Here is a 132205-nt window from a genome sequence, read left to right on the forward strand (position 1 = left end):
TATTTCCTACGGATACAGGTTTTCCAGATTGAGAATATAGGGCAAAATTTCGGTTTCTCCGGAGCAAAGATCTGATGGTATGGACGAATAAGATCAAGAATATATACACATATCCCACCCTGATTTTTTTTTAGAGATTTGTGTATGAAGCCCAAAAATTGTCACACGCGCACATTTTTGTTTGGTGGATATATACAATATAAAACAACATAAGCGTAAAATTCATCGTAAATCGAAAAATTGCATACTATAAATTGGTAATTTAAATACAAATGATTCACAAACCATAAGTCACCGACAACTATGTGTATAAATATCCCTAAGTTGGAGAACCTCCTCTATCTTTACCTATTAACTTAGCAAGCTTAAACTCATTCGGGGGTTGCTACTCTAAATCCCAGCCAATATGCTGTGTAGACTTTTTGGTTTATAGTCAGAAATCTTACGGCCTACCATTATTTACTTCTTATTTAGATTTGAAATTAATGTGTTAGAACATCCACAATAAAAACATCTAAATAAAATTTCAATGAAAACGTTACTTCTTTCTATATGAAAGGTTCTTTTGTATATTGCTTTTACTGTTCTATAGTTGTGTATCGAATAATCTAATTTAGCCGTAACCTTTCCTTTATTTAAATGCTTGCCGGCTTTTTGAGATTGCATTTTTCGATAAGTATCGATTAACATTAGAGCCAGCAAAATCGACCATTGTATAAATTTACATGTAACCAGTCCTAATACTATGTTCGCACCGAATTGAAATCCTCTTGAAAACACAATTTGTGGATTGTGGAACCAAAGTCGTTCTGACCGACAATGTGTGTTTTCGATGAGTTTTCATTGACAGTTCACACATCTATTTGTTTACATTTGTTATGTACCCTACAAGAAAAGTGACGGTCATCTGATCTCATCCCCTCCTCTCAATAGCTCTGCTTACGTCTTTCTCCAATCAGTGGATAGTTCTGAATGTAAAAATTCAAATGTAAATTAACAGTACTGACATATGTTGTTATTGTTGTAACGGTCCCCGTTTGGGTGATTAATTCCAGATTCGTTGTCGTCGAGGTCATCTAACGGGAGGCCCAGGAAACGAGCTGTTTCGACGAGGTCGGACCATAGGGAGAAGGGTGTTAGATGAGTGGGGTTTGTTGGGCATGCAAAGAGGTGGTTAGTGTCATGCGGAGAACCATTGCGTGCAGGACATGTGTTTGGTATGTCGGGGTCTATTCTGGATAAGTAGGAGTTTAACCTGCTACAGTATCCAGAATGAAGTTGCGCGAGGGTCACTCTGGTTTCGTGAGGCAACTCGAGCTCTACGTCTGCTATAGGTGGTTGGTGGTTTGACTCATAGTACGCCATTCACTGAGAGGGACTCGATGAAGGTGTTAACGGCTCCACTGTGAATGTGGTCAGTGCCTGTCTGAAGTTCATAGCGTCCGAAGTCCGGTCGGCGTACTGTCTGATGTCGTCGACGTAATCAAGGAAAGACCTCTTGATGTTCCTAGGAGGCGGCTCCGCTACAAGCAGGCGACTACAGGGGTGGTTTCTACGAAAGCACCCTAGCAGAAACTGTTTGGAGAGGAGTTCGTTGTGTTCCTTAACCGGAAGCATACGGGCCTCACTATGTAGGTGTTCGATTGGAGACATCAAGAGGCATCCCGTGATAGTCCGGAGTGCAGCCTACTGACAGGTCTGAAGCTTCTTCTTCTGCGTGCCACTGCATCCAGGCGACCATATTGTTCAAAGTAGACATCTGTATATACGGCATAATTCAAATTTGATTGTTTGGGTTTGAAGTCGAGTAAAAATGAGTCTTCGGATGTATGCTTTTCAACATTTTCTTTCAACAAATATTTGCTCGATTTATTTTTACACTTATTAAAATTTCGTGAAGAAAGCGCTTGAGTTGCCTTAGCAGGTGGAATCTTGAATACTTCTGGCGATATAGGTATTAGTCGTTTATTTTTTCTAGAAATTTTCAAATGATTATTAAAGGTGCTCTTTTACTCCTTTTGTAAGCGTTCAGAGTTTTTAGTTAGAGCTACATTTTCAGCCAAATTTCCATTTCTCGGCTCGTTTGAAGTAGGGCATTTATAATCAAAATTAGTGTTCAGATTTATGTCATTCAAATTAGCTTCATAATACTGCTTCTGTAGATCAATCTGTGATTTTGTGCGATAACTGAAAGGTTGCGAATGTTCATCGCGGTATGCCCCTAATACATCATCATAAATAATTTTTAGAGCCACTTTCTGAGCGGTATATGTATGGAGGTTGATTCCATCATAAATATAATTCGTTTTCTCATTGGTAGCCTTTACTTGATTTGTTTTCAATTTGTTTTTTTGTTTTTCAGCATTTTCGGTTTTCGTCAATTTTTTGGTTGTAGTTGGAGGAAGTGGCGGTGGAGACGATGGAGGTTTTAATTTTCCAAGTTGATGTGATTGTATTGTGTGTTTAGCGCGTGCAACCAAAGTGTTGGACAATAAATTTTGAGTCTGCAAATTAATATTATCAGTTAACGAATTCGATGTTTTACTATTATTGACATTGGGCGAATAATTTTGTCCTCTGCTCTTTGAAGACGACGGCAAAATATGTTTGACACTTGTTGTACTTAAACTAGCACAAGATGAGATAGACGAAGATGAATTTGATGATAACGATGAAGCAGACAGAGACATATTTTCCAAGTACTTCAAAGAAATTTCAGGTGTTATTAGAGTTTCGTTAATGATCTCATTTTGTTGAGTTGCTTTCAAAGTATACCAAAGCGTGCCATATGATGATTTTGTAGTGGTTATATCAGATGCAATACGCTGAGCTAATGGATTTAAATTATAAAAATAATCTTGTGCCATTTGCAGATTTAACGAGGTAAACTGGAAAGCGGCCATTTTTATAACACTTATTTTTATGTAGCTCATACAAACGGGAGTTTTCACGACTTTCCTGATAATTCCATTCTAAATAATAGAAAATTGTGTTACTACCATCAGTAAACAGCTTTGATTACATGGCAAGTGGGTTACGAGATTCGGTGTTCCAATGGAGTTAAATTCTGATCAAGAATGAAATCTCGAGTCAGCTTTCGGCAACATGTTGAAAAATGGTTTCTCAATATCTGGTTAGCAACATTCTGTCAGTTAAGTTCTGGTAAACTGTTCCGAAAAAAGGAGCCTTGGTTAGTTTGTAACCAGAAAATTAAATGACACCTGTCCGCTGTAAAATCTTAAGTAAAAATCAGCAGCATAAATGGCTTTCGGACGGGGACTTTTTGTCGTTCATTCTCATTATATGTTATTTGAGTATTCATAAGGTGTCATATTGTGTCATATCGCCATATTGTTTTTTTTTTTATGACTGTCATATCAACACTGTTGTTGTTTCCCATGCAAAATTGAAAAACGACAAATACAACATGGCGAGGTATGTTTTTTGAGTGTACTATTCCTTCAGCTGTATATGTTTACGTTTTTATTGTTGACGTTTAAGTGCCTAAAATTAATAAAATAATTAAATTTCATACATTTCTTTAATAATATGGAAGTAAACCATGATATTCCAGTAAATTAAGTTAAAGAAAAGTAAAAACCAAAACGCCGCCATTTCAACATAAAGAAATTTTATTTTTGTCACTTTCTCGGGGCATTTTTGTATTCTTAATTTTTCACTACTAGCTGGTGAAGTGTATTAATATTACACAATATGACATACAACAATTAAGGGGTGCTCACATGTGTCGTATTTTTTAAGATTCTTGAAATACGACATAAGACATAAGACAAAGCTTGTGAAATGCCTATATGCATATTTGCATTCATATATGCATATATCATACAAAAAAGAGGTAATAACCTTAATATTTCCGAAAATTATGTAAATATTCCTTTGAAACCGAGCTCTGTTGCAACCATGCAACGCATTTTAAAATGAAAAGAAAACGACGAATTGCATAGCAACGAGCTGTTACGAAATAGATCACATAGCGTTTCTTCGTTTTTCCTCCTCGTCCCCTCGCTTACGAAAACCGGTTTTGACAGCAAAAAGATTCTTCTTCTAAACATGTTATACAGTTATGCGTGTTCACAATGCAAGTTTGTTCACAATAATCAAACTATTTGTAGGTAAGCTAACCACAATTTGGCGAAAACGGTTCTGTCAGTCAAAGCTGGTGTATTGAGAAAGTGGGCCTTATTTTATTAGTTTATAATGAAAAAGTTTAAGTGAAATGAATAGAATAATGTTGCGTAAAAAAATTTGGATTATATTCAACTAAACGCATTCATCTATTGACAATTATTATGGTTATCGAATTCACTTCTCCCACAAAAATTTTTTGACACCTTTTATATCCGAAGGAACATTTAAAAAACTCATTTTTAATGGGTTACTAGAGGATCTCGTACATTATTTATAAACTATTCAATACAATAAAATTGTATTTATGAATAAAAACGAAAACGTTATTGCCGGTGTAAGAATAACCCCGCGGATTACTTCCAAATTAGAAAATTATTGATACTACTTTTCATCGATTTGTTATTAAGCTCAAAGAAATATTAAATATATTATGTTGATTTTTTTTTACAAACTTTATATTCAAGTTGGTAACTAATGAGTAATTTTCAAACTTGTTAGTTGATAACATTTGAGTAATGGAAGAAGGTAGATCATTCTTAATTTTTAACAATAATATTCATAGTTTTTCTTTATAAACATTTTCAAATTCAAATTGATTTAGCTCTTTTGTATTGCATTGTACATCTGGCAGTATCATTGGAAAACGTGGCAAGAAGACCATTTCTCCATTAAATTTTCAAGTCAAAATGGTTGCTACAGTAATATTTCCTGTAATATTTTTGATTACCAAACGTGTACCGTTACATAATTAAGATGGATTCAAATTACGCTGAATAATAATAGGTGAACCAATTTTTAACCTAAGATTATGTGATGAAATTCCGAGATTCTAGATAATATATTGCTCCAATTTCATCATCAACAGTAGTTATTTAAAATGCATCTGGTAACTTGCAACAACTATTGCAACTGGAAACTATTTTAATCAACTTCTACATTTTTGGCCGCTAGTGTAGTTAGTTGATCCAAAATAATTAATTTTTATTTTTCGGAACGTACTCTCAATTAATTAAGCTTTTTTTTCCTTATACACTGCGTACTTGTTAAATTGCATTGTTTCTTAGGGTGGATCAGTTTGTAATTGTTTGCACACATTTATGGTCCATTGAAGTGTTTCACCATCCATGATAAGACGGCACCACTGAAAACTTCATCGTTGCCGTTTAAATCGTGCATTGTTCTGTGCAATGCTTAGAGAATATTTGTGAGCTATTATGCTCTCATCTCAAATTATAATTGAACTTTTTATCAACACTGCTCTATTCCGCTATTTTTTATATTAGAAGTTGCGTTTGGTTATTTTTGAGTGCCTTTGCGTCATTCGTCGATAATTTAGCAAAGTAGCCGCAACGCCTTGTCGATCCATGCGATTTCAGATCGGTTCCACATGGCGCGTCCTAAAAAAAACAGCCTTTTTCAGTAGCAACATCCATTATAACCCATATATTTATGTATATATACAAAAATTACTGTACTTTTGCAGTTGCAATTATAATTTTTTTTTTTTAAGTTCTAAGCTATCTCCTCAACAATTTTCAGCCATATCGGTTAAACCGTTCTAGTGTTATTAATAGTCTAACTAACACGACTCGTTTTTGTATATACTTCATTTTTCAAAATCAATACATTTTGTACTTATAAATTCAAACAAATACAACTTTCGCATTCAGAATCCCTTTTAACCATTCACTTAATTTCATTTATTCTAATCATTTCACTTAAAAAATTTCCCCGAAAAAAGCAACGGGGAACTCTTGTATTTATCAGTCTTGATTCCTTTCAGCATTCCTTGTAGGCTAGGAGAAGCTGACTTGCTGAGGCCCACACGTACTTCTTTCTCGAAGAACGTTATCAAAATTATTGATAATTTGAAAAGGGAATTAAAAGTTCAAATCTAACGCGTTTCTTGAGTCATGGTGTAGATGAGATGAAATCGGATTCTCTGTTCAGATGACTCCGCTGAAGCTCTTTAAAAGTTAAAGTTTTCCTCTGACCATTCGGACGATGTGTTGGGTGCATTCAATTCGACTGCGAATGTAAAGTGTAAAATTGTCGAGGAGACAAGCTAGAGCGTTATAAAGTTGGATCTCAACCTGTGTTCCTGTGTGTTAGGGTTCCCTGAGCCAATAGCTCATCGATTGTTCTTTGATTCCAACTTCGCCATAAACGAGAGTCTTCTCGAACTAGTGTACACGGGATTTAATTTTCATTGAGTAAACATTAACTTTCGGCCCTTCTCGTTTAATTGTGCATATATATTGTACAGTGGTAGCAGACTGGCAACTAGCTAGTGGGCTTCTATATAAATCAAGAAAGCGAAGTGCACGAACAAAACTTATTTTGAGCTCTTATGTTAAATAACTCCGATTTCGGAGCACATGAAGCATGAATTCGGTGGACGTCTGGGAGCCGTACAAGCATTCTGATGCCATGTTGAAAGCAAATAAAATAACGTACACTGTTTAATACGACGCTAAAAATTTTAAAATGGGCGTGGCACCGCCAACCCTTAGGTGAAATCCTATATCTTAGAAACTATCGAACTAATGTCAACCAAATTTTGTTATGTGAGGTTACCCAGCCATTCTATAACACACTTTGAAAATGGACGAAATCGTACATCGACTATAAAACTATGCAGCTAAAAGCAGGTACTATCCAAAAATGCCCCTAAAGCTATGCAGCTTAAAGCATCAACGATCCATGCTGTCATTTGAATAAAAAATTTACTCAAACGCATCCTTAAAGAAAGTGAAAAAACTACGTGTGATTAATAGTAAGTATGGTTTAAAACACTAAAAAATATGAACTTAAAGAACATTAGGCTAAAAGGAGAAAAATAATATAGGTTTAAAAAATTAAAAAACACGCTTTTAAACCACTTCAAACTAAAAAGCGAAAAAAAAAATTCCTTATATAAACTGACAGAAATATTGACCGATGGTGTGCGATTCGGTTCAGATGGTGTGCACACGATTAAACCGGTATCGATACAATTTCCAGCAAAATATAGCTATGGAACTGCCGAGAGACGAATGTTACCAGTAATCCTGAATTGGGCTTCAACCGTCCACAAGATGCAAGGTTGTACAGTTGATCATGCAATTGTTTATCTAGACTCGCGACTGTTTGCTGCTGGACAAGCTAATGTAGCACTTAGTCGTGTGAGATCTTTAGACGGTATTCGGATTGAAGAACTTGATTGCTCTAAGTTAACAGGAGAAACCCCGTGCAACAGTGTAGCTTTAGATGAAATGACTAGTGAATAAAAACTTGCACCCGATATATTAAAAAGCACATCCCACGTTAACAGCAACCAAACAATTAAAGAATTAAAATATTATTTGTATTTAGTTGAACAATTTAGTTTATTATTCGAATTTTATTATGACGTTGTACACAATAAAATTCCTTAATATACATGTTTATATATTGAACAATTTATAATATAGGATCGGTAACGTATTGAAATGTTACGCGCAGGAGCTGTCGTATCGAATTTTAGGTGTTGACGCGGCGCAGTGTAGACTTGAAAAATTGAGTTGCGCGCAGGATCGCTATTACTTCGAATGAGGTGGAAAAGCTGCGCTGATCATTGCTTTTGTTAGCTGGTGATGTACACGCGCGGTGTTCTGGTGTGTTGTACACTGTCCTATGTGGTGTCATCTGGTGTGGTGTATTGGTGAGAACGTGGTGGGCATTATTAGGGTGTGCCAGTTTTTCCGAGTAGAGTGGTGTGGTTATTTACTGAGGCTTAGCTCATTTAAACATCCTGGGCCCCCTAAGCGAATATTTTGCCTAGTGTTGCACATATTTGCAGTAAACGTTCCAGGTATCTCGGCGTACTGTTGGAGTAGCAGAGCGCGCGGTATGCATGATAATGCAGTAGTGGTAGATCCATATTTACCTGTTCGTGTAGGATGGAATTTTGATTTTGAAATGGATATTATGTGTTTCGATTTGGAAGTTAGTGCGTTAAGCAGGCAACGTTGTTTCGCATTTATTAGATTGGTGGTTGTGACGACGTATTATTAGATGGTATAATTTTGTTTATTCATTTTATTGCCGGTTATCTACTATTACTTTATTATCGGCTTATAGGATGGCGACTCCACGCCTAGCTCAGATATGGCGAGAATGGGTGCTCCATTGAAACCTTTGAAGAGGGATATTGCGAGCGTAAGATTTATGATTTATGACTACTTTTTAAGTGGATTTGTATTAAAGTATTACAAGTATTTCCCATAAACCACCAATACGAGGAGGGCTTAGATATATGCGATTAGAGCGACCTTTGCTTGTTGTAAGGCTTGGTGCGTTATTGTATCGCATTGGGAGTATGGGGATCGCTTAACTTTATTTTTAAATTGTTTTATATGATTATATTATGAAAAAGTAAGCTACTAGAGGACAATTTGTTATGTGACAATTTTTCGACTTTTTTGGGACAATTTTGATATATATTTAAGTGTGTATGCATTAATTTGGCAAGTAGGATTTTTGTATCATTATTGGCAAGAGCCATCCTGCGGGGTCGAAAAGTCACATATTTGTGTTTTTAAAACTGAACTTGTCAGAAGGGACTCTGGCTTTGTTTTTTCTGCCAATTCGTGCAGTGTGGAACATTGTGAATTTAGTGGTAGTCGTATGACATACCGGCCATTATTTGATCGAGTAGTTGTGGCTTTGTAGAAGTCTTCACAATACTGATCTTCTGGGGTTGTAATTGATATGAGGTGGCATTTTTCTAACTCCCGAAATTTCCTTGATTGTGAATTAAGGTATTTTTTGAATTTTCGTCAACTTGAGTTCTTGATGTGGAAACTGGTTCAGGAACTAGTCCACTTAGAATCCAACCAAATATAGTGTTTTGTGCCAATAGTGTATTTGAAATTTTCTCAATACCTTCGAGTATTATCTGTGCTATGAGATCGCTGCCTATTAGAATATCTATTTGAGCGGGGGCGTTGCAGTCGGGATCTGCTAGCTTTAGGTGTGAAACCTTTTGCCAATGCTTGCTATTTATGTGATAGCTTGGAAGCATGTTAGTAAGTTGCGGAAGGACTATAGCTTCTGGTACAACTCGCTTATCCGCTTGGGGGGAAATTAGGGTAATGGGGCAGATGTTATTTGAGTTTTGGACTACTCTTCCGCCCATTCCCGTAATTTTAAAATTGGATTGTTTTTATGGTATACTCTACTTTGATTTTCGCTGTGTAGCGTTTAGGTTTTTATTGCCTTTGAGCAGCATGGTGCTTCTTGGCAATTTTCGGGATTTCGCACTTCGGGATTCGCTGTTGCAACTAAACCCGTCGCTCTTTTCATATTTGCGCTGTTTGGGGGTGATCTGGAAAAATTGTTATAATGAAGCATAGAATGATGTCGTTTATGACAATAAACGCAATTAAATTTGCTTTCGCACTCTTTAAGTGTATGCGCATGTGATAGGCCATTTGTACAAAGTCTTTTTGTTTTTATAAAATTGTTTCTGTCGATAATAGTCAATTTTTTGAATCTCTCGCAAGATTTGAGCTTATGCCCCCTTGTACATAGTTCGCATGACGTTTGTTTGTACTGTTCAGATGTGAACGTTTGATTTCTGAAGAAGCTTTTATTTAAATTGTTGTTGCTACTGGCTTGGGGACTGTGGAAGCTTCTATTTGGGTCGTGTTAAACGGTTTTCGTTCTGACCATTTTTTTATCTACCCTTTTTGCGATTTCGTATTGGGTTATTAAAAAGTCTTTCATCTGTTGCCACGTTGGGCATTTTTTTCGAGATGATAGCGATTGCTTCCACAAAAGTAACGATTTTTCTGGTAATGCGACGGTGCATATGTTTACCAGTATAGGGTCCCAGCTGTTTGTGGGAATATTTTGTGTCGATAAAACCGACAAACAATTAGAAACAGTGGATTGTAGTCTAATAAATTCTTCACTTGTTTCTTTTTGAATTTTAGGCAAGTTTATAAGTGTCGTTACTTGTTTATCGACCAATATTCTTTCATTTTCATATCTTGCTTTTAGAGCTTCCCAAGCCAAATTGAAATTGTCGTCATTTAGTGCGAACTGTTTAACTATGACGCCTGCTTGACCTTTTGTTTTGTATCGGAGGTGATACAATTTTTGTGCTTTTGATAATTTTGGATGGTTGATATATACGGCAGTGAACATGTCCCGGAAGGACGGCCATTCTTCATAACCTCCATAAAATATTTCTGTGTCACATGCGGGCACCTCGAGATGGATGCCTGAACTTGCCTCTTGACTTTGAATTTGTGGCAAAAGCCACAAAACACAATAGAATCTACGCAAAATGAAGGAACAAATTCATGAGAAGTAACGGTATTTCCAATTCAAGCTAACTGAACGCAGACTTTCTGGTGCTTATATTTACTTGTTATTACACTAAAATCCCGTTATCTCAAAAATGAAAAAAGGAATATAAAATTTTTGTTTTTGCATTTTGAACTTAAGAATATAAAGAAGAAATACATGTACAAAATTTGAACTGAAATATCTATTTACATTGTTTTTACTTCACTTAAAAAATAGTGTCGGGTGAACGCAGACTTTATTGGCTATGTGTATTATTATAAATATATTTAACGCACTTTACACATATTTTTCAAGTCACTTAGTTGTTGTTCTTGTTGTAGCGGAAAAGTTCTTCAGAATTCAGATGAATTAGCTGTAATTACCAGTTCAGTGCGTTAAACATTTTCTTGTGAAAAAATTACCCTGGTCGGTCCAACACCGGGGTGTTTATAGCTCTTTTGCACCAAACTCCTTTCAGCAGCGGAAAAAATAAAATAATTAATTTTAATGTATCACAATTTTTTATTTTTAATGCATGTGTATTAAAAAAAAGCTTTTTTTTGGTTTGTTTTTTTTTTGAAAAAAAATTATTGAAAAAATTCACTGCCCGCTCACGGATTTGTAATATTCGCGTCTAAATAAGACGATTTAAAAAAATTTCAGTTTTGAGGCCTCTTTAGTTGGGGGACCTAAACTATAAATTTACCAAAGTAATATTTAAAATAGTGCTTCATAAAGGAGCGAATCAAATGTTTGAATATGTTCATATGCATAAATAGAAAATATTTTTGACATATTTTCGTACTCTTCAAATTGTATAGTCAGTTCACCAGAAATCCATTATTTTTCCAATAGATGGCTTTTGTAATGAGAATCTCGCGTTTTAAAAGTTGGATCCGGTTACGGTATACGGCGTTAGAAAGATTTTGAGTCCTCCTATTGGCTGGGATTTAGAAAACATTCCCTGAATTCGGGGTTAAAATGGGTATGTACGGTTAGAAGGGGAAAACTTCAGTTTAGCATCCCACGATTTCAAGTTCAATAGGGGTATGGTTGGATAGAGGAATGGCCGCCGAAAACTTTTAGTTTTCGAGATATTTGCATTTTAAGTTGAAAATTTCACAAATTTTATTTTACAATTTATGCCCTTATTATACACTAACACTTCACTACAATGTTTCTACATATTTATTTTATATTAAATATTTAAATATTTGCTTTAGCATTTTATTTTTACACAATTTTCGTTATATGAACAATAACAAATGGGTTCCATGTTGACATCTAACAAGTGTTGCCATATCTATTATATATATATATTTATATTTTGAAAACGAATTAATATGAACAATAAAAGAGGATTATACCCCAAATACATGAACTATAATTTTGTTCTATCCCTTCTATTGATAAATTATGGTATTGGATTGGCGGTTATAATTATATATAATCGTGATCTGGAGAATCTCCTCTATCCAACCATACTCCTCTTAACCCTGAAATCGTGGGATGCTTAACTAAAGCCGACCCAGAAGAAGTTCTCCAGACTTAGAATATATATAAATACATAGTTGCCGTTGACTTACGTTTTTGAGCTATTTGCATTTAAAGGTCAAAAATTCAACAATTTAAAGACCCCGTTTCTTCGTTTTATATTGGATTTCCTACTTAAATTTTAACTTTTAATCCACTAACACTTCACTAAATCGTTTTTACACATTTATTTTATATTAAATATTGCATAAATAAAATTTACCTCTCCTATTTCCTACGGATACAGGTTTTCCAGATTGAGAATATAGGGCAAAATTTCGGTTTCTCCGGAGCAAAGATCTGATGGTATGGACGAATAAGATCAAGAATATATACACATATCCCACCCTGATTTTTTTTTAGAGATTTGTGTATGAAGCCCAAAAATTGTCACACGCGCACATTTTTGTTTGGTGGATATATACAATATAAAACAACATAAGCGTAAAATTCATCGTAAATCGAAAAATTGCATACTATAAATTGGTAATTTAAATACAAATGATTCACAAACCATAAGTCACCGACAACTATGTGTATAAATATCCCTAAGTTGGAGAACCTCCTCTATCTTTACCTATTAACTTAGCAAGCTTAAACTCATTCGGGGGTTGCTACTCTAAATCCCAGCCAATATGCTGTGTAGACTTTTTGGTTTATAGTCAGAAATCTTACGGCCTACCATTATTTACTTCTTATTTAGATTTGAAATTAATGTGTTAGAACATCCACAATAAAAACATCTAAATAAAATTTTAATGAAAACGTTACTTCTTTCTATATGAAAGGTTTTTTTGTATATTGCTTTTACTGTTCTATAGTTGTGTATCGAATAATCTAATTTAGCCGTAACCTTTCCTTTATTTAAATGCTTGCCGGCTTTTTGAGATTGCATTTTTCGATAAGTATCGATTAACATTAGAGCCAGCAAAATCGACCATTGTATAAATTTACATGTAACCAGTCCTAATACTATGTTCGCACCGAATTGAAATCCTCTTGAAAACACAATTTGTGGATTGTGGAACCAAAGTCGTTCTGACCGACAATGTGTGTTTTCGATGAGTTTTCATTGACAGTTCACACATCTATTTGTTTACATTTGTTATGTACCCTACAAGAAAAGTGACGGTCATCTGATCTCATCCCCTCCTCTCAATAGCTCTGCTTACGTCTTTCTCCAATCAGTGGATAGTTCTGAATGTAAAAATTCAAATGTAAATTAACAGTACTGACATATGTTGTTATTGTTGTAACGGTCCCCGTTTGGGTGATTAATTCCAGATTCGTTGTCGTCGAGGTCATCTAACGGGAGGCCCAGGAAACGAGCTGTTTCGACGAGGTCGGACCATAGGGAGAAGGGTGTTAGATGAGTGGGGTTTGTTGGGCATGCAAAGAGGTGGTTAGTGTCATGCGGAGAACCATTGCGTGCAGGACATGTGTTTGGTATGTCGGGGTCTATTCTGGATAAGTAGGAGTTTAACCTGCTACAGTATCCAGAATGAAGTTGCGCGAGGGTCACTCTGGTTTCGTGAGGCAACTCGAGCTCTACGTCTGCTATAGGTGGTTGGTGGTTTGACTCATAGTACGCCATTCACTGAGAGGGACTCGATGAAGGTGTTAACGGCTCCACTGTGAATGTGGTCAGTGCCTGTCTGAAGTTCATAGCGTCCGAAGTCCGGTCGGCGTACTGTCTGATGTCGTCGACGTAATCAAGGAAAGACCTCTTGATGTTCCTAGGAGGCGGCTCCGCTACAAGCAGGCGACTACAGGGGTGGTTTCTACGAAAGCACCCTAGCAGAAACTGTTTGGAGAGGAGTTCGTTGTGTTCCTTAACCGGAAGCATACGGGCCTCACTATGTAGGTGTTCGATTGGAGACATCAAGAGGCATCCCGTGATAGTCCGGAGTGCAGCGTACTGACAGGTCTGAAGCTTCTTCTTCTGCGTGCCACTGCATCCAGGCGACCATATTGTTCAAAGTAGACATCTGTATATACGGCATAATTCAAATTTGATTGTTTGGGTTTGAAGTCGAGTAAAAATGAGTCTTCGGATGTATGCTTTTCAACATTTTCTTTCAACAAATATTTGCTCGATTTATTTTTACACTTATTAAAATTTCGTGAAGAAAGCGCTTGAGTTGCCTTAGCAGGTGGAATCTTGAATACTTCTGGCGATATAGGTATTAGTCGTTTATTTTTTCTAGAAATTTTCAAATGATTATTAAAGGTGCTCTTTTACTCCTTTTGTAAGCGTTCAGAGTTTTTAGTTAGAGCTACATTTTCAGCCAAATTTCCATTTCTCGGCTCGTTTGAAGTAGGGCATTTATAATCAAAATTAGTGTTCAGATTTATGTCATTCAAATTAGCTTCATAATACTGCTTCTGTAGATCAATCTGTGATTTTGTGCGATAACTGAAAGGTTGCGAATGTTCATCGCGGTATGCCCCTAATACATCATCATAAATAATTTTTAGAGCCACTTTCTGAGCGGTATATGTATGGAGGTTGATTCCATCATAAATATAATTCGTTTTCTCATTGGTAGCCTTTACTTGATTTGTTTTCAATTAGTTTTTTTGTTTTTCAGCATTTTCGGTTTTAGTCAATTTTTTGGTTGTAGTTGGAGGAAGTGGCGGTGGAGACGATGGAGGTTTTAATTTTCCAAGTTGATGTGATTGTATTGTGTGTTTAGCGCGTGCAACCAAAGTGTTGGACAATAAATTTTGAGTCTGCAAATTAATATTATCATTTAATGAATTCGATGTTTTACTATTATTGACATTGGGCGAATAATTTTGTCCTCTGCTCTTTGAAGACGACGGCAAAATATGTTTGACACTTGTTGTACTTAAACTAGCACAAGATGAGATAGACGAAGATAAATTTGATGATAACGATGAAGCAGACAGAGACATATTTTCCAAGTACTTCAAAGAAATTTCAGGTGTTATTAGAGTTTCGTTAATGATCTCATTTTGTTGAGTTGCTTTCAAAGTATACCAAAGCGTGCCATATGATGATTTTGTAGTGGTTATATCAGATGCAATACGCTGAGCTAATGGATTTAAATTATAAAAATAATCTTGTGCCATTTGCAGATTTAACGAGGTAAACTGGAAAGCGGCCATTTTTATAACACTCATTTTTATGTAGCTCATACAAACGGGAGTTTTCACGACTTTCCTGATAATTCCATTCTAAATAATAGAAAATTGTGTTACTACCATCAGTAAACAGCTTTGATTACATGGCAAGTGGGTTACGAGATTCGGTGTTCCAATGGAGTTAAATTCTGATCAAGAATGAAATCTCGAGTCAGCTTTAAGTTAAGAAATGTATCAGAAACTAGGTCTCCGGAAAACAGATAGAATTAACTCCAAGAAGAGAAGGACGGCTGAAGAAGTTATTTCTAATAGGTGGAGGGCAGTGTGACGACCACGGATGATAGAACAAAATCGAATCGACGATAAATTGTCAGAAGCAACTAGTTAGCGAATTCGTAGTTAAAGATTTACTATATAAGGGATGCTGGATTGTGCAGCATACACAGTTCTAATTATAGTGTTGCCGTGTAAAGAGCAACTAAGCTATAAGCAAGAATTTAGCAATCAAACCAAAAACAAATTTCGACCGCATATTTCTGGTAGTTGGAACTAGCAAAGCATTCCTTATTTCGATAATCCTTGCTGAGGTACCATCAAGAATTGGCATCCCAATGGCCGTTGCATCATCTGGCATCGCAGCAGCTTTATTAAATGGAGGTAGAACAGCTCATTTGGCATTTAAGGGTCGTTAGGGACCTAACCAAAACTTTATCGGCAACATGTTGAAAAATGGTTTCTCAATATCTGGTTAGCAACATTCTGTCAGTTAAGTTCTGGTAAACTGTTCCGAATAAAGGAGCCTTGGTTAGTTTCTAACCAGAAAATTAAATGACACCTGTTCGCTGTAAAATCTCAAGTAAAAATCAGCAGCATAAATGGCTTTCGGACGCGGACTTTTTTGTCGTTCATTCTCATTATATGTTATTTGAGTATTCACAAGGTGTCATATTGTGTCATATCGCCATATTGTTTTATTTTTTTATGACTGTCATATCAACACTGTTGTTGTTTCCCATGCAAAATTGAAATACGACAAATACAACATGACGAGGTATGTTTTTTGAGTGTACTATTTCTTCAGCTGTATATGTTTACGTTTTTATTGTTGACGTTTAAGTGCCTAAAATTAATAAATTAATTAAATTTCATAAATTTCTTTAATAATATGGAAGGAAACCATGATATTCCAGTAAATTAAGTTAAAGAAAAGTAAAAACCAAAACGCCGCCATTTCAACATAAAGAAATTTTATTTTTGTCACTTTCTCGGTGCATTTTTGTATTCTTAATTTTTTACTACTAGCTGGTGAAGTGTATTAATATTACACAATATGACATACAACAATTAAGGGGTGCTCACATGTGTCGTATTTTTTAAGATTCTTGAAATACGACATAAAACATAAGACAAAGCTTGTGAAATGCCTATATGCATATTTGCATTCATATATGCATATTTCATACAAAAAAGAGGTAATAACCTTAATATTTCCGAAAATTATGTAAATATTCCTTTGAAACCGAGCTCTGTTGCAACCATGCAAAGCATTTTAAAATGAAAAGAATACGACGAATTGCATAGCAACGAGCTGTTACGAAATAGATCACATAGCGTTTCTCCTCCTCGTCCCCTCGCTTACGAAAACCGGTTTTGACAGCAAAAAGAGTCCTCTTCTAAACATGTAGATATACAGTTATGCGTGTTCACAATGCAAGTTTGTTCACAATAATCAAACTATTTGTAGGTAAGCTAACCACAACTTGGCGAAAACGGTTCTGTCAGTCAAAGCTGGTGTATTGAGAAAGTGGGCCTTATTTTATTAGTTTATAATGAAAAAGTTTAAGTGAAATGAATAGAATAATGTTGCGTAAAAAAATTTGGATTATATTCAACTAAACGCATTCATCTATTGACAATTATTATGGTTATCGAATTCACTTCTCCCACAAAAATTTTTTGACACCTTTTATATCCGAAGGAACATTTAAAAAACTCATTTTTAATGGGTTACTAGAGGATCTCGTACATTATTTATAAACTATTCAATACAATAAAATTGTATTTATGAATAAAAACGAAAACGTTATTGCCGGTGTCAGAATAACCCCGCGGATTACTTCCAAATTAGAAAATTATTGATACTACTTTTCATCGATTTGTTATTAAGCTCAAAGAAATATTAAATATATTATGTTGATTTTTTTTTACAAACTTTATATTCAAGTTGGTAACTAATGAGTAATTTTCAAAGTTGTTAGTTGATAAGATTTGAGTAATGGAAGAAGGTAGATCATTCTTAATTTTTAACAATAATATTCATAGTTTTTCTTTATAAACATTTTCAAATTCAAATTGATTTAGCTCTTTTGTATTGCATTGTACATCTGGCAGTATCATTGGAAAACGTGGCAAGAAGACCATTTCTCCATTAAATTTTCAAGTCAAAATGGTTGCTACAGTAATATTTTTGATTACCAAACGTGTACCGTTACATAATTAAGATGGATTCAAATTACGCTGAATAATAATAGGTGAACCAATTTTTAACCTAAGATTATGTGATGAAATTCCGAGATTCTAGATAATATATTGTTCCAATTTCATCATCAACAGTAGTTATTTAAAATGCATCTGGTAACTTGCAACAACTATTGCAACTGGAAACTATTTTAATCAACTTCTACATTTTTGGCCGCTAGTGTAGTTAGTTGATCCAAAATAATAAATTTTTATTTTTCGGAACGTACTCTCAATTAATTAAGCTTTTTTTTCGTTATACACTGCGTACTTGTTAAATTGTATTGTTTCTTAGGGTGGATCAGTTTGTAATTGCTTGCACACATTTATGGTCCATTGAAGTGTTTCACCATCCATGCTAAGACAGCACCACTGAAAACTTCATCGTTGCCGTTTAAATCGTGCATTGTTCTGTGCAATGCTTAGAGAATATTTGTGGGCTATTATGCTCTCATCTTAAATTATAATTGAACTTTTTATCAACACTGCTCTATTCCGCTATTTTTTATATTAGAAGTTGCGTTTGGTTATTTTTGAGTGCCTCTGCGTCATTCGTCGATAATTTAGCAAAGTAGCCGCAACGCCTTGTCGATCCATGCCATTTCTTATCGGTCCCACATGGCGCGTCCTAAAAAAAAACAGCCTTTTTCAGTAGCAACATCCACTATAACCCCTATATTTATGTATATATACAAAAATTACTGTACTCTTGCAGTTGCAATTATTATTATTATTTTTTTTTAAGTTCTAAGCTATCTCCTCAGCCAAATCGGTTAAACCGTTCTAGTGTTATTAATAGTCTAACTAACACAACTCGTTTTTGTATACACTTCATTTTTCAAAATCAATATATTTTGTACTTATAAATTCAAACAAATACAACTTTCGCATTCAGAATCCCTTTTAACCATTCACTTAATTTCACTTAAAAAATTTCCCCGAAAAAAGTAACGGGGAAATCTTGTATTTATCAATCTTGATTCCTTTCAGCATTCCTTGTAGGCTAGGAGAAGCTGACTTGCTGAGGCCCACACGTACTTCTTTCTCGAAGAACGTTATCAAAATTATTGATAATTTGAAAAGGGAATTAAAAGTTCAAATCTAACGCGTTTCTTGAGTCATGGTGTAGATGAGATGAAATCAGATTCTCTGTTCAGATGACTCCGCTGAAGCTCTTTAAAAGTTAAAGTTTTCCTCTGACCATTCGGACGATGTGTTGGGTGCATTCAATTCGACTGCGAATGTAAAGTGTTGGTGTGTTTATCGTCGAGGAGACAAGCTAGAGCGTTGTAAAGTTGGATCTCAACCTGTGTTCCTGTGTGTTAGGGTTCCCTGAGCCAATAGCTCATCGATTGTTCTTTGAATTTCCAACTTCGCCAAAAACGAGAGTCTTCTCGAACTAGTGTACACGGGATTTAATTTTCATTGAGTAAACATTAACTTTCGGCCCTTCTCGTTTAATTGTGCATATATATTGTACAGTGGTAGCAGACTGGCAACTAGCTAGTGGGCTTCTATATAAATCAAGAAAGCGAAGTGCACGAACAAAACTTATTTTGAGCTCTTATGTTAAATAACTCATTTGGGTTAAAACTAATTGTCTTTGTTTGGCCCAATGCTATTTGCATTTTGTTTAAAAGGTCACGCCCAACCAGCACTGGTACAACCGCATCTGAGTCTGGCAAAATAGAAAAATTGTGGAGCAATTTGTGCTGACAAAATATAAATTTACATGTGAAAATACCATAAATTTTTAATTGTTTATTACCGATTCCACGATATTGTGTCAACTTTTGTTTACTGCTGAGTTTTACTGATTATGACACGTAAGACCGTTTTATGAAACTAATGGGACCGCCAGTATCAAATAAAGCAAAAAGAGGAATTATACAATATAAGTGCACTTTTTTTATTGAGGAAGGCAACACTCACCAAATTATTTGAAGAAAATCGTTCTGCCTGTTGACGGACTTCAGGATTTGCATCATCTCCTACAGCGGCTGCAATATTCGGTTGTTTCCTGGTGTAGCGAAACGAGGACAGTTTTGGCGTGTGTGGCCGATTTCGGAGCACATGAAGCATGAATTCGGTGGACGTCTGGGAGCCGTACAAGCATTCTGATGCCATGTTGAAAGCAACTAAAATAACGTACGCTGCTTATATCCACTTGTCCACTTAAAGCTGGTTTGGCCTTTGTCTGGATGGTCGCTTGGACTGTGAAAGTTTTCCGCTCGGTACATAAGTAGATTTGTCATTCAAACAATCAATGATTATATCATCCAAATCAGCTACAAGTTCTTTAACTCGGCTAGCAATATATTGCATTTGGACAATGTATTATCACGGTGTTTCTGCTGGTTTAATACGACGCAAAAAATTTTAAAATGGGCGTGGCACCGCCAACCCTTAGGTGAAATCCTATATCTTAGAAACTATCGAACTAATGTCAACCAAATTTGGTTATGTGAGGTTACCCAGCCATTCCTATAACACACTTTGAAAATGGACGAAATCGTACATCGACTATAAAACTATGCAGCTAAAAGCAGGTACTATCCAAAAATGCCCCTAAAGCTATGCAGCTTAAAGCATCAACGATCCATGCTGTCATTTGAATAAAAAATTTACTCAAACGCATCCTTAAAGAAAGTGAAAAAACTACGTGTGATTAATAGTAAGTATGGTTTAAAATACTAAAAAATATGAACTTAAAGAACATTAAGCTAAAAGGAGAAAAATAATATAGGTTTAAAAAATTAAAAAACACGCTTTTAAACCACTTCAAACTAAAAAGCGAAAAAAAAAATTCCTTATATAAACTGACAGAAATATTGACCGATGGTGTGCGATTCGGTTCAGATGGTGTGCACACGATTAAACCGGTATCGATACAATTTCCAGCAAAATATAGCTATGGAACTGCCGAGAGACGAATGTTACCAGTAATCCTGAATTGGACTTCAACCGTCCACAAGATGCAAGGTTGTACAGTTGATCATGCAATTGTTTATCTAGACTCGCGACTGGTTGCTGCTGGACAAGCTAATGTAGCACTTAGTCGTGTGAGATCTTTAGACGGTATTCGGATTGAAGAACTTGATTGCTCTAAGTTAACAGGAAAAACCCCGTGCAACAGTGTAGCTTTAGATGATATGACTAGTGAATGAAAACTTGCACCCGATATATTAAAAAGCACATCCTACGTTAACAGCAACCAAACAATTAAAGAATTAAAATATTATTTGTATTTAGTTGAACAATTTAGTTTATTATTCGAATTTTATTATGACGTTGTACACAATAAAATTCCTTAATATACATATTTATATATTGAACAATTTATAATATAGGATCGGTAACGTATTGAAATGTTACGCGCAGGAGCTGTCGTATCGAATTTTAGGTGTTGACGCGGCGCAGTGTAGACTTGAAAAATTGAGTTGCGCGCAGGATCGCTATTACTTCGAATGAGGTGGAAAAGCTGCGCTGATCATTGCTTTTGTTAGCTGGTGATGTACACGCGCGGTGTTCTGGTGTGTTGTACACTGTCCTATGTGGTGTCATCTGGTGTGGTGTATTGGTGAGAACGTGGTGGGCATTATTAGGGTGCGCCAGTTTTTCCGAGTAGAGTGGTGTGGTTATTTACTGAGGCTTAGCTCATTTAAACATCCTGGGCCCCCTAAGCGAATATTTTGCCTAGTGTTGCACATATTTGCAGTAAACGTTCCAGGTATCTCGGCGTACTGTTGGAGTAGCAGAGCGCGCGGTATGCATGATAATGCAGTAGTGGTAGATCCATATTTACCTGTACGTGTAGGATGGAATTTTGATTTTGAAATGGATATTATGTGTTTCGCTTTGGAAGTTAGTGCGTTAAGCAAGCAACGTTGTTTGGCATTTATTAGATTGGTGGCTGTGACGACGTATTATTAGATGGTATAATTTTGTTTATTCATTTTATTGCCGGTTATCTACTATTACTTTATTATCGGCTTATAGGATGGCGACTCCACGCCTAGCTCAGATATGGCCAGAATGGGTGCTCCATTGAAACCTTTGAAGAGGGATATTGCGAGCGTAAGATTTGTGATTTATGGCTACTTTTTAACTGGATTTGTATTAAAGTATTACAAGTATTTCCCATAAACCACCAATACGAGGAGGGCTTAGATATATGCGATTAGAGCGACCTTTGCTTGTTGTAAGGCTTGGTGCGTTATTGTATCGCATTGGGAGTATGGGGATCGCTTAACTTTATTTTTAAATTGTTTTATATGATTATATTATGAAAAAGTAAGCTACTAGAGGACAATTTGTTATGTGTCAATTTTTCGACTTTTTTGGGACAATTTTGATATATATTTAAGTGCGTATGCATTAATTTGGCAAGTAGGATTTTTGTATCATTATTGGCAAGAGCCATCCTGCGGGGTCGAAAAGTCACATATTTGTGTTTTTAAAACTGAATTTGTCAGAAGGGACTCTGGCTTTGTTTTTTCTGCCAATTCGTGCAGTGTGGAACATTGTGAATTTAGTGGTAGTCGTATGACGTACCGGCCATTATTTGATCGAGTAGTTGTGGCTTTGTAGAAGTCTTCACAATACTGATCTTCTGGGGTTGTAATTGATATGAGGTGGCATTTTTCTAACCCCCGAAATTTCCTTGATTGTGAATTAAGGTATTTTTTGAATTTTCGTCAACTTGAGTTCTTGATGTGGAAACTGGTTCAGGAACTAGTCCACTTAGAATCCAACCAAATATAGTGTTTTGTGCCAATAGTGTATTTGAAATTTTCTCAATACCTTCGAGTATTATCTGTGCTATGAGATCGCTGCCTATTAGAATATCTATTTGAGCGGGGGCGTTGCAGTCGGGATCTGCTAGCTTTAGGTGTGAAACCTTTTGCCAATGCTTGCTATTTATGTGATAGCTTGGAAGCATGTTAGTAAGTTGCGGAAGGATAATAGCTTCTGCTACAATTCGCTTATCCGCTTGGGGGGAAATTAGGGTAATGGGGCAGATGTTATTTGAGTTTTGGACTACTCTTCCGCCCATTCCCGTAATTTTAAAATTGGATTGTTTTGATGGTATACTCTACTTTGATTTTCGCTGTGTAGCGTTTAGGTTTTTATTGCCTTTGAGCAGCATGGTGCTTCTTGGCAATTTTCGGGATTTCGCACTTCGGGATTCGCTGTTGCAACTAAACCCGTCGCTCTTTTCATATTTGCGCTGTTTGGGGGTGATCTGGAAAAATTGTTATAATGAAGCATAGAATGATGTCGTTTATGACAATAAACGCAATTAAATTTGCTTTCGCACTCTTTAAGTGTATGCGCATGTGATAGGCCATTTGTACAAAGTCTTTTTGTTTTTATAAAATTGTTTCTGTCGATAATAGTCAATTTTTTGAATCTCTCGCAAGATTTGAGCTTATGCCCCCTTGTACATAGTTCGCATGACGTTTGTTTGTACTGTTCAGATGTGAACGTTTGATTTCTGAAGAAGCTTTTATTTAAATTGTTGTTGCTACTGGCTTGGGGACTGTGGAAGCTTCTATTTGGGTCGTGTTAAACGGTTTTCGTTCTGACCATTTTTTTATCTACCCTTTTTGCGATTTCGTATTGGGTTATTAAAAAGTCTTTCATCTGTTGCCACGTTGGGCATTTTTTTCGAGATGATAGCGATTGCTCCCACAAAAGTAACGATTTTTCTGGTAATGCGACGGTGCATATGTTTACCAGTATAGGGTCCCAGCTGTTTGTGGGAATATTTTGTGTCGATAAAACCGACAAACAATTAGAAACAGTGGATTGTAGTCTAATAAATTCTTCACTTGTTTCTTTTTGAATTTTAGGCAAGTTTATAAGTGTCGTTACTTGTTTATCGACCAATATTCTTTCATTTTCATATCTTGCTTTTAGAGCTTCCCAAGCCAAATTGAAATTGTCGTCATTTAGTGCGAACTGTTTAACTATGACGCCTGCTTGACCTTTTGTTTTGTATCGGAGGTGATACAATTTTTGTGCTTTTGATAATTTTGGATGGTTGATATATACGGCAGTGAACATGTCCCGGAAGGACGGCCATTCTTCATAACCTCCATAAAATATTTCTGTGTCACATGCGGGCACCTCGAGATGGATGCCTGAACTTGCCTCTTGACTTTGAATTTGTGGCAAAAGCCACAAAACACAATAGAATCTACGCAAAATGAAGGAACAAATTCATGAGAAGTAACGGTATTTCCAATTCAAGCTAACTGAACGCAGACTTTCTGGTGCTTATATTTACTTGTTATTACACTAAAATCCCGTTATCTCAAAAATGAAAAAAGGAATATAAAATTTTTGTTTTTGCATTTTGAACTTAAGAATATAAAGAAGAAATACATGTACAAAATTTGAACTGAAATATCTATTTACATTGTTTTTACTTCACTTAAAAAATAGTGTCGGGTGAACGCAGACTTTATTGGCTATGTGTATTATTATAAATATATTTAACGCACTTTACACATATTTTTCAAGTCACTTAGTTGTTGTTCTTGTTGTAGCGGAAAAGTTCTTCAGAATTCAGATGAATTAGCTGTAATTACCAGTTCAGTGCGTTAAACATTTTCTTGTGAAAAAATTACCCTGGTCGGTCCAACACCGGGGTGTTTATAGCTCTTTTGCACCAAACTCCTTTCAGCAGCGGAAAAAATAAAATAATTAATTTTAATGTATCACAATTTTTTATTTTTAATGCATGTGTATTAAAAAAAAGCTTTTTTTTTGGTTTGTTTTTTTTTTGAAAAAAAATTATTGAAAAAATTCACTGCCCGCTCACGGATTTGTAATATTCGCGTCTAAATAAGACGATTTAAAAAAATTTCAGTTTTGAGGCCTCTTTAGTTGGGGGACCTAAACTATAAATTTACCAAAGTAATATTTAAAATAGTGCTTCATAAAGGAGCGAATCAAATGTTTGAATATGTTCATATGCATAAATAGAAAATATTTTTGACATATTTTCGTACTCTTCAAATTGTATAGTCAGTTCACCAGAAATCCATTATTTTTCCAATAGATGGCTTTTGTAATGAGAATCTCGCGTTTTAAAAGTTGGATCCGGTTACGGTATACGGCGTTAGAAAGATTTTGAGTCCTCCTATTGGCTGGGATTTAGAAAACATTCCCTGAATTCGGGGTTAAAATGGGTATGTACGGTTAGAAGGGGAAAACTTCAGTTTAGCATCCCACGATTTCAAGTTCAATAGGGGTATGGTTGGATAGAGGAATGGCCGCCGAAAACTTTTAGTTTTCGAGATATTTGCATTTTAAGTTGAAAATTTCACAAATTTTATTTTACAATTTATGCCCTTATTATACACTAACACTTCACTACAATGTTTCTACATATTTATCTTATATTAAATATTTAAATATTTGCTTTAGCATTTTATTTTTACACAATTTTCGTTATATGAACAATAACAAATGGGTTCCATGTTGACATCTAACAAGTGTTGCCATATCTATTATATATATATATTTATATTTTGAAAACGAATTAATATGAACAATAAAAGAGGATTATACCCCAAATACATGAACTATAATTTTGTTCTATCCCTTCTATTGATAAATTATGGTATTGGATTGGCGGTTATAATTATATATAATCGTGATCTGGAGAATCTCCTCTATCCAACCATACTCCTCTTAACCCTGAAATCGTGGGATGCTTAACTAAAGCCGACCCAGAAGAAGTTCTCCAGACTTAGAATATATATAAATACATAGTTGCCGTTGACTTACGTTTTTGAGCTATTTGCATTTAAAGGTCAAAAATTCAACAATTTAAAGACCCCGTTTCTTCGTTTTATATTGGATTTTCTACTTAAATTTTAACTTTTAATCCACTAACACTTCACTAAATCGTTTTTACACATTTATTTTATATTAAATATTGCATAAATAAAATTTACCTCTCCTATTTCCTACGGATACAGGTTTTCCAGATTGAGAATATAGGGCAAAATTTCGGTTTCTCCGGAGCAAAGATCTGATGGTATGGACGAATAAGATCAAGAATATATACACATATCCCACCCTGATTTTTTTTTAGAGATTTGTGTATGAAGCCCAAAAATTGTCACACGCGCACATTTTTGTTTGGTGGATATATACAATATAAAACAACATAAGCGTAAAATTCATCGTAAATCGAAAAATTGCATACTATAAATTGGTAATTTAAATACAAATGATTCACAAACCATAAGTCACCGACAACTATGTGTATAAATATCCCTAAGTTGGAGAACCTCCTCTATCTTTACCTATTAACTTAGCAAGCTTAAACTCATTCGGGGGTTGCTACTCTAAATCCCAGCCAATATGCTGTGTAGACTTTTTGGTTTATAGTCAGAAATCTTACGGCCTACCATTATTTACTTCTTATTTAGATTTGAAATTAATGTGTTAGAACATCCACAATAAAAACATCTAAATAAAATTTTAATGAAAACGTTACTTCTTTCTATATGAAAGGTTCTTTTGTATATTGCTTTTACTGTTCTATAGTTGTGTATCGAATAATCTAATTTAGCCGTAACCTTTCCTTTATTTAAATGCTTGCCGGCTTTTTGAGATTGCATTTTTCGATAAGTATCGATTAACATTAGAGCCAGCAAAATCGACCATTGTATAAATTTACATGTAACCAGTCCTAATACTATGTTCGCACCGAATTGAAATCCTCTTGAAAACACAATTTGTGGATTGTGGAACCAAAGTCGTTCTGACCGACAATGTGTGTTTTCGATGAGTTTTCATTGACAGTTCACACATCTATTTGTTTACATTTGTTATGTACCCTACAAGAAAAGTGACGGTCATCTGATCTCATCCCCTCCTCTCAATAGCTCTGCTTACGTCTTTCTCCAATCAGTGGATAGTTCTGAATGTAAAAATTCAAATGTAAATTAACAGTACTGACATATGTTGTTATTGTTGTAACGGTCCCCGTTTGGGTGATTAATTCCAGATTCGTTGTCGTCGAGGTCATCTAACGGGAGGCCCAGGAAACGAGCTGTTTCGACGAGGTCGGACCATAGGGAGAAGGGTGTTAGATGAGTGGGGTTTGTTGGGCATGCAAAGAGGTGGTTAGTGTCATGCGGAGAACCATTGCGTGCAGGACATGTGTTTGGTATGTCGGGGTCTATTCTGGATAAGTAGGAGTTTAACCTGCTACAGTATCCAGAATGAAGTTGCGCGAGGGTCACTCTGGTTTCGTGAGGCAACTCGAGCTCTACGTCTGCTATAGGTGGTTGGTGGTTTGACTCATAGTACGCCATTCACTGAGAGGGACTCGATGAAGGTGTTAACGGCTCCACTGTGAATGTGGTCAGTGCCTGTCTGAAGTTCATAGCGTCCGAAGTCCGGTCGGCGTACTGTCTGATGTCGTCGACGTAATCAAGGAAAGACCTCTTGATGTTCCTAGGAGGCGGCTCCGCTACAAGCAGGCGACTACAGGGGTGGTTTCTACGAAAGCACCCTAGCAGAAACTGTTTGGAGAGGAGTTCGTTGTGTTCCTTAACCGGAAGCATACGGGCCTCACTATGTAGGTGTTCGATTGGAGACATCAAGAGGCATCCCGTGATAGTCCGGAGTGCAGCGTACTGACAGGTCTGAAGCTTCTTCTTCTGCGTGCCACTGCATCCAGGCGACCATATTGTTCAAAGTAGACATCTGTATATACGGCATAATTCAAATTTGATTGTTTGGGTTTGAAGTCGAGTAAAAATGAGTCTTCGGATGTATGCTTTTCAACATTTTCTTTCAACAAATATTTGCTCGATTTATTTTTACACTTATTAAAATTTCGTGAAGAAAGCGCTTGAGTTGCCTTAGCAGGTGGAATCTTGAATACTTCTGGCGATATAGGTATTAGTCGTTTATTTTTTCTAGAAATTTTCAAATGATTATTAAAGGTGCTCTTTTACTCCTTTTGTAAGCGTTCAGAGTTTTTAGTTAGAGCTACATTTTCAGCCAAATTTCCATTTCTCGGCTCGTTTGAAGTAGGGCATTTATAATCAAAATTAGTGTTCAGATTTATGTCATTCAAATTAGCTTCATAATACTGCTTCTGTAGATCAATCTGTGATTTTGTGCGATAACTGAAAGGTTGCGAATGTTCATCGCGGTATGCCCCTAATACATCATCATAAATAATTTTTAGAGCCACTTTCTGAGCGGTATATGTATGGAGGTTGATTCCATCATAAATATAATTCGTTTTCTCATTGGTAGCCTTTACTTGATTTGTTTTCAATTAGTTTTTTTGTTTTTCAGCATTTTCGGTTTTAGTCAATTTTTTGGTTGTAGTTGGAGGAAGTGGCGGTGGAGACGATGGAGGTTTTAATTTTCCAAGTTGATGTGATTGTATTGTGTGTTTAGCGCGTGCAACCAAAGTGTTGGACAATAAATTTTGAGTCTGCAAATTAATATTATCATTTAATGAATTCGATGTTTTACTATTATTGACATTGGGCGAATAATTTTGTCCTCTGCTCTTTGAAGACGACGGCAAAATATGTTTGACACTTGTTGTACTTAAACTAGCACAAGATGAGATAGACGAAGATAAATTTGATGATAACGATGAAGCAGACAGAGACATATTTTCCAAGTACTTCAAAGAAATTTCAGGTGTTATTAGAGTTTCGTTAATGATCTCATTTTGTTGAGTTGCTTTCAAAGTATACCAAAGCGTGCCATATGATGATTTTGTAGTGGTTATATCAGATGCAATACGCTGAGCTAATGGATTTAAATTATAAAAATAATCTTGTGCCATTTGCAGATTTAACGAGGTAAACTGGAAAGCGGCCATTTTTATAACACTCATTTTTATGTAGCTCATACAAACGGGAGTTATCACGACTTTCCTGATAATTCCATTCTAAATAATAGAAAATTGTGTTACTACCATCAGTAAACAGCTTTGATTACATGGCAAGTGGGTTACGAGATTCGGTGTTCCAATGGAGTTAAATTCTGATCAAGAATGAAATCTCGAGTCAGCTTTAAGTTAAGAAATGTATCAGAAACTAGGTCTCCGGAAAACAGATAGAATTAACTCCAAGAAGAGAAGGACGGCTGAAGAAGTTATTTCTAATAGGTGGAGGGCAGTGTGACGACCACGGATGATAGAACAAAATCGAATCGACGATAAATTGTCAGAAGCAACTAGTTAGCGAATTCGTAGTTAAAGATTTACTATATAAGGGATGCTGGATTGTGCAGCATACACAGTTCTAATTATAGTGTTGCCGTGTAAAGAGCAACTAAGCTATAAGCAAGAATTTAGCAATCAAACCAAAAACAAATTTCGACCGCATATTTCTGGTAGTTGGAACTAGCAAAGCATTCCTTATTTCGATAATCCTTGCTGAGGTACCATCAAGAATTGGCATCCCAATGGCCGTTGCATCATCTGGCATCGCAGCAGCTTTATTAAATGGAGGTAGAACAGCTCATTTGGCATTTAAGGGTCGTTAGGGACCTAACCAAAACTTTATCGGCAACATGTTGAAAAATGGTTTCTCAATATCTGGTTAGCAACATTCTGTCAGTTAAGTTCTGGTAAACTGTTCCGAATAAAGGAGCCTTGGTTAGTTTCTAACCAGAAAATTAAATGACACCTGTTCGCTGTAAAATCTCAAGTAAAAATCAGCAGCATAAATGGCTTTCGGACGCGGACTTTTTTGTCGTTCATTCTCATTATATGTTATTTGAGTATTCACAAGGTGTCATATTGTGTCATATCGCCATATTGTTTTATTTTTTTATGACTGTCATATCAACACTGTTGTTGTTTCCCATGCAAAATTGAAATACGACAAATACAACATGACGAGGTATGTTTTTTGAGTGTACTATTTCTTCAGCTGTATATGTTTACGTTTTTATTGTTGACGTTTAAGTGCCTAAAATTAATAAATTAGTTAAATTTCATAAATTTCTTTAATAATATGGAAGGAAACCATGATATTCCAGTAAATTAAGTTAAAGAAAAGTAAAAACCAAAACGCCGCCATTTCAACATAAAGAAATTTTATTTTTGTCACTTTCTCGGTGCATTTTTGTATTCTTAATTTTTTACTACTAGCTGGTGAAGTGTATTAATATTACACAATATGACATACAACAATTAAGGGGTGCTCACATGTGTCGTATTTTTTAAGATTCTTGAAATACGACATAAAACATAAGACAAAGCTTGTGAAATGCCTATATGCATATTTGCATTCATATATGCATATTTCATACAAAAAAGAGGTAATAACCTTAATATTTCCGAAAATTATGTAAATATTCCTTTGAAACCGAGCTCTGTTGCAACCATGCAAAGCATTTTAAAATGAAAAGAATACGACGAATTGCATAGCAACGAGCTGTTACGAAATAGATCACATAGCGTTTCTCCTCCTCGTCCCCTCGCTTACGAAAACCGGTTTTGACAGCAAAAAGAGTCCTCTTCTAAACATGTAGATATACAGTTATGCGTGTTCACAATGCAAGTTTGTTCACAATAATCAAACTATTTGTAGGTAAGCTAACCACAACTTGGCGAAAACGGTTCTGTCAGTCAAAGCTGGTGTATTGAGAAAGTGGGCCTTATTTTATTAGTTTATAATGAAAAAGTTTAAGTGAAATGAATAGAATAATGTTGCGTAAAAAAATTTGGATTATATTCAACTAAACGCATTCATCTATTGACAATTATTATGGTTATCGAATTCACTTCTCCCACAAAAATTTTTTGACACCTTTTATATCCGAAGGAACATTTAAAAAACTCATTTTTAATGGGTTACTAGAGGATCTCGTACATTATTTATAAACTATTCAATACAATAAAATTGTATTTATGAATAAAAACGAAAACGTTATTGCCGGTGTAAGAATAACCCCGCGGATTACTTCCAAATTAGAAAATTATTGATACTACTTTTCATCGATTTGTTATTAAGCTCAAAGAAATATTAAATATATTATGTTGATTTTTTTTTACAAACTTTATATTCAAGTTGGTAACTAATGAGTAATTTTCAAAGTTGTTAGTTGATAAGATTTGAGTAATGGAAGAAGGTAGATCATTCTTAATTTTTAACAATAATATTCATAGTTTTTCTTTATAAACATTTTCAAATTCAAATTGATTTAGCTCTTTTGTATTGCATTGTACATCTGGCAGTATCATTGGAAAACGTGGCAAAAAGACCATTTCTCCATTAAATTTTCAAGTCAAAATGGTTGCTACAGTAATATTTCCTGTAATATTTTTGATTACCAAACGTGTACCGTTACATAATTAAGATGGATTCAAATTACGCTGAATAATAATAGGTGAACCAATTTTTAACCTAAGATTATGTGATGAAATTCCGAGATTCTAGATAATATATTGTTCCAATTTCATCATCAACAGTAGTTATTTAAAATGCATCTGGTAACTTGCAACAACTATTGCAACTGGAAACTATTTTAATCAACTTCTACATTTTTGGCCGCTAGTGTAGTTAGTTGATCCAAAATAATAAATTTTTATTTTTCGGAACGTACTCTCAATTAATTAAGCTTTTTTTTCGTTATACACTGCGTACTTGTTAAATTGTATTGTTTCTTAGGGTGGATCAGTTTGTAATTGCTTGCACACATTTATGGTCCATTGAAGTGTTTCACCATCCATGCTAAGACAGCACCACTGAAAACTTCATCGTTGCCGTTTAAATCGTGCATTGTTCTGTGCAATGCTTAGAGAATATTTGTGGGCTATTATGCTCTCATCTTAAATTATAATTGAACTTTTTATCAACACTGCTCTATTCCGCTATTTTTTATATTAGAAGTTGCGTTTGGTTATTTTTGAGTGCCTCTGCGTCATTCGTCGATAATTTAGCAAAGTAGCCGCAACGCCTTGTCGATCCATGCCATTTCTTATCGGTCCCACATGGCGCGTCCTAAAAAAAAACAGCCTTTTTCAGTAGCAACATCCACTATAACCCCCATATTTATGTATATATACAAAAATTACTGTACTCTTGCAGTTGCAATTATTATTATTATTTTTTTTTAAGTTCTAAGCTATCTCCTCAGCCAAATCGGTTAAACCGTTCTAGTGTTATTAATAGTCTAACTAACACAACTCGTTTTTGTATACACTTCATTTTTCAAAATCAATATATTTTGTACTTATAAATTCAAACAAATACAACTTTCGCATTCAGAATCCCTTTTAACCATTCACTTAATTTCACTTAAAAAATTTCCCCGAAAAAAGTAACGGGGAAATCTTGTATTTATCAATATTGATTCCTTTCAGCATTCCTTGTAGGCTAGGAGAAGCTGACTTGCTGAGGCCCACACGTACTTCTTTCTCGAAGAACGTTATCAAAATTATTGATAATTTGAAAAGGGAATTAAAAGTTCAAATCTAACGCGTTTCTTGAGTCATGGTGTAGATGAGATGAAATCAGATTCTCTGTTCAGATGACTCCGCTGAAGCTCTTTAAAAGTTAAAGTTTTCCTCTGACCATTCGGACGATGTGTTGGGTGCATTCAATTCGACTGCGAATGTAAAGTGTTGGTGTGTTTATCGTCGAGGAGACAAGCTAGAGCGTTGTAAAGTTGGATCTCAACCTGTGTTCCTGTGTGTTAGGGTTCCCTGAGCCAATAGCTCATCGATTGTTCTTTGAATTTCCAACTTCGCCAAAAACGAGAGTCTTCTCGAACTAGTGTACACGGGATTTAATTTTCATTGAGTAAACATTAACTTTCGGCCCTTCTCGTTTAATTGTGCATATATATTGTACAGTGGTAGCAGACTGGCAACTAGCTAGTGGGCTTCTATATAAATCAAGAAAGCGAAGTGCACGAACAAAACTTATTTTGAGCTCTTATGTTAAATAACTCATTTGGGTTAAAACTAATTGTCTTTGTTTGGCCCAATGCTATTTGCATTTTGTTTAAAAGGTCACGCCCAACCAGCACTGGTACAACCGCATCTGAGTCTGGCAAAATAGAAAAATTGTGGAGCAATTTGTGCTGACAAAATATAAATTTACATGTGAAAATACCATAAATTTTTAATTGTTTATTACCGATTCCACGATATTGTGTCAACTTTTGTTTACTGCTGAGTTTTACTGATTATGACACGTAAGACCGTTTTATGAAACTAATGGGACCGCCAGTATCAAATAAAGCAAAAAGAGGAATTATACAATATAAGTGCACTTTTTTTATTGAGGAAGGCAAAACTCACCAAATTATTTGAAGAAAATCGTTCTGCCTGTTGACGGACTTCAGGATTTGCATCATCTCCTACAGCGGCTGCAATATTCGGTTGTTTCCTGGTGTAGCGAAACGAGGACAGTTTTGGCGTGTGTGGCCGATTTCGGAGCACATGAAGCATGAATTCGGTGGACGTCTGGGAGCCGTACAAGCATTCTGATGCCATGTTGAAAGCAACTAAAATAACGTACGCTGCTTATATCCACTTGTCCACTTAAAGCTGGTTTGGCCTTTGTCTGGATGGTCGCTTGGACTGTGAAAGTTTTCCGCTCGGTACATAAGTAGATTTGTCATTCAAACAATCAATGATTATATCATCCAAATCAGCTTCAAGTTCTTTAACTCGGCTAGCAATATATTGCATTTGGACAATGTATTATCACGGTGTTTCTGCTGGTTTAATACGACGCAAAAAATTTTAAAATGGGCGTGGCACCGCCAACCCTTAGGTGAAATCCTATATCTTAGAAACTATCGAACTAATGTCAACCAAATTTGGTTATGTGAGGTTACCCAGCCATTCCTATAACACACTTTGAAAATGGACGAAATCGTACATCGACTATAAAACTATGCAGCTAAAAGCAGGTACTATCCAAAAATGCCCCTAAAGCTATGCAGCTTAAAGCATCAACGATCCATGCTGTCATTTGAATAAAAAATTTACTCAAACGCATCCTTAAAGAAAGTGAAAAAACTACGTGTGATTAATAGTAAGTATGGTTTAAAATACTAAAAAATATGAACTTAAAGAACATTAAGCTAAAAGGAGAAAAATAATATAGGTTTAAAAAATTAAAAAACACGCTTTTAAACCACTTCAAACTAAAAAGCGAAAAAAAAAATTCCTTATATAAACTGACAGAAATATTGACCGATGGTGTGCGATTCGGTTCAGATGGTGTGCACACGATTAAACCGGTATCGATACAATTTCCAGCAAAATATAGCTATGGAACTGCCGAGAGACGAATGTTACCAGTAATCCTGAATTGGACTTCAACCGTCCACAAGATGCAAGGTTGTACAGTTGATCATGCAATTGTTTATCTAGACTCGCGACTGGTTGCTGCTGGACAAGCTAATGTAGCACTTAGTCGTGTGAGATCTTTAGACGGTATTCGGATTGAAGAACTTGATTGCTCTAAGTTAACAGGAAAAACCCCGTGCAACAGTGTAGCTTAAGATGATATGACTAGTGAATGAAAACTTGCACCCGATATATTAAAAAGCACATCCTACGTTAACAGCAACCAAACAATTAAAGAATTAAAATATTATTTGTATTTAGTTGAACAATTTAGTTTATTATTCGAATTTTATTATGACGTTGTACACAATAAAATTCCTTAATATACATGTTTATATATTGAACAATTTATAATATAGGATCGGTAACGTATTGAAATGTTACGCGCAGGAGCTGTCGTATCGAATTTTAGGTGTTGACGCGGCGCAGTGTAGACTTGAAAAATTGAGTTGCGCGCAGGATCGCTATTACTTCGAATGAGGTGGAAAAGCTGCGCTGATCATTGCTTTTGTTAGCTGGTGATGTACACGCGCGGTGTTCTGGTGTGTTGTACACTGTCCTATGTGGTGTCATCTGGTGTGGTGTATTGGTGAGAACGTGGTGGGCATTATTAGGGTGCGCCAGTTTTTCCGAGTAGAGTGGTGTGGTTATTTACTGAGGCTTAGCTCATTTAAACATCCTGGGCCCCCTAAGCGAATATTTTGCCTAGTGTTGCACATATTTGCAGTAAACGTTCCAGGTATCTCGGCGTACTGTTGGAGTAGCAGAGCGCGCGGTATGCATGATAATGCAGTAGTGGTAGATCCATATTTACCTGTACGTGTAGGATGGAATTTTGGTTTCGAAATGGATATTATGTGTTTCGCTTTGGAAGTTAGTGCGTTAAGCAAGCAACGTTGTTTGGCATTTATTAGATTGGTGGCTGTGACGACGTATTATTAGATGGTATAATTTTGTTTATTCATTTTATTGCCGGTTATCTACTATTACTTTATTATCGGCTTATAGGATGGCGACTCCACGCCTAGCTCAGATATGGCCAGAATGGGTGCTCCATTGAAACCTTTGAAGAGGGATATTGCGAGCGTAAGATTTGTGATTTATGGCTACTTTTTAACTGGATTTGTATTAAAGTATTACAAGTATTTCCCATAAACCACCAATACGAGGAGGGCTTAGATATATGCGATTAGAGCGACCTTTGCTTGTTGTAAGGCTTGGTGCGTTATTGTATCGCATTGGGAGTATGGGGATCGCTTAACTTTATTTTTAAATTGTTTTATATGATTATATTATGAAAAAGTAAGCTACTAGAGGACAATTTGTTATGTGACAATTTTTCGACTTTTTTGGGACAATTTTGATATATATTTAAGTGCGTATGCATTAATTTGGCAAGTAGGATTTTTGTATCATTATTGGCAAGAGCCATCCTGCGGGGTCGAAAAGTCACATATTTGTGTTTTTAAAACTGAACTTGTCAGAAGGGACTCTGGCTTTGTTTTTTCTGCCAATTCGTGCAGTGTGGAACATTGTGAATTTAGTGGTAGTCGTATGACGTACCGGCCATTATTTGATCGAGTAGTTGTGGCTTTGTAGAAGTCTTCACAATACTGATCTTCTGGGGTTGTAATTGATATGAGGTGGCATTTTTCTAACTCCCGAAATTTCCTTGATTGTGAATTAAGGTATTTTTTGAATTTTCGTCAACTTGAGTTCTTGATGTGGAAACTGGTTCAGGAACTAGTCCACTTAGAATCCAACCAAATATAGTGTTTTGTGCCAATAGTGTATTTGAAATTTTCTCAATACCTTCGAGTATTATCTGTGCTATAAGATCGCTGCCTATTAGAATATCTATTTGAGCGGGGGCGTTGCAGTCGGGATCTGCTAGCTTTAGGTGTGAAACCTTTTGCCAATGCTTGCTATTTATGTGATAGCTTGGAAGCATGTTAGTAAGTTGCGGAAGGACAATAGCTTCTGCTACAATTCGCTTATCCGCTTGGGGGGAAATTAGGGTAATGGGGCAGATGTTATTTGAGTTTTGGACTACTCTTCCGCCCATTCCCGTAATTTTAAAATTGGATTGTTTTGATGGTATACTCTACTTTGATTTTCGCTGTGTAGCGTTTAGGTTTTTATTGCCTTTGAGCAGCATGGTGCTTCTTGGCAATTTTCGGGATTTCGCACTTCGGGATTCGCTGTTGCAACTAAACCCGTCGCTCTTTTCATATTTGCGCTGTTTGGGGGTGATCTGGAAAAATTGTTATAATGAAGCATAGAATGATGTCGTTTATGACAATAAACGCAATTAAATTTGCTTTCGCACTCTTTAAGTGTATGCGCATGTGATAGGCCATTTGTACAAAGTCTTTTTGTTTTTATAAAATTGTTTCTGTCGATAATAGTCAATTTTTTGAATCTCTCGCAAGATTTGAGCTTATGCCCCCTTGTACATAGTTCGCATGACGTTTGTTTGTACTGTTCAGATGTGAACGTTTGATTTCTGAAGAAGCTTTTATTTAAATTGTTGTTGCTACTGGCTTGGGGACTGTGGAAGCTTCTATTTGGGTCGTGTTAAACGGTTTTCGTTCTGACCATTTTTTTATCTACCCTTTTTGCGATTTCGTATTGGGTTATTAAAAAGTCTTTCATCTGTTGCCACGTTGGGCATTTTTTTCGAGATGATAGCGATTGCTCCCACAAAAGTAACGATTTTTCTGGTAATGCGACGGTGCATATGTTTACCAGTATAGGGTCCCAGCTGTTTGTGGGAATATTTTGTGTCGATAAAACCGACAAACAATTAGAAACAGTGGATTGTAGTCTAATAAATTCTTCACTTGTTTCTTTTTGAATTTTAGGCAAGTTTATAAGTGTCGTTACTTGTTTATCGACCAATATTCTTTCATTTTCATATCTTGCTTTTAGAGCTTCCCAAGCCAAATTGAAATTGTCGTCATTTAGTGCGAACTGTTTAACTATGACGCCTGCTTGACCTTTTGTTTTGTATCGGAGGTGATACAATTTTTGTGCTTTTGATAATTTTGGATGGTTGATATATACGGCAGTGAACATGTCCCGGAAGGACGGCCATTCTTCATAACCTCCATAAAATATTTCTGTGTCACATGCGGGCACCTCGAGATGGATGCCTGAACTTGCCTCTTGACTTTGAATTTGTGGCAAAAGCCACAAAACACAATAGAATCTACGCAAAATGAAGGAACAAATTCATGAGAAGTAACGGTATTTCCAATTCAAGCTAACTGAACGCAGACTTTCTGGTGCTTATATTTACTTGTTATTACACTAAAATCCCGTTATCTCAAAAATGAAAAAAGGAATATAAAATTTTTGTTTTTGCATTTTGAACTTAAGAATATAAAGAAGAAATACATGTACAAAATTTGAACTGAAATATCTATTTACATTGTTTTTACTTCACTTAAAAAATAGTGTCGGGTGAACGCAGACTTTATTGGCTATGTGTATTATTATAAATATATTTAACGCACTTTACACATATTTTTCAAGTCACTTAGTTGTTGTTCTTGTTGTAGCGGAAAAGTTCTTCAGAATTCAGATGAATTAGCTGTAATTACCAGTTCAGTGCGTTAAACATTTTCTTGTGAAAAAATTACCCTGGTCGGTCCAACACCGGGGTGTTTATAGCTCTTTTGCACCAAACTCCTTTCAGCAGCGGAAAAAATAAAATAATTAATTTTAATGTATCACAATTTTTTATTTTTAATGCATGTGTATTAAAAAAAAGCTTTTTTTTTGGTTTGTTTTTTTTTTGAAAAAAAATTATTGAAAAAATTCACTGCCCGCTCACGGATTTGTAATATTCGCGTCTAAATAAGACGATTTAAAAAAATTTCAGTTTTGAGGCCTCTTTAGTTGGGGGACCTAAACTATAAATTTACCAAAGTAATATTTAAAATAGTGCTTCATAAAGGAGCGAATCAAATGTTTGAATATGTTCATATGCATAAATAGAAAATATTTTTGACATATTTTCGTACTCTTCAAATTGTATAGTCAGTTCACCAGAAATCCATTATTTTTCCAATAGATGGCTTTTGTAATGAGAATCTCGCGTTTTAAAAGTTGGATCCGGTTACGGTATACGGCGTTAGAAAGATTTTGAGTCCTCCTATTGGCTGGGATTTAGAAAACATTCCCTGAATTCGGGGTTAAAATGGGTATGTACGGTTAGAAGGGGAAAACTTCAGTTTAGCATCCCACGATTTCAAGTTCAATAGGGGTATGGTTGGATAGAGGAATGGCCGCCGAAAACTTTTAGTTTTCGAGATATTTGCATTTTAAGTTGAAAATTTCACAAATTTTATTTTACAATTTATGCCCTTATTATACACTAACACTTCACTACAATGTTTCTACATATTTATTTTATATTAAATATTTAAATATTTGCTTTAGCATTTTATTTTTACACAATTTTCGTTATATGAACAATAACAAATGGGTTCCATGTTGACATCTAACAAGTGTTGCCATATCTATTATATATATATATTTATATTTTGAAAACGAATTAATATGAACAATAAAAGAGGATTATACCCCAAATACATGAACTATAATTTTGTTCTATCCCTTCTATTGATAAATTATGGTATTGGATTGGCGGTTATAATTATATATAATCGTGATCTGGAGAATCTCCTCTATCCAACCATACTCCTACTTAACCCTGAAATCGTGGGATGCTTAACTAAAGCCGACCCAGAAGAAGTTCTCCAGACTTAGAATATATATAAATACATAGTTGCCGTTGACTTACGTTTTTGAGCTATTTGCATTTAAAGGTCAAAAATTCAACAATTTAAAGACCCCGTTTCTTCGTTTTATATTGGATTTTCTACTTAAATTTTAACTTTTAATCCACTAACACTTCACTAAATCGTTTTTACACATTTATTTTATATTAAATATTGCATAAATAAAATTTACCTCTCCTATTTCCTACGGATACAGGTTTTCCAGATTGAGAATATAGGGCAAAATTTCGGTTTCTCCGGAGCAAAGATCTGATGGTATGGACGAATAAGATCAAGAATATATACACATATCCCACCCTGATTTTTTTTTAGAGATTTGTGTATGAAGCCCAAAAATTGTCACACGCGCACATTTTTGTTTGGTGGATATATACAATATAAAACAACATAAGCGTAAAATTCATCGTAAATCGAAAAATTGCATACTATAAATTGGTAATTTAAATACAAATGATTCACAAACCATAAGTCACCGACAACTATGTGTATAAATATCCCTAAGTTGGAGAACCTCCTCTATCTTTACCTATTAACTTAGCAAGCTTAAACTCATTCGGGGGTTGCTACTCTAAATCCCAGCCAATATGCTGTGTAGACTTTTTGGTTTATAGTCAGAAATCTTACGGCCTACCATTATTTACTTCTTATTTAGATTTGAAATTAATGTGTTAGAACATCCACAATAAAAACATCTAAATAAAATTTTAATGAAAACGTTACTTCTTTCTATATGAAAGGTTCTTTTGTATATTGCTTTTACTGTTCTATAGTTGTGTATCGAATAATCTAATTTAGCCGTAACCTTTCCTTTATTTAAATGCTTGCCGGCTTTTTGAGATTGCATTTTTCGATAAGTATCGATTAACATTAGAGCCAGCAAAATCGACCATTGTATAAATTTACATGTAACCAGTCCTAATACTATGTTCGCACCGAATTGAAATCCTCTTGAAAACACAATTTGTGGATTGTGGAACCAAAGTCGTTCTGACCGACAATGTGTGTTTTCGATGAGTTTTCATTGACAGTTCACACATCTATTTGTTTACATTTGTTATGTACCCTACAAGAAAAGTGACGGTCATCTGATCTCATCCCCTCCTCTCAATAGCTCTGCTTACGTCTTTCTCCAATCAGTGGATAGTTCTGAATGTAAAAATTCAAATGTAAATTAACAGTACTGACATATGTTGTTATTGTTGTAACGGTCCCCGTTTGGGTGATTAATTCCAGATTCGTTGTCGTCGAGGTCATCTAACGGGAGGCCCAGGAAACGAGCTGTTTCGACGAGGTCGGACCATAGGGAGAAGGGTGTTAGATGAGTGGGGTTTGTTGGGCATGCAAAGAGGTGGTTAGTGTCATGCGGAGAACCATTGCGTGCAGGACATGTGTTTGGTATGTCGGGGTCTATTCTGGATAAGTAGGAGTTTAACCTGCTACAGTATCCAGAATGAAGTTGCGCGAGGGTCACTCTGGTTTCGTGAGGCAACTCGAGCTCTACGTCTGCTATAGGTGGTTGGTGGTTTGACTCATAGTACGCCATTCACTGAGAGGGAGTCGATGAAGGTGTTAACGGCTCCACTGTGAATGTGGTCAGTGCCTGTCTGAAGTTCATAGCGTCCGAAGTCCGGTCGGCGTACTGTCTGATGTCGTCGACGTAATCAAGGAAAGACCTCTTGATGTTCCTAGGAGGCGGCTCCGCTACAAGCAGGCGACTACAGGGGTGGTTTCTACGAAAGCACCCTAGCAGAAACTGTTTGGAGAGGAGTTCGTTGTGTTCCTTAACCGGAAGCATACGGGCCTCACTATGTAGGTGTTCGATTGGAGACATCAAGAGGCATCCCGTGATAGTCCGGAGTGCAGCGTACTGACAGGTCTGAAGCTTCTTCTTCTGCGTGCCACTGCATCCAGGCGACCATATTGTTCAAAGTAGACATCTGTATATACGGCATAATTCAAATTTGATTGTTTGGGTTTGAAGTCGAGTAAAAATGAGTCTTCGGATGTATGCTTTTCAACATTTTCTTTCAACAAATATTTGCTCGATTTATTTTTACACTTATTAAAATTTCGTGAAGAAAGCGCTTGAGTTGCCTTAGCAGGTGGAATCTTGAATACTTCTGGCGATATAGGTATTAGTCGTTTATTTTTTCTAGAAATTTTCAAATGATTATTAAAGGTGCTCTTTTACTCCTTTTGTAAGCGTTCAGAGTTTTTAGTTAGAGCTACATTTTCAGCCAAATTTCCATTTCTCGGCTCGTTTGAGGTAGGGCATTTATAATCAAAATTAGTGTTCAGATTTATGTCATTCAAATTAGCTTCATAATACTGCTTCTGTAGATCAATCTGTGATTTTGTGCGATAACTGAAAGGTTGCGAATGTTCATCGCGGTATGCCCCTAATACATCATCATAAATAATTTTTAGAGCCACTTTCTGAGCGGTATATGTATGGAGGTTGATTCCATCATAAATATAATTCGTTTTCTCATTGGTAGCCTTTACTTGATTTGTTTTCAATTAGTTTTTTTGTTTTTCAGCATTTTCGGTTTTAGTCAATTTTTTGGTTGTAGTTGGAGGAAGTGGCGGTGGAGACGATGGAGGTTTTAATTTTCCAAGTTGATGTGATTGTATTGTGTGTTTAGCGCGTGCAACCAAAGTGTTGGACAATAAATTTTGAGTCTGCAAATTAATATTATCAGTTAACGAATTCGATGTTTTACTATTATTGACATTGGGCGAATAATTTTGTCCTCTGCTCTTTGAAGACGACGGCAAAATATGTTTGACACTTGTTGTACTTAAACTAGCACAAGATGAGATAGACGAAGATAAATTTGATGATAACGATGAAGCAGACAGAGACATATTTTCCAAGTACTTCAAAGAAATTTCAGGTGTTATTAGAGTTTCGTTAATGATCTCATTTTGTTGAGTTGCTTTCAAAGTATACCAAAGCGTGCCATATGATGATTTTGTAGTGGTTATATCAGATGCAATACGCTGAGCTAATGGATTTAAATTATAAAAATAATCTTGTGCCATTTGCAGATTTAACGAGGTAAACTGGAAAGCGGCCATTTTTATAACACTCATTTTTATGTAGCTCATACAAACGGGAGTTTTCACGACTTTCCTGATAATTCCATTCTAAATAATAGAAAATTGTGTTACTAACATCAGTAAACAGCTTTGATTACATGGCAAGTGGGTTACGAGATTCGGTGTTCCAATGGAGTTAAATTCTGATCAAGAATGAAATCTCGAGTCAGCTTTAAGTTAAGAAATGTATCAGAAACTAGGTCTCCGGAAAACAGATAGAATTAACTCCAAGAAGAGAAGGACGGCTGAAGAAGTTATTTCTAATAGGTGGAGGGCAGTGTGACGACCACGGATGATAGAACAAAATCGAATCGACGATAAATTGTCAGAAGCAACTAGTTAGCGAATTCGTAGTTAAAGATTTACTATATAATTGATGCTGGATTGTGCAGCATACACAGTTCTAATTATAGTGTTGCCGTGTAAAGAGCAACTAAGCTATAAGCAAGAATTTAGCAATCAAACCAAAAACAAATTTCGACCGCATATTTCTGGTAGTTGGAACTAGCAAAGCATTCCTTATTTCGATAATCCTTGCTGAGGTACCATCAAGAATTGGCATCCCAATGGCCGTTGCATCATCTGGCATCGCAGCAGCTTTATTAAATGGAGGTAGAACAGCTCATTTGGCATTTAAGGGTCGTTAGGGATCTAACCAAAACTTTATCGGCAACATGTTGAAAAATGGTTTCTCAATATCTGGTTAGCAACATTCTGTCAGTTAAGTTCTGGTAAACTGTTCCGAATAAAGGAGCCTTGGTTAGTTTCTAACCAGAAAATTAAATGACACCTGTCCGCTGTAAAATCTCAAGTAAAAATCAGCAGCATAAATGGCTTTCGGACGCGGACTTTTTTGTCGTTCATTCTCATTATATGTTATTTGAGTATTCACAAGGTGTCATATTGTGTCATATCGCCATATTGTTTTATTTTTTTATGACTGTCATATCAACACTGTTGTTGTTTCCCATGCAAAATTGAAATACGACAAATACAACATGACGAGGTATGTTTTTTGAGTGTACTATTTCTTCAGCTGTATATGTTTACGTTTTTATTGTTGACGTTTAAGTGCCTAAAATTAATAAATTAATTAAATTTCATAAATTTCTTTAATAATATGGAAGGAAACCATGATATTCCAGTAAATTAAGTTAAAGAAAAGTAAAAACCAAAACGCCGCCATTTCAACATAAAGAAATTTTATTTTTGTCACTTTCTCGGTGCATTTTTGTATTCTTAATTTTTTACTACTAGCTGGTGAAGTGTATTAATATTACACAATATGACATACAACAATTAAGGGGTGCTCACATGTGTCGTATTTTTTAAGATTCTTGAAATACGACATAAAACATAAGACAAAGCTTGTGAAATGCCTATATGCATATTTGCATTCATATATGCATATTTCATACAAAAAAGAGGTAATAACCTTAATATTTCCGAAAATTATGTAAATATTCCTTTGAAACCGAGCTCTGTTGCAACCATGCAAAGCATTTTAAAATGAAAAGAATACGACGAATTGCATAGCAACGAGCTGTTACGAAATAGATCACATAGCGTTTCTTCGTTTTTCCTCCTCGTCCCCTCGCTTACGAAAACCGGTTTTGACAGCAAAAAGAGTCCTCTTCTAAACATGTAGATATACAGTTATGCGTGTTCACAATGCAAGTTTGTTCACAATAATCAAACTATTTGTAGGTAAGCTAACCACAACTTGGCGAAAACGGTTCTGTCAGTCAAAGCTGGTGTATTGAGAAAGTGGGCCTTATTTTATTAGTTTATAATGAAAAAGTTTAAGTGAAATGAATAGAATAATGTTGCGTAAAAAAATTTGGATTATATTCAACTAAACGCATTCATCTATTGACAATTATTATGGTTATCGAATTCACTTCTCCCACAAAAATTTTTTGACACCTTTTATATCCGAAGGAACATTTAAAAACTCATTTTTAATGGGTTACTAGAGGATCTCGTACATTATTTATAAACTATTCAATACAATAAAATTGTATTTATGAATAAAAACGAAAACGTTATTGCCGGTGTAAGAATAACCCCGCGGATTACTTCCAAATTAGAAAATTATTGATACTACTTTTCATCGATTTGTTATTAAGCTCAAAGAAATATTAAATATATTATGTTGATTTTTTTTTACAAACTTTATATTCAAGTTGGTAACTAATGAGTAATTTTCAAAGTTGTTAGTTGATAAGATTTGAGTAATGGAAGAAGGTAGATCATTCTTAATTTTTAACAATAATATTCATAGTTTTTCTTTATAAACATTTTCAAATTCAAATTGATTTAGCTCTTTTGTATTGCATTGTACATCTGGCAGTATCATTGGAAAACGTGGCAAAAAGACCATTTCTCCATTAAATTTTCAAGTCAAAATGGTTGCTACAGTAATATTTCCTGTAATATTTTTGATTACCAAACGTGTACCGTTACATAATTAAGATGGATTCAAATTACGCTGAATAATAATAGGTGAACCAATTTTTAACCTAAGATTATGTGATGAAATTCCGAGATTCTAGATAATATATTGTTCCAATTTCATCATCAACAGTAGTTATTTAAAATGCATCTGGTAACTTGCAACAACTATTGCAACTGGAAACTATTTTAATCAACTTCTACATTTTTGGCCGCTAGTGTAGTTAGTTGATCCAAAATAATAAATTTTTATTTTTCGGAACGTACTCTCAATTAATTAAGCTTTTTTTTCGTTATACACTGCGTACTTGTTAAATTGTATTGTTTCTTAGGGTGGATCAGTTTGTAATTGCTTGCACACATTTATGGTCCATTGAAGTGTTTCACCATCCATGCTAAGACAGCACCACTGAAAACTTCATCGTTGCCGTTTAAATCGTGCATTGTTCTGTGCAATGCTTAGAGAATATTTGTGGGCTATTATGCTCTCATCTTAAATTATAATTGAACTTTTTATCAACACTGCTCTATTCCGCTATTTTTTATATTAGAAGTTGCGTTTGGTTATTTTTGAGTGCCTCTGCGTCATTCGTCGATAATTTAGCAAAGTAGCCGCAACGCCTTGTCGATCCATGCCATTTCTTATCGGTTCCACATGGCGCGTCCTAAAAAAAAACAGCCTTTTTCAGTAGCAACATCCACTATAACCCCTATATTTATGTATATATACAAAAATTACTGTACTCTTGCAGTTGCAATTATTATTATTATTTTTTTTTAAGTTCTAAGCTATCTCCTCAGCCAAATCGGTTAAACCGTTCTAGTGTTATTAATAGTCTAACTAACACAACTCGTTTTTGTATACACTTCATTTTTCAAAATCAATATATTTTGTACTTATAAATTCAAACAAATACAACTTTCGCATTCAGAATCCCTTTTAACCATTCACTTAATTTCATTTATTCTAATCATTTCACTTAAAAAATTTCCCCGAAAAAAGTAACGGGGAAATCTTGTATTTATCAATCTTGATTCCTTTCAGCATTCCTTGTAGGCTAGGAGAAGCTGACTTGCTGAGGCCCACACGTACTTCTTTCTCGAAGAACGTTATCAAAATTATTGATAATTTGAAAAGGGAATTAAAAGTTCAAATCTAACGCGTTTCTTGAGTCATGGTGTAGATGAGATGAAATCATATTCTCTGTTCAGATGACTCCGCTGAAGCTCTTTAAAAGTTAAAGTTTTCCTCTGACCATTCGGACGATGTGTTGGGTGCATTCAATTCGACTGCGAATGTAAAGTGTTGGTGTGTTTATCGTCGAGGAGACAAGCTAGAGCGTTGTAAAGTTGGATCTCAACCTGTGTTCCTGTGTGTTAGGGTTCCCTGAGCCAATAGCTCATCGATTGTTCTTTGAATTTCCAACTTCGCCAAAAACGAGAGTCTTCTCGAACTAGTGTACACGGGATTTAATTTTCATTGAGTAAACATTAACTTTCGGCCCTTCTCGTTTAATTGTGCATATATATTGTACAGTGGTAGCAGACTGGCAACTAGCTAGTGGGCTTCTATATAAATCAAGAAAGCGAAGTGCACGAACAAAACTTATTTTGAGCTCTTATGTTAAATAACTCATTTGGGTTAAAACTAATTGTCTTTGTTTGGCCCAATGCTATTTGCATTTTGTTTAAAAGGTCACGCCCAACCAGCACTGGTACAACCGCATCTGAGTCTGGCAAAATAGAAAAATTGTGGAGCAATTTGTGCTGACAAAATATAAATTTACATGTGAAAATACCATAAATTTTTAATTGTTTATTACCGATTCCACGATATTGTGTCAACTTTTGTTTACTGCTGAGTTTTACTGATTATGACACGTAAGACCGTTTTATGAAACTAATGGGACCGCCAGTATTTGCATCATCTCCTACAGCGGCTGCAATATTCGGTTGTTTCCTGGTGTAGCGAAACGAGGACAGTTTTGGCGTGTGTGGCCGATTTCGGAGCACATGAAGCATGAATTCGGTGGACGTCTGGGAGCCGTACAAGCATTCTGATGCCATGTTGAAAGCAACTAAAATAACGTACGCTGCTTATATCCACTTGTCCACTTAAAGCTGGTTTGGCCTTTGTCTGGATGGTCGCTTGGACTGTGAAAGTTTTCCGCTCGGTACATAAGTAGATTTGTCATTCAAACAATCAATGATTATATCATCCAAATCAGCTTCAAGTTCTTTAACTCGGCTAGCAATATATTGCATTTGGACAATGTATTATCACGGTGTTTCTGCTGGTTTAATACGACGCAAAAAATTTTAAAATGGGCGTGGCACCGCCAACCCTTAGGTGAAATCCTATATCTTAGAAACTATCGAACTAATGTCAACCAAATTTGGTTATGTGAGGTTACCCAGCCATTCCTATAACACACTTTGAAAATGGACGAAATCGTACATCGACTATAAAACTATGCAGCTAAAAGCAGGTACTATCCAAAAATGCCCCTAAAGCTATGCAGCTTAAAGCATCAACGATCCATGCTGTCATTTGAATAAAAAATTTACTCAAACGCATCCTTAAAGAAAGTGAAAAAACTACGTGTGATTAATAGTAAGTATGGTTTAAAATACTAAAAAATATGAACTTAAAGAACATTAAGCTAAAAGGAGAAAAATAATATAGGTTTAAAAAATTAAAAAACACGCTTTTAAACCACTTCAAACTAAAAAGCGAAAAAAAAAATTCCTTATATAAACTGACCGAAATATTGACCGATGGTGTGCGATTCGGTTCAGATGGTGTGCACACGATTAAACCGGTATCGATACAATTTCCAGTAAAATATAGCTATGGAACTGCCGAGAGACGAATGTTACCAGTAATCCTGAATTGGGCTTCAGCCGTCCACAAGATGCAAGGTTGTACAGTTGATCATGCAATTGTTTATCTAGACTCGCGACTGGTTGCTGCTGGACAAGCTAATGTAGCACTTAGTCGTGTGAGATCTTTAGACGGTATTCGGATTGAAGAACTTGATTGCTCTAAGTTAACAGGAAAAACCCCGTGCAACAGTGTAGCTTTAGATGATATGACTAGTGAATGAAAACTTGCACCCGATATATTAAAAAGCACATCCTACGTTAACAGCACCCAACAATTAAAGAATTAAAATATTATTTGTATTTAGTTGAACAATTTAGTTTATTATTCGAATTTTATTATGACGTTGTACACAATAAAATTCCTTAATATACATGTTTATATATTGAACAATTTATAATATAGGATCGGTAACGTATTGAAATGTTACGCGCAGGAGCTGTCGTATCGAATTTTAGGTGTTGACGCGGCGCAGTGTAGACTTGAAAAATTGAGTTGCGCGCAGGATCGCTATTACTTCGAATGAGGTGGAAAAGCTGCGCTGATCATTGCTTTTGTTAGCTGGTGATGTACACGCGCGGTGTTCTGGTGTGTTGTACACTGTCCTATGTGGTGTCATCTGGTGTGGTGTATTGGTGAGAACGTGGTGGGCATTATTAGGGTGTGCCAGTTTTTCCGAGTAGAGTGGTGTGGTTATTTACTGAGGCTTAGCTCATTTAAACATCCTGGGCCCCCTAAGCGAATATTTTGCCTAGTGTTGCACATATTTGCAGTAAACGTTCCAGGTATCTCGGCGTACTGTTGGAGTAGCAGAGCGCGCGGTATGCATGATAATGCAGTAGTGGTAGATCCATATTTACCTGTACGTGTAGGATGGAATTTTGATTTTGAAATGGATATTATGTGTTTCGCTTTGGAAGTTAGTGCGTTAAGCAAGCAACGTTGTTTGGCATTTATTAGATTGGTGGCTGTGACGACGTATTATTAGATGGTATAATTTTGTTTATTCATTTTATTGCCGGTTATCTACTATTACTTTATTATCGGCTTATAGGATGGCGACTCCACGCCTAGCTCAGATATGGCCAGAATGGGTGCTCCATTGAAACCTTTGAAGAGGGATATTGCGAGCGTATGATTTGTGATTTATGGCTACTTTTTAACTGGATTTGTATTAAAGTATTACAAGTATTTCCCATAAACCACCACTACGAGGAGGGCTTAGATATATGCGATTAGAGCGACCTTTGCTTGTTGTAAGGCTTGGTGCGTTATTGTATCGCATTGGGAGTATGGGGATCGCTTAACTTTATTTTTAAATTGTTTTATATGATTATATTATGAAAAAGTAAGCTACTAGAGGACAATTTGTTATGTGTCAATTTTTCGACTTTTTTGGGACAGTTTTGATATATATTTAAGTGCGTATGCATTAATTTGGCAAGTAGGATTTTTGTATCATTGTTGGCAAGAGCCATCCTGCGGGGTCGAAAAGTCACATATTTGTGTTTTTAAAACTGATCTTGTCAGAAGGGACTCTGGCTTTGTTTTTTCTGCCAATTCGTGCAGTGTGGAACATTGTGAATTTAGTGGTAGTCGTATGACGTACCGGCCATTATTTGATCGAGTAGTTGTGGCTTTGTAGAAGTCTTCACAATACTGATCTTCTGGGGTTGTAATTGATATGAGGTGGCATTTTTCTAACTCCCGAAATTTCCTTGATTGTGAATTAAGGTATTCTTTGAATTTTTGTCAACTTGAGTTCTTGATGTGGAAACTGGTTCAGGAACTAGTCCACTTAGAATCCAACCAAATATAGTGTTTTGTGCCAATAGTGTATTTGAAATTTTCTCAATACCTTCGAGTATTATCTGTGCTATGAGATCGCTGCCTATTAGAATATTTATTTGAGCGGGGGCGTTGCAGTCGGGATCTGCTAGCTTTAGGTGTGAAACCTTTTGCCAATGCTTGCTATTTATGTGATAGCTTGGAAGCATGTTAGTAAGTTGCGGAAGGACAATAGCTTCTGCTACAATTCGCTTATCCGCTTGGGGGGAAATTAGGGTAATGGGGCAGATGTTATTTGAGTTTTGGACTACTCTTCCGCCCATTCCCGTAATTTTAAAATTGGATTGTTTTGATGGTATACTCTACTTTGATTTTCGCTGTGTAGCGTTTAGGTTTTTATTGCCTTTGAGCAGCATGGTGCTTCTTGGCAATTTTCGGGATTTCGCACTTCGGGATTCGCTGTTGCAACTAAACCCGTCGCTCTTTTCATATTTGCGCTGTTTGGGGGTGATCTGGAAAAATTGTTATAATGAAGCATAGAATGATGTCGTTTATGACAATAAACGCAATTAAATTTGCTTTCGCACTCTTTAAGTGTATGCGCATGTGATAGGCCATTTGTACAAAGTCAATTTTTTGAATCTCTCGCAAGATTTGAGCTTATGCCCCCTTGTAAATAGTTCGCATGACGTTTGTTTGTACTGTTCAGATGTGAACGTGTCGAATTGTTGTTGCTGCTGGCTTGGGGACTGTGGAAGCTTCTATTTGGGTCGTGTTGAACGGTTTTCGTTCTGACCATTTTTTTATCTACCCTTTCTGCGATTTCGTATTGGGTTATTAAAAAATCTTTCATCTGTTGCCACGTTGGGCATTTTTTTCGAGATGAGAGCGATTGCTCCCACAAAAGTAACGATTTTTCTGGTAATGCGACGGTGCATATGTTTACCAGTATAGGGTCCCAGCTGTTTGTGGGAATATTTTGTGTCGATAAAACCGACAAACAATTAGAAACAGTGGTTTGTAGTCTAATAAATTCTTCACTTGTTTCTTTTTGAATTTTAGGCAAGTTTATAAGTGTCGTTACTTGTTTATCGACCAATATTCTTTCATTTTCATATCTTGCTTTTAGAGCTTCCCAAGCCAAATTGAAATTGTCGTCATTTAGTGCGAACTGTTTAACTATGACGCCTGCTTGACCTTTTGTTTTGTATCGGAGGTGATACAATTTTTGTGCTTTTGATAATTTTGGATGGTTGATATATACGGCAGTGAACATGTCCCGGAAGGACGGCCATTCTTCATAACCTCCATAAAATATTTCTGTGTCACATGCGGGCACCTCGAGATGGATGCCTGAACTTGCCTCTTGACTTTGAATTTGTGGCAAAAGCCACAAAACACAATAGAATCTACGCAAAATGAAGGAACAAATTCATGAGAAGTAACGGTATTTCCAATTCAAGCTAACTGAACGCAGACTTTCTGGTGCCTATATTTACTTGTTATTACACTGAAATCCCGTTATCTCAAAAATGAAAAAAGGAATATAAAATTTTTGTTTTTGCATTTTGAACTTAAGAATATAAAGAAATACATGTACAAAATTTGAACTGAAATACCTATTTACATTGTTTTTACTTCACTTAAAAAATAGTGTCGGGTGTCAAATTGTATAGTCAGTTCACCAGAAATCCATTATTTTTCCAATAGATGGCTTTTGTAATGAGAATCTCGCGTTTTAAAAGTTGGATCCGGTTACGGTATACGGCGTTAGAAAGATTTTGAGTCCTCCTATTGGCTGGGATTTAGAAAACATTCCCTGAATTCGGGGTTAAAATGGGTATGTACGGTTAGAAGAAGGGGAAAACTTCAGTTTAGCATCCCACGATTTCAAGTTCAATAGGGGTATGGTTGGATAGAGGAATGGCCGCCGAAAACTTTTAGTTTTCGAGATATTTGCATTTAAGTTGAAAATTTCACAAATTTTATTTTACAATTTCTCGATTTATGGTTAACTTTTCTTTTATATTATGCCCTTATTATACACTAACACTTCACTACAATGTTTCTACATATTTATTTTATATTAAATATTTAAATATTTGCTTTAAAAAAGCATTTTATTTTTACACAATTTTCGTTATATGAACAACAACAAATGGGTTCCATGTTGACATCTAACAAGTGTTGCCATATCTATTATATATATATATTTATATTTTGAAAACGAATTAATATGAACAATAAAAGAGGATTATACCCCAAATACATGAACTATAATTTTGTTCATTCCCTTCTATTGATAAATTATGGTATTGGATTGGCGGTAATAATTATATATAATCGTGATCTGGAGAATCTCCTCTATCCAACCATACTCCTCTTAACCCTGAAATCGTGGGATGCTTAACTAAAGCCGACCCAGAAGAAGTTCTCCAGACTAAGAATATATATAAATACATAGTTGCCGTTGACTTACGTTTTTGAGCTATTTGCATTTAAAGGTCAAAAATTCAACAATTTAAAGACCCCGTTTCTTCGTTTTATATTGGATTTTCTACTTAAATTTTAACTTTTAATCCACTAACACTTCACTAAATCGTTTTTACACATTTATTTTATATTAAATATTGCATAAATAAAATTTACCTCTCCTATTTCCTACGGATACAGGTTTTCCAGATTGAGAATATAGGGCAAAATTTCGGTTTCTCCGGAGCAAAGATCTGATGGTATGGACGAATAAGATCAAGAATATATACACATATCCCACCCTGATTTTTTTTTAGAGATTTGTGTATGAAGCCCTAAAATTGTCACACGCGCACATTTTTGTTTGGTGGATATATACAATATAAAACAACATAAGCGTAAAATTCATCGTAAATCGAAAAATTGCATACTATAAATTGGTAATTTAAATACAAATGATTCACAAACCATAAGTCACCGACAACTATGTGTATAAATATCCCTAAGTTGGAGAACCTCCTCTATCTTTACCTATTAACTTAGCAAGCTTAAACTCATTCGGGGGTTGCTACTCTAAATCCCAGCCAATATGCTGTGTAGACTTTTTGGTTTATAGTCAGAAATCTTACGGCCTACCATTATTTACTTCTTATTTAGATTTGAAATTAATGTGTTAGAACATCCACAATAAAAACATCTAAATAAAATTTTAATGAAAACGTTACTTCTTTCTATATGAAAGGTTCTTTTGTATATTGCTTTTACTGTTCTATAGTTGTGTATCGAATAATCTAATTTAGCCGTAACCTTTCCTTTATTTAAATGCTTGCCGGCTTTTTGAGATTGCATTTTTCGATAAGTATCGATTAACATTAGAGCCAGCAAAATCGACCATTGTATAAATTTACATGTAACCAGTCCTAATACTATGTTCGCACCGAATTGAAATCCTCTTGAAAACACAATTTGTGGATTGTGGAACCAAAGTCGTTCTGACCGACAATGTGTGTTTTCGATGAGTTTTCATTGACAGTTCACACATCTATTTGTTTACATTTGTTATGTACCCTACAAGAAAAGTGACGGTCATCTGATCTCATCCCCTCCTCTCAATAGCTCTGCTTACGTCTTTCTCCAATCAGTGGATAGTTCTGAATGTAAAAATTCAAATGTAAATTAACACTACTGACATATGTTGTTATTGTTGTAACGGTCCCCGTTTGGGTGATTAATTCCAGATTCGTTGTCGTCGAGGTCATCTAACGGGAGGCCCAGGAAACGAGCTGTTTCGACGCGGTCGGACCATAGGGAGAAGGGTGTTAGATGAGTGGGGTTTGTTGGGCATGCAAAGAGGTGGTTAGTGCCATGCGGAGAACCATTGCGCGCAGGACATGTGTTTGGTATGTCGGGGTCTATTCTGGATAAGTAGGAGTTTAACCTGCTACAGTATCCAGAATGAAGTTGCGCGAGGGTCACTCTGGTTTCGTGAGGCAACTCGAGCTCTACGTCTGCTATAGGTGGTTGGTGGTATGACTCATAGTACGCCATTCGCTGAGAGGGAGTCGATGAAGGTGTTAACGGCTCCACTGTGAATGTGGTCAGTGCCTGTCTGAAGTTCATAGCGTCCGAAGTCCGGTCGGCGTACTGTCTGATGTCGCCGACGTAATCAAGGAAAGACCTCTTGATGTTCCTAGGAGGCGGCTCCGTTACAAGCAGGCGACTACAGGGGTGGTTTCTACGAAAGCACCCTAGCAGAAACTGTTTGGAGAGGAGTTCGTTGTGTTCCTTAACCGGAAGCATACGGGCCTCACTATGTAGGTGTTCGATTGGAGACATCAAGAGCCATCCCGTGATAGTCCGGAGTGCAGCGTACTGACAGGTCTGAAGCTTCTTCTTCTGCGTGCCACTGCATCCAGGCGACCATATTGTTCAAAGTAGATATCTGTATATACGGCATAATTCAAATTTGATTGTTTGGGTTTGAAGTCGAATAAAAATGAGTCTTCGGATGTATGCTTTTCAACATTTTCTTTCAACAAATATTTGCTCGATTTTTTGGTTGTAGTTGGAGGAAGTGGCGGTGGAGACGATGGAGGTTTTAATTTTCCAAGTTGATGTGATTGTATTGTGTGTTTAGCGCGTGCACCCAAAGTGTTGGACAATAAATTTTGAGTCTGCAAATTAATATTATCAGTTAACGAATTCGATGTTTTACTATTATTGACATTGGGCGAATAATTTTGTCCTCTGCTCTTTGAAGACGACGGCAAAATATTTTGACACTTGTTGTACTTAAACTAGCACAAGATGAGATAGACGAAGATGAATTTGATGATAACGATGAAGCAGACAGAGACATATTTTCCAAGTACTTCAAAGAAATTTCAGGTGTTATTAGAGTTTCGTTAATGATCTCATTTTGTTGAGTTGTTTTCAAAGTATACCAAAGCGTGCCATATGATGATTTTGTAGTGGTTATATCAGATGCAATACGCTGAGCTAATGGATTTAAATTATAAAAATAATCTTGTGCCATTTGCAGATTTAACGAGGTAAACTGGAAAGCGGCCATTTTTATAACACTTATTTTTATGTAGCTCATACAAACGGGAGTTTTCACGACTTTCCTGATACTTCCATTCTAAATAATAGAAAATTGTGTTACTACCATCAGTAAACAGCTTTGATTACATGGCAAGTGGGTTACGAGATTCGGTGTTCCAGTGGAGTTAAATTCTGATCAAGAATGAAATCTCGAGTCAGCTTTAAGTTAAGAAATGTATCAGAAACTAGGTCTCCGGAAAACAGATAGAATTAACTCCAAGAAGAGAAGGACGGCTGAAGAAGTTATTTCTAATAGGTGGAGGGCAGTGTGACGACCACGGATGATAGAACAAAATCGAATCGACGATAAATTGTCAGAAGCAACTAGTTAGCGAATTCGTAGTTAAAGATTTACTATATAAGGGATGCTGGATTGTGCAGCATACACAGTTCTAATTATAGTGTTGCCGTGTAAAGAGCAACTAAGCTATAAGCCAGAATTTAGCAATCAAACCAAAAACAAATTTCGACCGCATATTTCTGGTAGTTGGAACTAGCAAAGCATTCCTTATATCGATAATCCTTGCTGAGGTACCATCAAGAATTGGCATCCCAATGGCCGTTGCATCATCTGGCATCGCAGCAGCTTTATTAAATGGAGGTAGAACAGCTCATTTGGCATTTAAGGGTCGTTAGGGACCTAACCAAAACTTTATCGGCAACATGTTGAAAAATGGTTTCTCAATATCTGGTTAGCAACATTCTGTCAGTTAAGTTCTGGTAAACTGTTCCGAATAAAGGAGCCTTGGTTAGTTTCTAACCAGAAAATTAAATGACACCTGGCCGCTGTAAAATCTTAAGTAAAAATCAGCAGCATAAATGGCTTTCGGACGGGGACTTTTTTGTCGTTCATTCTCATTATATGTTATTTGAGTATTCACAAGGTGTCATATTGTGTCATATCGCCATATTGTTTTATTTTTTTATGACTGTCATATCAACACTGTTGTTGTTTCCCATGCAAAATTGAAATACGAAAAATACAACATGGCGAGGTATGTTTTTTGAGTGTACTATTCCTTCAGCTGTATATGTTTACGTTTTTATTGTTGACGTTTAAGTGCCTAAAATTAATAAATTAATTAAATTTCATAAATTTCTTTAATAATATGGAAGGAAACCATGATATTCCAGTAAATTAAGTTAAAGAAAAGTAAAGACCAAAACGCCGCCATTTCAACATAAAGAAATTTTATTTTTGTCACTTTCTCGGGGCATTTTTGTATTCTTAATTTTTTACTACTAGCTGGTGAAGTGTATTAATATTACACAATATGACATACAACAATTAAGGGGTGCTCACATGTGTCGTATTTTTTAAGATTCTTGAAATACGACATAAGACATAAGACAAAGCTTGTGAAATGCCTATATGCATATTTGCATTCATATATGCATATTTCATACAAAAAAGAGGTAATAACCTTAATATTTCCGAAAATTATGTAAATATTCCTTTGAAACCGAGCTCTGTTGCAACCATGCAAAGCATTTTAAAATGAAAAGAATACGACGAGTTGCATAGCAACGAGCTGTTACGAAATAGATCACATAGCGTTTCTTCGTTTTTCCTCCTCGTCCCCTCGCTTACGAAAACCGGTTTTGACAGCAAAAAGAGTCCTCTTCTAAACATGTAGATATACAGTTATGCGTGTTCACAATGCAAGTTTGTTCACAATAATCAAACTATTTGTAGGTAAGCTAACCACAACTTGGCGAAAACGGTTCTGTCAGTCAAAGCTGGTGTATTGAGAAAGTGGGCCTTATTTTATTAGTTTATAATGAAAAAGTTTAAGTGAAATGAATAGAATAATGTTGCGTAAAAAAATTTGAATTATATTCAACTAAACGCATTTATCTATTGACAATTATTATGGTTATCGAATTCACTTCTCCCACAAAAATTTTTTGGCACCTTTTATATCCGAAGGAACATTTAAAAAACTCGTTTTTAATGGGTTACTAGAGGATCTCGTATACGAATTGCTGTGGCTAAGGTATACATTATTTATAAACTATTCAATACAGTAAAATTGTATTTATGAATAAAAACGAAAACGTTATTGCCGGTGTAAGAATAACCCCGCGGATTACTTCCAAATTAGAAAATTATTGATACTACTTTTCATCGATTTGTTATTAAGCTCAAAGAAATATTAAATATGTTATGTTGATTTTTTTTTATAAACTTTATATTCAAGTTGGTAACTAATGAGTAATTTTCAAAGTTGTTAGTTGATAACATTTGAGTAATGGAAGAAGGTAGATCATTCTTAATTTTAACAATAATATTTATAGGTTTTCTTTATAAACATTTTCAAATTCAAATTGATTTAGCTCTTTTGTATTGCATTGTACATCTGGCAGTATCATTGGAAAACGTGGCAAGAAGACCATTTCTCCATTAAATTTTCAAGTCAATATGGTTGCTATAGTAATATTTTTGATTACCAAACGTGTACCGTTACATAATTAAGATGGATTCAAATTACGCTGAATAATAATAGGTGAACCAATTTTTAACCTAAGATTATGTGATGAAATTCCGAGATTCTAGATAATATATTGTTCCAATTTCCATTCCATCTACAGTAGTTATTTAAAATGCATCTGGTAACTTGCAACAACTATTGCAACTGGAAACTAGTGCTAGTGTAGTTAGTTGATCCAAAATAATAAATTTTTATTTTTCGGAACGTACTCTCAATTAATTAAGCTTTTTTTTCGTTATACACTGCGTACTTGTTAAATTGTATTGTTTCTTAGGGTGGATCAGTTTGTAATTGCTTGCACACATTTATGGTCCATTGAAGTGTTTCACCATCCATGATAAGACAGCACCACTGAAAACTTCATCGTTGCCGTTTAAATCGTGCATTGTTCTGTGCAATGCTTAGAGAATATTTGTGAGCTATTATGCTCTCATCTCAAATTATAATTGAACTTTTTATCAACACTGCTCTATTCCGCTATTTTTTATATTAGAAGTTGCGTTTGGTTATTTTTGAGTGCCTCTGCGTCATTCGTCGATAATTTAGCAAAGTAGCCGCAACGCCTTGTCGATCCATGCGATTTCTTATCGGTTCCACATGGCGCGTCCTAAAAAAAACAGCCTTTTTCAGTAGCAATATCCACTATAACCCATATATTTATGTATATATACAAAAATTACTGTACTCTTGCAGCCAAATCGGTTAAACCGTTTTAGTGTTATTAATAGTCTAACTAACACGACTCGTTTTTGTATACACTTCATTTTTCAAAATCAATATATTTTGTACTTATAAATTCAAACAAATACAACTTTCGCATTCAGAATCCCTTTTAACCATTCACTTAATTTCATTTATTCTAATCATTTCACTTAAAAAATTTCCCCGAAAAAAGTAACGGGGAAATCTTGTATTTATCAATCTTGATTCCTTTCAGCATTCCTTGTAGGCTAGGAGAAGCTGACTTGCTGAGGCCCACACGTACTTCTTTCTCGAAGAACGTTATCAAAATTATTGATAATTTGAAAAGGGAATTAAAAGTTCAAATCTAACGCGTTTCTTGAGTCATGGTGTAGATGAGATGAAATCAGATTCTCTGTTCAGATGACTCCGCTGAAGCTCTTTAAAAGTTAAAGTTTTCCTCTGACCATTCGGACGGGTGCATTCAATTCGACTGCGAATGTAAAGTGTTGGTGTGTTTATCGTCGAGGAGACAAGCTAGAGCGTTATAAAGTTGGATTTCAACCTGTGTTCCTGTGTGTTAGGGTTCCCTGAGCCAATAGCTCATCGATTGTTATTTGAATTTCCAACTTCGCCATAAACGAGAGTCTTCTCGAACTAGTGTACACGGGATTTAATTTTCATTGAGTAAACATTAACTTTCGGCCCTTCTTGTTTAATTGTGCATATATATTGTACAGTGGTAGCAGACTGGCAACTAGCTAGTGGGCTTCTATATAAATCAAGAAAGCGAAGTGCACGAACAAAACTTATTTTGAGCTCTTATGTTAAATAACTCATTTGGGTTAAAACTAATTGTCTTTGTTTGGCCCAATGCTATTTGCATTTTGTTTAAAAGGTCACGCCCAACCAGCACTGGTACAACCGCATCTGAGTCTGGCAAAATAGAAAAATTGTGGAGCAATTTGTGCTGACAAAATATAAATTTACATGTGAAAATACCATAAATTTTTAATTGTTTATTACCGATTCCACGATATTGTGTCAACTTTTGTTTACTGCTGAGTTTTACTGATTATGAAACGTAAGACCGTTTTATGAAACTAATGGGACCGCCAGTATCAAATAAAGCAAAAAGAGGAATTATACAATATAAGTGCACTTTTTTTATTGAGGAAGGCAACACTCACCAAATTATTTGAAGAAAATCGTTCTGCCTGTTGACGGACTTCAGGATTTGCATCATCTCCTACAGCGGCTGCAATATTCGGTTGTTTCCTGGTGTAGCGAAACGAGGACAGTTTTGGCGTGTGTGGCCGATTTCGGAGCACATGAAGCATGAATTCGGTGGACGTCTGGGAGCCGTACAAGCATTCTGATGCCATGTTGAAAGCAACTAAAATAACGTACGCTGCTTATATCCACTTGTCCACTTAAAGCTGGTTTGGCCTTTGTCTGGATGGTCGCTTGGACTGTGAAAGTTTTCCGCTCGGTATATAAATAGATTTGTCATTCAAACAATCAATGATTATATCATCCAAATCAGCTTCAAGTTCTTTAACTCGGCTAGCAATATATTGCATTTGGACAATGTATTATCACGGTGTTTCTGCTGGTTTAATACGACGCAAAAAATTTTAAAATGGGCGTGGCACCGCCAACCCTTAGGTGAAATCCTATATCTTAGAAACTATCGAACTAATGTCAACCAAATTTTGTTATGTGAGGTTACCCAGCCATTCCTATAACACACTTTGAAAATAAACGAAATCGTACATCGACTGTAAAACTATGCAGCTAAAAGCAGGTACTATCCAAAAATGCCCCTAAAGCTATGCAGCTTAAAGCATCAACGATCCATGCTGTCATTTGAATAAAAAATTTACTCAAACGCATCCTTAAAGAAAGTGAAAAAACTACGTGTGATTAATAGTAAGTATGGTTTAAAATACTAAAAAATACGAACTTAAAGAACATTAAGCTAAAAGGAGAAAAATAATATAGGTTTAAAAAATTAAAAAACACGCTTTTAAACCACTTCAAACTAAAAAGCGAAAAAAAAAATTCCCTATATAAACTGACCGAAATATTGACCGATGGTGTGCGATTCGGTTCAGATGGTGTGCACACGATTAAACCGGTATCGATACAATTTCCAGCAAAATATAGCTATGGAACTGCCGAGAGACGAATGTTACCAGTAATCCTGAATTGGGCTTCAACCGTCCACAAGACGCAAGGTTGTACAGTTGATCATGCAATTGTTTATCTAGACTCGCGACTGTTTGCTGCTGGACAAGCTAATGTAGCACTTAGTCGTGTGAGATCTTTAGACGGTATTCGGATTGAAGAACTTGATTGCTCTAAGTTAACAGGAAAAACCCCGTGCAACAATGTAGCTTTAGATGATATGACTAGTGAATAAAAACTTGCACCCGATATATTAAAAAGCACATCCCACGTTAACAACAACCAAATAATTAAAGAATTAAAATATTATTTGTATTTAGTTGAACAATTTAGTTTATTATTCGAATTTTATTATGACGTTGTACACAATAAAATTCCTTAATATACATGTTTATATATTGAACAATTTATAATATAGGATCGGTAACGTATTGAAGTGTTACGCGCAGGAGCTGTCGTATCGAATTTTAGGTGTTGACGCGGCGCAGTGTAGACTTGAAAAATTGAGTTGCGCGCAGGATCGCTATTACTTCGAATGAGGTGGAAAAGCTGCGCTGATCATTCCTTTTGTTGGCTGGTGATGTACACGCGCGGTGTTCTGGTGTGTTGTACACTGTCCTATGTGGTGTCATCTGGTGTGGTGTATTGGTGAGAACGTGGTGGGCATTATTAGGGTGCGCCAGTTTTTCCGAGTAGAGTGGTGTGGTTATTTACTGAGGCTTAGCTCATTTAAACATCCTGGGCCCCCTAAGCGAATATTTTGCCTAGTGTTGCACATATTTGCAGTAAACGTTCCAGGTATCTCGGCGTACTGTTGGAGTAGCAGAGCGCGCGGTATGCATGATAATGCAGTAGTGGTAGATCCATATTTACCTGTACGTGTAGGATGGAATTTTGATTTTGAAATGGATATTATGTGTTTCGCTTTGGAAGTTAGTGCGTTAAGCAAGCAACGTTGTTTGGCATTTATTAGATTGGTGGCTGTGACGACGTATTATTAGATGGTATAATTTTGTTTATTCATTTTATTGCCGGTTATCTACTATTACTTTATTATCGGCTTATAGGATGGCGACTCCACGCCTAGCTCAGATATGGCCAGAATGGGTGCTCCATTGAAACCTTTGAAGAGGGATATTGCGAGCGTAAGATTTGTGATTTATGGCTACTTTTTAACTGGATTTGTATTAAAGTATTACAAGTATTTCCCATAAACCACCAATACGAGGAGGGCTTAGATATATGCGATTAGAGCGACCTTTGCTTGTTGTAAGGCTTGGTGCGTTATTGTATCGCATTGGGAGTATGGGGATCGCTTAACTTTATTTTTAAATTGTTTTATATGATTATATTATGAAAAAGTAAGCTACTAGAGGACAATTTGTTATGTGTCAATTTTTCGACTTTTTTGGGACAGTTTTGATATATATTTAAGTGCGTATGCATTAATTTGGCAAGTAGGATTTTTGTATCATTGTTGGCAAGAGCCATCCTGCGGGGTCGAAAAGTCACATATTTGTGTTTTTAAAACTGATCTTGTCAGAAGGGACTCTGGCTTTGTTTTTTCTGCCAATTCGTGCAGTGTGGAACATTGTGAATTTAGTGGTAGTCGTATGACGTACCGGCCATTATTTGATCGAGTAGTTGTGGCTTTGTAGAAGTCTTCACAATACTGATCTTCTGGGGTTGTAATTGATATGAGGTGGCATTTTTCTAACTCCCGAAATTTCCTTGATTGTGAATTAAGGTATTCTTTGAATTTTCGTCAACTTGAGTTCTTGATGTGGAAACTGGTTCAGGAACTAGTCCACTTAGAATCCAACCAAATATAGTGTTTTGTGCCAATAGTGTATTTGAAATTTTCTCAATACCTTCGAGTATTATCTGTGCTATGAGATCGCTGCCTATTAGAATATTTATTTGAGCGGGGGCGTTGCAGTCGGGATCTGCTAGCTTTAGGTGTGAAGCCTTTTGCCAATGCTTGCTATTTATGTGATAGCTTGGAAGCATGTTAGTAAGTTGCGGAAGGACAATAGCTTCTGCTACAATTCGCTTATCCGCTTGGGGGGAAATTAGGGTAATGGGGCAGATGTTATTTGAGTTTTGGACTACTCTTCCGCCCATTCCCGTAATTTTAAAATTGGATTGTTTTGATGGTATACTCTACTTTGATTTTCGCTGTGTAGCGTTTAGGTTTTTATTGCCTTTGAGCAGCATGGTGCTTCTTGGCAATTTTCGGGATTTCGCACTTCGGGATTCGCTGTTGCAACTAAACCCGTCGCTCTTTTCATATTTGCGCTGTTTGGGGGTGATCTGGAAAAATTGTTATAATGAAGCATAGAATGATGTCGTTTATGACAATAAACGCAATTAAATTTGCTTTCGCACTCTTTAAGTGTATGCGCATGTGATAGGCCATTTGTACAAAGTCTTTTTGTTTTTATAAAATTGTTTCTGTCGATAATAGTCAATTTTTTAAATCTCTCGCAAGATTTGAGCTTATGCCCCCTTGTAAATAGTTCGCATGACGTTTGTTTGTACTGTTCAGATGTGAACGTGTCGAATTGTTGTTGCTGCTGGCTTGGGGACTGTGGAAGCTTCTATTTGGGTCGTGTTGAACGGTTTTCGTTCTGACCATTTTTTTATCTACCCTTTCTGCGATTTCGTATTGGGTTATTAAAAAGTCTTTCATCTGTTGCCACGTTGGGCATTTTTTTCGAGATGAGAGCGATTGCTCCCACAAAAGTAAAGATTTTTCTGGTAATGCGACGTTGCATATGTTTACCAGTATAGGGTCCCAGCTGTTTGTGGGAATATTTTGTGTCGATAAAACCGACAAACAATTAGAAACAGTGGATTGTAGTCTAATAAATTCTTCACTTGTTTCTTTTTGAATTTTAGGCAAGTTTATAAGTGTCGTTACTTGTTTATCGACCAATATTCTTTCATTTTCATATCTTGCTTTTAGAGCTTCCCAAGCCAAATTAAAATTGTCGTCATTTAGTGCGAACTGTTTAACTATGACGCCTGCTTGACCTTTTGTTTTGTATCGGAGGTGATACAATTTTTGTGCTTTTGATAATTTTGGATGGTTGATATATACGGCAGTGAACATGTCCCGGAAGGACGGCCATTCTTCATAACCTCCATAAAATATTTCTGTGTCACATGCGGGCACCTCGAGATGGATGCCTGAACTTGCCTCTTGACTTTGAATTTGTGGCAAAAGCCACAAAACACAATAGAATCTACGCAAAATGAAGGAACAAATTCATGAGAAGTAACGGTATTTCCAATTCAAGCTAACTGAACGCAGACTTTCTGGTGCCTATATTTACTTGTTATTACACTAAAATCCCGTTATCTCAAAAATGAAAAAAGGAATATAAAATTTTTGTTTTTGCATTTTGAACTTAAGAATATAAAGAAGAAATACATGTACAAAATTTGAACTGAAATACCTATTTACATTGTTTTTACTTCACTTAAAAAATAGTGCCGGGTGAACGCAGACTTCATTGGCTATGTGTATATTTATAAATATATTTAACGCACTTTACACATATTTTTCAAGTCACTTAGTTGTTGTTCTTGTTGTAGCGGCAAAGTTCTTCAGAATTCACATGAATTAGCTGTAATTACCAGTTCAGTGCGTTACAACATTTTCTTGTGAAAAAATTACCCTGGTCGGTCCAACACCGGGGTGCTTATAGCTCTTTTGCACCAAACTCCTTTCAGCAGCGGAAAAAATAAAATAATTAATTTTAATGTATCACAATTTTTTATTTTTAATGCATGTGTATTAAAAAAATTTAAAAAAAAAAAGTTTTTTCTTGGTTTGTTTTTTTTTTGAAAAAAAATTATTGAAAAAATTCACTGCCCGCTCACGGATTTGTAATATTCGCGTCTAAATAAGACGATTTAAAAAAATTTCAGTTTTGAGGTCTCCTTAGTTGGGGGACCTAAACTATAAATTTACCAAAGTAATATTTAAAATAGTGCTTTATAAAGGAGCGAATCAAATGTTTGAATATGTTCATATGCATATATGGAAAATATTTTAGACATATTTTCGTACTCTTCAAATTGTATAGTCAGTTCACCAGAAATCCATTATTTTTCCAATAGATGGCTTTTGTAATGAGAATCTCGCGTTTTAAAAGTTGGATCCGGTATACGGCGTTAGAAAGATTTTGAGTCCTCCTATTGGCTGGGATTTAGAAAACATTCCCTGAATTCGGGGTTAAAATGTATGTACGGTTAGAAGAAGGGGAAAACTTCAGTTTAGCATCCCACGATTTCAGGTTCAATAGGGGTATGGTTGGATAGAGGAATGGCCGCCGAAAACTTTTAGTTTTCGAGATATTTGCATTTTAAGTTGAAAATTTCACAAATTTTATTTTACAATTTCTCGATTTATGGTTAACTTTTCTTTTATATTATGCCCTTATTATACACTAACACTTCACTACAATGTTTCTACATATTTATTTTATATTAAATATTTAAATATTTGCTTTAGCATTTTATTTTTACACAATTTTCGTTATATGAACAATAACAAATGGGTTCCATGTTGACATCTAACAAGTGTTGCCATATCTATTATATATATATATTTATATTTTGAAAACGAATTAATATGAACAATAAAAGAGGATTATACCCCAAATACATGAACTATAATTTTGTTCATTCCCTTCTATTGATAAATTATGGTATTGGATTGGCGGTAATAATTATATATATTCGTGATCTGGAGAATCTCCTCTATCCAACCATACTCCTCTTAACCCTGGAATCGTGGGATGCTTAACTAAAGCCGACCCAGAAGAAGTTCTCCAGACTTAGAATATATAAAAATACATAGTTGCCGTTGACTTACGTTTTTGAGCTATTTGCATTTAAAGGTCAAAAATTCAACAATTTAAAGACCCCGTTTCTTCGTTTTATATTGGATTTTCTACTTAAATTTTAACTTTTAATCCACTAACACTTCACTAAATCGTTTTTACACATTTATTTTATATTAAATATTGCATAAATAAAATTTACCTCTCCTATTTCCTACGGATACAGGTTTTCCAGATTGAGAATATAGGGCAAAATTTCGGTTTCTCCGGAGCAGAGATCTGATGGTATGGACGAATAAGATCAAGAATAAATACACATATCCCACCCTGATTTTTTTTTAGAGATTTGTGTTTGGAGCCCAAAAATTGTAAAACTAATAAATGCTATTTCAGAATGTGTCACACACGCACATTTTTGTTTGGTGGATATATACAATATAAAACAACATAAGCGTAAAATTCATCGCAAATCGAAAAATTGCATACTATAAATTGGTAATTTAAATACAAATGATTCACAAACCATAAGTCACCGACAACTATGTGTATAAATATCCCTAAGTTGGAGAACCTCCTCTATCTTCACCTATTAACTTAGCAAGCTTAAACTCATTCGGGGGTTGCTATTCTAAATCCCAGCCAATATGCTGTGTAGACTTTTTGGTTTATAGTCAGAAATCTTACGGCCTACCATTATTTACTTCTTATTTAGATTTGAAATTAATGTGTTAGAACATCCACAATAAAAACATCTAAATAAAATTTTAATGAAAACGTTACTTTTTTCTATATAAAAGGTTCTTTTGTATATTGCTTTTACTGTTCTATAGTTGTGTATCGAATAATCTAATTTAGCCTTAACCTTTCCTTTATTTAAATGCTTGCCGGCTTTTTGAGATTGCATTTTTCGATAAGTATCGATTACATTAGAGCCAGCAAAATCGACCATTGTATAAATTTACATGTAACCAGTCCTAATACTATGTTCGCACCGAATTGAAATCCTCTTGGAAACACAATTTGTGGATTGTGGAACCAAAGTCGTTCTGACCGACATTGTGTGTTTTCGATGAGTTTTCATTGACAGTTCACACATCTATTTGTTTACATTTGTTATGTACCCTACAAGAAAAGTGACGGTCATCTGATCTCATCCCCTCCTCTCAATAGCTCTGCTTACGTCTTTCTTCAATCAGTGGTTCTGAATGTAAAAATTCAAATGTAAATTAACAGTACTGACATTTGTTGTTATTGTTGTAACGGTCCCCGTTTGGGTGATTAATTCCAGATTCGTTGTCGTCGAGGTCATCTAACGGGAGGCCCAGGAAACGAGCTGTTTCGACGCGGTCGGACCATAGGGAGAAGGGTGTTAGGTGAGTGGGGTTTGTTGGGCATGCAAAGAGGTGGTTAGTGTCATGCGGAGAACCATTGCGTGCAGGACATGTGTTTGGTATGTCGGGGTCTATTCTGGATAAGTAGGAGTTTAACCTGCTACAGTATCCAGAATGAAGTTGCGCGAGGGTCACTCTGGTTTCGTGAGGCAACTCGAGCTCTACGTCTGCTATAGGTGGTTGGTGGTTTGACTCATAGTACGCCATTCACTGAGAGGGAGTCGATGAAGGTGTTAACGGCTCCACTGTGAATGTGGTCAGTGCCTGTCTGAAGTTCATAGCGTCCGAAGTCCGGTCGGCGTACTGTCTGATGTCGTCGACGTAATCAAGGAAAGACCTCTTGATGTTCCTAGGAGGCGGCTCCGCTACAAGCAGGCGACTACAGGGGTGGTTTCTACGAAAGCACCCTAGCAGAAACTGTTTGGAGAGGAGTTCGTTGTGTTCCTTAACCGGAAGCATACGGGCCTCACTATGTAGGTGTTCGATTGGAGACATCAAGAGGCATCCCGTGATAGTCCGGAGTGCAGCGTACTGACAGGTCTGAAGCTTCTTCTTCTGCGTGCCACTGCATCCAGGCGACCATATTGTTCAAAGTAGACATCTGTATATACGGCATAATTCAAATTTGATTGTTTGGGTTTGAAGTCGAGTAAAAATGAGTCTTCGGATGTATGCTTTTCAACATTTTCTTTCAACAAATATTTGCTCGATTTATTTTTACACTTATTAAAATTTCGTGAAGAAAGCGCTTGAGTTGCCCTAGCAGGTGGAATCTTGAATACTTCTGGCGATATAGGTATTAGTCGTTTATTTTTTCTAGAAATCTTCAAATGATTATTAAAGGTGCTCTTTAACTCCTTTTGTAAGCGTTCAGAGTTTTTAGTTAGAGCTACATTTTCAGCCAAATTTCCATTTCTCGGCTCGTTTGAAGTAGGGCATTTATAATCAAAATTAGTGTTCAGATTTATGTCATCCAAATCAGCTTCATAATACTGCTTCTGTAGATCAATCTGTGATTTTGTGCGATAACTGAAAGGTTGCGAATGTTCATCGCGGTATGCCCCTAATACATCATCATAAATAGTTTTTAGAGCCACTTTCTGAGCGGTATATGTATGGAGGTTGATTCCATCATAAATATAATTCGTTTTCTCATTGGTAGCCTTTACTTGATTTGTTTTCAATTTGTTTTTTTGTTTTTCAGCATTTTCGGTTTTCGTCAATTTTTTGGTTGTAGTTGGAGGAAGTGGCGGTGGAGACGATGGAGGTTTTAATTTTCCAAGTTGATGTGATTGTATTGTGTGTTTAGCGCGTGCAATCAAAGTGTTGGACAATAAATTTTGAGTCTGCAAATTAATATTATCAGTTAACGAATTCGATGTTTTACTATTATTGACATTGGGCGAATAATTTTGTCCTCTGCCCTTTGAAGACGACGGCAAAATATGTTTGACACTTGTTGTACTTAAACTAGCACAAGATGAGATAGACGAAGATGAATTTGATGATAACGATGAAGTAGACAGAGACATATTTTCCAAGTACTTCAAAGAAATTTCAGGTGTTATTAGAGTTTCGTTAATGATCTCATTTTGTTGAGTTGCTTTCAAAGTATACCAAAGCGTGCCATATGATGATTTTGTAGTGGTTATATCAGATGCAATACGCTGAGCTAATGGATTTAAATTATAAAAATAATCTTGTGCCATTTGCAGATTTAACGAGGTAAACTGGAAAGCGGCCATTTTTATAACACTTATTTTTATGTAGCTCATACAAACGGGAGTTTTCACGACTTTCCTGATAATTCCATTCTAAATAATAGAAAATTGTGTTACTACCATCAGTAAACAGCTTTGATTACATGGCAAGTGGGTTACGAGATTCGGTGTTCCAATGGAGTTAAATTCTGATCAAGAATGAAATCTCGAGTCAGCTTTCGGCAACATGTTGAAAAATGGTTTCTCAATATCTGGTTAGCAACATTCTGTCAGTTAAGTTCTGGTAAACTGTTCCGAAAAAAGGAGCCTTGGTTAGTTTCTAACCAGAAAATTAAATGACACCTGTCCGCTGTAAAATCTTAAGTAAAAATCAGCAGCATAAATGGCTTTCGGACGGGGACTTTTTGTCGCTCATTCTCATTATATGTTATTTAAGTATTCACAAGGTGTCATATTGTGTCATATCGCCATATTGTTTTATTTTTTTATGACTGTCATATCAACACTGTTGTTGTTTCCCATGCAAAATTGAAATACGACAAATACAACATGGCGAGGTATGTTTTTGAGTGTACTATTCCTTCAGCTGTATATGTTTACGTTTTTATTGTTGACGTTTAAGTGCCTAAAATTAATAAAATAATTAAATTTCATAAATTTCTTTAATAATATGGAAGGAAACCATGATATTCCAGTAAATTAAGTTAAAGAAAAGTAAAAACCAAAACGCCGCCATTTCAACATAAAGAAATTTTATTTTTGTCACTTTCTCGGGGCATTTTTGTATTCTTAATTTTTCACTACTAGCTGGTGAAGTGTATTAATATTACACAATATGACATACAACAATTAAGGGGTGCTCACATGTGTCGTATTTTTTAAGATTCTTGAAATACGACATAAGACATAAGACAAAGCTTGTGAAATGCCTATATGCATATTTGCATTCATATATGCATATATCATACAAAAAAGAGGTAATAACCTTAATATTTCCGAAAATTATGTAAATATTCCTTTGAAACCGAGCTCTGTTGCAACCATGCAACGCATTTTAAAATGAAAAGAAAACGACGAATTGCATAGCAACGAGCTGTTACGAAATAGATCACATAGCGTTTCTTCGTTTTTCCTCCTCGTCCCCTCGCTTACGAAAACCGGTTTTGACAGCAAAAAGAGTCCTCTTCTAAACATGTAGATATACAGTTATGCGTGTTCACAATGCAAGTTTGTTCGCAATAATCAAACTATTTGTAGGTAAGCTAACCACAACTTGGCGAAAACGGTTCTGTCAGTCAAAGCTGGTGTATTGAGAAAGTGGGCCTTATTTTATTAGTTTATAATGAAAAAGTTTAAGTGAAATGAATAGAATAATGTTGCGTAAAAAAATTTGAATTATATTCAACTAAACGCATTTATCTATTGACAATTATTATGGTTATCGAATTCACTTCTCCCACAAAAATTTTTTGGCACCTTTTATATCCGAAGGAACATTTAAAAAACTCGTTTTTAATGGGTTACTAGAGGATCTCGTATACGAATTGCTGTGGCTAAGGTATACATTATTTATAAACTATTCAATACAGTAAAATTGTATTTATGAATAAAAACGAAAACGTTATTGCCGGTGTAAGAATAACCCCGCGGATTACTTCCAAATTAGAAAATTATTGATACTACTTTTCATCGATTTGTTATTAAGCTCAAAGAAATATTAAATATGTTATGTTGATTTTTTTTTATAAACTTTATATTCAAGTTGGTAACTAATGAGTAATTTTCAAAGTTGTTAGTTGATAACATTTGAGTAATGGAAGAAGGTAGATCATTCTTAATTTTTAACAATAATATTTATAGGTTTTCTTTATAAACATTTTCAAATTCAAATTGATTTAGCTCTTTTGTATTGCATTGTACATCTGGCAGTATCATTGGAAAACGTGGCAAGAAGACCATTTCTCCATTAAATTTTCAAGTCAATATGGTTGCTATAGTAATATTTTTGATTACCAAACGTGTACCGTTACATAATTAAGATGGATTCAAATTACGCTGAATAATAATAGGTGAACCAATTTTTAACCTAAGATTATGTGATGAAATTCCGAGATTCTAGATAATATATTGTTCCAATTTCCATTCCATCTACAGTAGTTATTTAAAATGCATCTGGTAACTTGCAACAACTATTGCAACTGGAAACTAGTGCTAGTGTAGTTAGTTGATCCAAAATAATAAATTTTTATTTTTCGGAACGTACTCTCAATTAATTAAGCTTTTTTTTCGTTATACACTGCGTACTTGTTAAATTGTATTGTTTCTTAGGGTGGATCAGTTTGTAATTGCTTGCACACATTTATGGTCCATTGAAGTGTTTCACCATCCATGATAAGACAGCACCACTGAAAACTTCATCGTTGCCGTTTAAATCGTGCATTGTTCTGTGCAATGCTTAGAGAATATTTGTGAGCTATTATGCTCTCATCTCAAATTATAATTGAACTTTTTATCAACACTGCTCTATTCCGCTATTTTTTATATTAGAAGTTGCGTTTGGTTATTTTTGAGTGCCTCTGCGTCATTCGTCGATAATTTAGCAAAGTAGCCGCAACGCCTTGTCGATCCATGCGATTTCTTATCGGTTCCACATGGCGCGTCCTAAAAAAAACAGCCTTTTTCAGTAGCAACATCCACTATAACCCATATATTTATGTATATATACAAAAATTACTGTACTCTTGCAGTTGCAATTATTATTATTTTTATAATATATAAGTTCTAAGCTATCTCCTCAACAATTTTCAGACAAATCGGTTAAACCGTTCTAGTGTTATTAATAGTCTAACTAACACGACTCGTTTTTGTATACACTTCATTTTTCAAAATCAATATATTTTGTACTTATAAATTCAAACAAATACAACTTTCGCATTCAGAATCCCTTTTAACCATTCACTTAATTTCATTTATTCTAATCATTTCACTTAAAAAATTTCCCCGAAAAAAGTAACGGGGAAATCTTGTATTTATCAATCTTGATTCCTTTCAGCATTCCTTGTAGGCTAGGAAAAGCTGACTTGCTGAGGCCCACACGTACTTCTTTCTCGAAGAACGTTATCAAAATTATTGATAATTTGAAAAGGGAATTAAAAGTTCAAATCTAACGCGTTTCTTGAGTCATGGTGTAGATGAGATGAAATCATATTCTCTGTTCAGATGACTCCGCTGAAGCTCTTTAAAAGTTAAAGTTTTCCTCTGACCATTCGGACGATGTGTTGGGTGCATTCAATTCGACTGCGAATGTAAAGTGTTGGTGTGTTTATCGTCGAGGAGACAAGCTAGAGCGTTGTAAAGTTGGATCTCAACCTGTGTTCCTGTGTGTTAGGGTTCCCTGAGCCAATAGCTCATCGATTGTTCTTTGAATTTCCAACTTCGCCAAAAACGAGAGTCTTCTCGAACTAGTGTACACGGGATTTAATTTTCATTGAGTAAACATTAACTTTCGGCCCTTCTCGTTTAATTGTGCATATATATTGTACAGTGGTAGCAGACTGGCAACTAGCTAGTGGGCTTCTATATAAATCAAGAAAGCGAAGTGCACGAACAAAACTTATTTTGAGCTCTTATGTTAAATAACTCATTTGGGTTAAAACTAATTGTCTTTGTTTGGCCCAATGCTATTTGCATTTTGTTTAAAAGGTCACGCCCAACCAGCACTGGTACAACCGCATCTGAGTCTGGCAAAATAGAAAAATTGTGGAGCAATTTGTGCTGACAAAATATAAATTTACATGTGAAAATACCATAAATTTTTAATTGTTTATTACCGATTCCACGATATTGTGTCAACTTTTGTTTACTGCTGAGTTTTACTGATTATGACACGTAAGACCGTTTTATGAAACTAATGGGACCGCCAGTATCAAATAAAGCAAAAAGAGGAATTATACAATATAAGTGCACTTTTTTTATTGAGGAAGGCAACACTCACCAAATTATTTGAAGAAAATCGTTCTGCCTGTTGACGGACTTCAGGATTTGCATCATCTCCTACAGCGGCTGCAATATTCGGTTGTTTCCTGGTGTAGCGAAACGAGGACAGTTTTGGCGTGTGTGGCCGATTTCGGAGCACATGAAGCATGAATTCGGTGGACGTCTGGGAGCCGTACAAGCATTCTGATGCCATGTTGAAAGCAACTAAAATAACGTACGCTGCTTATATCCACTTGTCCACTTAAAGCTGGTTTGGCCTTTGTCTGGATGGTCGCTTGGACTGTGAAAGTTTTCCGCTCGGTATATAAATAGATTTGTCATTCAAACAATCAATGAGTATATCATCCAAATCAGCTTCAAGTTCTTTAACTCGGCTAGCAATATATTGCATTTGGACAATGTATTATCACGGTGTTTCTGCTGGTTTAATACGACGCAAAAAATTTTAAAATGGGCGTGGCACCGCCAACCCTTAGGTGAAATCCTATATCTTAGAAACTATCGAACTAATGTCAACCAAATTTTGTTATGTGAGGTTACCCAGCCATTCCTATAACACACTTTGAAAATGGATGAAATCGTACATCGACTATAAAACTATGCAGCTAAAAGCAGGTACTATCCAAAAATGCCCCTAAAGCTATGCAGCTTAAAGCATCAACGATTCATGCTGTCATTTGAATAAAAAATTTACTCAAACGCATCCTTAAAGAAAGTGAAAAAACTACGTGTGATTAATAGTAAGTATGGTTTAAAATACTAAAAAATACGAACTTAAAGAACATTAAGCTAAAAGGAGAAAAATAATATAGGTTTAAAAAATTAAAAAACACGCTTTTAAACCACTTCAAACTAAAAAGCGAAAAAAAAAATTCCTTATATAAACTGACAAATATTGACCGATGGTATGCGATTCGGTTCACGCACACGATTAAACCGGTATCGATACAATTTCCAGTAAAATATAGCTATGGAACTGCCGAGAGACGAATGTTACCAGTAATCCTGAATTGGGCTTCAACCGTCCACAAGATGCAAGGTTGTACAGTTGATCATGCAATTGTTTATCTAGACTCGCGACTGTTTGCTGCTGGACAAGCTAATGTAGCACTTAGTCGTGTGAGATCTTTAGACGGTATTCGGATTGAAGAACTTGATTGCTCTAAGTTAACAGGAAAAACCCCGTGCAACAGTGTAGCTTTAGATGAAATGACTAGTGAATAAAAACTTGCACCCGATATATTAAGAAGCACATCCCACGTTGACAGCAACCAAACAATTAAAGAATTAAAATATTATTTGTATTTAGTTGAACAATTTAGTTTATTATTCGAATTTTATTATGACGTTGTACACAATAAAATTCCTTAATATACATGTTTATATATTGAACAATTTATAATATAGGATCGGTAACATATTGAAGTGTTACGCGCAGGAGCTGTCGTATCGAATTTTAGGTGTTGACGCGGCGCAGTGTAGACTTGAAAAATTGAGTTGCGCGCAGGATCGCTATTACTTCGAATGAGGTGGAAAAGCTGCGCTGATCATTCCTTTTGTTAGCTGGTGATGTACACGCGCGGTGTTCTGGTGTGTTGTACACTGTCCTATGTGGTGTCATCTGGTGTGGTGTATTGGTGAGAACGTGGTGGGCATTATTAGGGTGCGCCAGTTTTTCCGAGTAGAGTGGTGTGGTTATTTACTGAGGCTTAGCTCATTTAAACATCCTGGGCCCCCTAAGCGAATATTTTGCCTAGTGTTGCACATATTTGCAGTAAACGTTCCAGGTATCTCGGCGTACTGTTGGAGTAGCAGAGCGCGCGGTATGCATGATAATGCAGTAGTGGTAGATCCATATTTACCTGTACGTGTAGGATGGAATTTTGATTTTGAAATGGATATTATGTGTTTCGATTTGGAAGTTAGTGCGTTAAGCAAGCAACGTTGTTTTGCATTTATTAGATTGGTGGTTGTGACGACGTATTATTAGATGGTATAATTTTGTTTATTCATTTTATTGCCGGTTATCTACTATTACTTTATTATCGGCTTATAGGATGGCGACTCCACGCCTAGCTCAGATATGGCCAGAATGGGTGCTCCATTGAAACCTTTGAAGAGGGATATTGCGAGCGTAAGATTTGTGATTTATGGCTACTTTTTAACTGGATTTGTATTAAAGTATTACAAGTATTTCCCATAAACCACCAATACGAGGAGGGCTTAGATATATGCGATTAGAGCGACCTTTGCTTGTTGTAAGGCTTGGTGCGTTATTGTATCGCATTGGGAGTATGGGGATCGCTTAACTTTATTTTTAAATTGTTTTATATGATTATATTATGAAAAAGTAAGCTACTAGAGGACAATTTGTTATGTGTCAATTTTTCGACTTTTTTGGGACAATTTTGATATATATTAAAGTGCGTATGCATTAATTTGGCAAGTAGGATTTTGGTATCATTATTGGCAAGAGCCATCCTGCGGGGTCGAAAAGTCACATATTTGTGTTTTTAAAACTGATCTTGTCAGAAGGGACTCTGGCTTTGTTTTTTCTGCCAATTCGTGCAGTGTGGAACATTGTGAATTTAGTGGTAGTCGTATGACGTACCGGCCATTATTTGATCGAGTAGTTGTGGCTTTGTAGAAGTCTTCACAATACTGATCTTCTCGGGTTGTAATTCATATGAGGTGGCATTTTTCTAACTCCCGAAATTCCCTTGATTGTGAATTAAGGTATTCTTTGAATTTTCGTCAACTTGAATTCTTGATGTGGAAACTGGTTCAGGAACTAGTCCACTTAGAATCCAACCAAATATAGTGTTTTGTGCCAATAGTGTATTTGAAATTTTCTCAATACCTTCGAGTATTATCTGTGCTATGAGATCGCTGCCTATTAGAATATCAATTTGAGCGGGGGCGTTGCAGTCGGGATCTGCTAGCTTTAGGTGTGAAACCTTTTGCCAATGCTTGCTATTTATGTGATAGCTTGGAAGCATGTTAGTAAGTTGCGGAAGAACTATAGCTTCTGCTACAATTCGCTTATCCGCTTGGGGGGAAATTAGGGTAATGGGGCAGATGTTATTTGAGTTTTGGACTACTCTTCCGCCCATTCCCGTAATTTTAAAATTGGATTGTTTTGATGGTGTACTCTACTTTGATTTTCGCTGTGTAGCGTTTAGGTTTTTATTGCCTTTGAGCAGCATGGTGCTTCTTGGCAATTTTCGGGATTTCGCACTTCGGGATTCGCTGTTGCAACTAAACCCGTGGCTCTTTTCATATTTGCGCTGTTTGGGAGTGATCTGGAAAAATTGTTATAATGAAGCATAGAATGATGTCGTTTATGACAATAAACGCAATTAAATTTGCTTTCGCACTCTTTAAGTGTATGCGCATGTGATAGGCCATTTGTACAAAGTCTTTTTGTTTTTATAAAATTGTTTCTGTCGATAATAGTTCGCATGACGTTTGTTTGTACTGTTCAGATGTGAACGTTTGATTTCTGAAGAAGCTTTTATTTAAATTGTTGTTGCTACTGGCTTGGGGACTGTGGAAGCTTCTATTTGGGTCGTGTTGAACGGTTTTCGTTCTGACCATTTTTTTATCTACCCTTTCTGCGATTTCGTATTGGGTTATTAAAAAGTCTTTCATCTGTTGCCACGTTGGGCATTTTTTTCGAGATGAGAGCGATTGCTCCCACAAAAGTAACGATTTTTCTGGTAATGCGACGGTGCATATGTTTACCAGTATAGGGTCCCAGCTGGTTGTGGGAATATTTTGTGTCGATAAAACCGACAAACAATTACAAACAGTGGATTGTAGTCTAATAAATTCTTCACTTGTTTCTTTTTGAATTTTAGGCAAGTTTATATGTGTCGTTACTTGTTTATCGACCAATATTCTTTCATTTTCATATCTTGCTTTTAGAGCTTCCCAAGCCAAATTGAAATTGTCGTCATTTAGTGCGAACTGTTTAACTATGACGCCTGCTTGACCTTTTGTTTTGTATAGGTGGTGATACAATTTTTGTGCTTTTGATAATTTTGGATGGTTGATATATACGGCAGTGAACATGTCCCGGAAGGACGGCCATTCTTCATAACCTCCATAAAATATTTCTGTGTCACATGCGGGCACCTCGAGATGGATGCCTGAACTTGCCTCTTGACTTTGAATTTGTGGCAAAAGCCACAAAACACAATAGAATCTACGCAAAAGGAAGGAACAAATTCATGAGAAGTAACGGTATTTCCAATTCAAGCTAACTGAACGCAGACTTTCTGGTGCCTATATTTACTTGTTATTACACTAAAATCCCGTTATCTCAAATATGAAAAAAGGAATATAAAATTTTTGTTTTTGCATTTTGAACTTAAGAATATAAAGAAGAAATACATGTACAAAATTTGAACTGAAATATCTATTTACATTGTTTTTACTTCACTTAAAAAATAGTGTCGGGTGAACGCAGACTTTATTGGCTATGTGTATATTTATAAATATATTTAACGCACTTTACACATATTTTTCAAGTCACTTAGTTGTTGTTCTTGTTGTAGCGGCAAAGTTCTTCAGAATTCAGATGAATTAGCTGTAATTACCAGTTCAGTGCGTTAAACATTTTCTTGTGAAAAAATTACCCTGGTCGGTCCAATACCGGGGTGTTTATAGCTCTTTTGCACCAAACTCCTTTCAGCAGCGGAAAAAATAAAATACTTAATTTTAATGTATCACAATTTTTTATTTTTAATGCATGTGTATTAAAAAAATTTAAAAAAAAAGCTTTTTTTTTGGTTTGTTTTTTTTTTGAAAAAAAATTATTGAAAAAATTCACTGCCCGCTCACGGATTTGTAATATTCGCGTCTAAATAAGACGATTTAATAAAATTTCAGTTTTGAGGCCTCCTTAGTTTGGGGACCTAACTATAAATTTACCAAAGTAATATTTAAAATAGTGCTTCATAAAGGAGCGAATCAAATGTTTGAATATGTTCATATGCATACATGGAAAATATTTTTGACATATTTTCGTACTCTTCAAATTGTATAGTCAGTTCACCAGAAATCCATTATTTTTTCAATAGATGGCTTTTGTAATGAGAATCTCGCGTTTTAAAAGTTGGATCCGGTATACGGCGTTAGAAAGATTTTGAGTCCTCCTATTGGCTGAGATTTAGAAAACATTCCCTAAATTCGGGGTTAAAATGGGTATGTACGGTTATAAGAAGGGGAAAACTTCAGTTTAGCATCCCACGATTTCAGGTTCAATAGGGGTATGGTTGGATAGAGGAATGACCGCCGAAAACTTTTAGTGTTCGAGATATTTGCATTTTAAGTTGAAAATTTCACAAATTTTATTTTACAATTTCTCCATTTATGGTTAACTTTTCTTTTATATTATGCCCTTATTATACACTAACACTTCACTACAACGTTTCTACATATTAATTTTATATTAAATATTTAAATATTTGCTTTAAAAAAGCATTTTATTTTAACACAATTTTCGTTATATGAACAATAACAAATGGGTTCCATGTTGACATCTAACAAGTGTTGCCATATCTATTATATATATATATTTATATTTTGAAAACGAATTAATATGAACAATAAAAGAGGATTATACCCCAAATACATGAACTATAATTTTGTTCATTCCCTTCTATTGATAAATTATGGTATTGGATTGGCGGTAATAATTGTATATAATCGTGATCTGGAGAATCTCCTCTATCCAACCATACTCCTCTTAACCCTGAAATCGTGGGATGCTTAACTAAAGCCGACCCAGAAGAAGTTCTCCAGACTTAGAATATATATAAATACATAGTTGCCGTTGACTTACGTTTTTGAGCTATTTGCATTTAAAGGTCAAAAATTCAACAATTTAAAGACCCCGTTTCTTCGTTTTATATTGGATTTTCTACTTAAATTTTAACTTTTAATCCACTAACACTTCACTAAATCGTTTTTACACATTTATTTTATATTAAATATTGCATAAATAAAATTTACCTCTCCTATTTCCTACGGATACAGGTTTTCCAGATTGAGAATATAGGGCAAAATTTCGGTTTCTCCGGAGCACAGATCTGATGGTATGGACGAATAAGATCAAGAATATATACACATATCCCACCCTGATTTTTTTTTAGAGATTTGTGTTTGAAGCCCAAAAATTGTAAAACTAATAAATGCTATTTCAGAATGTGTCACACACGCACATTTTTGTTTGGTGGATATATACAATATAAAACAACATAAGCGTAAAATTCATCGTAAATCGAAAAATTGCATACTATAAATTGGTAATTTAAATACAAATGATTCACAAACCATAAGTCACCGACAGCTATGTGTATAAATATCCCTAAGTTGGAGAACCTCCTCTATCTTTACCTATTAACTTAGCAAGCTTAAACTCATTCGGGGGTTGCTATTCTAAATCCCAGCCAATATGCTGTGTAGACTTTTTGGTTTATAGTCAGAAATCTTACGGCCTACCATTATTTACTTCTTATTTGGATTTGAAATTAATGTGTTAGAACATCCACAATAAAAACATCTAAATAAAATTTTGGGAAAACTTTAGTTTAGCATCCCACGATTTCAGGGTTAAGAGGGGTATGGTTGGATAGAGGAGATTCTCCAGATCTCGAATATATATAATTATTGCCGCCGGAAACTTATAGTTTTCGAGATATTTGCATTTTAAGTTGAAAATTTCACAAATTTCATTTTACAATTTCTCGATTTATGGTTATATTTTCTTTTATATTATGCACTTATTATACACTAACTTTTCACTTCAGTGTTTCTACATATTTATTTTATATTAAATATTTAAGTATTTGCTTTAAATAAGCATTTAATTTTTACACAATTTTCGTAATATGAACAATAACAAATGGGTTCCATGTTGTCAGATAATAAGTGTTGCCATATCTATTGTATATATATATATATATATATATATATATTTTTTGAAAGCGAATTTAAATGAACAATAAAAGAGGATTATATAATTATATATATTCGTGATCTGGAGAATCTTCTCTATCCAACCATACCCCTCTTAACCCTGAAATCGTGGGATGCTAAACTAAAGCCCACCCAAAATTTTAATGAAAACGTTACTTTTTTCTATATGAAAGGTTCTTTTGTATATTGCTTTTACTGTTCTATAGTTGTGTATCGAATAATCTAATTTAGCCTTAACCTTTCCTTTATTTAAATGCTTGCCGGCTTTCTGAGATTGCATTTTTCGATAAGTATAGATTAACATTAGAGCCAGCAAAATCGACCATTGTATAAATTTACAAGTAACCAGTCCTAATACTATGTTCGCACCGAATTGAAATCCTCTTGAAAACACAATTTGTGGATTGTGGAACCAAAGTCGTTCTGACCGACATTGTGTGTTTTCGATGAGTTTTCATTGACAGTTCACACATCTATTTGTTTACATTTGTTATGTACCCTACAAGAAAAGTGACGGTCATCTGATCTCATCTCCTCCTCTCAATAGTTCTGCTTACGTCTTTCTCCAATCAGTGGATAGTTCTGAATGTAAAAATTCAAATGTAAATTAACAGTACTGACATATGTTGTTATTGTTGTAACGGTCCCCGTTTGGGTGATTAATTCCAGATTCGTTGTCGTCGAGGTCATCTAACGGGAGGCCCAGGAAACGAGCTGTTTCGACGCGGTCGGACCATAGGGAGAAGGGTGTTAGATGAGTGGGGTTTGTTGGGCATGCAAAGAGGTGGTTAGTGTCATGCGGAGAACCATTGCGCGCAGGACATGTGTTTGGTATGTCGGGGTCTATTCTGGATAAGTAGGAGTTTAACCTGCTACAGTATCCAGAATGAAGTTGCGCGAGGGTCACTCTGGTTTCGTGAGGCAACTCGAGCTCTACGTCTGCTATAGGTGGTTAGTGGTTTGACTCATAGTACGCCATTCACTGAGAGGGAGTCGATGAAGGTGTTAACGACTCCACTGTGAATGTGGTCAGTGACTGTCTGAAGTTCATAGCGTCCGAAGTCCGGTCGGCGTACTGTCTGATGTCGTCGACGTAATCAAGGAAAGACCTCTTGATGTTCCTAGGAGGCGGCTCCGCTACAAGCAGGCGACTACAGGGGTGGTTTCTACGAAAGCACCCTAGCAGAAACTGTTTGGAGAGGAGTTCGTTGTGTTCCTTAACCGGAAGCATACGGGCCTCACTATGTAGGTGTTCGATTGGAGACATCAAGAGGCATCCCGTGATAGTCCGGAGTGCAGCGTACTGACAGGTCTGAAGCTTCTTCTTCTGCGTGCCACTGCATCCAGGCGACCATATTGTTCAAAGTAGACATCTGTATATACGGCATAATTCAAATTTGATTGTTTGGGTTTGAAGTCGAGTAAAAATGAGTCTTCGGATGTATGCTTTTCAACATTTTCTTTCAACAAATATTTGCTCGATTTATTTTTACACTTATTAAAATTTCGTGAAGAAAGCGCTTGAGTTGCCTTAGCAGGTGGAATCTTGAATACTTCTGGCGATATAGGTATTAGTCGTTTATTTTTTCTAGAAATTTTCAAATGATTATTAAAGTTGCTCTTTAACTCCTTTTGTAAGCGTTCAGAGTTTTTAGTTAGAGCTACATTTTCAGCCAAATTTCCATTTCTCGGCTCGCTTGAAGTAGGGCATTTATAACCAAAATTAGTGTTCAGATTTATGTCATCCAAATCAGCTTCATAATACTGCTTCTGTAGATCAATCTGTGATTTTGTGCGATAACTGAAAGGTTGCGAATGTTCATCGCGGTATGCCCCTAATACATCATCATAAATAATTTTTAGAGCCACTTTCTGAGCGGTATATGTATGGAGGTTGATTCCATCATAAATATAATTCGTTTTCTCATTGGTAGCCTTTACTTGATTTGTTTTCAATTTGTTTTTTTGTTTTTCAGCATTTTCGGTTTTCGTCAATTTTTTGGTTGTAGTTGGAGGAAGTGGCGGTGGAGACGATGGAGGTTTTAATTTTCCAAGTTGATGTGATTGTATTGTGTGTTTAGCGCGTGCAACCAAAGTGTTGGACAATAAATTTTGAGTCTGCAAATTAATATTATCAGTTAACGAATTCGATGTTTTACTATTATTGACATTGGGCGAATAATTTTGTCCTCTGCTCTTTGAAGACGACGGCAAAATATGTTTGACACTTGTTGTACTTAAACTAGCACAAGATGAGATAGACGAAGATGAATTTGATGATAACGATGAAGCAGACAGAGACATATTTTCCAAGTACTTCAAAGAAATTTCAGGTGTTATTAGAGTTTCGTTAATGATCTCATTTTGTTGAGTTGCTTTCAAAGTATACCAAAGCGTGCCATATGATGATTTTGTAGTGGTTATATCAGATGCAATACGCTGAGCTAATGGATTTAAATTATAAAAATAATCTTGTGCCATTTGCAGATTTAACGAGGTAAACTGGAAAGCGGCCATTTTTATAACACTTATTTTTATGTAGCTCATACAAACGGGAGTTTTCACGACTTTCCTGATACTTCCATTCTAAATAATAGAAAATTGTGTTACTACCATCAGTAAACAGCTTTGATTACATGGCAAGTGGGTTACGAGATTCGGTGTTCCAGTGGAGTTAAATTCTGATCAAGAATGAAATCTCGAGTCAGCTTTAAGTTAAGAAATGTATCAGAAACTAGGTCTCCGGAAAACAGATAGAATTAACTCCAAGAAGAGAAGGACGGCTGAAGAAGTTATTTCTAATAGGTGGAGGGCAGTGTGACGACCACGGATGATAGAACAAAATCGAATCGACGATAAATTGTCAGAAGCAACTAGTTAGCGAATTCGTAGTTAAAGATTTACTATATAAGGGATGCTGGATTGTGCAGCATACACAGTTCTAATTATAGTGTTGCCGTGTAAAGAGCAACTAAGCTATAAGCCAGAATTTAGCAATCAAACCAAAAACAAATTTCGACCGCATATTTCTGGTAGTTGGAACTAGCAAAGCATTCCTTATATCGATAATCCTTGCTGAGGTACCATCAAGAATTGGCATCCCAATGGCCGTTGCATCATCTGGCATCGCAGCAGCTTTATTAAATGGAGGTAGAACAGCTCATTTGGCATTTAAGGGTCGTTAGGGACCTAACCAAAACTTTATCGGCAACATGTTGAAAAATGGTTTCTCAATATCTGGTTAGCAACATTCTGTCAGTTAAGTTCTGGTAAACTGTTCCGAATAAAGGAGCCTTGGTTAGTTTCTAACCAGAAAATTAAATGACACCTGTCCGCTGTAAAATCTTAAGTAAAAATCAGCAGCATAAATGGCTTTCGGACGGGGACTTTTTAGTCGTTCATTCTCATTATATGTTATTTGAGTATTCACAAGGTGTCATATTGTGTCATATCGCCATATTGTTTTATTCTTTTATGACTGTCATATCAACACTGTTGTTGTTTCCCATGCAAAATTGAAATACGACAAATACAACATGGCGAGGTATGTTTTTTGAGTGTACTATTTCTTCAGCTGTATATGTTTACGTTTTTATTGTTGACGTTTAAGTGCCTAAAATTAATAAATTAATTAAATTTCATAAATTTCTTTAATAATATGGAAGGAAACCATGATATTCCAGTAAATTAAGTTAAAGAAAAGTAAAAACCAAAACGCCGCCATTTCAACATAAAGAAATTTTATTTTTGTCACTTTCTCGGGGCATTTTTGTATTCTTAATTTTTTACTACTAGCTGGTGAAGTGTATTAATATTACACAATATGACATACAACAATTAAGGGGTGCTCACATGTGTCGTATTTTTTAAGATTCTTGAAATACGACATAAGACATAAGACAAAGCTTGTGAAATGCCTATATGCATATTTGCATTCATATATGCATATTTCATACAAAAAAGAGGTAATAACCTTAATATTTCCGAAAATTATGTAAATATTCCTTTGAAACCGAGCTCTGTTGCAACCATGCAACGCATTTTAAAATGAAAAGAATACGACGAATTGCATAGCAACGAGCTGTTACGAAATAGATCACATAGCGTTTCTTCGTTTTTCCTCCTCGTCCCCTCGCTTACGAAAACCGGTTTTGACAGCAAAAAGAGTCCTCTTCTAAACATGTAGATATACAGTTATGCGTGTTCACAATGCAAGTTTGTTCACACTAATCAAACTATTTGTAGGTAAGCTAACCACAACTTGGCGAAAACGGTTCTGTCAGTCAAAGCTGGTGTATTGAGAAAGTGGGCCTTATTTTATTAGTTTATAATGAAAAAGTTTAAGTGAAATGAATAGAATAATGTTGCGTAAAAAAATTTGGATTATATTCAACTAAACGCATTCATCTATTGACAATTATTATGGTTATCGAATTCACTTCTCCCACAAAAATTTTTTGACACCTTTTATATCCGAAGGAACATTTAAAAAACTCGTTTTTAATGGGTTACTAGAGGATCTCGTACACGAATTGCTGTGGCTAAGGTATACATTATTTATAAACTATTCAATACAGTAAAATTGTATTTATGAATAAAAACGAAAACGTTATTGCCGGTGTAAGAATAACCCCGCGGATACTTCCAAATTAGAAAATTATTGATACTACTTTTCATCGATTTGTTATTAAGCTCAAAGAAATATTAAATATATTATGTTGATTTTTTTTTATAAACTTTATATTCAAGTTGGTAACTAATGAGTAATTTTCAAAGTTGTTAGTTGATAACATTTGAGTAATGGAAGAAGGTAGATCATTCTTAATTTTTAACAATAATATTCATAGTTTTTCTTTATAAACATTTTCAAATTCAAATTGATTTAGCTCTTTTGTATTGCATTGTACATCTGGCAGTATCATTGGAAAACGTGGCAAGAAGACCATTTCTCCATTAAATTTTCAAGTCAAAATAGTTGCTACAGTAATATTTTTGATTACCAAACGTGTACCGTTACATAATTAAGATGGATTCAAATTACGCTGAATAATAATAGGTGAACCAATTTTTAACCTAAGATTATGTGATGAAATTCCGAGATTCTAGATAATATATTGTTCCAATTTCCATTCCATCTACAGTAGTTATTTAAAATGCATCTGGTAACTTGCAACAACTATTGCAACTGGAAACTATTTTAATCAACTTCTACATTTTTGGCCGCTAGTGTAGTTAGTTGATCCAAAATAATAAATTTTTATTTTTCGGAACGTACTCTCAATTAATTAAGCTTTTTTTTCGTTATACACTGCGTACTTGTTAAATTGTATTGTTTCTTAGGGTGGATCAGTTTGTAATTGCTTGCACACATTTATGGTCCATTGAAGTGTTTCACCATCCATGATAAGACAGCACCACTGAAAACTTCATCGTTGCCGTTTAAATCGTGCATTGTTCTGTGCAATGCTTAGAGAATATTTGTGAGCTATTATGCTCTCATCTCAAATTATAATTGAACTTTTTATCAACACTGCTCTATTCCGCTATTTTTTATATTAGAAGTTGCGTTTGGTTATTTTTGAGTGCCTCTGCGTCATTCGTCGATAATTTAGCAAAGTAGCCGCAACGCCTTGTCGATCCATGCGATTTCTTATCGGTTCCACATGGCGCGTCCTAAAAAAGACAGCCTTTTTCGGTAGCAACATCCACTATAACCCATATATTTATCTATATATACAAAAATTACTGTACTCTTGCAGTTGCAATTATTATTATTATTTTCTTTTAAGTTCTAAGCTATCTCCTCAGCCAAATCGGTTAAACCGTTCTAGTGTTATTAATAGTCTAACTAACACGACTCGTTTTTGTATACACTTCATTTTTCAAAATCAATATATTTTGTACTTATAAATTCAAACAAATACAACTTTCGCATTCAGAATTCCTTTTAACCATTCACTTAATTTCATTTATTCTAATCATTTCACTTAAAAAATTTCCCCGAAAAAAGTAACGGGGAAATCTTGTATTTATCAATCTTGATTCCTTTCAGCATTCCTTGTAGGCTAGGAGAAAATTATTGATAATTTGAAAAGGGAATTAAAAGTTCAAATCTAACGCGTTTCTTGAGTCATGGTGTAGATGAGATGGAATCAGATTCTCTGTTCAGATGACTCCGCTGAAGCTCTTTAAAAGTTAAAGTTTTCCTCTGACCATTCGGACGATGTGTTGGGTGCATTCAATTCGACTGCGAATGTAAAGTGTTGGTGTGTTTATCGTCGAGGAGACAAGCTAGAGCGTTATAAAGTTGGATCTCAACCTGTGTTCCTGTGTGTTAGGGTTCCCTGAGCCAATAGCTCATCGATTGTTCTTTGAATTTCCAACTTCGCCATAAACGAGAGTCTTCTCGAACTAGTGTACACGGGATTTAATTTTCATTGAGTAAACATTAACTTTCGGCCCTTCTCGTTTAATTGTGCATATATATTGTACAGTGGTAGCAGACTGGCAACTAGCTAGTGGGCTTCTATATAAATCAAGAAAGCGAAGTGCACGAACAAGTTTTTCCGAAACACAAAACTTATTTTGAGCTCTTATGTTAAATAACTCATTTGGGTTAAAACTAATTGTCTTTGTTTGGCCCAATGCTATTTGCATTTTGTTCAAAAGGTCACGCCCAACCAGCACTGGTACAACCACATCTGAATCTGGCAAAATAGAAAAATTGTGGAGCAATTTGTGCTGACAAAATATAAATTTACATGTGAAAATACCATAAATTTTTAATTGTTTATTACCGATTCCACGATATTGTGTCAACTTTTGTTTACTGCTGAGTTTTACTGATTATGACACGTAAGACCGTTTTATGAAACTAATGGGACCGCCAGTATCCAATAAAGCAAAAGAGGAATTATACAATATAAGTGCACTTTTTTTATTGAGGAAGGCAACACTCACCAAATTATTTGAAGAAAATCGTTCTGCCTGTTGACGGACTTCAGGATTTGCATCATCTCCTACAGCGGCTGCAATATTCGGTTGTTTCCTGGTGTAGCGAAACGAGGACACTTTTGGCGTGTGTGGCTGATTTCGGAACACATGAAGCATGAATTCGGTGGACGTCTGGGAGCCGTACAAGCATTCTGATGCCATGTTGAAAGCAACTAAAATAACGTACGCTGCTTATATCCACTTGTCCACTTAAAGCTGGTTTGGCCTTTGTCTGGATGGTCGCTTGGACTGTGAAAGTTTTCCGCTCGGTACATAAGTAGATTTGTCATTCAAACAATCAATGATTATATCATCCAAATCAGCTTCAAGTTCTTTAACTCGGCTAGCAATATATTGCATTTGGACAATGTATTATCACGGTGTTTCTGCTGGTTTAATACGACGCTAAAAATTTTAAAATGGGCGTGGCACCGCCAACCCTTAGGTGAAATCCTATATCTTAGAAACTATCGAACTAATGTCAACCAAATTTTGTTATGTGAGGTTACCCAGCCATTCCTATAACACACTTTGAAAATGGATGAAATCGTACATCGACTATAAAACTATGCAGCTAAAAGCAGGTACTATCCAAAAATGCCCCTGAAGCTATGCAGCTTAAAGCATCAACGATTCATGCTGTCATTTGAATAAAAAATTTACTCAAACGCATCCTTAAAGAAAGTGAAAAAACTACGTGTGATTAATAGTAAGTATGGTTTAAAATACTAAAAAATACGAACTTAAAGAACATTAAGCTAAAAGGAGAAAAATAATATAGGTTTAAAAAATTAAAAAACACGCTTTTAAACCACTTCAAACTAAAAAGCGAAAAAAAAAATTCCTTATATAAACTGACAAATATTGACCGATGGTATGCGATTCGGTTCAGATGGTGTGCACACGATTAAACCGGTATCGATACAATTTCCAGTAAAATATAGCTATGGAACTGCCGAGAGACGAATGTTACCAGTAATCCTGAATTGGGCTTCAACCGTCCACAAGATGCAAGGTTGTACAGTTGATCATGCAATTGTTTATCTAGACTCGCGACTGTTTGCTGCTGGACAAGCTAATGTAGCACTTAGTCGTGTGAGATCTTTAGACGGTATTCGGATTGAAGAACTTGATTGCTCTAAGTTAACAGAAAAAACCCCGTGCAACAGTGTAGCTTTAGATGAAATGACTAGTGAATAAAAACTTGCACCCGATTTATTAAGAAGCACATCCCACGTTGACAGCAACCAAACAATTAAAGAATTAAAATATTATTTGTATTTAGTTGAACAATTTAGTTTATTATTCGAATTTTATTATGACGTTGTACACAATAAAATTCCTTAATATACATGTTTATATATTGAACAATTTATAATATAGGATCGGTAACATATTGAAGTGTTACGCGCAGGAGCTGTCGTATCGAATTTTAGGTGTTGACGCGGCGCAGTGTAGACTTGAAAAATTGAGTTGCGCGCAGGATCGCTATTACTTCGAATGAGGTGGAAAAGCTGCGCTGATCATTCCTTTTATTAGCTGGTGATGTACACGCGCGGTGTTCTGGTCTGTTGTACACTGTCCTATGTGGTGTCATCTGGTGTGGTGTATTGGTGAGAATGTGGTGGGAATTATTAGGGTGCGCCAATTTTTTCGAGTAGAGTGGTGTGGTTATTTACTGAGGCTTAGCTCATTTAAACATCCTGGGCCCCCTAAGCGAATATTTTGCCTAGTGTTGCACATATTTGCAGTAAACGTTCCAGGTATCTCGGCGTACTGTTGGAGTAGCAGAGCGCGCGGTATGCATGATAATGCAGTAGTGGTAGATCCATATTTACCTGTACGTGTAGGATGGAATTTTGATTTTGAAATGGATATTATGTGTTTCGATTTGGAAGTTAGTGCGTTAAGCAAGCAACGTTGTTTTGCATTTATTAGATTGGTGGTTGTGACGACGTATTATTAGATGGTATAATTTTGTTTATTCATTTTATTGCCGGTTATCTACTATTACTTTATTATCGGCTTATAGGATGGCGACTCCACGCCTAGCTCAGATATGGCCAGAATGGGTGCTCCATTGAAACCTTTGAAGAGGGATATTGCGAGCGTAAGATTTGTGATTTATGGCTACTTTTTAACTGGATTTGTATTAAAGTATTACAAGTATTTCCCATAAACCACCAATACGAGGAGGGCTTAGATATATGCGATTAGAGCGACCTTTGCTTGTTGTAAGGCTTGGTGCGTTATTGTATCGCATTGGGAGTATGGGGATCGCTTAACTTTATTTTTAAATTGTTTTATATGATTATATTATGAAAAAGTAAGCTACTAGAGGACAATTTGTTATGTGTCAATTTTTCGACTTTTTTGGGACAGTTTTGATATATATTAAAGTGCGAATGCATTAATTTGGCAAGTAGGATTTTTGTATCATTATTGGCAAGAGCCATCCTGCGGGGTCGAAAAGTCACATATTTGTGTTTTTAAAACTGATCTTGTCAGAAGGGACTCTGGCTTTGTTTTTTCTGCCAATTCGTGCAGTGTGGAACATTGTGAATTTAGTGGTAGTCGTATGACGTACCGGCCATTATTTGATCGAGTAGTTGTGGCTTTGTAGAAGTCTTCACAATACTGATCTTCTGGGGTTGTAATTGATATGAGGTGGCATTTTTCTAACTCCCGAAATTTCCTTGATTGTGAATTAAGGTATTCTTTGAATTTTCGTCAACTTGAGTTCTTGATGTGGAAACTGGTTCAGGAACTAGTCCACTTAGAATCCAACCAAATATAGTGTTTTATGCCAATAGTGTATTTGAAATTTTCTCAATACCATCGAGCATTATCTGTGCTATGAGATCGCTGCCTATTAGAATATCTATTTGAGCGGGGGCGTTGCAGTCGGGATCTGCTAGCTTTAGGTGTGAAACCTTTTGCCAATGCTTGCTATTTATGTGATAGCTTGGAAGCATGTTAGTAAGTTGCGGAAGAACTATAGCTTCTGCTACAATTCGCTTATCCGCTTGGGGGGAAATTAGGGTAATGGGGCAGATGTTATTTGAGTTTTGGACTACTCTTCCGCCCATTCCCGTAATTTTAAAATTGGATTGTTTTGATGGTATACTCTACTTTGATTTTCGCTGTGTAGCGTTTAGGTTTTTATTGCCTTTATTTTTTTATTGCCGTCGCTCTTTTCATATTTGCGCTGTTTGGGGGTGATCTGGAAAAATTGTTATAATGAAGCATAGAATGATGTCCTTTATGACAATAAACGCAATTAAATTTGCTTTCGCACTCTTTAAGTGTATGCGCATGTGATAGGCAATTTGTACAAAGTCTTTTGCTTTTATAAAATTGTTTCTGTCGATAATATTAAATTTTTTTAATCTCTCGCAAGATTTGAGCTTATGCCCCCTTGTACATAGTTCGCATGACGTTTGTTTGTACTGTTCAGATGTGAACGTTTGATTTCTGAAGAAGCTATTATTTGAATTGTTGTTGCTACTGGCTTGGGGACTGTGGAAGCTTCTATTTGGGTCGTGTTGAACGGTTTTCGTTCTGACCATTTTTTTTATCTACCCTTTCTGCGATTTCGTATTGGGTTATTAAAAAGTCTTTCATCTGTTGCCACGTTGGGCATATTTTTCGAGATGAGAGCGATTGCTCCCACATAAGTATCGATTTTTCTGGTAATGCGACGGTGCATATGTTTACCAGTATAGGGTCCCAGCTGTTTGTGGGAATATTTTGTGTCGATAAAACCGACAATTCTTCACTTGTTTCTTTTTGAATTTTAGGCAAGTTTATAAGTGTCGTTACTTGTTTATCGACCAATATTCTTTCATTTCTTGCTTTTAGAGCTTCCCAAGCCAAATTGAAATTGTCGTCATTTAGTGCGAACTGTTTAACTATGACGCCTGCTTGACCTTTTGTTTTGTATCGGAGGTGATACAATTTTTGTGCTTTTGATAATTTTGGATGGTTGATATATACGGCAGTGAACATGTCCCGGAAGGACGGCCATTCTTCATAACCTCCATAAAATATTTCTGTGTCACATGCGGGCACCTCGAGATGGATGCCTGAACTTGCCTCTTGACTTTGAATTTGTGGCAAAAGCCACAAAACACAATAGAATCTACGCAAAATGAAGGAACAAATTCATGAGAAATAACGGTATTTCCAATTCAAGCTAACTGAACGCAGACTTTCTGGTGCCTATATTTACTTGTTATTACACTAAAATCCCGTTATCTCAAAAATGAAAAAAGGAATATAAAATTTTTGTTTTTGCATTTTGAACTTAAGAATATAAAGAAGAAATACATGTACAAAATTTGAACTGAAATACCTATTTACATTGTTTTTACTTCACTTAAAAAATAGTGTCGGGTGAACGCAGACTTTATTGGCTATGTGTATATTTATAAATATATTTAACGCACTTTACACATATTTTTCAAGTCACTTAGTTGTTGTTCTTGTTGTAGCGGCAAAGTTCTTCAGAATTCAGATGAATTAGCTGTAATTACCAGTTCAGTGCGTTAAACATTTTCTTGTGAAAAAATTACCCTGGTCGGTCCAATACCGGGGTGTTTATAGCTCTTTTGCATCAAACTCCTTTCAGCAGCGGAAAAAATAAAATAATTAATTTTAATGTATCACAATTTTTTAATTTTAATGCATGTGTATTAAAAAAAAAGCTTTTTTTTGGTTTGTTTTTTTTTTGAAAAAAATTATTGAAAAAATTCACTGCCCGCTCACGGATTTGTAATATTCGCGTCTAAATAAGACGATTTATAAAAATTTTAGTTTTGAGGCCTCCTTAGTTGGGGGACCTAAACTATAAATTTACCAAAGTAATATTTAAAATAGTGCTTCATAAAGGAGCGAATCAAATGTTTGAATATGTTCATATGCATATATGGAAAATATTTTTGACATATTTTCGTACTCTTCAAATTGTATAGTCAGTTCACCAGAAATCCATTATTTTTCCAATAGATGGCTTTTGTAATGAGAATCTCGCGTTTTAAAAGTTGGATCCGGTTACGGTATACGGCGTTAGAAAGATTTTGAGTCCTCCTATTGGCTGGGATTTAGAAAACATTCCCTGAATTCGGGGTTAAAATGGGTATGTACGGTTAGAAGAAGGGGAAAACTTCAGTTTAGCATCCCACGATTTCAAGTTCAATAGGGGTATGGTTGGATAGAGGACTGGCCGCCGAAAACTCTTAGTTTTCGAGATATTTGCATTTTAAGTTGAAAATTTCACAAATTTTATTTTACAATTTCTCCATTTATGGTAAACTTTTCTTTTATATTATGCCCTTATTATACACTAACACTTCACTACAATGTTTCTACATATTTATTTTATATTAAATATTTAAATATTTGCTTTAAAAAAGCATTTTATTTTTACACAATTTTCGTTATATGAACAACAACAAATGGGTTCCATGTTGACATCTAACAAGTGTTGCCATATTTATTATATATATATATTTATATTTTGAAAACGAATTAATATGAACAATAAAAGAGGATTATACCCCAAATACATGAACTATAATTTTGTTCATTCCCTTCTATTGATAAATTATGGTATTGGATTGGCGGTAATAATTATATATAATCGTGATCTGGAGAATCTCCAACCATACTCCTCTTAACCCTGAAATCGTGGGATGCTTAACTAAAGCCGACCCAGAAGAAGTTCTCTAGACTTAGAATATATATAAATACATAGTTGCCGTTGACTTACGTTTTTGAGCTATTTGCATTTAAAGGTCAAAAATTCAACAATTTAAAGACCCCGTTTCTTCGTTTTATATTGGATTTTCTACTTAAATTTTAACTTTTAATCCACTAACACTTCACTAAATCGTTTTTACACATTTATTTTATATTAAATATTGCATAAATAAAATTTACCTCTCCTATTTCCTACGGATACAGGTTTTCCAGATTGAGAATATAGGGCAAAATTTCGGTTTCCCCGGAGCAGAGATCTGATGGTATGGACGAATAAGATCAAGAATATATACACATATCCAACCCTGATTTTTTTTTTAGAGATTTGTGTTTGAAGCCCAAAAATTGTAAAACTAATAAATGCTATTTCAGAATGTGTCACACACGCACATTTTTGTTTGGTGGATATATACAATATAAAACAACATAAGCGTAAAATTCATCGTAAATCGAAAAATTGCATACTATAAATTGGTAATTTAAATACAAATGATTCACAAACCATAAGTCACCGACAGCTATGTGTATAAATATCCCTAAGTTGGAGAACCTCCTCTATCTTTACCTATTAACTTAGCAAGCTTAAACTCATTCGGGGGTTGCTATTCTAAATCCCAGCCAATATGCTGTGTAGACTTTTTGGTTTATAGTCAGAAATCTTACGGCCTACCATTATTTACTTCTTATTTGGATTTGAAATTAATGTGTTAGAACATCCACAATAAAAACATCTAAATAAAATTTTGGGAAAACTTTAGTTTAGCATCCCACGATTTCAGGGTTAAGAGGGGTATGGTTGGATAGAGGAGATTCTCCAGATCTCGAATATATATAATTATTGCCGCCGGAAACTTATAGTTTTCGAGATATTTGCATTTTAAGTTGAAAATTTCACAAATTTCATTTTACAATTTCTCGATTTATGGTTATATTTTCTTTTATATTATGCACTTATTATACACTAATTTTTCACTTCAGTGTTTCTACATATTTATTTTATATTAAATATTTAAGTATTTGCTTTAAATAAGCATTTAATTTTTACACAATTTTCGTAATATGAACAATAACAAATGGGTTCCATGTTGTCAGATAATAAGTGTTGCCATATCTATTGTATATATATATATATATATATATATATTTTGAAAGCGAATTTAAATGAACAATAAAAGAGGATTATATAATTATATATATTCGTGATCTGGAGAATCTTCTCTATCCAACCATACCCCTCTTAACCCTGAAATCGTGGGATGCTAAACTAAAGCCCACCCAAAATTTTAATGAAAACGTTACTTTTTTCTATATGAAAGGTTCTTTTGTATATTGCTTTTACTGTTCTATAGTTGTGTATCGAATAATCTAATTTAGCCTTAACCTTTCCTTTATTTAAATGCTTGCCGGCTTTTTGAGATTGCATTTTTCGATAAGTATCGATTAACATTAGAGCCAGCAAAATCGACCATTGTATAAATTTACAAGTAACCAGTCCTAATACTATGTTCGCACCGAATTGAAATCCTCTTGAAAACAAAATTTGTGGATTGTGGAACCAAAGTCGTTCTGACCGACATTGTGTGTTTTCGATGAGTTTTCATTGACAGTTCACACATCTATTTGTTTACATTTGTTATGTACCCTACAAGAAAAGTGACGGTCATCAGATCTCATCTCCTCCTCTCAATAGCTCTGCTTACGTCTTTCTCCAATCAGTGGATAGTTCTGAATGTAAAAATTCAAATGTAAGTTAATAGTACTGACATATGTTGTTATTGTTGTAACGGTCCCCGTTTGGGTGATTAATTCCAGATTCGTTGTCGTCGAGGTCATCTAATGGGAGGCCCAGGAAACGAGCTGTTTCGACGCGGTCGGACCATAGGGAGAAGGGTGTTAGATGAGTGGGGTTTGTTGGGCATGCAAAGAGGTGGTTAGTGTCATGCGGAGAACCATTGCGCGCAGGACATGTGTTTGGTATGTCGGGGTCTATTCTGGATAAGTAGGAGTTTAACCTGCTACAGTATCCAGAATGAAGTTGCGCGAGGGTCACTCTGGTTTCGTGAGGCAACTCGAGCTCTACGTCTGCTATAGGTGGTTGGTGGTATGACTCATAGTACACCATTCACTGAGAGGGAGTCGATGAAGGTGTTAACGGCTCCACTGTGAATGTGGTCAGTGCCTGTCTGAAGTTCATAGCGTCCGAAGTCCGGTCGGCGTACTGTCTGATGTCGTCGACGTAATCAAGGAAAGACCTCTTGATATTCCTAGGAGGCGGCTTCTTCTTCTGCGTGCCACTGCATCCAGGCGACCATATTGTTCAAAGTAGACATCTGTATATACGGCATAATTCAAATTTGATTGTTTGGGTTTGAAGTCGAATAAAAATGAGTCTTCGGATGTATGCTTTTCAACATTTTCTTTCAACAAATATTTGCTCCATTTATTTTTACACTTATTAAAATTTCGTGAAGAAAGCGCTTGAGTTGCCTTAGCAGAGCAGGCGGAATCTTGAATACTTCTGGCGATATAGGTATTAGTCGTTTATTTTTTCTAGAAATCTTCAAATGATTATTAAAGGTGCTCTTTTACTCCTTTTGTAAGCGTTCAGAGTTTTTAGTTAGAGCTACATTTTCAGCCAAATTTCCATTTCTCGGCTCGTTTGAAGTAGGGCATTTATAATCAAAATTAGTGTTCAGATTTATGTCATCCAAATCAGCTTCATAATACTGCTTCTAAAGATCAATCTGTGATTTTGTGCGATAACTGAAAGGTTGCGAATGTTCATCGCGGTATGCCCCTAATACATCATCATAAATAATTTTTAGAGCCACTTTCTGAGCGGTATATGTATGGAGGTTGATTCCATCATAAATATAATTCGTTTTCTCATTGGTAGCCTTTACTTGATTTGTTTTCAATTTGTTTTTTTGTTTTTCAGCATTTTCGGTTTTCGTCAATTTTTTGGTTGTAGTTGGAGGAAGTGGCGGTGGAGACGATGGAGGTTTTAATTTTCCAAGTTGATGTGATTGTATTGTGTGTTTAGCGCGTGCACCCAAAGTGTTGAACAATAAATTTTGAGTCTGCAAATTAATATTATCAGTTAACGAATTCGATGTTTTACTATTATTGACATTGGGCGAATAATTTTGTCCTCTGCTCTTTGAAGACGACGGCAAAATATGTTTGACACTTGTTGTACTTAAACTAGCACAAGATGAGATAGACGAAGATGAATTTGATGATAACGATGAAGCAGACAGAGACATATTTTCCAAGTACTTCAAAGAAATTTCAGGTGTTATTAGAGTTTCGTTAATGATCTCATTTTGTTGAGTTGCTTTCAAAGTATACCAAATGGCACGCTTTGATGACGCATGATGATTTTGTAGTGGTTATATCAGATGCAATACGCTGAGCTAATGGATTTAAATTATAAAAATAATCTTGTGCCATTTGCAGATTTAACGAGGTAAACTGGAAAGCGGCCATTTTTATAACACTTATTTTTATGTAGCTCATACAAACGGGAGTTTTCACGACTTTCCTGATAATTCCATTCTAAATAATAGAAAATTGTGTTACTACCATCAGTAAACAGCTTTGATTACATGGCAAGTGGGTTACGAGATTCGGTGTTCCAATGGAGTTAAATTCTGATCAAGAATGAAATCTCGAGTCAGCTTTAAGTTAAGGAATGTATCAGAAACTAGGTCTCCGGAAAACAGATAGAATTAACTCCAAGAAGAGAAGGACGGCTGAAGAAGTTATTTCTAATAGGTGGAGGGCAGTGTGACGAACACGGATGATAGAACAAAATCGAATCGACGATAAATTGTCAGAAGCAACTAGTTAGCGAATTCGTAGTTAAGGATTTACTATATAAGGGATGCTGAATTGTGCAGCATACACAGTTCTAATTATAGTGTTGCCGTGTAAAGAGCAACTAAGCTATAAGCCAGAATTTAGCAATCAAACCAAAAACAAATTTCGACCGCATATTTCTGGTAGTTGGAACTAGCAAAGCATTCCTTATATCGATAATCCTTGCTGAGGTACCATCAAGAATTGGCATCCCAATGGCCGTTGCATCATCTGGCATCGCAGCAGCTTTATTAAATGGAAGTAGAACAGCTCATTTGGCATTTAAGGGTCGTTAGGGACCTAACCAAAACTTTATCGGCAACATGTTGAAAAATGGTTTCTCAATATCTGGTTAGCAACATTCTGTCAGTTAAGTTCTGGTAAACTGTTCCGAAAAAAGGAGCCTTGGTTAGTTTCTAACCAGAAAATTAAATGACACCTGTCCGCTGTAAAATCTTAAGTAAAAATCAGCAGCATAAATGGCTTTCGGACGGGGACTTTTTTGTCGTTCATTCTCATTATATGTTATTTGAGTAATCACAAGGTGTCATATTGTGTCATATCGCCATATTGTTTTATTTTTTTATGACTGTCATATCAACACTGTTGTTGTTTCCTATGCAAAATTGAAATACGACAAATACAACATGGCGAGGAATTGTTTTTTGAATGTACTATTCCTTCAGCTGTATATGTTTACGTTTAAGTGCCTAAAATTAATAAATTAATTAAATTTCATAAATTTCTTTAATAATATGGAAGGAAACCATGATATTCCAGTAAATTAAGTTAAAGAAAAGTAAAAACCAAAACGCCGCCATTTCAACATAAAGAAATTTTATTTTTGTCACTTTCTCGGGGCATTTTTGATTCTAAATTTTTTACTACTAGCTGGTGAAGTGTATTAATATTACACAATATGACATACAACAATTAAGGGGTGCTCACATGTGTCGTATTTTTTAAGATTCTTGAAATACGACATAAGACATAAGACAAAGCTTGTGAAATGCCTATATGCATATTTGCATTCATATATGCATATTTCATACAAAAAAGAGGTAATAACCTTAATATTTCCGAAAATTATGTAAATATTCCTTTGAAACCGAGCTCTGTTGCAACCATGCAAAGCATTTTAAAATGAAAAGAATACGACGAGTTGCATAGCAACGAGCTGTTACGAAATAGATCACATAGCGTTTCTTCGTTTTTCCTCCTCGTCCCCTCGCTTACGAAAACCGGTTTTGACAGCAAAAAGAGTCCTCTTCTAAACATGTAGATATACAGTTATGCGTGTTCACAATGCAAGTTTGTTCACAATAATCAAACTATTTGTAGGTAAGCTAACCACAACTTGGCGAAAACGGTTCTGTCAGTCAAAGCTGGTGTATTGAGAAAGTGGGCCTTATTTTATTAGTTTATAATGAAAAAGTTTAAGTGAAATGAATAGAATAATGTTGCGTAAAAAAATTTGGATTATATTCAACTAAACGCATTTATCTATTGACCATTATTATGGTTATCGAATTCACTTCTCCCACAAAAATTTTTTGGCACCTTTTATATCCGAAGGAACATTTAAAAAACTCGTTTTAAATGGGTTACTAGAGGATCTCGTACACGAATTGCTGTGGCTAAGGTATACATTATTTATAAACTATTCAATACAGTAAAATTGTATTTATGAATAAAAACGAAAACGTTATTGCCGGTGTAAGAATAACCCCGCGGATTACTTCCAAATTAGAAAATTATTGATACTACTTTTCATCGATTTGTTATTAAGCTCAAAGAAATATTAAATATATTATGTTGATTTTTTTTTATAAACTTTATATTCAAGTTGGTAACTAATGAGTAATTTTCAAAGTTGTTAGTTGATAACATTTGAGTAATGGAAGAAGGTAGATCATTCTTAATTTTAAACAATAATATTCATAGTTTTTCTTTATAAACATTTTCAAATTCAAATTGATTTAGCTCTTTTGTATTGCATTGTACATCTGGCAGTATCATTGGAAAACGTGGCAAGAAGACCATTTCTCCATTAAATTTTCAAGTCAAAATGGTTGCTACAGTAATATTTTTGATTACCAAACGTGTACCGTTACATAATTAAGATGGATTCAAGTTACGCTGAATAATAATAGGTGAACCAATTTTTAACCTAAGATTATGTGATGAAATTCCGAGATTCTAGATAATATATTGTTCCAATTTCATCATCAACAGTAGTTATTTAAAATGCATCTGGTAACTTGCAACAACTATTGCAACTGGAAACTATTTTAATCAACTTCTACATTTTTGGCCGCTAGTGTAGTTAGTTGATCCAAAATAATAAATTTTTATTTTTCGGAACGTACTCTCAATTAATTAAGCTTTTTTTTCGTTATACACTGCGTACTTGTTAAATTGTATTGTTTCTTAGGGTGGATCAGTTTGTAATTGCTTGCACACATTTATGGTCCATTGAAGTGTTTCACCATCCATGATAAGACAGCACCACTGAAAACTTCATCGTTGCCGTTTAAATCGTGCATTGTTCTGTGCAATGCTTAGAGAATATTTGTGGGCTATTATGCTCTCATCTCAAATTATAATTGAACTTTTTATCAACACTGCTCTATTCCGCTATTTTTTATATTAGAAGTTGCGTTTGGTTAGTTTTGAGTGCCTCTGCGTCATTCGTCAATAATTTAGCAAAGTAGCCGCAACGCCTTGTCGATCCATGCGATTTCTTATCGGTTCCACATGGCGAGTCCTAAAAAAAACAGCCTTTTTCAGTAGCAACATCCACTATAACCCATATATTTATGTATATATACAAAAATTACTGTACTCTTGCAGCCAAATCGGTTAAACCGTTCTAGTGTTATTAATAGTCTAACTAACACGACTCGTTTTTGTATACACTTCATTTTTCAAAATCAATATATTTTGTACTTATAAATTCAAACAAATACAACTTTCGCATTCAGAATCCCTTTTAACCATTCACTTAATTTCATTTATTCTAATCATTTCACTTAAAAAATTTCCCCGAAAAAAGTAACGGGGAAATCTTGTATTTATCAATCTTGATTCCTTTCAGCATTCCTTGTAGGCTAGGAGAAGCTGACTTGCTGAGGCCCACACGTACTTCTTTCTCGAAGAACGTTATCAAAATTATTGATAATTTGAAAAGGGAATTAAAAGTTCAAATCTAACGCGTTTCTTGAGTCATGGTGTAGATGAGATGGAATCAGATTCTCTGTTCAGATGACTCCGCTGAAGCTCTTTAAAAGTTAAAGTTTTCCTCTGACCATTCGGACGGGTGCATTCAATTCGACTGCGAATGTAAAGTGTTGGTGTGTTTATCGTCGAGGAGACAAGCTAGAGCGTTATAAAGTTGGATCTCAACCTGTGTTCCTGTGTGTTAGGGTTCCCTGAGCCAATAGCTCATCGATTGTTATTTGAATTTCCAACTTCGCCATAAACGAGAGTCTTCTCGAACTAGTGTACACGGGATTTAATTTTCATTGAGTAAACATTAACTTTCGGCCCTTCTCGTTTAATTGTGCATATATATTGTACAGTGGTAGCAGACTGGCAACTAGCTAGTGGGCTTCTATATAAATCAAGAAAGCGAAGTGCACGAACAAAACTTATTTTGAGCTCTTATGTTAAATAACTCATTTGGGTTAAAACTAATTGTCTTTGTTTGGCCCAATGCTATTTGCATTTTGTTTAAAAGGTCACGCCCAACCAGCACTGGTACAACCGCATTTGAGTCTGGCAAAATAGAAAAATTGTGGAGCAATTTGTGCTGACAAAATATAAATTTACATGTGAAAATACCATAAATTTTTAATTGTTTATTACCGATTCCACGATATTGTGTCAACTTTTGTTTACTGCTGAGTTTTACTGATTATGACACGTAAGACCGTTTTATGAAACTAATGGGACCGCCAGTATCAAATAAAGCAAAAAGAGGAATTATACAATATAAGTGCACTTTCTTTATTGAGGAAGGCAACACTCACCAAATTATTTGAAGAAAATCGTTCTGCCTGTTGACGGACTCTAGGATTTGCATCATCTCCTACAGCGGCTGCAATATTCGGTTGTTTCCTGGTGTAGCGAAACGAGGACAGTTTTGGCGTGTGTGGCCGATTTCGGAGCACATGAAGCATGAATTCGGTGGACGTCTGGGAGCCGTACAAGCATTCTGATGCCATGTTGAAAGCAACTAAAATAACGTACGCTGCTTATATCCACTTGTCCACTTAAAGTTGGTTTGGCCTTTGTCTGGATGGTCGCTTGGACTGTGAAAGTTTTCCGCTCGGTACATAAGTAGATTTGTCATTCAAACAATCAATGATTATATCATCCAAATCAGCTTCAAGTTCTTTAACTCGGCTAGCAATATATTGCATTTGGACAATGTATTATCACGGTGTTTCTGCTGGTTTAATACGACGCAAAAAATTTTAAAATGGGCGTGGCACCGCCAACCCTTAGGTGAAATCCTATATCTTAGAAACTATCGAACTAATGTCAACCAAATTTTGTTATGTGAGGTTACCCAGCCATTCCTATAACACACTTTGAAAATGGACGAAATCGTACATCGACTATAAAACTATGCAGCTAAAAGTAGGTACTATCCAAAAATGCCCCTAAAGCTATGCAGCTTAAAGCATCAACGATCCATGCTGTCATTTGAATAAAAAATTTACTCAAACGCATCCTTAAAGAAAGTGAAAAAACTACGTGTGATTAATAGTAAGTATGGTTTAAAATGCTAAAAAATATGAACTTAAAGAACATTAGGCTAAAAGGAGAAAAATAATATAGGTTTAAAAAATTAAAAAACACGCTTTTAAACCACTTCAAACTAAAAAGCGAAAAAAAAAATTCCTTATATAAACTGACAGAAATATTGACCGATGGTGTGCGATTCGGTTCAGATGGTGTGCACACGATTAAACCGGTATCGATACAATTTCCAGCAAAATATAGCTATGGAACTGCCGAGAGACGAATGTTACCAGTAATCCTGAATTAGGCTTCAACCGTCCACAAGATGCAAGGTTGTACAGTTGATCATGCAATTGTTTATCTAGACTCGCGACTGTTTGCTGCTGGACAAGCTAATGTAGCACTTAGTCGTGTGAGATCTTTAGACGGTATTCGGATTGAAGAACTTGATTGCTCTAAGTTAACAGAAGAAACCCCGTGCAACAGTGTAGCTTTAGATGAAATGACTTGTGAATAAAAACTTGCACCCGATATATTAAAAAGCACATCCCACGTTAACAGCAACCAAACAATTAAAGAATTAAAATATTATTTGTATTTAGTTGAACAATTTAGTTTATTATTCGAATTTTATTATGACGTTGTACACAATAAAATTCCTTAATATACATGTTTATATATTGAACAATTTATAATATAGGATCGGTAACGTATTGAAGTGTTACGCGCAGGAGCTGTCGTATCGAATTTTAGGTGTTGACGCGGCGCAGTGTAGACTTGAAAAATTGAGTTGCGCGCAGGATCGCTATTACTTCGAATTAGGTGGAAAAGCTGCGCTGATCATTCCTTTTGTTAGCTGGTGATGTACACGCGCGGTGTTCTGGGGTGTTGTACACTGTCCTATGTGGTGTCATCTGGTGTGGTGTATTGGTGAGAACGTGGTGGGCATTATTAGGGTGCGCCAGTTTTTTCGAGTAGAGTGGTGTGGTTATTTACTGAGGCTTAGCTCATTTAAACATCCTGGCCCCCCTAAGCGAATATTTTGCCTAGTGTTGCACATATTTGCAGTAAACGTTCCAGGTATCTCGGCGTACTGTTGGAGTAGCAGAGCGCGCGGTATGCATGATAATGCAGTAGTGGTAGATCCATATTTACCTGTACGTGTAGGATGGAATTTTGATTTTGAAATGGATATTATGTGTTTCGATTTGGAAGTTAGTGCGTTAAGCAAGCAACGTTGTTTGGCATTTATTAGATTGGTGGCTGTGACGACGTATTATTAGATGGTATAATTTTGTTTATTCATTTTATTGCCGGTTATCTACTATTACTTTATTATCGGCTTATAGGATGGCGACTCCACGCCTAGCTCAGATATGGCCAGAATGGGTGCTACATTGAAACCTTTGAAGAGGGATATTGCGAGCGTAAGATTTGTGATTTATGGCTACTTTTTAAGTGGATTTGTATTAAAGTATTACAAGTATTTCCCATAAACCACCAATACGAAGAGGGCTTAGATATATGCGATTAGAGCGACCTTTGCTTGTTGTAAGGCTTGGTGCGTTATTGTATCGCATTTTGAGTATGGGGATCGCTTAACTTTATTTTTAAATTGTTTTATATGATTATATTATGAAAAAGTAAGCTACTAGAAGACAATTTGTTATGAGTCAATTTTTCGACTTTTTTGGGACAGTTTTGATATATCAAAGTGCGTATGCATTAAGTTGGCAAGTAGGATTTTTGTATCATTATTGGCAAGAGCCATCCTGCGGGGTCGAAAAGTCACATATTTGTGTTTTTAAAACTGATCTTGTCAGAAGGGGCTCTGGCTTTGTTTTTTCTGCCAATTCGTGCAGTGTGGAACATTGTGAATTTAGTGGTAGTCGTATGACGTACCGGCCATTATTTGATCGAGTAGTTGTGGCTTTGTAGAAGTCTTCACAATACTGATCTTCTGGGGTTGTAATTGATATGAGGTGGCATTTTTCTAACTCCCGAAATTTCCTTGATTGTGAATTAAGGTATTCTTTGAATTTTCGTCAACTTGAGTTCTTGATGTGGAAACTGGTTCAGGAACTAGTCCACTTAGAATCCAACCAAATATAGTGTTTTATGCCAATAGTGTATTTGAAATTTTCTCAATACCATCGAGCATTATCTGTGCTATGAGATCGCTGCCTATTAGAATATCTTTTTGAGCGGGGGCGTTGCAGTCGGGATCTGCTAGCTTTAGGTGTGAAACCTTTTGCCAATGCTTGCTATTTATGTGATAGCTTGGAAGCATGTTAGTAAGTTGCGGAAGAACTATAGCTTCTGCTACAATTCGCTTATCCGCTTGGGGGGAAATTAGGGTAATGGGGCAGATGTTATTTGAGTTTTGGACTACTCTTCCGCCCATTCCCGTAATTTTAAAATTGGATTGTTTTGATGGTATACTCTACTTTGATTTTCGCTGTGTAGCGTTTGGGTTTTTATTGCCTTTGAGCAGCATGGTGCTTCTTGGCAATTTTCGGGATTTCGCACTTCGGGATTCGCTGTTGCAACTAAACCCGTGGCTCTTTTCATATTTGCGCTGTTTGGGGGTGATCTGGAAAAATTGTTATAATGAAGCATAGAATGATGTCGTTTATGACAATAAACGCAATTAAATTTGCTTCCGCACTCTTTAAGTGTATGCGCATGTGATAGGCAATTTGTATTTTTGGCAATAAAATTTTTTCTGTCGATAATATTCAATTTTTTGAATCTCTCGCAAGATTTGAGCTTATGCCCCCTTGTACATAGTTCGCATGACGTTTGTTTGTACTGTTCAGATGTGAACGTTTGATTTCTGAAGAAGCTTTTATTTAAATTGTTGTTGCTACTGGCTTGGGGACTGTGGAAGCTTCTATTTGGGTCGTGTTGAACGGTTTTCGTTCTGACCATTTTTTTATCTACCCTTTCTGCGATTTCGTATTGGGTTATTAAAAAGTCTTTCATCTGTTGCCACGTTGGGCATTTTTTTCGAGATGAGAGCGATTGCTCCCACAAAAGTAACGATTTTTCTGGTAATGCGACGGTGCATATGTTTACCAGTATAGGGTCCCAGCTGTTTGTGGGAATATTTTGTGTCGATAAAACCGACAAACAATTAGAAACAGTGGATTGTAGTCTAATAAATTCTTCACTTGTTTCTTTGTGAAATTTAGGCAAGTTTATAAGTGTCGTTACTTGTTTATCGACCAATATTCTTTCATTTTCATATCTTGCTTTTAGAGCTTCCCAAGCCAAATTGAAATTGTCGTCATTTAGTGCGAACTGTTTAACTATGACGCCTGCTTGACCTTTTGTTTTGTATCGGAGGTGATACAATTTTTGTGCTTTTGATAATTTTGGATGGTTGATATATACGGCAGTGAACATGTCCCGGAAGGACGGCCATTCTTCATAACCTCCATAAAATATTTCTGTGTCACATGCGGGCACCTCGAGATGGATGCCTGAACTTGCCTCTTGACTTTGAATTTGTGGCAAAAGCCACAAAACACAATAGAATCTACGCAAAATGAAGGAACAAATTCATGAGAAATAACGGTATTTCCAATTCAAGCTAACTGAACGCAGACTTTCTGGTGCCTATATTTACTTGTTATTACACTAAAATCCCGATATCTCAAAAATGAAAAAAGGAATATAAAATTTTTGTTTTTGCATTTTGAACTTAAGAATATAAAGAAGAAATACATGTACAAAATTTGAACTGAAATACCTATTTACATTGTTTTTACTTCACTTAAAAAACAGTGTCGGGTGAACGCAGACTTTATTGGCTATGTGTATATTTATAAATATATTTAACGCACTTTACACATATTTTTCAAGTCACTTAGTTGTTGTTCTTGTTGTAGCGGCAAAGTTCTTCAGAATTCAGATGAATTAGCTGTAATTACCAGTTCAGTGCGTTACAACCTTTTCTTGTGAAAAAATTACCCTGGTCGGTCCAACACCGGGGTGTTTATAGCTCTTTTGCACCAAACTCCTTTCAGCAGCGGAAAAAATAAAATACTTAATTTTAATGTATCACAATTTTTTATTTTTAATGCATGTGTATTAAAAAAATTTAAAAAAAAAAAGCTTTTTTCTTGGTTTGTTTTTTTTTTGAAAAAAAATTATTGAAAAAATTCACTGCCCGCTCACGGATTTGTAATATTCGCGTCTAAATAAGACGATTTAAAAAAATTTCAGTTTTGAGGCCTCCTTAGTTGGGGGACCTAAACTATAAATTTACCAAAGTAATATTTAAAATAGTGCTTCATAAAGGAGCGAATCAAATGTTTGAATATGTTCATATGCATATATGGAAAATATTTTTGACATATTTTCGTACTCTTCAAATTGTATAGTCAGTTCACCAGAAATCCATTATTTTTCCAATAGATGGCTTTTGTAATGAGAATCTCGCGTTTTAAAAGTTGGATCCGGTATACGGCGTTAGAAAGATTTTGAGTCCTCCTATTGGCTGGGATTTAGAAAACATTCCCTGAACTCGGGGTTAAAATGGGTATGTACGGTTAGAAGGGGAAAACTTCAGTTTAGCATCCCACGATTTCAGGTTCAATAGGGGTATGGTTGGATAGAGGAATGGCCGCCGAAAACTTTTAGTTTTCGAGATATTTGCATTTTAAGTTAAAAATTTCACAAATTTTATTTTACAATTTCTCGATTTATGGTTAACTTTTCTTTTATATTATGCCCTTATTATACACTAACACTTTACTACAATGTTTCTACATATTTATTTTATATTAAATATTTAAATATTTGCTTTAGCATTTTATTTTTACACAATTTTCGTTATATGAACAATAACAAATGGGTTCCATGTTGACATCTAACAAGTGTTGCCATATCTATTATATATATATATTTATATTTTGAAAACGAATTAATATGAACAATAAAAGAGGATTATACCCCAAATACATGAACTATAATTTTGTTCATTCCCTTCTATTGATAAATTATGGTATTGGATTGGCGATAATAATTCTATATATTCGTGATTTGGAGAATCTGCTCTATCCAACCATACTCCTCTTAACCCTGGAATCGTGGGATGCTTAACTAAAGCCGACCCAGAAGAAGTTCTCCAGACTTAGAATATATATAAAAACATAGTTGCCGTTGACTTACGTTTTTGAGCTATTTGCATTTAAAGGTCAAAAATTCAACAATTTAAAGACCCCGTTTCTTCGTTTTATATTGGATTTTCTACTTAAATTTTAACTTTTAATCCACTAACACTTCACTAAATCGTTTTTACACATTTATTTTATATTAAATATTGCATAAATAAAATTTACCTCTCCTATTTCCTACGGATACAGGTTTTCCATATTGAGAATATAGGGCAAAATTTCGGTTTCTCCGGAGCAGAGATCTGATGGTATGGACGAATAAGATCAAGAATATATACACATATCCCACCCTGATTTTTTTTTAGAGATTTGTGTTTGAAGCCCAAAAATTGTAAAACTAATAAAGGGTCGGCTTTAGAATAACGTCCCACGCTTTCGGGTATAAAATGGGTATGGGCGGATAGAGGAGATCCTCCAGATCAAGAATATATATAGATATAGCCGCGGGAAACTTATAGTTTTCGAGATATTTACGTTTAAAGTTGAAAATTTCAACTATTTAAAGTACGTATTTTTGCGATTTAAAATGAATTATACCCTTTTTTTACTTTTATATCCACTAACACTTGACTAATTCGTTTTTAGAAATTTTTTTTATATTAGATGCTGCAAAAATAGCTTTATTTCAATAATTAAATCATTCTTCAATTTTATTAATTTTGACAATAACAAAATGGTTGTGAATGTCAAAACATCAGTGTTGCCATACTAATATATTTTGTAAACGAAGAAAAATAAAATAAACAGAGACATTGTATCCTAGATACAGGAAACGCAAAAAGAATTTCTGCGCGTAAAAACTTTGGTACACCCCGGTGTTGGATCGACCAGGGTTATTTTTTTAAAGCGCGGCCGAAGGCCGCCAACGCTAAAAGAAGTTCTGAGCGAAAAATATTTTGACACACCCCGGTGTTGGACCGACCAGGGTTATTTATTTTGAAGCGCGGCCGAAGGCCGCCAACGCAAAAAGAAGTTCTACAAGAAAAAAGTAATATTGTCATAGAGGGTATAACATAATACTTAACATCAATGCTTTGTAATAGTTTATTTCTCTAGGTTTTGGATTCCTGTATTTGGGGTATTATCTGTTTTAATTTCTTTCAGTTCAATTACAAAAGATATCGATAAGGTAACACTGGTTATTTGAAATTTTGCAACCCTTTTGTTATTGTCAGAATTAATAGAATTTAACAATAATTTAATTATTGAATTAAACTATTTTTGCACTATATAATGTAAAATAAATGTGTACAAACGAATTAGTGAAGTGTTAGTGGATATAAAAGTGGAAAATATAAGTGTGTAATTCATTTTAAATCGCAAAAATACGTACTTTAAATAGTTGAAATTTTCAACTTTAAACGTAAATATCTCGAAAACTATAAGTTTCCCGCGGCTATATCTATATATATTCTTGATCTGGAGGATCTCCTCTATCCGCCCATATCCATTTTATCCCCGAAAGCGTGGGACGTTATACTAAAGTTTTCCCCTAATAAATGCTATTTCAGAATGTCACACACGCACATTTTTGTTTGGTGGATATATACAATATAAAACAAGTAAGGAAGGGCTAAGTTCGGATGTAACCGAACATTTTATACTCTCGCAAAGTCAAATAGTATACTCGTTTGAGATTTCTTTGTGGATTGGCTGATATTTTCGGTAGAAGGTCAACTATAGGCACTGGGGTCCACATATTTAGTACTTAGGGGCTTAAACAGTTTTGGTTCGATTTAGACAATTTTTGGCCACAAGGTGGCATACTTTAATCGCATTATTCACGCAAAGTTTTATCCCGATACAGTCATTGTTGCCTGATTTGCATAGTGGAAAGTGAAATAATCAGATGGAATTTAAAATGGTGTTATATGGAAAGTAGGCGTGGTTGTAGTCCGATTTCGCCCATTTTTGCACTGTGACATAGAAACATGAAAAGAACGTTATGCACTGAATTTGGTTGAAATCGGTTAAGCAGATCTCAAGATATGGGTTTTCACCTAAAAGTGGGCTGTGCCACGCCCACTGTCTAATTTTGAACGCGGTTCCTATAAAGTCATCTCATACCATCCCAGAGATAAAATTTAATAATTCTGGCGTGTTTAGTGCTTGATTTATCGCGCTTTTAGTAGTTTTTAACAGTACCGTTATATGGGGAGTGGGCGGAGTTGCCACCCGATTTCAACTATTTTCACACCGTCAATAGAAGTGCTAAAAATATTTGCTTCCAGTGAATTTTGTTATTATAGCATTAGCGGTTTAGGAGATATGCACATTAAACCTATAAGAGGCGGGACCACGCCCACTTTTTTAAAAAAAATTTCAACTGCAGATGCCCCTCCCTAATATGATCCTGTGTACCAAATAACAGTCTTGTATCTTATTGCGGAGCTTAGTTATGGCAAGTTATTTGTTTTTGATTAATGGCGTTTTGTGGGCGTGGCAGTGGTCCGATTACGCCCATCTGCAATACCAACCGTCTCACGGTACCATAAAACATGTCTACCAAGTTTCATAAAGATATCTCAATTTTTACTCAAGTTAGAGCTTGCACGGACGGACGGACAGACGGACGGACGGACAGACAGTCACCCGGATTTCAACTCGTCTCTTCATCCTGATCATTTATATATATATAACCCTATATCTAACTCGATTAGTTTTAGGTGATACAAACAACCGTTAGGTGAACAAAACTATTATACTCTGTAGCAACAGGTTGCGAGAGTATAACAACATAAGCGTAAAATTCATCGTAAATCGAAAAATTGCATACTATAAATTGGTAATTTAAATACAAATGATTCACAAACCATAAGTCACCGACAGCTATGTGTATAAATATCCCTAAGTTGGAGAACCTCCTCTATCTTTACCTATTAACTTAGCAAGCTTAAACTCATTCGGGGGTTGCTATTCTAAATCCCAGCCAATATGCTGTGTAGACTTTTTGGTTTATAGTCAGAAATCTTACGGCCTACCATTATTTACTTCTTATTTAGATGTGAAATTAATGTGTTAGAACATCCACAATAAAAACATCTAAATAAAATTTTAATGAAAACGTTACTTCTTTCTATATGAAAGGTTTTTTTTGTATATTGCTTTTACTGTTCTATACTTGTGTATCGAATAATCTAATTTAGCCTTAACCTTTCCTTTATTTAAATGCTTGCCGGCTTTTTGAGATTGCATTTTTCGATAAGTATCGATTACATTAGAGCCAGCAAAATCGACCATTGTATAAATTTACAAGTAACTAGTCCTAATACCATGTTCGCACCGAATTGAAATCCTCTTGAAAACACAATTTGTGGATTGTGGAACCAAAGTCGTTCTGACCGACATTGTGTGTTTTCGATGACTTTTCATTGACAGTTCACACATCTATTTGTTTACATTTGTTATGTACCCTACAAGAAAAGTGACGGTCATCAGATCTCATCTCCTCCTCTCAATAGCTCTGCTTACGTCTTTCTCCAATCAGTGGATAGTTCTGAATGTAAAAATTCAAATGTAAATTAACAGTACTGAGATATGTTGTTATTGTTGTAACGGTCCCCGTTTGGGTGATTAATTCCAGATTCGTTGTCGTCGAGGTCATCTAACGGGAGGCCCAGGAAACGAGCTGTTTCGACGCGGTCGGACCATAGGGAGAAGGGTGTTAGATGAGTGGGGTTTGTTGGGCATGCAAAGTGGTGGTTAGTGTCATGCGGAGAACCATTGCGTGCAAGACATGTGTTTGGTATGTCGGGGTCTATTCTGGTTAAGTAGGAGTTTAACCTGCTACAGTATCCAGAATGAAGTTGCGCGAGGGTCACTCTGGTTTCGTGAGGCAACTCGAGCTCTACGTCTGCTATAGGTGGTTGGTGGTTTGACTCATAGTACGCCATTCACTGAGAGGGAGTCGATGAAGGTGTTAACGGCTCCACTGTGAATGTGGTCAGTGCCTGTCTGAAGTTCATAGCGTCCGAAGTTCGGTCGGCGTACTGTCTGATGTCGTCGACGTAATCAAGGAAAGACCTCTTGATGTTCCTAGGAGGCGGCTCCGCTACAAGCAGGCGACTACAGGGGTGGTTTCTACGAAAGCACCCTAGCAGAAACTGTTTGGAGAGGAGTTCGTTGTGTTCCTTAACCGAAAGCATACGGGCCTCACTATGTAGGTGTTCGATTGGAGACATCAAGAGGCATCCCGTGATAGTCCGGAGTGCAGCGTACAGACAGGTCTGAAGCTTCTTCTTCTGCGTGCCACTGCATCCAGGCGACCATATTGTTCAAAGTAGACATCTGTATATACGGCATAATTCAAATTTGATTGTTTGGGTTTGAAGTCGAGTAAAAATGAGTCTTCGGATGTATGCTTTTCAACATTTTCTTTCAACAAATATTTGCTCGATTTATTTTTACACTTATTAAAATTTCGTGAAGAAAGCGCTTGAGTTGCCCTAGCAGGTGGAATCTTGAATACTTCTGGCGATATAGGTATTAGTCGTTTATTTTTTCTAGAAATCTCCAAATGATTATTAAAGGTGCTCTTTAACTCCTTTTGTAAGCGTTCAGAGTTTTTAGTTAGAGCTACATTTTCAGCCAAATTTCCATTTCTCGGCTCGCTTGAAGTAGGGCATTTATAACCAAAATTAGTGTTCAGATTTATGTCATCCAAATCAGCTTCATAATACTGCTTCTGTAGATCAATCTGTGATTTTGTGCGATAACTGAAAGGTTGCGAATGTTCATCGCGGTATGCCCCTAATACATCATCATAAATAATTTTTAGAGCCACTTTCTGAGCGGTATATGTATGGAGGTTGATTCCATCATAAATATAATTCGTTTTCTCATTGGTAGCCTTTACTTGATTTGTTTTCAATTTGTTTTTTTGTTTTTCAGCATTTTCGGTTTTCGTCAATTTTTTGGTTGTAGTTGGAGGAAGTGGCGGTGGAGACGATGGAGGTTTTAATTTTCCAAGTTGATGTGATTGTATTGTGTGTTTAGCGCGTGCAACCAAAGTGTTGGACAATAAATTTTGAGTCTGCAAATTAATATTATCAGTTAACGAATTCGATGTTTTACTATTATTGACATTGGGCGAATAATTTTGTCCTCTGCTCTTTGAAGACGACGGCAAAATATGTTTGACACTTGTTGTACTTAAACTAGCACAAGATGAGATAGACGAAGATGAATTTGATGATAACGATGAAGCAGACAGAGACATATTTTCCAAGTACTTCAAAGAAATTTCAGGTGTTATTAGAGTTTCGTTAATGATCTCATTTTGTTGAGTTGCTTTCAAAGTATACCAAAGCGTGCCATATGATGATTTTGTAGTGGTTATATCAGATGCAATACGCTGAGCTAATGGATTTAAATTATAAAAATAATCTTGTGCCATTTGCAGATTTAACGAGGTAAACTGGAAAGCGGCCATTTTTATAACACTTATTTTTATGTAGCTCATACAAATGGGAGTTTTCACGACTTTCCTGATAATTCCATTCTAAATAATAGAAAATTGTGTTACTACCATCAGTAAACAGCTTTGATTACATGGCAAGTGGGTTACGAGATTCGGTGTTCCAATGGAGTTAAATTCTGATCAAGAATGAAATCTCGAGTCAGCTTTCGGCAACATGTTGAAAAATGGTTTCTCAATATCTGGTTAGCAACATTCTGTCAGTTAAGTTCTGGTAAACTGTTCCGAAAAAAGGAGCCTTGGTTAGTTTGTAACCAGAAAATTAAATGACACCTGTCCGCTGTAAAATCTTAAGTAAAAATCAGCAGCATAAATGGCTTTCGGACGGGGACTTTTTGTCGTTCATTCTCATTATATGTTATTTGAGTATTCACAAGGTGTCATATTGTGTCATATCGCCATATTGTTTTTTTTTTATGACTGTCATATCAACACTGTTGTTGTTTCCCATGCAAAATTGAAAAACGACAAATACAACATGGCGAGGTATGTTTTTTGAGTGTACTATTCCTTCAGCTGTATATGTTTACGTTTTTATTGTTGACGTTTAAGTGCCTAAAATTAATAAAATAATTAAATTTCATACATTTCTTTAATAATATGGAAGTAAACCATGATATTCCAGTAAATTAAGTTAAAGAAAAGTAAAAACCAAAACGCCGCCATTTCAACATAAAGAAATTTTATTTTTGTCACTTTCTCGGGGCATTTTTGTATTCTTAATTTTTCACTACTAGCTGGTGAAGTGTATTAATATTACACAATATGACATACAACAATTAAGGGGTGCTCACATGTGTCGTATTTTTTAAGATTCTTGAAATACGACATAAGACATAAGACAAAGCTTGTGAAATGCCTATATGCATATTTGCATTCATATATGCATATATCATACAAAAAAGAGGTAATAACCTTAATATTTCCGAAAATTATGTAAATATTCCTTTGAAACCGAGCTCTGTTGCAACCATGCAACGCATTTTAAAATGAAAAGAAAACGACGAATTGCATAGCAACGAGCTGTTACGAAATAGATCACATAGCGTTTCTTCGTTTTTCCTCCTCGTCCCCTCGCTTACGAAAACCGGTTTTGACAGCAAAAAGATTCTTCTTCTAAACATGTTATACAGTTATGCGTGTTCACAATGCAAGTTTGTTCACAATAATCAAACTATTTGTAGGTAAGCTAACCACAATTTGGCGAAAACGGTTCTGTCAGTCAAAGCTGGTGTATTGAGAAAGTGGGCCTTAATTTATTAGTTTATAATGAAAAAGTTTGAGTGAAATGAATAGAATAATGTTGCGTAAAAAAATTTGGATTATATTCAACTAAACGCATTTATCTATTGACAATTATTATGGTTATCGAATTCACTTCTCCCACAAAAATTTTTTGGCACCTTTTATATCCGAAGGAACATTTAAAAAACTCGTTTTTAATGGGTTACTAGAGGATCTCGTACACGAATCGCTGTGGCTAAGGTATACATTATTTATAAACTATTCAATACAGTAAAATTGTATTTATGAATAAAAACGAAAACGTTATTGCCGGTGTAAGAATAACCCCGCGGATTACTTCCAAATTAGAAAATTATTGATACTACTTTTCATCGATTTGTTATTAAGCTCAAAGAAATATTAAATATATTATGTTGATTTTTTTTTATAAACTTTATATTCAAGTTGGTAACTAATGAGTAATTTTCAAAGTTGTTAGTTGATAACATTTGAGTAATGGAAGAAGGTAGATCATTCTTAATTTTTAACAATAATATTCATAGTTTTTCTTTATAAACATTTTCAAATTCAAATTGATTTAGCTCTTTTGTATTGCATTGTACATCTGGCAGTATCATTGGAAAACGTGGCAAGAAGACCAGTTCTCCATTAAATTTTCAAGTCAAAATGGTTGCTATAGTAATATTTTTGATTACCAAACGTGTACCGTTACATAATTAAGATGGATTCAAATTACGCTGAATAATACTAGGTGAACCAATTTTTAACCTAAGATTCTGTGATGAAATTCCGAGATTCTAGATAATATATTGTTCCAATTTCATCATCAACAGTAGTTATTTAAAATGCATCTGGTAACTTGCAACAACTATTGCAACTGGAAACTATTTTAATCAACTTCTACATTTTTGGCCGCTAGTGTAGTTAGTTGATCCAAAATAATAAATTTTTATTTTTCGGAACGTACTCTCAATTAATTAAGCTTTTTTTTCGTTATACACTGCGTACTTGTTAAATTGTATTGTTTCTTAGGGTGGATCAGTTTGTAATTGCTTGCACACATTTATGGTCCATTGAAGTGTTTCACCATCCATGATAAGACAGCACCACTGAAAACTTCATCGTTGCCGTTTAAATCGTGCATTGTTCTGTGCAATGCTTAGAGAATATTTGTGGGCTATTATGCTCTCATCTCAAATTATAATTGAACTTTTTATCAACACTGCTCTATTCCGCTATTTTTTATATTAGAAGTTGCGTTTGGTTATTTTTGAGTGCCTCTGCGTCATTCGTCAATAATTTAGCAAAGTAGCCGCAACGCCTTGTCGATCCATGCGATTTCTTATCGGTTCCACATGGCGCGTCCTAAAAAAAACAGCCTTTTTCAGTAGCAACATCCACTATAACCCATATATTTATGTATATATACAAAAATTACTGTACTCTTGCAGCCAAATCGGTTAAACCGTTCTAGTGTTATTAATAGTCTAACTAACACGACTCGTTTTTGTATACACTTCATTTTTCAAAATCAATATATTTTGTACTTATAAATTCAAACAAATACAACTTTCGCATTCAGAATCCCTTTTAACCATTCACTTAATTTCATTTATTCTAATCATTTCACTTAAAAAATTTCCCCGAAAAAAGTAACGGGGAAATCTTGTATTTATCAATCTTGATTCCTTTCAGCATTCCTTGTAGGCTAGGAGAAGCTGACTTGCTGAGGCCCACACGTACTTCTTTCTCGAAGAACGTTATCAAAATTATTGATAATTTGAAAAGGGAATTAAAAGTTCAAATCTAACGCGTTTCTTGAGTCATGGTGTAGATGAGATGAAATCAGATTCTCTGTTCAGATGACTCCGCTGAAGCTCTTTAAAAGTTAAAGTTTTCCTCTGACCATTCGGACGGGTGCATTCAATTCGACTGCGAATGTAAAGTGTTGGTGTGTTTATCGTCGAGGAGACAAGCTAGAGCGTTATAAAGTTGGATCTCAACCTGTGTTCCTGTGTGTTAGGGTTCCCTGAGCCAATAGCTCATCGATTGTTATTTGAATTTCCAACTTCGCCATAAACGAGAGTCTTCTCGAACTAGTGTACACGGGATTTAATTTTCATTGAGTAAACATTAACTTTCGGCCCTTCTCGTTTAATTGTGCATATATATTGTACAGTGGTAGCAGACTGGCAACTAGCTAGTGGGCTTCTATATAAATCAAGAAAGCGAAGTGCACGAACAAAACTTATTTTGAGCTCTTATGTTAAATAACTCATTTGGGTTAAAACTAATTGTCTTTGTTTGGAACAATGCTATTTGCATTTTGTTTAAAAGGTCACGCCCAACCAGCACTGGTACAACCGCATCTGAGTCTGGCAAAATAGAAAAATTGTGGAGCAATTTGTGCTGACAAAATATAAATTTACATGTGAAAATACCATAAATTTTTAATTGTTTATTACCGATTCCACGATATTGTGTCAACTTTTGTTTACTGCTGAGTTTTACTGATTATGACACGTAAGACCGTTTTATGAAACTAATGGGACCGCCAGTATCAAATAAAGCAAAAAGAGGAATTATACAATATAAGTGCACTTTCTTTATTGAGGAAGGCAACACTCACCAAATTATTTGAAGAAAATCGTTCTGCCTGTTGACGGACTCTAGGATTTGCATCATCTCCTACAGCGGCTGCAATATTCGGTTGTTTCCTGGTGTAGCGAAACGAGGACAGTTTTGGCGTGTGTGGCCGATTTCGGAGCACATGAAGCATGAATTCGGTGGACGTCTGGGAGCCGTACAAGCATTCTGATGCCATGTTGAAAGCAACTAAAATAACGTACGCTGCTTATATCCACTTGTCCACTTAAAGTTGGTTTGGCCTTTGTCTGGATGGTCGCTTGGACTGTGAAAGTTTTCCGCTCGGTACATAAGTAGATTTGTCATTCAAACAATCAATGATTATATCATCCAAATCAGCTTCAAGTTCTTTAACTCGGCTAGCAATATATTGCATTTGGACAATGTATTATCACGGTGTTTCTGCTGGTTTAATACGACGCAAAAAATTTTAAAATGGGCGTGGCACCGCCAACCCTTAGGTGAAATCCTATATCTTAGAAACTATCGAACTAATGTCAACCAAATTTTGTTATGTGAGGTTACCCAGCCATTCCTATAACACACTTTGAAAATGGACGAAATCGTACATCGACTATAAAACTATGCAGCTAAAAGTAGGTACTATCCAAAAATGCCCCTAAAGCTATGCAGCTTAAAGCATCAACGATCCATGCTGTCATTTGAATAAAAAATTTACTCAAACGCATCCTTAAAGAAAGTGAAAAAACTACGTGTGATTAATAGTAAGTATGGTTTAAAATGCTAAAAAATATGAACTTAAAGAACATTAGGCTAAAAGGAGAAAAATAATATAGGTTTAAAAAATTAAAAAACACGCTTTTAAACCACTTCAAACTAAAAAGCGAAAAAAAAAATTCCTTATATAAACTGACAGAAATATTGACCGATGGTGTGCGATTCGGTTCAGATGGTGTGCACACGATTAAACCGGTATCGATACAATTTCCAGCAAAATATAGCTATGAAACTGCCGAGAGACGAATGTTACCAGTAATCCTGAATTAGGCTTCAACCGTCCACAAGATGCAAGGTTGTACAGTTGATCATGCAATTGTTTATCTAGACTCGCGACTGTTTGCTGCTGGACAAGCTAATGTAGCACTTAGTCGTGTGAGATCTTTAGACGGTATTCGGATTGAAGAACTTGATTGCTCTAAGTTAACAGGAGAAACCCCGTGCAACAGTGTAGCTTTAGATGAAATGACTAGTGAATAAAAACTTGCACCCGATATATTAAAAAGCACATCCCACGTTAACAGCAACCAAACAATTAAAGAATTAAAATATTATTTGTATTTAGTTGAACAATTTAGTTTATTATTCGAATTTTATTATGACGTTGTACACAATAAAATTCCTTAATATACATGTTTATATATTGAACAATTTATAATATAGGATCGGTAACGTATTGAAGTGTTACGCGCAGGAGCTGTCGTATCGAATTTTAGGTGTTGACGCGGCGCAGTGTAGACTTGAAAAATTGAGTTGCGCGCAGGATCGCTATTACTTCGAATTAGGTGGAAAAGCTGCGCTGATCATTCCTTTTGTTAGCTGGTGATGTACACGCGCGGTGTTCTGGGGTGTTGTACACTGTCCTATGTGGTGTCATCTGGTGTGGTGTATTGGTGAGAACGTGGTGGGCATTATTAGGGTGCGCCAGTTTTTCCGAGTAGAGTGGTGTGGTTATTTACTGAGGCTTAGCTCATTTAAACATCCTGGGCCCCCTAAGCGAATATTTTGCCTAGTGTTGCACATATTTGCAGTAAACGTTCCAGGTATCTCGGCGTACTGTTGGAGTAGCAGAGCGCGCGGTATGCATGATAATGCAGTAGTGGTAGATCCATATTTACCTGTACGTGTAGGATGGAATTTTGATTTTGAAATGGATATTATGTGTTTCGATTTGGAAGTTAGTGCGTTAAGCAAGCAACGTTGTTTGGCATTTATTAGATTGGTGGCTGTGACGACGTATTATTAGATGGTATAATTTTGTTTATTCATTTTATTGCCGGTTATCTACTATTACTTTATTATCGGCTTATAGGATGGCGACTCCACGCCTAGCTCAGATATGGCCAGAATGGGTGCTCCATTGAAACCTTTGAAGAGGGATATTGCGAGCGTAAGATTTGTGATTTATGGCTACTTTTTAAGTGGATTTGTATTAAAGTATTACAAGTATTTCCCATAAACCACCAATACGAAGAGGGCTTAGATATATGCGATTAGAGCGACCTTTGCTTGTTGTAAGGCTTGGTGCGTTATTGTATCGCATTGGGAGTATGGGGATCGCTTAACTTTATTTTTAAATTGTTTTATATGATTATATTATGAAAAAGTAAGCTACTAGAAGACAATTTGTTATGAGTCAATTTTTCGACTTTTTTGGGACAGTTTTGATATATCAAAGTGCGTATGCATTAAGTTGGCAAGTAGGATTTTTGTATCATTATTGGCAAGAGCCATCCTGCGGGGTCGAAAAGTCACATATTTGTGTTTTTAAAACTGATCTTGTCAGAAGGGACTCTGGCTTTGTTTTTTCTGCCAATTCGTGCAGTGTGGAACATTGTGAATTTAGTGGTAGTCGTATGACGTACCGGCCATTATTTGATCGAGTAGTTGTGGCTTTGTAGAAGTCTTCACAATACTGATCTTCTGGGGTTGTAATTGATATGAGGTGGCATTTTTCTAACTCCCGAAATTTCCTTGATTGTGAATTAAGGTATTCTTTGAATTTTCGTCAACTTGAGTTCTTGATGTGGAAACTGGTTCAGGAACTAGTCCACTTAGAATCCAACCAAATATAGTGTTTTATGCCAATAGTGTATTTGAAATTTTCTCAATACCATCGAGCATTATCTGTGCTATGAGATCGCTGCCTATTAGAATATCTATTTGAGCGGGGGCGTTGCAGTCGGGATCTGCTAGCTTTAGGTGTGAAACCTTTTGCCAATGCTTGCTATTTATGTGATAGCTTGGAAGCATGTTAGTAAGTTGCGGAAGAACTATAGCTTCTGCTACAATTCGGGATTCGCTGTTGCAACTAAACCCGTGGCTCTTTTCATATTTGCGCTGTTTGGGGGTGATCTGGAAAAATTGTTATAATGAAGCATAGAATGATGTCGTTTATGACAATAAACGCAATTAAATTTGCTTCCGCACTCTTTAAGTGTATGCGCATGTGATAGGCAATTTGTATTTTTGGCAATAAAATTTTTTCTGTCGATAATATTCAATTTTTTGAATCTCTCGCAAGATTTGAGCTTATGCCCCCTTGTACATAGTTCGCATGACGTTTGTTTGTACTGTTCTGATGTGAACGTTTGATTTCTGAAGAAGCTTTTATTTAAATTGTTGTTGCTACTGGCTTGGGGACTGTGGAAGCTTCTATTTGGGTCGTGTTGAACGGTTTTCGTTCTGACCATTTTTTTATCTACCCTTTCTGCGATTTCGTATTGGGTTATTAAAAAGTCTTTCATCTGTTGCCACGTTGGGCATTTTTTTCGAGATGAGAGCGATTGCTCCCACAAAAGTAACGATTTTTCTGGTAATGCGACGGTGCATATGTTTACCAGTATAGGGTCCCAGCTGTTTGTGGGAATATTTTGTGTCGATAAAACCGACAAACAATTTGAAACAGTGGATTGTAGTCTAATAAATTCTTCACTTGTTTCTTTTTGAAATTTAGGCAAGTTTATAAGTGTCGTTACTTGTTTATCGACCAATATTCTTTCATTTTCATATCTTGCTTTTAGAGCTTCCCAAGCCAAATTGAAATTGTCGTCATTTAGTGCGAACTGTTTAACTATGACGCCTGCTTGACCTTTTGTTTTGTATCGGAGGTGATACAATTTTTGTGCTTTTGATAATTTTGGATGGTTGATATATACGGCAGTGAACATGTCCCGGAAGGACGGCCATTCTTCATAACCTCCATAAAATATTTCTGTGTCACATGCGGGCACCTCGAGATGGATGCCTGAACTTGCCTCTTGACTTTGAATTTGTGGCAAAAGCCACAAAACACAATAGAATCTACGCAAAATGAAGGAACAAATTCATGAGAAATAACGGTATTTCCAATTCAAGCTAACTGAACGCAGACTTTCTGGTGCCTATATTTACTTGTTATTACACTAAAATCCCGTTATCTCAAAAATGAAAAAAGGAATATAAAATTTTTGTTTTTGCATTTTGAACTTAAGAATATAAAGAAGAAATACATGTACAAAATTTGAACTGAAATACCTATTTACATTGTTTTTACTTCACTTAAAAAACAGTGTCGGGTGAACGCAGACTTTATTGGCTATGTGTATATTTATAAATATATTTAACGCACTTTACACATATTTTTCAAGTCACTTAGTTGTTGTTCTTGTTGTAGCGGCAAAGTTCTTCAGAATTCAGATGAATTAGCTGTAATTACCAGTTCAGTGCGTTACAACCTTTTCTTGTGAAAAAATTACCCTGGTCGGTCCAACACCGGGGTGTTTATAGCTCTTTTGCACCAAACTCCTTTCAGCAGCGGAAAAAATAAAATACTTAATTTTAATGTATCACAATTTTTTATTTTTAATGCATGTGTATTAAAAAAATTTAAAAAAAAAAAGCTTTTTTCTTGGTTTGTTTTTTTTTTGAAAAAAAATTATTGAAAAAATTCACTGCCCGCTCACGGATTTGTAATATTCGCGTCTAAATAAGACGATTTAAAAAAATTTCAGTTTTGAGGCCTCCTTAGTTGGGGGACCTAAACTATAAATTTACCAAAGTAATATTTAAAATAGTGCTTCATAAAGGAGCGAATCAAATGTTTGAATATGTTCATATGCATATATGGAAAATATTTTTGACATATTTTCGTACTCTTCAAATTGTATAGTCAGTTCACCAGAAATCCATTATTTTTCCAATAGATGGCTTTTGTAATGAGAATCTCGCGTTTTAAAAGTTGGATCCGGTATACGGCGTTAGAAAGATTTTGAGTCCTCCTATTGGCTGGGATTTAGAAAACATTCCCTGAATTCGGGGTTAAAATGGGTATGTACGGTTAGAAGGGGAAAACTTCAGTTTAGCATCCCACGATTTCAGGTTCAATAGGGGTATGGTTGGATAGAGGAACTTTTAGTTTTCGAGATATTTGCATTTTAAGTTAAAAATTTCACAAATTTTATTTTACAATTTCTCGATTTATGGTTAACTTTTCTTTTATATTATGCCCTTATTATACACTAACACTTCACTACAATGTTTCTACATATTTATTTTATATTAAATATTTAAATATTTGCTTTAGCATTTTATTTTTACACAATTTTCGTTATATGAACAATAACAAATGGGTTCCATGTTGACATCTAACAAGTGTTGCCATATCTATTATATATATATATTTATATTTTGAAAACGAATTAATATGAACAATAAAAGAGGATTATACCCCAAATACATGAACTATAATTTTGTTCATTCCCTTCTATTGATAAATTATGGTATTGGATTGGCGATAATAATTCTATATATTCGTGATTTGGAGAATCTGCTCTATCCAACCATACTCCTCTTAACCCTGGAATCGTGGGATGCTTAACTAAAGCCGACCCAGAAGAAGTTCTCCAGACTTAGAATATATATAAAAACATAGTTGCCGTTGACTTACGTTTTTGAGCTATTTGCATTTAAAGGTCAAAAATTCAACAATTTAAAGACCCCGTTTCTTCGTTTTATATTGGATTTTCTACTTAAATTTTAACTTTTAATCCACTAACACTTCACTAAATCGTTTTTACACATTTATTTTATATTAAATATTGCATAAATAAAATTTACCTCTCCTATTTCCTACGGATACAGGTTTTCCATATTGAGAATATAGGGCAAAATTTCGGTTTCTCCGGAGCAGAGATCTGATGGTATGGACGAATAAGATCAAGAATATATACACATATCCCACCCTGATTTTTTTTTAGAGATTTGTGTTTGAAGCCCAAAAATTGTAAAACTAATAAAGGGTCGGCTTTAGAATAACGTCCCACGCTTTCGGGTATAAAATGGGTATGGGCGGATAGAGGAGATCCTCCAGATCAAGAATATATATAGATATAGCCGCGGGAAACTTATAGTTTTCGAGATATTTACGTTTAAAGTTGAAAATTTCAACTATTTAAAGTACGTATTTTTGCGATTTAAAATGAATTATACACTTTTTTTACTTTTATATCCACTAACACTTGACTAATTCGTTTTTAGAAATTTTTTTTATATTAGATGCTGCAAAAATAGCTTTATTTCAATAATTAAATCATTCTTCAATTTTATTATTTTTGACAATAACAAAATGGTTGTGAATGTCAAAACATCAGTGTTGCCATACTAATATATTTTGTAAACGAAGAAAAATAAAATAAACAGAGACATTGTATCCTAGATACAGGAAACGCAAAAAGAATTTCTGCGCGTAAAAACTTTGGTACACCCCGGTGTTGGATCGACCAGGGTTATTTTTTTAAAGCGCGGCCGAAGGCCGCCAACGCTAAAAGAAGTTCTGAGCGAAAAATATTTTGACACACCCCGGTGTTGGACCGACCAGGGTTATTTATTTTGAAGCGCGGCCGAAGGCCGCCAACGCAAAAAGAAGTTCTACAAGAAAAAAGTAATATTGTCATAGAGGGTATAACATAATACTTAACATCAATGCTTTGTAATAGTTTATTTCTCTAGGTTTTGGATTCCTGTATTTGGGGTATTATCTGTTTTAATTTCTTTCAGTTCAATTACAAAAGATATCGATAAGGTAACACTGGTTATTTGAAATTTTGCAACCCTTTTGTTATTGTCAGAATTAATAGAATTTAACAATAATTTAATTATTGAATTAAACTATTTTTGCACTATATAATGTAAAATAAATGTGTACAAACGAATTAGTGAAGTGTTAGTGGATATAAAAGTGGAAAATATAAGTGTGTAATTCATTTTAAATCGCAAAAATACGTACTTTAAATAGTTGAAATTTTCAACTTTAAACGTAAATATCTCGAAAACTATAAGTTTCCCGCGGCTATATCTATATATATTCTTGATCTGGAGGATCTCCTCTATCCGCCCATATCCATTTTATCCCCGAAAGCGTGGGACGTTATACTAAAGTTTTCCCCTAATAAATGCTATTTCAGAATGTCACACACGCACATTTTTGTTTGGTGGATATATACAATATAAAACAAGTAAGGAAGGGCTAAGTTCGGATGTAACCGAACATTTTATACGCAAAGTCAAATAGTATACTCGTTTGAGATTTCTTTGTGGATTGGCTGATATTTTCGGTAGAAGGTCAACTATAGGCACTGGGGTCCACATATTTAGTACTTAGGGGCTTAAACAGTTTTGGTTCGATTTAGACAATTTTTGGCCACAAGGTGGCATACTTTAATCGCATTATTCACGCAAAGTTTTATCCCGATACAGTCATTGTTGCCTGATTTGCATAGTGGAAAGTGAAATAATCAGATGGAATTTAAAATGGTGTTATATGGAAAGTAGGCGTGGTTGTAGTCCGATTTCGCCCATTTTTGCACTGTGACATAGAAACATGAAAAGAACGTTATGCACTGAATTTGGTTGAAATCGGTTAAGCAGATCTCAAGATATGGGTTTTCACCTAAAAGTGGGCTGTGCCACGCCCACTGTCTAATTTTGAACGCGGTTCCTATAAAGTCATCTCATACCATCCCAGAGATAAAATTTAATAATTCTGGCGTGTTTAGTGCTTGATTTATCGCGCTTTTAGTAGTTTTTAACAGTACCGTTATATGGGGAGTGGGCGGAGTTGCCACCCGATTTCAACTATTTTCACACCGTCAATAGAAGTGCTAAAAATATTTGCTTCCAGTGAATTTTGTTATTATAGCATTAGCGGTTTAGGAGATATGCACATTAAACCTATAAGAGGCGGGACCACGCCCACTTTTTTAAAAAAAATTTCAACTGCAGATGCCCCTCCCTAATATGATCCTGTGTACCAAATAACAGTCTTGTATCTTATTGCGGAGCTTAGTTATGGCAAGTTATTTGTTTTTGATTAATGGCGTTTTGTGGGCGTGGCAGTGGTCCGATTACGCCCATCTGCAATACCAACCGTCTCACGGTACCATAAAACATGTCTACCAAGTTTCATATATCTCAATTTTTACTCAAGTTAGAGCTTGCACGGACGGACGGACAGACGGACGGACAGACGGACGGACGGACAGACAGTCACCCGGATTTCAACTCGTCTCTTCATCCTGATCATTTATATATATATAACCCTATATCTAACTCGATTAGTTTTAGGTGATACAAACAACCGTTAGGTGAACAAAACTATTATACTCTGTAGCAACAGGTTGCGAGAGTATAACAACATAAGCGTAAAATTCATCGTAAATCGAAAAATTGCATACTATAAATTGGTAATTTAAATACAAATGATTCACAAACCATAAGTCACCGACAGCTATGTGTATAAATATCCCTAAGTTGGAGAACCTCCTCTATCTTTACCTATTAACTTAGCAAGCTTAAACTCATTCGGGGGTTGCTATTCTAAATCCCAGCCAATATGCTGTGTAGACTTTTTGGTTTATAGTCAGAAATCTTACGGCCTACCATTATTTACTTCTTATTTAGATGTGAAATTAATGTGTTAGAACATCCACAATAAAAACATCTAAATAAAATTTTAATGAAAACGTTACTTCTTTCTATATGAAAGGTTTTTTTTGTATATTGCTTTTACTGTTCTATACTTGTGTATCGAATAATCTAATTTAGCCTTAACCTTTCCTTTATTTAAATGCTTGCCGGCTTTTTGAGATTGCATTTTTCGATAAGTATCGATTACATTAGAGCCAGCAAAATCGACCATTGTATAAATTTACAAGTAACTAGTCCTAATACTATGTTCGCACCGAATTGAAATCCTCTTGAAAACACAATTTGTGGATTGTGGAACCAAAGTCGTTCTGACCGACATTGTGTGTTTTCGATGACTTTTCATTGACAGTTCACACATCTATTTGTTTACATTTGTTATGTACCCTACAAGAAAAGTGACGGTCATCTGATCTCATCTCCTCCTCTCAATAGCTCTGCTTACGTCTTTCTCCAATCAGTGGATAGTTCTGAATGTAAAAATTCAAATGTAAATTAACAGTACTGAGATATGTTGTTATTGTTGTAACGGTCCCCGTTTGGGTGATTAATTCCAGATTCGTTGTCGTCGAGGTCATCTAACGGGAGGCCCAGGAAACGAGCTGTTTCGACGCGGTCGGACCATAGGGAGAAGGGTGTTAGATGAGTGGGGTTTGTTGGGCATGCAAAGTGGTGGTTAGTGTCATGCGGAGAACCATTGCGTGCAAGACATGTGTTTGGTATGTCGGGGTCTATTCTGGTTAAGTAGGAGTTTAACCTGCTACAGTATCCAGAATGAAGTTGCGCGAGGGTCACTCTGGTTTCGTGAGGCAACTCGAGCTCTACGTCTGCTATAGGTGGTTGGTGGTTTGACTCATAGTACGCCATTCACTGAGAGGGAGTCGATGAAGGTGTTAACGGCTCCACTGTGAATGTGGTCAGTGCCTGTCTGAAGTTCATAGCGTCCGAAGTTCGGTCGGCGTACTGTCTGATGTCGTCGACGTAATCAAGGAAAGACCTCTTGATGTTCCTAGGAGGCGGCTCCGCTACAAGCAGGCGACTACAGGGGTGGTTTCTACGAAAGCACCCTAGCAGAAACTGTTTGGAGAGGAGTTCGTTGTGTTCCTTAACCGAAAGCATACGGGCCTCACTATGTAGGTGTTCGATTGGAGACATCAAGAGGCATCCCGTGATAGTCCGGAGTGCAGCGTACAGACAGGTCTGAAGCTTCTTCTTCTGCGTGCCACTGCATCCAGGCGACCATATTGTTCAAAGTAGACATCTGTATATACGGCATAATTCAAATTTGATTGTTTGGGTTTGAAGTCGAGTAAAAATGAGTCTTCGGATGTATGCTTTTCAACATTTTCTTTCAACAAATATTTGCTCGATTTATTTTTACACTTATTAAAATTTCGTGAAGAAAGCGCTTGAGTTGCCCTAGCAGGTGGAATCTTGAATACTTCTGGCGATATAGGTATTAGTCGTTTATTTTTTCTAGAAATCTCCAAATGATTATTAAAGGTGCTCTTTAACTCCTTTTGTAAGCGTTCAGAGTTTTTAGTTAGAGCTACATTTTCAGCCAAATTTCCATTTCTCGGCTCGCTTGAAGTAGGGCATTTATAACCAAAATTAGTGTTCAGATTTATGTCATCCAAATCAGCTTCATAATACTGCTTCTGTAGATCAATCTGTGATTTTGTGCGATAACTGAAAGGTTGCGAATGTTCATCGCGGTATGCCCCTAATACATCATCATAAATAATTTTTAGAGCCACTTTCTGAGCGGTATATGTATGGAGGTTGATTCCATCATAAATATAATTCGTTTTCTCATTGGTAGCCTTTACTTGATTTGTTTTCAATTTGTTTTTTTGTTTTTCAGCATTTTCGGTTTTCGTCAATTTTTTGGTTGTAGTTGGACGAAGTGGCGGTGGAGACGATGGAGGTTTTAATTTTCCAAGTTGATGTGATTGTATTGTGTGTTTAGCGCGTGCAACCAAAGTGTTGGACAATAAATTTTGAGTCTGCAAATTAATATTATCAGTTAACGAATTCGATGTTTTACTATTATTGACATTGGGCGAATAATTTTGTCCTCTGCTCTTTGAAGACGACGGCAAAATATGTTTGACACTTGTTGTACTTAAACTAGCACAAGATGAGATAGACGAAGATGAATTTGATGATAACGATGAAGCAGACAGAGACATATTTTCCAAGTACTTCAAAGAAATTTCAGGTGTTATTAGAGTTTCGTTAATGATCTCATTTTGTTGAGTTGCTTTCAAAGTATACCAAAGCGTGCCATATGATGATTTTGTAGTGGTTATATCAGATGCAATACGCTGAGCTAATGGATTTAAATTATAAAAATAATCTTGTGCCATTTGCAGATTTAACGAGGTAAACTGGAAAGCGGCCATTTTTATAACACTTATTTTTATGTAGCTCATACAAACGGGAGTTTTCACGACTTTCCTGATAATTCCATTCTAAATAATAGAAAATTGTGTTACTACCATCAGTAAACAGCTTTGATTACATGGCAAGTGGGTTACGAGATTCGGTGTTCCAATGGAGTTAAATTCTGATCAAGAATGAAATCTCGAGTCAGCTTTCGGCAACATGTTGAAAAATGGTTTCTCAATATCTGGTTAGCAACATTCTGTCAGTTAAGTTCTGGTAAACTGTTCCGAAAAAAGGAGCCTTGGTTAGTTTGTAACCAGAAAATTAAATGACACCTGTCCGCTGTAAAATCTTAAGTAAAAATCAGCAGCATAAATGGCTTTCGGACGGGGACTTTTTGTCGTTCATTCTCATTATATGTTATTTGAGTATTCACAAGGTGTCATATTGTGTCATATCGCCATATTGTTTTTTTTTTTATGACTGTCATATCAACACTGTTGTTGTTTCCCATGCAAAATTGAAAAACGACAAATACAACATGGCGAGGTATGTTTTTTGAGTGTACTATTCCTTCAGCTGTATATGTTTACGTTTTTATTGTTGACGTTTAAGTGCCTAAAATTAATAAAATAATTAAATTTCATACATTTCTTTAATAATATGGAAGTAAACCATGATATTCCAGTAAATTAAGTTAAAGAAAAGTAAAAACCAAAACGCCGCCATTTCAACATAAAGAAATTTTATTTTTGTCACTTTCTCGGGGCATTTTTGTATTCTTAATTTTTCACTACTAGCTGGTGAAGTGTATTAATATTACACAATATGACATACAACAATTAAGGGGTGCTCACATGTGTCGTATTTTTTAAGATTCTTGAAATACGACATAAGACATAAGACAAAGCTTGTGAAATGCCTATATGCATATTTGCATTCATATATGCATATATCATACAAAAAAGAGGTAATAACCTTAATATTTCCGAAAATTATGTAAATATTCCTTTGAAACCGAGCTCTGTTGCAACCATGCAACGCATTTTAAAATGAAAAGAAAACGACGAATTGCATAGCAACGAGCTGTTACGAAATAGATCACATAGCGTTTCTTCGTTTTTCCTCCTCGTCCCCTCGCTTACGAAAACCGGTTTTGACAGCAAAAAGATTCTTCTTCTAAACATGTTATACAGTTATGCGTGTTCACAATGCAAGTTTGTTCACAATAATCAAACTATTTGTAGGTAAGCTAACCACAATTTGGCGAAAACGGTTCTGTCAGTCAAAGCTGGTGTATTGAGAAAGTGGGCCTTAATTTATTAGTTTATAATGAAAAAGTTTGAGTGAAATGAATAGAATAATGTTGCGTAAAAAAATTTGGATTATATTCAACTAAACGCATTTATCTATTGACAATTATTATGGTTATCGAATTCACTTCTCCCACAAAAATTTTTTGGCACCTTTTATATCCGAAGGGACATTTAAAAAACTCGTTTTTAATGGGTTACTAGAGGATCTCGTACACGAATTGCTGTGGCTAAGGTATACATTATTTTTAAACTATTTAATACAGTAAAATTGTATTTATGAATAAAAACGAAAACGTTATTGCCGGTGTAAGAATAACCCCGCGGATTACTTCCAAATTAGAAAATTATTGATACTACTTTTCATCGATTTGTTATTAAGCTCAAAGAAATATTAAATATATTATGTTGATTTTTTTTTATAAACTTTATATTCAAGTTGGTAACTTATGAGTAATTTTCAAAGTTGTTAGTTGATAACATTTGAGTAATGGAAGAAGGTAGATCATTCTTAATTTTTAACAATAATATTCATAGTTTTTCTTTATAAACATTTTCAAATTCAAATTGATTTAGCTCTTTTGTATTGCATTGTACATCTGGCAGTATCATTGGAAAACGTGGCAAGAAGACCAGTTCTCCATTAAATTTTCAAGTCAAAATGGTTGCTATAGTAATATTTTTGATTACCAAACGTGTACCGTTACATAATTAAGATGGATTCAAATTACGCTGAATAATACTAGGTGAACCAATTTTTAACCTAAGATTCTGTGATGAAATTCCGAGATTCTAGATAATATATTGTTCCAATTTCATCATCAACAGTAGTTATTTAAAATGCATCTGGTAACTTGCAACAACTATTGCAACTGGAAACTATTTTAATCAACTTCTACATTTTTGGCCGCTAGTGTAGTTAGTTGATCCAAAATAATAAATTTTTATTTTTCGGAACGTACTCTCAATTAATTAAGCTTTTTTTTCGTTATACACTGCGTACTTGTTAAATTGTATTGTTTCTTAGGGTGGATCAGTTTGTAATTGCTTGCACACATTTATCCATTGAAGTGTTTCACCATCCATGATAAGACAGCACCATTGAAAACTTCATTGTTGCCGTTTAAATCGTGCATTGTTCTGTGCAATGCTTAGAGAATATTTGTGAGCTATTATGCTCTCATCTCAAATTATAATTGAACTTTTTATCAACACTGCTCTATTCTGCTATTTTTTATATATGAAGTTGCGTTTGGTTATTTTTGAGTGCCTCTGCGTCATTCGTCGATAATTTAGCAAAGTAGCCGCAACGCCTTGTCGATCCATGCGATTTCTTATCGGTTCCACATGGCGCGTCCTAAAAAAAAACAGCCTTTTTCAGTAGCAACATCCACTATAACCCATATATTTATGTATATATACAAAAATTACTGTACTCTTGCAGTTGCAATTATTATTATTTTTTTTTTTAAGTTCTAAGCTATCTCCTCAACAATTTTCAGCCAAATCGGTTAAACCGTTCTAGTGTTATTAATAGTCTAACTAACACGACTCGTTTTTGTATACACTTCATTTTTCAAAATCAATATATTTTGTACTTATAAATTTAAACAAATACAACTTTCGCATTCAGAATCCCTTTTAACCATTCACTTAATTTCATTTATTCTAATCATTTCACTTAAAAAATTTCCCCGAAAAAAGTAACGGGGAAATCTTGTATTTATCAATCTTGATTCCTTTCAGCATTCCTTGTAGGCTAGGAGAAGCTGACTTGCTGAGGCCCACACGTACTTCTTTCTCGAAGAACGTTATCAAAATTATTGATAATTTGAAAAGGGAATTAAAAGTTCAAATCTAACGCGTTTCTTGAGTCATGGTGTAGATGAGATGAAATCATATTCTCTGTTCAGATGACTCCGCTGAAGCTCTTTAAAAGTTAAAGTTTTCCTCTGACCATTCGGACGATGTGTTGGGTGCATTCAATTCGACTGCGAATGTAAAGTGTTGGTGTGTTTATCGTCGAGGAGACAAGCTAGAGCGTTGTAAAGTTGGATCTCAACCTGTGTTCCTGTGTGTTAGGGTTCCCTGAGCCAATAGCTCATCGATTGTTCTTTGAATTTCCAACTTCGCCATAAACGAGAGTCTTCTCGAACTAGTGTACACGGGATTTAATTTTCATTGAGTAAACATTAACTTTCGGCCCTTCTCGTTTAATTGTGCATATATATTGTACAGTGGTAGCAGACTGGCAACTAGCTAGTGGGCTTCTATATAAATCAAGAAAGCGAAGTGCACGAACAAAACTTATTTTGAGCTCTTATGTTAAATAACTCATTTGGGTTAAAACTAATTGTCTTTGTTTGGCCCAATGCTATTTGCATTTTGTTTAAAAGGTCACGCCCAACCAGCACTGGTACAACCGCATCTGAGTCTGGCAAAATAGAAAAATTGTGGAGCAATTTGTGCTGACAAAATATAAATTTACATGTGAAAATACCATAAATTTTTAATTGTTTATTACCGATTCCACGATATTGTGTCAACTTTTGTTTACTGCTGAGTTTTACTGATTATGACACGTAAGACCGTTTTATGAAACTAATGGGACCGCCAGTATCAAATAAAGCAAAAAGAGGAATTATACAATATAAGTGCACTTTTTTTATTGAGGAAGGCAACACTCACCAAATTATTTGAAGAAAATCGTTCTGCCTGTTGACGGACTTCAGGATTTGCATCATCTCCTACAGCGGCTGCAATATTCGGTTGTTTCCTGGTGTAGCGAAACGAGGACAGTTTTGGCGTGTGTGGCCGATTTCAGAGCACATGAAGCATGAATTCGGTGGACGTCTGGGAGCCGTACAAGCATTCTGATGCCATGTTGAAAGCAACTAAAATAACGTACGCTGCTTATATCCACTTGTCCACTTAAAGCTGGTTTGGCCTTTGTCTGGATGATCGCTTGGACTGTGAAAGTTTTCCGCTCGGTACATAAGTAGATTTGTCATTCAAATAATCACTGATTATATCATCCAAATCAACGTCAAGTTCTTTAACTCGGCTAGCAATATATTGCATTTGGACAATGTATTATCACGGTGTTTCTGCTGGTTTAATACGACGCTAAAAATTTTAAAATGGGCGTGGCACCGCCAACCCTTAGGTGAAATCCTATATCTTAGAAACTATCGAACTAATGTCAACCAAATTTTGTTATGTGAGGTTACCCAGCCATTCCTATAACACACTTTGAAAATGGACGAAATCGTACATCGACTATAAAACTATGCAGCTAAAAGCAGGTACTATCCAAAAATGCCCCTAAAGCTATGCAGCTTAAAGCATCAACGATCCATGCTGTCATTTGAATAAAAAATTTACTCAAACGCATCCTTAAAGAAAGTGAAAAAACTACGTGTGATTAATAGTAAGTATGGTTTAAAATACTAAAAAATACGAACTTAAAGAACATTAAGCTAAAAGGAGAAAAATATAGGTTTAAAAAATCAAAAAACACGCTTTTAAACCACTTCAAACTAAAAAGCGAAAAAAAAAAATTCCTTATATAAACTGGCAGAAATATTGACCGATGGTGTGCGATTCGGTTCAGATGGTGTGCACACGATTAAACCGGTATCGATACAATTTCCAGCAAAATATAGCCATGGAACTGCCGAGAGACGAATGTTACCAGTAATCCTGAATTGGGCTTCAACCGTTCACAAGACGCAAGGTTGTACAGTTGATCATGCAATTGTTTATCTAGACTCGCGACTGTTTGCTGCTGGACAAGCTAATGTAGCACTTAGTCGTGTGAGATCTTTAGACGGTATTCGGATTGAAGAACTTGATTGCTCTAAGTTAACAGGAAAAACCCCGTGCAACAGTGTAGCTTTAGATGATATGACTAGTGAATAAAAACTTGCACCCGATATATTAAAAAGCACATCCCACGTTAACAGCAACCAAACAATTAAAGAATTAAAATATTATTTGTATTTAGTTGAACAATTTAGTTTATTATTCGAATTTTATTATGACGTTGTGCACAATAAAATTCCTTAATATACATGTTTATATATTGAAGAATTTATAATATAGGATCGGTAACGTATTGAAGTGTTACGCGCAGGAGCTGTCGTATCGAATTTTAGGTGTTGACGCGGCGCAGTGTAGACTTGAAAAATTGAGTTGCGCGCAGGATCGCTATTACTTCCAATGAGGTGGAAAAGCTGCGCTGATCATTCCTTTTGTTAGCTGGTGATGTACACGCGCGGTGTTCTGGTGTGTTGTACACTGTCTTATGTGGTGTCATCTGGTGTGGTGTATTGGTGAGAACGTGGTGGGCATTATTAGGGTGCGCCAGTTTTTCCGAGTAAAGTGGTGTGGTTATTTACTAAGGCTTAGCTCATTTAAACATCCTGGGCCCCCTAAGCGAATATTTTGCCTAGTGTTGCACATATTTGCAGTAAACGTTCCAGGTATCTCGGCGTACTGTTGGAGTAGCAGAGCGCGCGGTATGCATGATAATGCAGTAGTGGTAGATCCATATTTACCTGTACGTGTAGGATGGAATTTTGATTTTGAAATGGATATTATGTGTTTCGATTTGGAAGTTAGTGCGTTAAGCAAGCAACGTTGTTTGGCATTTATTAGATTGGTGGTTGTGACGACGTATTATTAGATGGTATAATTTTGTTTATTCATTTTATTGCCGGTTATCTACTATTACTTTATTATCGGCTTATAGGATGGCGACTCCACGCCTAGCTCAGATATGGCCAGAATGGGTGCTCCATTGAAACCTTTGAAGAGGGATATTGCGAGCGTAAGATTTGTGATTTATGGCTACTTTTTAAGTGGATTTGTATTAAAGTATTACAAGTATTTCCCATAAACCACCAATACGAGGAGGGCTTAGATATATGCGATTAGAGCGACCTTTGCCTGTTGTAAGGCTTGGTGCGTTATTGTATCGCATTGGGAGTATGGCGATCGCTTAACTTTATTTTTAAATTGTTTTATATGATTATATTATGAAAAAGTAAGCTACTAGAGGACAATTTGTTATGTGTCAATTTTTCGACTTTTTTGGGACAATTTTGATATATATTAAAGTGCGTATGCATTAATTTGGCAAGTAGGATTTTTGTATCATTATTGGCAAGAGCCATCCTGCGGGGTCGAAAAGTCACATATTTGTGTTTTTAAAACTGATCTTGTCAGAAGGGACTCTGGCTTTGTTTTTTCTGCCAATTCGTGCAGTGTGGAACATTGTGAATTTAGTGGTAGTCGTATGACGTACCGGCCATTATTTGATCGAGTAGTTGTGGCTTTGTAGAAGTCTTCACAATACTGATCTTCTGGGGTTGTAATTGATATGAGGTGGCATTTTTCTAACTCCCGAAATTTCCTTGATTGTGAATTAAGGTATTCTTTGAATTTTCGTCAACTTGAGTTCTTGATGTGGA

At 35.5% G+C, this 132205-nt stretch overlaps 4 protein-coding genes, 4 long non-coding RNA genes and 5 pseudogenes across 10 annotated transcripts in view; all 13 read right to left on the reverse strand.

Annotated features, from left to right (window-relative positions):
* Positions 1-1702, reverse strand: part of LOC138857989 (uncharacterized) — a 3338-nt gene extending 1636 nt beyond the window's left edge. The window contains exon 1 of one of the 2 annotated variants that reach the window (XR_011397248.1): positions 543-1702. This is a non-coding gene — a long non-coding RNA (uncharacterized lncRNA). Of the gene's footprint in view, positions 1-463 lie in introns of both variants that reach the window. The other variant, XR_011397249.1, reaches the window with a different exon arrangement.
* A 7-nt stretch (positions 1703-1709) lies between these two features.
* Positions 1710-3280, reverse strand: LOC138857988 (uncharacterized; annotated as a pseudogene).
* Positions 3281-10591: 7311 nt separating this feature from the next.
* Positions 10592-16142, reverse strand: LOC138857990 (uncharacterized; annotated as a pseudogene).
* A 7820-nt stretch (positions 16143-23962) lies between these two features.
* Positions 23963-28523, reverse strand: LOC138857994 (uncharacterized; annotated as a pseudogene).
* An 8823-nt stretch (positions 28524-37346) lies between these two features.
* LOC138857995 (uncharacterized) lies at positions 37347-41908 on the reverse strand (annotated as a pseudogene).
* Positions 41909-62858: 20950 nt separating this feature from the next.
* LOC138858024 (uncharacterized) lies at positions 62859-65207 on the reverse strand. Of its 2 annotated transcripts, none has more exons than XR_011397301.1 (2): positions 65106-65207; positions 62859-63203 (listed from the first exon to the last, which is right to left on the reverse strand). It is a non-coding gene; the product is annotated as an uncharacterized lncRNA (long non-coding RNA). The 2 variants fall into 2 exon arrangements; XR_011397302.1 differs by lacking the exon at positions 65106-65207 and adding an exon at positions 63551-65099.
* Positions 65208-65611: 404 nt separating this feature from the next.
* LOC118683631 (uncharacterized) lies at positions 65612-67983 on the reverse strand. The gene has a single exon (XM_070112679.1). The coding sequence runs from the start codon at positions 67489-67491 to the stop codon at positions 66211-66213; it is 1281 nt and encodes a 426-aa protein (XP_069968780.1). The 5' UTR covers positions 67492-67983; the 3' UTR covers positions 65612-66210.
* Positions 67984-79484: 11501 nt separating this feature from the next.
* On the reverse strand, positions 79485-80989 carry LOC138858152 (uncharacterized). The gene has a single exon (XM_070112681.1). The coding sequence runs from the start codon at positions 80962-80964 to the stop codon at positions 79684-79686; it is 1281 nt and encodes a 426-aa protein (XP_069968782.1). The 5' UTR covers positions 80965-80989; the 3' UTR covers positions 79485-79683.
* Positions 80990-87122: 6133 nt separating this feature from the next.
* LOC138858203 (uncharacterized) lies at positions 87123-95022 on the reverse strand (annotated as a pseudogene).
* Positions 95023-103459: 8437 nt separating this feature from the next.
* On the reverse strand, positions 103460-106519 carry LOC118683629 (uncharacterized). Its single transcript, XR_011397319.1, has 2 exons — positions 104153-106519; positions 103460-103804 (listed from the first exon to the last, which is right to left on the reverse strand). It is a non-coding gene; the product is annotated as an uncharacterized lncRNA (long non-coding RNA).
* Positions 106520-109128: 2609 nt separating this feature from the next.
* LOC138858105 (uncharacterized) lies at positions 109129-110980 on the reverse strand. The gene has a single exon (XM_070112570.1). The coding sequence runs from the start codon at positions 110422-110424 to the stop codon at positions 109144-109146; it is 1281 nt and encodes a 426-aa protein (XP_069968671.1). The 5' UTR covers positions 110425-110980; the 3' UTR covers positions 109129-109143.
* Positions 110981-118509: 7529 nt separating this feature from the next.
* LOC138858025 (uncharacterized) lies at positions 118510-121554 on the reverse strand. The gene is made up of 2 exons (XR_011397303.1): positions 119203-121554; positions 118510-118854 (listed from the first exon to the last, which is right to left on the reverse strand). It is a non-coding gene; the product is annotated as an uncharacterized lncRNA (long non-coding RNA).
* Positions 121555-124169: 2615 nt separating this feature from the next.
* LOC138858142 (uncharacterized) lies at positions 124170-126039 on the reverse strand. Its single transcript, XM_070112634.1, has one exon. The coding sequence runs from the start codon at positions 125463-125465 to the stop codon at positions 124185-124187; it is 1281 nt and encodes a 426-aa protein (XP_069968735.1). The 5' UTR covers positions 125466-126039; the 3' UTR covers positions 124170-124184.
* Positions 126040-132205: the final 6166 nt, after the last annotated feature.

Source organism: Bactrocera oleae, chromosome X (assembly GCF_042242935.1).
Source record: "Bactrocera oleae isolate idBacOlea1 chromosome X, idBacOlea1, whole genome shotgun sequence".
In the NCBI taxonomy this organism is placed as follows: Eukaryota; Metazoa; Arthropoda; class Insecta; order Diptera; family Tephritidae; genus Bactrocera; species Bactrocera oleae.

Bases quoted from the DNA above. Each gene is read 5' to 3' on its own strand.
- LOC118683631 (XM_070112679.1), bottom strand. From the start codon at position 67,491: ATGAGCTACATAAAAATAAGTGTTATAAAAATGGCCGCTTTCCAGTTT.
- LOC138858152 (XM_070112681.1), bottom strand. From the start codon at position 80,964: ATGAGCTACATAAAAATAAGTGTTATAAAAATGGCCGCTTTCCAGTTT.
- LOC138858105 (XM_070112570.1), bottom strand. From the start codon at position 110,424: ATGAGCTACATAAAAATAAGTGTTATAAAAATGGCCGCTTTCCAGTTT.
- LOC138858142 (XM_070112634.1), bottom strand. From the start codon at position 125,465: ATGAGCTACATAAAAATAAGTGTTATAAAAATGGCCGCTTTCCAGTTT.